Consider the following 109869-nt stretch of genomic DNA (forward strand, 5'->3'; position numbering starts at 1 on the left):
AACTAGTAGTTGCAAGTGCATGTGTGACTAGGTTTATAGCTAACCATATGTGTCGTAGTTGGTAATATTACAAAATATTAAAAATATGATAAAATGAATAATCATGTAAATAATGTGTAGCAACCACCGCAGGCATCATGGGAAGTGTACAGGACTCGATAAATATGGATACAATGCATGAGAGTGGCAAATATAGGTCGACTATATTTCTATTTTCATTCATTATACAAAATCAATTTTGAGAAAAAGTTATTCATGGATATTTCATATGTTAGATTTATCGTGTAGATTTATATATAAAAAAAAAAATCAACTCTTGATTTATGCAATAATGTTTTTGATTTGATATATTGGAGGAAATTAATAGAATGTGTGTTATAGGAGAACGTCAATGTGATCTTGATCATAAGAAAATCAAGAATTTGAAAATTAATTAATTTGGATTCTTGCAATAAGTATTTTTTATGTTTAGCATAGTTAGCTAGCTGAAGATTCTTGATAAATTTAGGTGAGTTTATTATTGAAATAAATTCATTTAATTTTAAAATCAAAAGAAATTTAGGAGATGTGTAGTCCATGTAAATTGTATATTTTTTAGAGATGTGGAGTCGATGGAAATTTAGGAGATTCTTAAAATCTTTTTACAAATTGCACTCCAGATATTAGAGTGTTAAGAAAGATGTCAAGTAAATTGTATATTTTTTAGCTCGTTTGTCTAGAATTCTAGATGTTTTTTGTTTTTATTTAATTCTTAGAAATTCATGGTATTTTTCAGGTATTTAACTATTGAATTAGTTTAGAAATGAGATTATGTAAAAATGACAAAATTTTCAAGCCTCCATTAACAACCCCCTTGCTGTTTTTCACCACCACCAACCCAAAAACCCACAAAATAGCAGGACAACAAGCCATAGACTACCACCCTCCATCACCCCCATTCATAGGCTCATCCCTCTCCGCCAACAAACCAAATCAGCCCCCATAGTCCCAGCCAACAACACACACAGATTGCCAACAATAACCCATTCACCACCCTTTACCTCCCCCCTTTTCCAATTGAACCAACACTCCATAGCCACCATAAACCACCCCAACTGAGATCAGCGCCACCACAATATCAGGAACAGTAACCAACTATCCACGCCGCCATCACTGACCATCTTTCATCAATCCAGTTGCCACAAAAGCATTCAAACCCATCTTTTCCTCTGCATCAGCACCCACACTTTATTTTTAAATATTTCTTAATGAACCAAAACCTAAAAATTCACTTAGATTTGGATCCAATCCTTCCAAAGTTTGAAATTCCATAGACTATCTCCGTGTAACTGTTTTTTTTTCTTTTTTTTCTTCTGTCAAATCAAAAATTTCGCAGGCCCATCTTAGCAGAGCAGGATTTCAGTTCTGCTGACCAAGCTGATGAAATTATGCTGCAGGAGTTTTACTACAATGATAGACTATTTCATTTATTATAATATCCTTCAACAAATCCCATGTAAAAAGAAACAAGAAGTTTAACCAGCTAATCCAAATTTAAATAATAAACAATCATTTAGTTTTGCCCGGTATTAACCAATTCAATTCAAAGGGTGGCAGCAACGTGTGAAATGAAAAAAGCCACAATATATCAAGCAAACCAGTAGCTGATAACATTGTCATTGATATCCATCATCTATCTACAATATAAAATCATAAATTTATAGATTACGAGATTACGAATGCCAACCCTGAAAACCCTCTACCTGGTCCACATTGACATCGTGCAGATGTTTTTGAAGTACGGCAGCATAGTTGCCAAACTGAACATCAGTAGGCGGTTGCAGGATAAATACATATGAGATGGGCTTTGATACCATCATTGGCTTTCTAGTAGTGACTGTATTTGGCATCTGACCAAAGCTTTCCTCGTCGAATGGAAAAGACTCTCCAAGGAAAAAGAAGCTGTCTCTCCCCAACTTCTCTACCTGAAATAACAACCAAACACGTTCAGACTATCTCATCGTTGCAAATATCACCACTGTAAGCTGCACTGCCAGAATAATAGCTGGTTTTAGCCACACATGGCAGACGTAAATCATGCTAGCAAATGACAATAAGAAGGAAAAGGATCTGTCATGCAGAAGTTCATCGCAAATAGGAAATGACATTTTAAATGATGCACAGAGCAGAAAATAAACACCAATGCGAAAAACAATTACCTGCAGCAGTGAAAATTTGATATTGTTCATGACGAGGATAACTTGCACTTCATACAAGGCATCAGCTAATATTCGGATGGCTAAGTACTCAAAGAAATTCTGCACAAAAGTTTTCTGCCTCTCCAAATTTTCACTGTAACTATCTAAATTAGGCAACCACAATATGCACTTAATTTCACTCCATGGAATGGGACTACCTCTTGGAGTGGAAATAATGGTTTGGTATGGGTGGTGGAGACCCCACAGAATTCTGATACCCGTCAATGATGAGTCGCACATGAAAGTGTCTGACATACATGTTGTAGAGATTATTTTGCAAGGATCGTAGTGACAAGCAAGATTTGAGGAGAAACGCAAATCAGTGTCATCCAATAACAGAACACATCCATCAGAAGACGTCGGAAGAAAACGTAGCAGGGACGCGGCATTGACAGCACCATCTTCTGGCATGCATGGAGTTGAGCTAAATGATGACAATGATGGACCCACAACATGAGAAAAGGAACAAGTCTCTCCATTTCGACATCCCTGAAAATTTACTAACCATTACAAGATAATACAAGAGGGATCTTATCCACAAACACATTTTCTCAGACATGGCCTTAACAAGTAGCTGAGGAATGCATGAGATCCACAATTGGGGCTTTAAACATACTGTTACAAGCACTTGGAAAACCATATTCTTCACTGTCAACCAGGTAAATTAATCTGCTAACTATGCTTACAAAATCAGTTCAGTTAGATAAACAAAGTGAAGTTATTCTGGCATCTAAAACTGTGGGTTGGCACAAGTTACTTTCAATACATACATACATACATACATAAATACATATATATATATATATATATATATATATATATATATATATATTGAAAGTAAGAGCAGATTTAAACAGAATTTCAATGGAGGGACATGAGAATTCAGTCACCTGAATAACATATCATCAATGACTTAAAAATCATATGAAGGCTTCAGAGACAAATTACATCCTATGCTAAAATGCTAATTAAGGAAGTCTGCAGCTATTTCACTGGGGCTTCCAGATGATTTTTCCATATTTCCAGTGATATATCTGATTACAGCAGTCAAAACCTCAGTTGTAATTGTGATTGCAGTTGATTCCTAACTGCATCTTCATCAGCCTGTAGTGTTAATTGCAAAAGGGAATTAACTGCAGCTGATTCCTAAATAAGAAGGTTTGCAGCTATGATAGGGGCCGTTAGATAATTTTTCTATGTTCCAACATTACATAGGGATAAAAGAACTTGTGTTGTCAATGCTATGTATTAGATTACAGCAGTCAAAACCTCATTTGCAATTGCAACTTTAGTTCATTCCTGACAGCAAGCTCATCTAGCTATAATCTTAAATGTTTTACTGAATGAAAGAAAAAAATTCTACCTGTCATACAGTACTAGAAAATAAATTCAAATGTAGAAAATGATTCAATAAAATTCGAAGTTGAAGATAAACTCAGAAAATTTAGAATTCCGCCTCCCACACTACATCAAAAACAATATGCATCAACTCCAAACTCACTGGGTTCACGTGTATCAACTTTTCTATCCTTCCACACCTAAAACTATGCTTTGTCCAAATTTTCTCCACTGTTTGATCAAGGAGTTTGCATCACTCCTCACTATGAAGACATGGCAAGACAAGAGAGGCGTCACCACCAGTCCAACTTTCTCAATCAGTTTCTCTTTCAGATTACTAGTACAAAATAACACTAACATTATAGGCCCAGCCTTTGAATGGTAGCTAGGATCAATAGAGCTAGAATGGCCCTAAGTGAAAGCTTTGCCACCTAAACATAGTATGCTAATTATTGCAGTAATGACAAAAAGAAAGCAATAGAAAGAGAGAACTCAAGCTACAGAAGTGAAATACTTGTAAAGTGAAAAAGAATTTGCATGGATCTCTTTTCCCTTGAGCTGAATGAGAAAACAAACATTGACTGCCTCTGTTGCAGGATCCCTTCATAAAATATATACACAGAGAAGCTTCTTCATTGCCATGAGACTCATTAACAATATACTCATGCTGAACGTCAGACGTGCTGTCTGTATGCCGAACTCTCATCTGTTGAACATGGGAAATAAGTGAAATGATAATTAATATGTCAATAAAGTAAGCTAAAGGTGTAAGGCATATTACCTCTTTGACAATCTTCGACAAATTTTCAGCCACTTTTATGGTCTGAAAGTGACTTGGAGCAACAAATGGTACTGCAAAACATTTCCTTGTTTCATGAGATGGCTCATCGTGCTCATCATCCGCAACAACAGTATCATTATCTCCTTTTGGCTGACATTTTAGAAGACAAGTGTGCTTAAATTCATAAGGGGCATGCCAAGTCGGTAAATCATTACAGGTACCCAGAAATCTTGGCCGAAACCGATGTAGTGAATTTAGTATATCTTCATCTGAAAGAAAAGATCACCAAACTAGAGATAAGCTTGGAAGAGAAAATAAAACAAAAAAGAAAAGAAATGAGAATAATAATATAATCGAATTGAAAAACCAAAGAGGTTTACCATACAAGACAAGGTAATGATTGCATGTAACAAAGCATAAATGCTAGTGTTTAAATACATACATATCTCGGAGACATTATGTAGTGATGATTGGACAAGATTATGGAATGTGCACCATTCTTCTTCAATCTTTGGCAGCAACACAGTGGTATCTTTCATTTCATCAATCTTTAAAAGGTGTTTCAAGTGTTCAAGGCGGTGCTTATCCTTCAGAAGAAGGCAGAATGTTTAAAATCATATACAAAATATCTACTATAAAGAGCATTCTTCAAAAGGTGTGAGCTAGCAACCAATTTTACCTTAAATATATGTTGCCAGAACTGATATGCACCCAAGTTTCCAATTAGTATCATCTCCTTTCGACCAATTTGGACAGTATAGTCGCAGTCTCCACCATAGTATTGGTAAGCGTACTCTGTATACTGAAGATTGATAAAAAAAAACAAATATTATCAGAGGGGTAATTGTTCTCACAAGCAAGCACATGCAACTTATAAGACAATACCAAATGTTCCTCTCCAAAAGGACGAAGAATCGGTTGAGGCTGGATATCCATCAATATGCCCAGTAGAATGCCTTGCTGGAGCAATCCAAAGTCTGCAAACTTGAGTACAAGCACAGACGCATCAAAGGACAATGGGAAACTGGCAAGCAACCGTCCATAAAAGGTGGGCTCGTACCGCCCCCTTGGAGATGGTCTATCCAATGCCTTCATGCAAACAAGCAAATTTAATGCATCTTCAATAAACTCAGGATCTGGGGGATCCAAAGCCTTCTGCAACAAGACTGGCATCAAATTTACAGAAATTAGGATGCTCAAATTTCAGTATACAAACTAAAAATAAGGAGTTTGGTTCAGATACTTTTAACATGATCTTTGACACCGATCTCAACAATTAATACCAACAGCTAACATCTAAATCACTTGACAGTTATTTTCGCACTAAAAACTGCAAATACAACAAGAAAAAAATAAAATAAAGAACCTAACTCAGGTTTCAGGAGAATATTAAAACTTAAAATGTGGTTCAAGCAGGGTAGGCAAATCTACAAGGTGTCAAGTATATACAGTGTGCAGTTTGACCTACTTGACAGTTTAAGATTTTGATCATGGCATTCATTCAACACCAACAAAATGGTTCACTTTGTTGCATCACGCATTGTGCAAGTAAACAGTAGAAAAACCTACAAAGGAAGTACTCTGATGAATGCCATGAAATAACTGACCTAATTTGAGTTGAATCCAAATTTTACACACCAGCTCATTTCAGTGTAAGGAAAAGTAATTCCAGCATATGTAAGAAAATGCGTTCTATCCAATTCATGCATTTATGCAAGATAAGTGGCTGCGTGTGAATTGAAAAAGATATTCCACCCCAACCATTAATTGTGAAGTACAATTCACAACAATATAAGAACCATACCCTTGGGATCATTAATGGCTCTGGATTCAGCACAACACATCAGAAGAACTTGTTGCCGCAATGACAACCTCAATATGGCTGGACGTTCATGATCCTCCAGCTTGTTGAAAAATGAATTTGTGACCAACCGATATATCTGGCCATCACAAGTTCGACCAGTTCTCCCTCTCCGCTGATCAGCCTAAACCATAATTTTCACTAATAAGAGTGTGAGATTATACAAATCCAAGAACAACCTTTACGATGCTCACAATACCTGAGACTTAGAAACCCAAACAAGCTCTGTAGAATCCTTTTTCCTAGTAGCGTCCCAGAAAACTTGTAAAGATCGGCATGAATCAATGACATAGGCTACTTTGGGTATGGTTACAGATGATTCTGCAATATTTGTGGCCAATATTACCTATGAAAAGGGAACAACTTCAACCACGATAAGTTCTAGAACTGAAACTAAAAGTGGCTAAAGGCATCAGTGTCATAAACATTTGTGAATGAAAGAATTGAAGAATCAAACTCTATTGATAAATTTTACTGTGTCCAGTGTGTATGTTTGTGTCTGATGGAAAATATGCACCAAAACTTAACCAACCGTAGAACAAAAAGGGCACAAATTAAGCTTTCAAACATGTTCAAGCCTTACAAGAAGTATGTGTATCATAAGATGTGAAAATTTTGTTTGATTTTTGAATGTCAGATGCAGATTCACTTCCCTATTGTCTTCCACTAACCACGTTAATGATGTCCCAACCAATTAGATGCATACCTTCCGATGAGATTTCAAGATTTTCATAGCCAAAAGAGCTTGTTGAGTGTCAATGCTTCCATGTAAAATGTGAACTTTAAAAGATGAACTAAGTGGATTCAGACGATGCCACTGCTGCTCCAGGTCAAGGTACGTTGGAAGGAAAACCAAAATGCCCTTTTCAATGTCTGGTTCATTTTCATGAATGTGCAAAATCAAATCAAAAATAAGTCCATGCACTTCTGGTTTGAAATCAGCAGCAGCCATAGAAGGGTTTGGTCCTGAACAGTAGGTTTCAGCCAATAAGTCTGAACTTGTTCCAAGAAGTTCAGTTACCTGCTCCAAAAACAGAACAAAATCATTGATTATACTAAAGGAATGGCTTTTCTGTCAAAAGATCGCATGCCATCAAAGAATCTGACACTGCCTCTATGGTCCCTTTCATTCAGATATATGCAAGCCCCACACACCAATGCATACTTGCATGGTGATGTTTTCATCATGATTGCCTATGCAGTGTAATACCTAATAAATGATCTTTTTGTACAACATGAATGATTATAGAGAATTTACATTGCATGCTTTTTACCTCCAAATCTTCATCCAATCATATTATCCCTTCAAAACCTAGTTATGTGGGAATATTTCCAAACAACTTATATATCGATTGCATCATCTATTTTTTATGCTGTCAAATTCCTATATCAACCAACTAACCACACCCAAGTTATTTTCAACCACCTATTAAACTGATTCACACTCACTGACCAACTTCTTCATTCTTAAAGGAACATGTTAATTATTTAGCTCAAATTTGCTAGTCTGGAATGCCAAAGGCTTCCTAATGGAAATCTAGAATAAATATGGCAGTCATGAAACAATCAATTCAGGCGTCCCCACTCCCTGTACTTTATTGCGTCCCAAGCCAAAATCTCATTAAATAGTGCCAAGAGTAGACATCTGTTATAAAAACTGATATTTTACATTTATAGAATGCTCAAAGGAGGCATTGTGCTTGAAAACTCTAGAATTAAAACCAGTTGAATTCTTCATCAATTCAAGGTCTTTGATGAAGAGCACAAATTCCATCAAGAAAAGTCCCTAGAAACAAATACTTGCCTGTTCAAGATATGACACTCTTCGCTGGAAAAGGGCCTGTTGGTTGGTGTTAGCGATTGCAAGCACCTCAACTCTCTCACCCCTACCGAGGTCTTTGAAGTAATCTCGGTATCTTGCAATATCAGCAGTTGCCGACATCAATACAACCCTGAAGAAAACAAAAATCTGTCATACTTCCAAATAACATGACTTGGACAACTCAACTGCTATGTGACATAGAAAACGCAAAGAGACAAATATCCCACTCTTGTAGAAATAAACTGAGAAGGTGAGAGCAGGAGAGGAAGAAAAAAAAAAGCATGAAAATAGCGCAGGAGAGGAAGGAAAAAAAAAGCATGAGAATAGCAACAAGTCAGCAAACAAAGGCTTCAACCAAGCAATTTAGGATGGAAGAAAACAAAATTCAATAATACAGAAAACATTGCTATACATGATAAAAGCCAAAGAGGCACCTCAGGTCATTGTTTTTCAGCAGAAACTGCTTGACACAAACAAGAACAAGATCAGATTCAACAGATCTTTCATGCACTTCATCAAGAATAATAGCCTTGTAGTTGAGAGCTTTCAACCCTTTCTCTCGCATTTCATCCAACAGAACACCAGCTGTTTTGAAGACAATTTCTGAACTGCTAAAGCAAAGAAAAGTAATTAGTGTAAAGACCACCAGTAATTGGCAAAAGACACATCACAGTCCCAAGACCTCACTTTGGGTGTCAAGCAGAGAGAAGGAGAGGATATAGCACAGTAATTGAGTAGAGATGACACAAAAGTGATGGAAAAGCAAGTAAATCAACGCACGGGCTGGACAATACCTTGCCGATATAAGCTTCGAATGACCTATGTGATATCCAACCTGTGCTCCAAGTTCACAGTTACGAGCTTTAGCAACCATTTTAGCAACAGCAACAACAGCAAATCTCCTTGGTTGTGTGCATAAAATGGGTTTCATGTTTTCTTCCAGAAGAAACTGTGGAACTTGAGAGCTCTTTCCTTCAAAATAAAACAGAAAAATCTATTAATACCACAAAATGCTAAAAATATGATTATACAAAAACCATGTAAATTATTATAAATTCATAAGCCCTCCCAATCCAATATACTTGAACTCATATCAGATTTTAATTAAAATAAAAATCTTCCTTTTCTTTTTTCCGAAAAATGATAAACCCCAGTCATCCATAACAGCAGGTTACAAGCACTACGATTGCAAAAAAAAAAAAAATAGAGTAAATATTCCATGGTATCAAGTAAAAAACCAGGATCTTTGTTATAATAAAACTTGTTTCCATTATTACTATTTTTTTCAGCTTGATCATTTCAGAACCAAACAGATTTTTTCCTATTTTTATCCTTTTCGCTTTTTTTTATCAGCCAAAAACTAAAAGAGAAAATGCAAAAAAAAAATTGAGAATAACGGAAGGATTCGTACCGCAGCCAGTCTCGCCGACGATTAGAGTGACGCGATTTTCCAAGATTTTCTCGACAATTCTGTCCTTCTGAGCCATTACTGGAAGAGACGCGAAGTTCGATTGCGGAAATGGTGCAGAACGTGAAGAGCTACACGACGTAGGAGATGATGGCGATTCCCCCATTTTCAAAACCCTCGCTCGCTCACAAGCTCAGTACTGTATCGCAATCCCTCTTTCTGCGCGGACAAAGAGAGAGGGGAAGGAAAATGGGAAGAAAGTAGTCTCCGCTAGAACTACTTGTTTTGCAAGGGAAGAGCGGTTTTTCTCTCTCCCGCCACGGGCTTTATATTGGCCCTTTTTTCGATGATGGGCTATCATTAGAGAAAGTAAGGTTTAGTTGAGCTCGAGAATTAGTTCTACTCTAATTGGTTGATGGAGGATTTTTCTTTCGTTTTGGTCTTTGACTTTTATTTTTTCGCCTGTGTTGAGTGTGAGAAAAATACACCTGGGTACATGAAATAGCAACGTCATCTCCTTATTCCGCAAGTTAAAGAAGGAGGTGGGTCCCTGTCGAGTTTTGAAATACTTGCCGTTGAACCGCTCACTTTCGAATCATTGACGCTTTTTCGACGACTCGTGTTGACGGACGGCCGTGATCTCATTTTTACACAGCTTTGTTTTTTTTATTTTATTTTATTTTAAATTAACATTTTTTAATATTTTATATTAATATCAAAAATAACTTTTAAAATATAAAAAATATTATTTTAATATATTTTTAAATAAAAAACAATTATAACCAACTCTGGTACACAGCCTGCAGCTTTTTATTCACGATGAAGACTTGAACAAATTATCTAAATGCTGATTGAAGAATGACAAAATGTATTCTTGAAGACATTATCAAATACAATAATATTTTTATATTAAAACAGGTGAAAAGTGCGCATGCAAGATTTCTAGATCCAAACTGAGGACAGAAATTGATGTGGAGGATGCAAGGAGAGAGGTGGAGATCATGAGGCATTTGCCTAAACATCCTATTATTGCGAGCTTCAAGGAGGCATACGAGGATAGAGATGATGTCCATCTTGTCGTGGAACTTTGCAAGGGAGGTGAGTTTTTTTGTAGGATTGTTTCTAAAGGGAATCACACCGATCGTGCTTTTCCTCTCTTTCTTTCTTTTTTTTTTTTTTTTTGGGTTAAAATTTGACCAGAAAGAAGCGTCGATCAGGTGTTATGAAAATGGGACACATGATTAATCCAGATCAAGGTTAATCTTAACAAGACATGATTCAAGATTAATGTTTCTTTAATGAATTCTTGTCTCAAGTAGTTGAGGGGCTTGATTTTTCATGCATTCCATCTGTAATTTTAGATGTTGAAGCTCATTCCAAAATGATCATGATCATGATATCAAAATCCATGGCTGCGAAACAAGCATAATCAAACATCCAGAGAAACAGTTGTATCTTCAACCTTGTTCCTTGGATTTTCATTGCTGAATTAGCTTTAAAGTTGCAGAGAATCAGAAAGTTGATGGTAACCGAAATTGAAATGGAAGCTATATGAAAACAAATTGTTCAGCGACACCAATTTGAAAGCTGAACCTACACAATACCATATCACTGCTCACTGGATTTTTCAAAGGACAGATCGCATGGACCATCAGGCAAGGGAAGTGAGAAACGAAGTTCAAAGCAAAGTCAGTTGAAGTTTCAGTTTCTTTTTCACAAAAGAGTAAATATGCGTTCACAGATTAAAAGTGTTTCCTATACATATAATTACCAGCAACAAAAGCAAGTTGCAGATCGATATGTTAGTAAACAGACAACTATATACAGTACACCAAGCATGGCGCTTGCCGTAAAACCACACAGATTTGATTCAGAAGCTTTTTTTATTCTTCCGGTCCTTTGACATCTTACTAACCATCCACACATTGAGAAGCCTCTGGAAAGGATGAGCCATCAAACCAAAAAATGAAAGAGCAATTATCCTTCTTTTAACTTGCTTGGAGAGTACTTGTTCCTAAAAGGTTCCAACTTCCACGGACACAAGGGTTTTGAAGTTTAGATGGCTGCGGCAACATACCTGTCACGGGAAGCAGCTTAGAATTGGAATTGGAAGATTAATCATCTCCATTTTTGCTTGAACCACCCATTTTACCACCCTTTCCCTTGCCACCTTTCCCTTTGCTGACACTGGCATTTTTTGAGCTTGAGGTCTTGCTACAAGCAGCATGAGTCACATCTGCTAGACCATTCTCTAATGCTCTAACCAGGTTCTCAAAATAATTTTTTGTCACGCTGTTGCAAGTAGGTATATAAAGAGGAGTTAATGCCAGTATTATAATTGCGGTAATACCTGAATGCTCGTACAAGCATCAAATTCAACAAATTTAAAGAGGAGATGAATCTTCACTGTGCATAATGACATTTAACATGACTATTGTCCAGGAGGTGAAAGAAAGTGCAAGAAGTGCTGCTGTTTAATTAGGTGATGAAACTCCTGATAAATTGTCCCACCAAGTTTTCAAGCATCTCAACCTCTCGAGCAATTCAGATGCATACAAGAACTACTCTCCTAATTAAGCATCTACAAATCCATGAATGGAAAAAAGGAACATTAAATAAAGATGGCCACGTGCAGCACTGGAAACAATTTCATGGATTAGTAGTTTGATGTTGTACACTTTTTGGACAAAAAGGGCCATCTATCAATTACATATGTACACTTGGAAATTATAAAAGTAAAGCTTGAACAGGTGAAAAACTATCTGTAAACCTTCTAGACAAGCAGTTGCCCCTAAAGGGGCTAAACCTAAACATAATGTCGATGACAATTTGCAACAATACCTGGTCAACCCAGCTAATTTCGTCCGGAACTCGTCGAACTCTTTTGATGGGCCATCAGCAGCAAGAAACTGTTGTAGTTCCTTCTCTGCACATTGATGAAGCCTTTCCAAACCAGACTCAGCCTCACCTACAGAGCATGCAGAGATTATTTTATTAGCAATGGTCACCATTGAGAACAAATAGATAAACCCAGCATACTTCTTTCTCTTATCTTCTTTTTTATCCATGCTTGGTTTGTATAATCACTAACTCAAGTTGGACCCACAACCATGTACCCCATCTCTCTTATGTGAAGGGATGCATGTAGTTGGGCTGTGAGACCATTGGCAACCTGTCTCATGCAATCACTTGGTAAATAATTAATCATATCCATACCTTGCAAGTACTCAAAAAACTGTCTCTTGCCATGCTCATGCTCAGGAAGATAAAACCCGTATGCATATGTCCATTTCAGAACTCGCCTGCATTCAACTATCTGCAAATAAACACGGGAAGACAAAAGATGATACATGGCTTGATCTTTTCCCTTTCTTTTGTTCCTCCCTCCCCCAACCTCTCTACCAAAAAAAAATAGTAATAGTAATAGCGAAATATTATATGACAATTCACCTGAAGCCAGGCTTCCGTTATGAACTTCAGCTGAGACTCAGGTGTGCAATGTATGTCACTCAGCTTCTCAAGCTGGAAAAAAAACAAAAGTTAAAACAATCTCTGATATCATTCAGCAGGCAGCTAATAGATATAGAACATTCAATAGACAACTTGAAATTTGCAAATGAAGAACAAATAGTGTGAACAAGTTTCCGTACATGCACAGTCTGCATTTGATGCAAATCTGCAAGAGCTTTTTGCCTCGACTGCCACATAGAACAAAACTTTCAGATTCCATTAAGACATGCTCCAAGTCCATGTATACAAATGAATTAAAAAGAAAGGATAAAAAGGGTTGAGATGAATATAATAGCAAAAGTATAACAAGAAAAAAAAAAAAAAAAAAACTTCAGCATTTACTGAACTTTTTTGTAAAACAGTAATCTAAGTACAAGTTCTCCAGAGAGATCCTTGCAAGAGGTACAGGTTACAGTCAGAAACTGAGAATCTAAATTCCAATAAAAACTAGAGTCAAATGTTGTCCTTTGTCATTGTTATATCTTTATAGTGGAGAGGGCTTTTTAAGAATGATTGAGTAAATTACATATCTATCCAACTGATTTCAACTAAGGTACAGAGCAAAATAGCACTAGCTCATTCGGTTCCATCCTCGCCTATTTCTCATTATTTCTCTTCTTTTTCTGGAACTGACTCTTCTGTTTCTTTTTGTGCTGGTCTAAATTCATTTCCATTACACACAGCTGTGAGAGAACAAAAAAAAGGAAAGAAAGAAAGAAAAACACAAGTCAAAGCTAAAAAAGGGCCTTCTAACCCTGATCCACGGTGGCAATCAAAGCACACTACATTTGACCCTAACCGCTTTCATACTTCTTTCTACCCCCACCCTCCAATTGAAAAATGTTAGTTGGAACTTGGAATGAACAAGAGACAACAGCACAGGTCAACCTATTAAATGGGAATGCTCATGAAGATCTCAGAAAAAACTGTACCACGATTCCTAATCAGCTCTAAGTTAAAGTTAACTGTGACAGAAATACCCATAGTAGTAAATCTTGAAAGACAGTGTTAGCATGATATATAGACCAAGATTAGGCGCCTTAAATTTTTTGCATAATAGGTGCAAGAAATCAAACCACAAAATATATACGTGGGCTATAGCGTTAACAAGTTGATCAATATGCAAAAATTACTGCATATATGCACATTCGAGTTGCAGTAAAATTCAAGCATATTACCAAATAACAGTCACTTCTAACTTCCACCACAAATATCCCTCGAATGAATGAAAATCATTGAAAGCTTAGCACAAACACAGAAAAATTAACTCAATGCAAGAATAGGACATTCAAAACTTCCAAGGAACAGAAAAATTAACAGATTTAACCTTAAAGAATGTCAAAAAATTAACTGAGTGCCGTGCAGGCAACTAAACATCCAAAAGCACCAAGGGAAAGGAGGGAAATTAATGGTATCAGCCTTAAAGAAAGCAAATTAACAGTTACAACACCAGAAAACTATCATAGAAACTTTGAGATAACACAAGCAAGAAATGATGGGAAAGAAACTACAAAAGAAATAAAGAAACAAGCTGTAACTTGACATACAAACAGCAACAAACAAAACTTTAGCATACCAACTGATTGCTTGCCCATCGTTCATAATAATGGGTGTATCTCTCCAAAGAATTTTTTGCCATTTCTCGCCTCCTCTCTGACTCATCATACTACAAGTGATAATATGAATTTTGCAAGACATTAAGGAATCACTATCTTAACTATTTCAAGGAATTAACGCAATGCATGAGGTAGATCTAATAAAACTGACAATATTAGCACACTTACTGCTCCCTCTTGCTTGGCTGCCTCATATCTGTTACATGCATAGAAACCACCTGTCCGCTCACCATGATCTGACCATGCACCAAGGCACAGCCTGCATTTACCATTGAGGTTAAACAAAACCCCATCCAGATAATCAATTTTCAAAGGTTTCAGCAAAACATTAAGAACTTACCAACAAAATTCAAATTTACAAGGGGGGGTGCATGTCATGTGCATGCACCCTTGGTTTTTTTCAATTGGTCGCTTGCATTTTGGACAAGGTTTGGAATTAGCAAGTATCCTGAGTAATCAAATATAAAATCAGTATAAAGCAGCATCAGCTCTTAAAAGTATCAACTATTTAAAACTATCTTCTTACAGCTCTACAAGTGTGTGTGTGTGTGTGTGATGACATATATCCCTGTCATCAATAAAAGGGAGTAAATAAGTCTCTATCTATCTACCAATTCATGTTTTCAGACTCAGCGCTGTTCTTCAAAATCCACTTTTCAACAGTGCCACAGTCTACTGGACGATGAGCTTCCTCCACACACTGCAGTTACCCAATGGCAGTAACAAATCACTACAAGACAACTAATTTCTACAGAATCTAGTATAGTAACACTTTCAATATGAAGTGTGCACTCACGTTCCAGCAAAAGCTATGTGAACAGAGGCAGGAAACATCAAAGCTTCCACTGCCAGCAGCAAAATCAACAGCATACTCGCATCCTGGAGCAGGACACCACTTGGTCTGAAAGTCAACAAGAAAAGAGAGAAAAGGATACGTGGTAAAAATAAGTTTTTTAGATCACAGAAGATTTTATTAATGAAAGAAGAAAATATGCAAAAACAGTTGGGAGAATGACCCATCCTCCAAACCAAGAAACAGACAACAAAACTATGATAATAAAGCATCCCGATCTTACCGAATGTCAGCTAAAGAAACACCTCTAAAAGAACCTGAAGCATGACACCATAAAGAAGCAAGAAACACTATTCTATCCCACAACAACTGTGCAGATGTAAACTGACCATTGAAAACGCTAGCATTCCTCTTTAACCAAATAAACCAAATGATTGTACAGACACAACACTGTAAAGAAGGTTGTAACAATAAGAGGGAACTCATGATGGGGGAAAGGAGAATATAGCCACTTTTAGCACTAAAATGGCAGAATAAATTGTGCAAATTAATTAAAAAAACATATTATAATTATCACCAAATTTGTGCGCCAGTATTTGGTGGAAGAAGGATGACCATACCCACTTCTAACACTAACAGGAAACAGAGAATTACACCAAATATAGTAACAAGATTTTGGGGTTCCATATTGAGGGCACACCTTTCTGTTGCCTTCAACATAGGACCTTAGGAGGTACCGAGAATATTTCTCCTTATCTTCATCAGGGGCCAACAAATTGATCATGTCTTGACCGACAGCAGCTCGACAAGATGGATCAGGGCATCTTAGCATCAAACATCCAGGACCATCATTAATTGTTGTGCTAATGTAACCTACATAGTGAGGAAAGGATAGCGAAAAATTAATAATGACTAACTGGAAAGCATGGAAAAAGCTAAACTATTCAAATTGGCAATAAAATGCTCAAGTTTATCAATTGCAAACATGTTCCAGCCGGAAGAGTAATAAACAAGATATATGCAGAACTTGCAACAATCAAATCAAGTTCTTTTTGTATAAAGTAATAAAATCTTGAAGGGGAAACAAAAAGGCACGGGAGGCACACAAACATGCAATTGTACAAAGTACACGATAAAAGAGAATAAAAAACAAGACCAAAATATTAGCCCTTACACTGTTCTTCATTGGGAAACAGAGAGCGACATAAGAGAAATGAACCATACAATTTTTAATTGGAAGAACCTTTATGAGAGGAAATGAAAAAAATGAAGGGGATTGAAGGTTTCCATAACCCTGCCTATAGATAGTAAAAAATTCCAATAACACAAAACTGGAGTATTGACAAGGGAAGAGATTGAGTTTATAATTCCATGACTCTTATTTTTCCAATTATAATCAAGCAATCTTTCCACTCTTCAGGCTTTTTGAATTAAAATTCCCTATATATCTTATCACTTAATGGGGGGAAAGTACATTAAATTCCTCAAAAAAAAAAAAAATAAGGGGAGGGTAACTATTCTTCCTTCTATCCCAACTTTGTGTTGAGTCTAATTAAACTTCAAAGCATGCACTAGTTTTGAACAAAGCATAAAAAAATATGCCCCCCCAAGAATCATAGATGAATTTGATGCACCTGAAATTAAATCTCAGTATCAATCTTCATGATGATAACAGTAATAAATAAATATACAAATAACAAAAGAAAAAAAAGGAAATTTACCTGACCAGCATGTATTACAGAAAGGATGGCCACAAGAAGCTGAGATAATCTTATTGCGAGGAAAGGATTCAAAGCAGATCCCACAAGTAAGCTAGCCATAAGAGCAACCGGTGTAAGTTGCACAAGCACACATGCAAACGGTGCCAGAAAAAAAAAAATCTGTGGATATCAATCTTAAACCACACAGTCATGTAACTAGAGCACTTACTTCTCGAGCATTGGAAAACTGAACTACTTGCTTGTCTAGCAAGCCAACAGATATTCGGACAGCATCTTCATCAGAAAACCATGCATCATGTACTTTACTAATACTCCTGCAATGCTGAATTTCATTAGAACACCAAGATAGAAGAAGTTCTACTGCACAGCATGCACAAGTTGCCATAGTTATTTTCCACACACAATTCACTGATTTGCTGTGAACAACAATACAAGCATTTGTCTAAACCCTAACAAACTAACTACAAAAAATTTAAAAAAAAAAGAGAGAGAGAAAAGATCTGCTAATTTACCAATTATAATGACGGAGCAAGATGCTTGCTGCGACTCTTGATATGGAAAGGACAGTAGATACTCTTGTTATATCATCTTCTTGGCGTTGACGTATATCTTCTTCCTTCAAGACTGTATAAGTTTGCTGAAACAGAAAACACATGAAAAATATTAGAAGCTAATAGAAAGATAAACAAAGCAAAATCAAAACCAAAGAGCTATCACCTTACAATTTTAACTTTCCAGCTTCAAATAGTAATGTTCCAACACCCAAAAAGGATTGTATTTTTATTTATTTTTTACAGATTCAACATGTTTCTGTAGTGAGGAAAAGCAATAAAGGAAAAGGAAAAAAAGGAGGGGCCAAGGAAACACAAAGAGACACAATGCAGAGCCTAATACAACACTTAGAATCAGATAAGCTCATTCACTCATGATTTGAATACCAAATTGTTAACCAAAATTTCATCTTTCTTCCCATGTCCTCTTATCAACCAAACAATCTTTCAATCACACTAAACAAGCGCATCCCTTCATTCACTCATTCCATACATTTTCCTCAAATTTTCCTCTTCAATAAAACAGACAGACCCTAAGCAAAGCAAAGACATGTCATCAGGCTCGACAACAGCCTCAGCAATGCAACCGTCGTCGTCGTCGTAGTATAAAAGTAAAGCCCATCTTAGTTGAATTGAGATCCTTAATAACTCTCTACTTCTTGTTTTCATTCTAAGCTGGTTCGTGAAATCAAACCCATCAATTATTAGATGGACAAACAGCTTCAAATCCAGGGACGCCCGCATAACATAAATTAAAAGCATATCAGTGTGGTCACAAATTGGGGGGAAAGGTAAAAAAAGTCAAATTCCCTGCTTCTTCACTGAAAAAAAAGAGAGAGAGATGATGCAAAATGAAAAGAGATGTCTTCCACAGCCTAAAACAACTTCTTAGATCAGTTAGGCTCCCTTCCACCTAAACTTTGTCACGGGAGAAAAACCAAGAAGCAATATGCCTTTGAACACCTAATCCAATACATAGCAGTAAAGGAGATTATAATCAAACCAAATATCACAATGTGGCTAATGCGGCTTAAGTGAACCCAACTCACTGTCCGATACTTGATCACCAAAATCAACATACAGTATATGATCCACTAGTCCAATTTCGCATCCCTCCATCGAACACCAAGTAGCCAAAAGAAACCTCTACCCAATACAAATAAATTTCTAGCAAAAAACATGCTAGCTTTACCTAAGTTCAATGCTCCCCTCTCCTAACCCTCAGTCAAAAAGCAAAATCAACCATATAAATTACCCTTTTATTAATCAAATTTAGCTCAACTAACATGCACATGATCATTCAGGAAAGAGATGAACGACTAGTTCTGAAAGCCAGGAAGCTGCTAATTCAAACGTTTCAAGAAGTCTTTTATCCCTTCATTCACCCATTCCCTACACTCACATCAAAATTTTCCTCATCAACCAAACAAACCTTAATTAAACCTACACTCCTCTAAACAAAACAAAAAAATCCATCTACCCTCACAAAAAACACACAATTAAAATCCCCATAATAACTACTTAATTCCCACCAAATTATCTTTATCAAATCTACACATCACCTCAATTCCACTAAAGCAATAAGCTTTAGCCCTTAAAATCTCTAAAGGAAACAAATAATCACTTATTACTCCTCTTAACCCAAAATCAGCACAACAAGTACAAAGCAGCAAACTTCATCACTAAAATCACAAAGAAAAAAAAAAAAAAAACAAAAAGATCACCTGAGAGCGGAACGACAAGTCATCGGGATCATCAACAGCTTCAGCCATAAAATCATAATCAGGACCATCATCATCGTCATTAACATCATCATCATCATTATCATAATAAACACCATCACTGTAATAATCATCCTCCATGTCACCACTATAGAAATCATCGTCAACTGATTCGACGTCGTTCGCGTCCATCATGTCATCCTCTGAGTCCATCTCGTCAAACCCTAAAACAAATTGGGAGGAGGAGAGGATTAAGTGTGATAAATTAATAGGATAGTTTTTTGAAAATAAAAAGGGTTTTTGTAAATTAGGAAAAATAAAAATAAATTATGGAGAGAAAGGTAGAGGAGTGAACAGTGAGGTAATAAATGGGTGTGGAATCAGGATTATGCGTTAGGTGAATTTTAACAATGCAAAGGTGGCGTGATTTGCATAAATTAAAAAGAAAATATTATTATTATTATTATTATTATTATTATTATTATTATTAGTACTAGTACTAGTACTTAAATTTATATTCTTAATAATTATTTTATTTTATGGTATGAATCAAAAAAATATTTAAAATATAAATAATGACTTATTCCATATGTTTTTTTTATAGCAAACTTTTTATTTTAGGTGAACATTAAAAAAAAATTAAATAAAAAACTAGAAATAAAAAAATTAATCTAAAAATAATATCATAAATTAACTAGGTTTTAGTTTAACTATACGAATTATTGAGTCGATCTTGAATATATTAGATATAATATTTTTTTTATAAAAAAATATTTTTCTTCTAAACACATGTTGATTAGATGCATGGATTTTTTTTTATATATACCAAACAATAATTCACTTTTTTAGAAGAAAAAAAATAAGGGTGATTTTCTGCACTTAAGAAAAAAGTTTGATTTTTTTAAAAAGTATAACAAAAAAAAGAATTTCTTGTGTAAAGTAAAATAAAGAAAACTCTTAAAAACAAATAAAAGGGTTTGAAAGTGCCTCAAATGGAAAAAAATAATAGCTACTATGCAAAATCAGATAATATTTTAACTATATGAACCTAAAAAAAAAATTAAACAAGTTGTTTAGGCCAATTTAAAACAGCATGGTAAACTCATGATCTTGAATCATGAGATTGGGTTATCTTTTAAAAAATTAAATTTTTAATAAAAATAATATTAAATAATAAAATTTAAAAAAAATAATTTGAAAAAAAATAATAAAAATTGATGTTGATCCAGGTTAACATCTTACACTTGTGATCCAAGATCTAACAATCCTAAAATTTATTGAATAAAAACACATATTTTATACTTATTTACACCAATTTTTTATGTATATAATCTATTCAAAATTTTAATAAATTTTCTCATATATCAAAAGATCTTAAGTTATTAGCTATATCATGTTACACTTATATACACAATATCAAATCTTGATTTAGTTATTTTGGATCTCACCAAACATTAATGATATTCATCATTCCACTCCAAACATATATGATTATATCCATAAATAATTATGCAATCTAATAAAGAATAAAATTTGAAATATAAGCATTCAAGTCATGAAAATATCATATTAATAATTTTGTTTGTTCATATTCATGCATCAAAAATAGAGTTTAGATGTCGTTAATACACAATTAAATAAGATTACATTCAATCTAAAAAGTAGTACATATTATTTTTAGTCTATAATAACAAAACTTTATAAGAAAAGAACTCCTCATGACATAAATAAAAAGGCTCGGTAAGACAAACATAATTATTATGAAAATGCAACAACTATAGTAATATTCAATCTTTTAATTTATCAATCATACATTCTTGTTTAGTTTTTATTTAATTATTATTTTTTATTCATAACAATCATATTGTCGACCTATGATCTCTTAATGTTCTTTTTATGCTATTATTTTCCTCAATTCCTAAATTTAGTTAATGCAAGTAATTTTACTAGTATCATTAGTCTCATTTACCTAACATCAACTAATCAAAACTAAAAATTAATGTCGATATCAATATGTCTCAATAATATCATTAGTTATCCTGACCCCTAATAACTAATTAACCCCTTTTCCAGGTATTTTAAATTCATTATTTGAAAATGTCGATGTTAATAAACCTCTTGGCATCATTAACCTCCCTTCATAAGTAGCTAATCAAGTTTTAATGGAAATGACTATATTAATATAATTCATTGATATAATTAGTTATTCAAATACAGAGAATAACTGATCAGGTTCTTTTAAATGCCTTAATTTGATTCATTCCTAGTGTCAATGCCAAGAGTCTTTTGACATCACTAGCTTCTATTCAGGAGTAGATAATCAAGTTTTCCTTTCATGTAATTCATTTCCTTCCATCATTTATTTATTTACTTGTTTCCAAAATAATATCACAACAAATGAATAATTTTCAACATTAACATAACGTAACAATGTTATAAGTGTTGAGCACTTACCTGTTATGTTAGAAGCTCCTCCTCCGGCTTGAGTTAATGGCATAATTGTTAAAATATCCCTTGTGAATCAATTATCTCATTAACAGACTCCATAATAAATATTACTATTATATTTAACTTTTCATTCTCAGTGTTCCATATTGATTTTTAATGGAATTAGTTATATGTTACATATAACTTAATCATTTAAATTTTTTATTAATTATTTAAATGATTAACCATACATAACTATTTCATCGTGTTTTAGAGGGTGTTTGGCATTGAGATTGAAACTGCTTTTCGGAAAATTTCAATTTTTTTTTTTTTGCTAAAATTGAGTGCGTTTGTACTTTTTTGGATCGTTTTGATGTGCTGATATCAAAAATGATTTTTAAAAAATAAAAAAAACATTATTTGCATGCTTTTCGACATGAAAAGCTATTTGAAAAGCAACCGCTACCACACTCCAAAACACCCTCTTAATCTTTATCTGTCCTTTTTATATTCTAATTACACTATATATCGTATCTTAATAAAATCTTCATATTGGCTTAAAACATGACTAATTTGACCATCCTTTCATCATTATTGGTCGACCTTAAAAAAGAAAAACATGAACTTGCTAATTTCTATATTTTTTCTTACTTAGGAACCAATTTCTTACTCTTTTGTCTAATAATTTTTTCAATTACATTAAATTCTCAATTTATTAAAATCATAATCACTTTGTAAAATAACATTAAATACTAAAAAATTATCATTCACATCATTTATAACACAATTACAACACAGTTTATAAAAGCTATCAAGAAAAAATATTATTCATTTCTTTAGATATGGCTGGCCACCTAAGGCCTCTTTAATCCTAGTAATTTCTTATCATTTCATCATAAATTCACTCATTTCATAACCTATAATAATTTCAAGATAATTTACCTTTCTCAAAAATTTCCATTTAGAACCATGATTTGATCTTGCAAGAATTCTAATGAAAATCAAGAAATTTATATTCAAAATGACATAAACATATTCTAAATATCCTAAGAAGTTGTAATTTTAGTTTAAACACTAACTAATTTAGGTTTTTTCCGAATCTTCTTTGTTTTGTCCTCCTTTTGTCACTTTCTCCTCTAATCAATTTATCTCTCTCTCTCTCTCTCTCTCTCTCTACAAATCCTCTCTAATTTTAATGTTTTTTTTTGTTTAATCCTTTTTTAAACCCACTTTTACCCTCAATCCCTCTTTTTATAAGCATTTGCAAATGAATGTTTTTCAAATTTTTCATGTTGGACTCTTTTTCTTTCCATGTATTTGACGTCAACCTTAAAGGAATAAAAAGAGAGACGAAAAAACTTGCTCCACAATTCTCTTAATTCATTTTTTTAGTTATTTTCCTAATCTTCTTCTAACATTTAATACCCTCTTCATATTAACTTGGTCCAAATTCTCTTTTTTATTTTCAAAATAATCTCACTAATCATTATTTATTTTATCATAATAAAATTCTCAAGATCCCTTATTTACTCATTTTTTATTATTTTACAAAAATTTCTCTAGGCTTACACGGGACATGAGACTGACATCGCACCAACTAAAAACCAATAAAATATTGATGAATGAAACAAAAAGAAAATTTAATTTAAAAAAGTGATGGAAAGGAAGCAATTAAAAGAATGAGAAAAAAATTGAACATAAAAAATAGATAAAATAATAAGGGATGAAATTACAAAAACAAAAGTCAATTAGAAAATTGATATAAAAATAACAATTAAAAAACATAGACCAAATATGATATTAAATAAAATCTCAATGGATAAAATTAAAATGAAAAAAATAGTAATTAAAAAAATAAAAACTAAATTCGATATAAAAACCAAATCAAAATAAATTTCAAATGATGAAATTGAAAAGAGAAAAATAGCAGCTAAGAGAATAAAAACCAAAAATAATATAAAAATCAAATAAAAATTTAAAGGGATGAAAATGAAAAGAAAAATTAATCAAAAAAATATTTAAAACAATCAAAGATTAATCAAATGAGGACTATAACTAAAATAAAAATAAAATCATGGGATACATCCCTTTTTTTCTTGGCCAACATGTATCTTGATGCCACAAGAGAAAAAAGAGAGGGGAAAGAAAGAAACCCGAGCGCTACTAAACCACTGAAAATCATGAAACACACATCAGTTTAATAAAAACATAACTACTCCATATTGGATTTGGTGACACAACAATTTGGTGTTTTTGGCCACCAAAGCATGTTGCATATGCTACTTGAATGTAGCAGCTCTTCTCTATGGGTAGACACATTCTTTCTAGATGCTTGATTTTTTTAAATTAATTTTATACCTCTAAAAAGATCAAACCAACCCTTATTTACATTGTTTATAATGTAAAAATCATGATAAAAAATCCAAAAATTCCTTCAATGTTAGTCTATAAATTTTGTGTACAAGAAACGAAAGTAATTACATTGCATATAAAAAATGATTTACAAAAAAACCCTTTAATGGTAGCTAAATAAACCAAGGTTATCAATTTCATTATGATTGATGTTATGTTTTTTTTTATTGAAATGATAATTTTTTATTCTAAAGTGTGTTTACAATACAAACTAAGTATCTAAATATAATTTTAAAATTTAAAATATTATAGAGGACCAAAATGAAAGAAATAAGGGAAAAAAGGCAAGATAAAAAAACGAGGACTATAAGGGAACGAGAAGGAAAGGGGAGGAGGAAAGCAACAACAAAAGGAGGAGAAATAAAAAACTGAAACACTGCTGTTCCAGATGAAAAAGAACAAAAAAAGAGTTGTAAGAAACGACGTCGTTTTGTCCCGGGAGAACAAAGAATTTAAGCTGAAGCGTTACCGTTTCATTCTAGGTTAAGCCATGTTTCCCTTTCTTCCCCCTCCTCTGGCATTCTTCTCTCCTACTTCAAGTGATGGCCATGGCAATGAAGCGGCAAAGTGCTGTAATGGCCATTTCTTCTTCAGCTTCGAACCTTTTAGGGTTTCATTCTCAGCGAAGCCAAACTGAAATGGGTATGATTTGCTGTCTTCATACTTCCACTATTAGTCGTAGTCGTAGTGGTAGGCAAAAGTACCAAAAGGGATGTTCTTTTACAAACATTGAAGATGCCTTGTTTTCTTTCAACCACATGATTCATAAGCATCCCCTGCCTTGTATTGTTGAATTTGATAAGTTATTATCAGCTCTTGTTAGAATCAAACATTATGGGACTGTGCTTTCTTTGTCCAAACGAATTGAGTTGCTGCGGATTGAACGTGATGTCTTTCATTTTAACATTTTGATCAATTGCTTCTCTCGCTTGCAACGTGTCGATTTTGCGTTCTCTGTCTTGGGAAAAATCATTAAGCTTGGTTTTGAACCTGATGCTGTGACTTTTTCTAGTTTAATTAATGGGCTTTGTTTTGAGGATAAATTTGCTCGTGCTATGGAATTCTTTGAAGAGATGGTGGCGAGCGGATATCAACCCAATCTACATACTTATAATACGATTATAAAAGGTTTTTGCAAGATTGGGAAAACCACTGTCGCTGTTGGATTGCTCAAGAAAATGGACAAGGCGGGTGGCGGACCGGATATTGTAATCTACAATACAATTATTGATGGCCTTTGCAAGGATAGACTAGTCAACGAAGCTTTAGATATCTTCTCTGAGATAAAGGGTAAAGGCGTTCGGCCTGATGTTTTCACTTATAGTATCTTAATGCATGGTCTATGCAATTCAGACCAGAAGGAAGAGGCTTCAGCATTGTTCAATGAAATGATGAGTCTGAACATCATGCCAGATGTAGTTACCTTCAATATTTTGGTTGATAAACTTTGTAAAGAAGGCATGCTTTCAGAGGCTCAAGGAATAATCAAAATAATGATTGAAAAGGGTGTGGAGCCTAATTATGCGACTTATAATTCGTTGATGAATGGCTATTGTTTGCAAAACAAAGTTTTTGAAGCTAGAATGGTATTCGATACAATGATAACCAAGGGCTGCATGCCTAATGTTGTTAGTTACAACATCTTAATCAATGGATATTGTAAGGCCCAGAGGATAGATGAGGCAAGAGAACTTTTCGATGAAATGAGTTTTCGAGGCTTAATTCCTAACACTTTTAATTACAACACTCTTATTAGTGGCTTGTGCCAAGCAGGGAGACATTGTGAAGCAAAAGAGCTTTTCAAGGATATGCAAACCCAGGGCTGCTCCCCAGACTTAGTAACTTGCACAATTTTGCTCGACAGCTTATGCAAACTAGGGTATCTTGATAATGCATTGAGATTGTTTAGAGCAATGCAAGATAGTAGCTTGAAACCTAATCTGGTAACCTATGATATCCTGATTCGTGCCATGTACAAATCCGGGAATCTTAAAACTGCAAGGGAACTGTTTATGGAATGCACATTCAATGGATTGCAACCTGATGCTAGGGTATCTACTGTAATAATAAATGGACTTCGCAGAGAAGATTTGATAGATGAAGCATTCAAAGCTTTCAGAAAAATGGAAGAGGATAGCTGTCCACCAGATGTTTGCTCATACAATGTTATTGTCTGAGGATTTCTCCAGAACAACGAGAAGATTTGATAGATGAAGCATGTGAAGCTTTCAGAAAAATGGAAGAGGATGGCTGCCCACCAGATGTTTGTTTGTACAATGTTATTGGCTGATGATTTCTCCAGAACAACGAGAAGATTTGATAGATGAAGCATGCAAAGCTTTCAGAGAAATGGGAGGATGGCTGTCCACCAGATGTTTGCCCATACAATGTTATTGTCTGAGGATTTCTCCAGAACAACGAGAAGATTTGATAGATGAAGCATGTGAAGCTTTCAGAAAAATGGAAGAGGATGGCTGTCCACCAGATGTTTGCCTGTACAATATTATAATCTGAGGATTTCTCCAAGAAGATTTGATAGATGAAGCATGCAAAGCTTTCAGAAAAATGGAAGAGGATGGCTGTCCTCCAGATGTTTGCCCATACAATGTTATTGTCTGAGGATTTCTCTAGAACAATGAGAAGATTTGATGGATGAAGCATGCAAAGCTTTCAGAAAAATGGAAGAGGATGGCTGTCCACCAGACGTTTGCCCTTTCAATGTTATTGTCTGAGGATTTCTCCAGAACAATGAGAAGATTTGATGGATGAAGCATGAGAAGCTTTCAGAAAAATGGAAGAGGATGGCTGTCCACCAGATGTTTGCCCATACAATGTTATTGTCTGAGGATTTCTCCAGAACAACGAGAAGATTTGATAGATGAAGCATGCAAAGCTTTCAGAAAAATGGAAGAGGATGGCTGTCCTCCAGATGTTTGCCCATACAATGTTATTGTCTGAGGATTTCTCTAGAACAATGAGAAGATTTGATGGATGAAGCATGCGAAGCTTTCAGAAAAATGGAAGACGATGGCTGTCCACTCGACGTTTGCCATACAATGTTATTGTCTGAGGATTTCTCCAGAACAATGAGAAGATTTGATAGATGAAGCATCCAAAGCTTTCAGAAAAATGGAAGAGGATGGCTGTCCTCCAGATGTTTTGCTGATACAATGTTATTGTCTGAGGATTTCTCCAGAGCAACGAGAAGATTTGATAGATGAAGCATGCAAAGCTTTCAGAAAAATGGAAGAGGATGGCTTTCCACCAGATGTTTGCTCATACAATGTCTGCATCAAGGGCAGAACAACTTATTTTGTTTATGCTCATTTCAGAGTTGACCAATGAAAGCTGTTTAATTCTTCTCTAGATGATTAAACGTATTTGGATTTTCATAATAAGTAACTTTGAAGATGCTCTTGGCTGCAATGTGGGTGGATGCTACCTTTCTTTTGCAAATGAAAACAAATAAATATGCAGAGCACTTCCACTGAGCTTTATTTATTTATATGTCGTTTTGTTTTTATATATATATAATTTTGATTTGCACAGGATGATTGAGATCATGTGTACAAGGGGACATAGGATGGCCATTCATGATTATTTTGGCAAATTGCTGGTATAATTCTGTTTGAAGCTGAGGTATTGATATGCTGGCAGTAATGCTATAAAACATCCAATGCTAAATAAATGCTTGATGCTTCTGAAATTGAGAGTTAAATTTCTTTGTAATTATTTTGAAGCAGCGGTAGAGGTGAGCAAAAAAATCGATTAAACTAAGAAAATCAGAAAAAAAAAAATAACTGAAAAAACCGAATTGAAAAAAAAAAAAAACCGATTAAGATTTTAAAAAAACCAGCTGGTTCAGTTTGGTTTTAGTTTTATAAGCAAAAAACCTAATAAACCGAACTGAAATGAAAAAAACCGAGCCAAACTGAAAAAAATCGAGCCAAAACTGGAAAAACTGAGCCAAATCAGTTTAAACTGGTTTTTACCCTAAAAAAATAAACTGAACTAAAATCGGTTGGTTTGACCTGATTTCAATTTTTTTTAAAAAAAAATTAATTTAATTATTTATTTTAATAAAAATTGAATCAAACCAAAAATAATCACATTTACACAGGAGAGTAGGCAGTGGAGCTTGGGATGGCTGATAGAAACAAGACTCTACTCTGTCAAGCACGAGAACTGACATCAATCTGGCGAGACAAGTTTTGAATTAAGTTTCCTCGCATATGTGGATAAACGTGAAGCTGCTTACAACTTTCAGGAATGATACTCTGTGACAAGCGTTTGAATACGTGATTTGATTACATTTGAAAATAACTTGAAACAGTTTTATTTGGTTTTTTTCCATCATTTTTCTTCTTTAATCTTTAAATCCCACCTCAAATAACCATGCTTAAAACCATTAAAAAACATGCATGAATAATTTGAAACAGGAGTTTATAGGAATGTAAGGAGACTACATGCATGAAGCAAAATATAACAAATATATTTTTGCTACTGTTCCTTTGAGAGGCAGGAAATTTTGTTTGGCAGGGGTTGCAATTGCTTTTTAAATAATTTTTTATGTTAAAATATATGTTAATGATATTTTTTATTTTAAAAAAAATTATTTTTGACATCAACACATCAAAATGGTTTGAAAATTCTAAGAATATATTAATTTGAAGTTAATAAAAAAATAAAATAAAAATTTATTTTTTAAAAAAAGAAACAAACACTTGAATTTAGATCATACAATCGTGTTTTAATCAAAACTTGCAGTTCACCTAAAATCATGCAAGATAAAATGAGGGGACTTGATTTTTTTTTGTTAAAATCCTAGCTTAACTTTAAAGGGCTGCTCTCGTAGTTGAGGAGAATGCATGTGTTCTCTCCTCTTTCTCTCAGACATCCCCTGCCTTTCTCTCCATTTTCACCACACGAGCTATTCATTGTGCATGCACCTTCATATTTTTTCAATTCCCAGCGCCCATCTCATCCAATATTTTTCAAATGATATATTCCCTTATTTAATCTCTACAAACATACATAATTACACAAGTTGGTGAAATCTTTTTTAACTGATAGTTGAAATCTTTTTTTTTTTTTTACCGGTAGTTATTTTTAACAAATATATCATTAATATATACCGAACATGTCACTAATAAAGTGTGAGACAGTTTTCATGCAACACCAAAAACAATTGACATGACTAAGGTCTAGGTCACTAAATAAATAAAATATGTTCAAAAACCTTTTATAATCGTATTATTTGTATTTTCTCTTAAATTTTATTATATATTATTTTTTAAAATATTTATTAATTTAAATATCAAAAATTCATTCCATATAAAACTTATTATGAAGAATTTATTTTCATAAAAAACAATCAACTTAATAACCAAGCTCGTCATTAAGTCTATAATCAATCTTACATATCTTACCTAAGATAATAACTCATGAAAAACTTAATTTTTATGTGAAGTTATTTTCTCCTGTAAAAAGATTGTGATAGGCATTCAGCCCCCAAAAAAAAAAAACCATGGCTATTTAACCGATAATGATATTAGTTATGGTATTTGAAAGTATAGTTATGATTGCGGTTATTTCTTGAAAATGTTTTTGTATTATAATATTTTAAAAAAAAAATTATTTTTAACATCAAAGTATCAAAATAATCTGAAACACAACAAAAAAATATTAATTTAAAAGAAAAAAATAAATAAATAAAATTTATTTCTTAAAAAAATTACTCTTAAAATATAAAAACAAAAAAAATAAGAAATGGAAGGTTGTTGGCATATCCAACTCTAGGCATGGGCAGCTTGATGATTCCTGCAGGTTCATGAACCTTACAAACTCACACGGGTCAATAATGGAGGCTGGAGGTTCCTTCCAAAATGTTGAACTCACTCTCGTGATTGGTTAAATTTTTTTATTTAATTTTATTTATATATTTTTAAATTATTTTAAGATAAAAATAAATTTTAAGATATATAAAATATTATTTTAATATATTTTTAAATAAATAATACTTAAAAAACAACCCGCGCAATGCCAAAATTCCTTCCGATTTTATTTTGTTCTTCTCGTAAGGTGACTGTAGGGCAAATTATTAAAATTGACACGTGTCGAATCAAAATGTATAATATAACTATATTATTCAGCTGACAATTTATTTGTTTGTTTATATGGTCAGATATGATTATGATCGTTTTTTTAAAATATATTTTATTTAAAAATATATTAAGATAATTTTTTTTATTTTTTAAAGATTATTTTTAATATCAGTATATTAAAATAATATAAATCATCAAAAAAATATTAATTTAAAATAAAAAAAAAATTAAAATTTTTTAAATTTTTCAAAAAGTATTTTTAAAACGCAAAAATAAACAATAATATGTTTCAAAAGAGATTTTGAAAAAAATTTAATTTTTTTTAATTTTTTATTAATTTTAAATTAATATATTTTTAGTGTTTTCAAATTATTTTGATATAATGATGTCAAAAATAATTTTTAAAAAATAAAAAAAAATATCATATACATACATTTTAGCATGAAAAGTTATTTGAAAAATAATTGCAACCACACTGTCAAACAAGCTTAGTGGGAATGGATATATATATATATATATATATATATATATATATATATATATGTAAAAAGTAGCATATCCAATCTTTTATTATTCAATATTATCTGCCCTAAATGAAGAATATTTCATACAATAAAAAATATTCTTACATAGTTTTTTATCAATTGTAAATAAATTTCATTTTTCAGTTGATAATAAAAGTAGACCCCTCTCAAATTATTTAAGACAAAATTATTAAATTTCATGAAATTCCAATTACGCTACTGCCTCAAACTTCTAATCATTGGAATCGTGCAATTCACGCGCCGGACGTGCAATCTTTCATTTCCTTATCGAGCAGCAACAAAAGCCAAATCTCGTCCGGAGAAAGAAAATCGAACTTGATCCATAGCACGTGATTCCCCCGCAGATTATACAAGCTCTTATCTAATTCCTAAAACGACCCTGCTTAAAATACAGGGTCGAAACAAACCAGAGAGCGAGTACAGAGAGAATTCTATACCTTAGGAGTGAGGTTCTTTTCTATGTGGTGAGTGTGCTTTAGTTATTTGTCTTAATTCGTATCTAACAGCCACTTGGGCCCCATTAAACCGCCAAGATAAAATTAAAAAAACAAAACCGTGCATAAGATAAAGAGATTCTCTAATATCACCTGCAGTTTACCCTTGTAGGTCCCTTCGCCTTTCAATTCCTAACAATTCGAGATATTATCATCAAACTAATTTAAAATTTATAGATATTAAAACTAATTTCACCTTTTTATAAATGAAAAATAAACCACCCATGCAAGAACTAAAAAAAGCGTGATAATTTATGATGTTGGATTCAATCATATTCATAAAATCTGGAATTTTGTTTATCTGAAGCTATCTTAAGTAAACCTTGTTTTTTCATTTTCATATTTTTCTTTTAAAGGCATAACATTCATATAAAAAATATTCAAGATTAAGTCAAATTACATGAAATTCACATTTCATTTTCCTACAAGAAAAAATCCATCTATACCAATCCAAATAAAAAATTAGTTTCTTAAAAAAACTTGAGATCATTTTTATTAAATCGAGTAAGATCAGCTTGGTAGTTTAACATAAAAAACTTAAATTTAAAATCTAATTTAAATTAAATTTTTATCATAACCAAATAAAATATGACTTGACCAAACTTGATTAACTCAGTAAGATTTTTATTACCTAAATAAACTAAAGATCAAGAGAAAAAAATATTATTATTTTAATAAAAATAAATAATTTAATTTGATTTGATAACTTATAAATTAATTCAATAACTAAATTATTTAGATGTTTTTTATAATCATTTCTAGTTTGTATATGACAATCATAATAACTTTTATAGTATAATTACTAATATTTTATTAGTTATTTCTCAATATACACTATAAAAAATAAAATAAATTAAGATAAAATTCATTATACTTATGATTTTTTTTCTTCTTTTTATATTATATCCATACAAAGTGACTGGTAAAATTTATCCGACAACTATGATTTCACTATTCCCTTTCACTTGACTAGTCTTCCACGTCATTGGTCTGTTATTTAATGCAACGTACCCAGTCATACCGAACATTATTTTTTTGTAGTTTTCCAAGTTATTTTGAGAAAACTTACGTGTTAAACTTTGAGTTCACGTTTCTCCTACATAAATCATTACAGTTTCTCGCTTTCTTGTCTAAATTTCTAACTTTTCTCTCCAAAATTGTCTCAAGAAATCTCTTTACTCAAGTTTCCCGCAGATTCTCAGCATCCAATCGAAAAACCCGAAAGGCCAGCAGAGCCCATTTTGCCCTTGCTTGCTTTCGCCTACCGAATCTTGATCTTGATTTGATTAGAATAGATTCTCTTCATTTAATCTAATCAAAAGCATTAACTCCTTTTCCTTATTTATCACTGAGCCTCTTCTTTCCTTAGTCCTCCAAATTGGCTGCTTAATCACTGTTTCATTACCTACTACCAGCCCTTCCTTTTAATCTGCTAGCTTTTTTTTTTTTTTTTTGCTTGGTAGTATTTGATTGGTTGAAAGAGAGGGAAATGACGATCCAGCCCTCACCGGGAAGTTCCGGTTTCTTGCCGGGAAGTTCAGGGTATTTAGACATGTTTCCGGAGAGAAGAATGTCGTATTTTAGTAATTCGTATGTAATTGGATTGACGGTTGCTGCTGGCATTGGCGGTCTCCTTTTTGGCTACGATACTGGTAAAAGTTTATTTTCTTTTCAATCTTTATGGTCTCCGGTTTTCAGTCTGGTAAGAAAAAGAATCAAACGTTTGGTTAACGTTTTTTTGGAAAAATAAGCAAAGGGGTGTTTTAATTTATTAAAGATTAGATAGTGTGTTGTTTGATGAGGAAATGTTGTTTATGCAGGTGTAATTTCAGGGGCTCTTTTGTATATAAAAGATGAATTTGAGGAGGTTAATCAGAGTAGCTTCTTACAGGTAATGATTTTTGTCATTTCTTTCCAAAGATTTAACTTTGCGCTACTTCTTTGACGGGGTTTATAAAAAAAGTGAGAATAAAGTAGAACTGAATCTGTAATGAGAAATACTTTAATTTCTGAATGAGAAATGATAAATTCCTGAACTTTTGAATGATAATAACTATAATAAAACGATGATTTTGTTATAATTCCGGAAGTCTTGATTGGTTATCCATCATCATAATGATTGTTCTACTTCACAGGGAACAGTTTTTCGTTTGGAAATTTGTTGGTGGAATGAAGGGTTTCTGCTCTTGCTAAAGATTTAATCTATGTTTTTTTGTTTTGGGATTTTTCAGAAAAGCAAGCAAAACTGCTTAAATAGGAAGTAGAATTATTTATAGTCAAAACTACTACCATTACCAAATGGCAAATAGTTAAATTAGTAGAAAAAAAATTTCATGATAAAAAAGAAGTCAAATGGTTATTTTTTGATCTGGAGGTTATCCATCATAATGATTTTTTTAACTCGGCAGGAAACTATTGTTAGTATGGCATTGGTTGGCGCAATAATAGGAGCTGCAGGAGGCGGTTGGATCAATGATGCGTATGGACGCAAGAAAGCTACCCTTCTTGCTGACATTGTCTTTGCAGCTGGATCCGTTGTTATGGCAGCTGCCCCGAATCCCTATGTTCTTATATTGGGACGGCTTTTTGTTGGCCTGGGTGTCGGTATAGCATCTGTTACTGCTCCTGTGTATATTGCGGAAGCATCTCCTTCAGAAGTAAGAGGAGGATTAGTAAGCACAAATGTTCTTATGATTACCGGTGGACAGTTTCTTTCCTATCTTGTAAATCTTGCTTTTACTGAGGTCAGTTTAATCTGTCTTTATTTCGCAGTTTGTTACAATACAGTTCGGGGTCCGCCTATAAAGCATTTTTCCATTGAAGATACTGATTCTCTGCCTTTAAAAATGTATATCATGAAATTCCAGTATTCTTTCTATCTGATGCGGTTTGCAAGAATGTTTCTTTTCATGTCCACTTGGTTTTCTAAATGTTGTAAAAATTTGTGGTCCACATTGTTAGTCGCAAATTAGTTTAAACAAAAGATGACTGTTACTACTCTTTATAATGTTCTAGGTCAGAACAAAGCTATGTCATATATCTGTTTTCTTGTTGAAGTAGTTCAAAATTATGAGGTTGTCAGAGGAGAAGCCCAAGAGCATTGGGGTGTCTCTACATGATCAAAGCTTTCTCCTTGTTATGTTAAATTATAAAATGGAAAATGGGAATGTTTAATTAGTTCTTAGAGTGTGGAGCTGTGGAAGGAAATTAAATAAGTAATTGGCAGAAGATCATGTGATCTTTTGAGTACAAAATTCTAAATTCTATTTACTAAGCAAATCTCTCTCTAATGGCTTCTCTTGAGTGACAAATTGCTGCAACTATTCTACTTCCCAATGCTGAGTTATTGCCTAGAGAAATTGTGTTATTTTCATAACATTTACTCTTGTGTGAAAGGTTTCACATTGTGCAGCTTTGAAGAGACAGCAAGATATAATTTGGGGGTCCTTTTTAAGATTTGGCACTGAGAAACATCATTGAAGGAGTCTCCTTCTCTTTCCTGCCTAATTTAGATCATCCATGGTGCCCTGGTTGTTAATGGCATGTGACAGATTCCTTTCGCCTCAAAATCATCTTGATAACAAGATCACATAGTATTTATGCATAAATCTGGTTTTCCTTATTGTTAGCATGTGCTTGCTCATATGTAGTAAACATATTGACAATGTAATATAATAACGTGGATTTTTTTTTTCCTGGAGACACCTTTGCTAGGTTTCTGTATTTTACTTCCACTATTTATAGAAGAATAATTTGAATGAATTGAGACATGTCTTAAGAATTTTGCTTTTTAGTAAAAGAATTTTTGTGAACATGAACCGTCCTTTTCTTATCAGAGACTCCTGGAAACTGTTAACATTAGAGCTCCTTTCTTCACCTTCTGAGGGATAGTTGATGACTCTATAGAGGACGGTCTTTCATCTCTCTGATACAGAGTTTTAATGGCATTGGCTATCGATGAATTTCTCGCATGGAAAAACTTTTGGGCATTGGCTGTTAGATTCTGGTGGGTGTTTTGGATTAGATCTGAAGTCATATTCTCTGAATTATATTCATTGAGGGCATGATATGGTCCTAGGTCCCTGGCATGAGCCTAGTGATATGCTTAGTTAGCCTTAATAAATTTTAAACTAACAAGGGCACAATGTAATAACACCCAAGTTCTTGAACCGATTTAGTTTAAATTTTTGTTGGCTCTGCCTTAATGTTAAGGCTAAAAGGGAACTCATGGAGAATATTAAGCATAAATAGCAGTATTTAGAGTATGATCTCAATTTTAATGAAGGAGAAAATTGATTTACGTTGATGCACTACTTTGAAGGTTTAGACTTGTGAAATCTACCCAGAAAATGGATAAATTCTTGGGTTGAAAATTAAAATTTTATTTGCTCCACAAATTTGGAAATAATTCAATTTCATTGAAAATAAAAAGGAATAAAATTCTTGGGCATTTTATATTCTTTTCCATCCTACATGGCTTTCTAATGTTTTTATTGCTTCGATAGGTCCCTGGAACTTGGAGGTGGATGGTTGGAGTTGCTGGTGTGCCCGCTGTGATTCAGTTCTGCATTATGTTATGCTTGCCAGAGTCTCCTCGGTGGCTTTTCATGAAGGTATACACAACAAGGATACATTTTTGAAGAAAATATTTTCTGAATTCTGTTTTGACATAAGCTATTTTCTTTTGATGTATTTGCATATAAATAACTTTGATCTTAATATGCAGGACGACAAAGCTAAAGCCATTGCAATACTTTCTAAAATATATGACGTTGCTCGGTTACAGGATGAAATTGATCATCTTTCTATTACTGAAGAGGAAGAGTGCCAGAAAAGGAATGATGTCAAAATCTCAGATGTGTTCAAATCAAAAGAAATAAGACTTGCATTTCTTGTTGGGGCTGGACTTCAGGTAAAAGATCTGGCAAACCCCCTTATCTACTAAATTACATCGCTGGCCTTAGAATGACTGGCATTGTGTGTTTGATGTGCTGCTAATACAAGCTGGCATCCATGCATCATCACTATTGTGCAAACTTGCAATCAATTTATAAACCAGGTTCTATTTTTTCTGCCCATCTGACAGTAATTCCCTGAGGAAACTAATAATATTTTAAATTAGCAGTTTAATCTGTTGCTTTAAGATGGCATCACTAATAGTATCTTAACAAGATGCTGAACCTCTTTGCTCTTTCATAGGGTTGGACTATCTTCTTATTTTTCTAAATATGAAAAGTAAAAACCAACGTTTACCGGGTACTTTTCTGGCCAAAACCACAGAGATGGACACTTAGTGGAGTTGATATAGAGATTTTTTGGTGCAGAACCAGTCGACTGCCATTTTTTTCTCCATTGATTCGCTTGCTGGTTACTGAATATAGAAATCTGGTGTTGTATCAATTTTGGAGTGCTTTGATGCATAGGTCCATGCCTAGCTCCTCATCTCTTCCAGAAATAGAATTCATATGTGTGAGCTATCCATCATCTTTTTATCTGTATTGAGTCCCTTGCTGTTTATTGACCGTACATTTGGGTAATCATTCGAGTTTACGTGCTTCTGGCATCGTGACAGTGTTTGAAATATGGATCCTCTGATATTCTTTCCATTGAAACACACTAGTGTCCAGGTGAAACACAAAAGGAGGCATGAGCTAACAAAATTTCAGCAGTAAATAGAAAACCCTCCTTACCAAGCACCATAACAAATAATAACCGAGAGTTCTGTGATGTTGCAGGCTTTTCAGCAGTTCACTGGTATCAACACAGTCATGTACTATAGCCCAACCATTGTGCAGATGGCTGGTTTTAGTTCCAACCAATTAGCACTTCTCCTGTCCCTTGTTATTGCTGCCATGAATGCCGCTGGAACAGTTCTTGGCATTTACCTTATTGATCATTTCGGGAGGAAAAAGTTGGCCATCTCAAGCTTAGCTGGTGTAATTGCATCACTTTTCATTCTTGCTGGAGCATTTTTTGGCAAGTCATCTGGTTCTTCAAATGAACTCTATGGGTGGATTGCAGTTTTGGGGTTAGCCCTGTATATTGCTTGCTTCTCACCAGGAATGGGACCTGTTCCATGGACTGTGAACTCGGAGATATATCCCGAACAATATCGAGGAATATGCGGGGGCATGTCAGCTACTGTTAACTGGATCTCCAATCTGATAGTAGCCCAAACTTTCCTTTCAATTGCCGAAGCAGTAGGAACAGGTTCGACTTTCCTGATCCTCGCGGGCATAGCAGTGCTCGCAGTTGTGTTTGTGATTATGTATGTCCCTGAGACCATGGGGCTGGCATTTGTTGAAGTTGAGCAGATATGGAAGGAGAGGGCATGGGGCAGTAGTTCCAACACAGAAAGCCTTCTGGAGCAAGGAGACGACAAATGAGTCTTAGTAGGTTTATAAAACAATCTGTATGTATTGGAGCTATAACTAAATCTGTCTGTAAAATCTTGTGCATGCAGATGCTTTGAATCCAACCCCACTGCATGAGCAGAAGCCCACTTTCATGTAAATTTATTTAAAAAAATATTTTTTAAAAAATAACCATTGAAAAATAATCATTGGAGTAGCAGGTTTCAGTGAAACCATGGAAATGATGAAATTGACAGCACTGTGTTTTTTACTAGCATTAAACCTTACACATTACATGTTATTTGATTTCAGATATTGGATCGATATTGTCATCTTCAAACCATAAAAACATGACTGGTAGTTGAAGTTTAGTGTAGACCTTCCATCTATCTTCCCTTCCAATCGCATACGTAAGCCAATACGTATAAAAATTGTTGTGTCTAAAAAAAATTAAATTAAATTTATTTTATTTCTTTAAATATCTCTAAAAAATGATAAATAGGTGTTTTGAGAAGGTTAATTTTAAATTTTAAATTTTTATTTTAGAATCGTAAATCAAAAGAGTTGGCATCTATTTATTTATTTTTAACTATTTTTAAAAATTAAATTCTATTTAGAATTTAATTATTGATACTTAAAATGGTTCAAAACATGAAATTTTATTAAAATTTCTAAATTTAATTTAATTTAAAGGATTTCAAATGTTTACAACGAAAATTGTACTCCTTTCTCTCACGTAAGTGAAATTCATAAAAAAAAAAATCTAGGAAATACAACATTAAGATCAACACGTCAGAAGTGGTTCTTTCGGACCACACAATTTGGACGTAAAAAGCATACATATATGCAGGCAGGATCGTACTCCTACACAAGAAAGAAAAGCACAAAGACTGGTTTTGTTAATTAGAGAAATGGAGAAGCAAGAAAGAACCTGTCATGTAGTGGTCATACCTTATCCTGTCCAAGGTCACATTAACCCCATGATCCAGTTCTCCAAGCGCCTAGCCTCCAAAGGACTCCAAGTAACTATGGTCATCTTCTCAAGCCAGACGCTCTCGATGCCTGCCTCGCTTGGCCCTGTCAAAGTGGTGACCATTTCTGATAGTTCTGATACAGGCAGCAGTTCCATAGCTGACCTTCTAAAGCAATTCCAAGCTACAGTGACACAAAAACTTTCACAACTCGTTGTAGAGCTAGGTATCTCTTCTGGACATCCAGTAAGTTGCCTGGTGTATGACTCATTCATGCCTTGGGCTCTAGAGATAACTAGACAGCTTGGCCTCATAGGGGCTTCCTTCTTCACACAGTCATGTGCTGTTAACTCTGTCTACTACCAAATCAATGAGGGGCAGCTAAAGATTCCACTAGAGGAGTTTCCTGTATCAGTTCCAGGGCTGCCACCTCTAGACGCTGATGAACTGCCATCATTCGTGCACGACATGGAATCAGAATACTCATCTATACTTACCTTAGTAGTCAATCAGTTTTTGAATTTCAGGGGAGCTGATTGGGTCTTTGTGAACAGTTTCAACACCCTGGAGGAGGAGGTAACCCTGAAGAAGTTACATAAAGAAAAGCAGCAGTACTTCGAATTCCTAATTGAATTCTTTTTTCTCTGCTCATACTAATAGATATTACCATATTTGCAAAGTACGCTGCCTTAAATTCTATGGCGCTCAAGATTTTGCTTATTTGTATCAGGTGGTAAACTGGCTGGCAAGCCAGAGGTCAATCAAGCCAATAGGACCCATGATTCCATCAGTTTACTTGGACAGGCAGCTAGAGGATGACACAGGGTATGGCCTCAGCCTCTTCAAACCTGCTCTCGAAGGTTGCATGGAATGGCTAGATTCAAAGGAAACTGGCTCCGTGGTTTACGTGTCATTTGGAAGCTTGGCTGCTCTGGGAGAAGAGCAAATGGCAGAAATAGCTTGGGGCCTAAGGAGGAGTGACTGCTACTTCTTGTGGGTAGTCAGAGAATCGGAAGAGCAAAAACTTCCATGCAACTTTGTGGAGGGGTCCTCAGAGAAGGGTCTGATTGTGAACTGGAGCCCTCAGCTAGAGGTTCTGGCTCACAAGTCTGTTGGTTGCTTCATGACTCATTGTGGGTGGAACTCGACGCTTGAAGCGTTGAGCTTAGGAGTGCCAATGGTGGCAATGCCACAGTGGACTGATCAACCAACAAATGCGAAGTACATAGCAGATGTTTGGCGTGTAGGAGTTAGAGTGAAGGCAAATGAAAAGGGGATTGTCACTAAAGAAGAGCTAGAAAAGTGTATAAGGGAAGTCATGGAAGGTGAAAGAGGGAGTGAGATGAGAAGGAATTCTGAGAAATGGAAGAAACTAGCCAAAGCAGCCATGGGTGAAGGTGGAAGCTCTGATAATAATATTACGGAATTTGCAGCAAAACTTGCTAGCAAGTTCAATGAAACCACAGATTCAAAAGCGTGAAAGCCTAAACCTACATGCATGGCCTTAAAACTTGGAAAAATGCTTCTTCTCCATCAATGTATTTTTCCTCGGTTATTTTATAAGATTCAATGATAGTTGTCATATGAACTACACAATACAAGATCCAAATCATGTTTTCATGATGAAAGAAATAATATCATGTTACTCCATTTCAATCTCTTTTCTTCTTCTTATTTTTTTGAAAAAAAAAATCAATTATAAACAAAAATGGACGGTTAAGATTCACACTTTGATATATTACACGTAAGATTTTTATTAACATGCGTGAGATTGTTCTATCAATTATTAATTATGATTTAGAAAGACAAGTCACAAGCCTACACACATTCCCAAACGAGCATTCTAGATTGGACAATGATGAAAAAACAAGTCAACAAAATTGAAAACCAAGTAACCATGTGCAAAATTGGACCACAATTTTGTGGTGAGGAGGAATTGGATGGAAATTCAACAACGTTCAAATTTCAAGGGTGCCTAATCCATTCATTTTTTGCTTCACCTACTTGTTGAGTCAAAACAAATACTACTTTGACGAGTTGTTGAATTTAAGTGGATATGAGTTAGACGAGTTGTTAAATATTTTCTTTATAATATCAAATTCAAGCAAGTATGAGTTTTATAAACTATTAGATTTAATATCTTTAAATTTCACTAAACACCAAATCTTTATTAGTTATGGATTTAAAAAATTATCAAACTTATTATTCATGGACTCGATTGCACGTCAAATCTATTTAAACATAGATATGACAACCCATTTAAAGTGGACATACCTTTAAATTTTATTCGAACGGTTGAGCTAAAATATAAAAAATAACATTTTTGTTGTTGAATAATATGTTATCGATCAATTTTCCCACAACCTTAATGAATTTTGTCTTCAATCATGCACTTACAATCTTGAGAATTTTTTTTATTTTTAAAGATTTTGATATCTTATCAAATTACTAACAATTGTTAGGAACAACAAATTGCTAACGGAAGCAAAAAAAAATTAATATGTAAAATATAAATCTTATATCGAATCAATGTGAAAATATAATTATTTATGAGCATGGATTTATTGATTATCAATGTGAAGATATAAATCTCCCCTACATTAAAAAAAAAAAAAAGAATTAATATGTGAAATATAAGTTTTATTTGTTAGTCAACAAAAACAATCCAATAAATGATTGAGATGCGTCAATTCAAAATTAAAAAAATAAATAAAAATCTTAAATAAAAAAAGGATCAAAATCAATTTTTTAATGAAAATAAAAAAAACAAAATTGTTGTCCATAAACTAAAGTGGGCCCTCTCAGGCTTAACTGGTGTAAATGTAAGTACCCTTGCGTGAGCACAGGCCCTTTATGGGGCTTCAGATTCAGGAATACAGGGCTTGAAAGCCTTGTGTGAACAGTTTTTGTTCGCCAATATCCAAAGATGGGTCTTTTTTTGTTATTTCTTCGAAAATGGAGTTTAATTTTTTAACTTTATTTTATTTTTTTAAATATACACAACTTGGAAAATCACCTTCACCCTTTTTTAAAACAACCCAGAATCCAAGAATTAATCAAAATCACCAAAACATCATTCATTCTCTTGTACGGATCATACTCAGAAACCCCGAACCAAAGAAAAAACAAAGATAATAATTAATTTGGTCTAATCTGATTAAAAACTTAAATTGATCCGCCATTCGATCTACCTTGATAAAACCTAACAAAAAAAAAATTTGTTAAAGTGTTTTTTTTTATATATAAAAAGTCAACATATAGATCCTTTTAAAAAAAAATTAATAAACCCTTCCAATTTAATGATCCAAACCTTGTTCTAGATAGATTTTTTAATCAAATTTTTAAAATTATTGAGTAAATGATCAACCTTGTAATTAAAACATGTTTATTTTTATGTTTTAAAAGTATTTTTAAATTTTATTTTAAATTATATTTTTATTGTTTTTGAATCATTTTGATATACTGATATCAAAAATAATTTTTTAAAAAAATATTATTTTAATATATTTTCAAATAAAAACTACTTTAAAAAATAATTATTGCTATATTTCCAAACAATTAAAAAAAAATAAAACACTTTATTTTTTTCACATGATCATATAGTACATGAATTGTCATGTTCAAGAAATAATTCCCCGACGTAAGAGAAATAAATGATCCTCGCAGACGATCTGTCGGCAAAGTTACACGTTTAAAATACAACAATAGATAGTTAAGAAGAACAAGTACCTTTGATGTTAGAAATGCAGTAGCTAAGGGTCACCCATGGCAATGCTGCTGAAAACATAATCTGTTGTTGGTGATTGATTTCACATTTATTTTCTTTGAATTTTCTATTTTATTTTTCATTTCAAAAGATTTTTTTTTAAAAAAATAATTTTATTTTAACTTTTTACTTATTTTAAAAAAATAAGTGTTTTTATATTATTTTGATATGCTGTGTTACAGAATAATATAAATTATATTTTGAGACCTTACCTAACAACTGAACTTATTGGGTTAAGATGATTTTTTAACATGATATCAAAACTTTGACGATCAAGCGATTACTAGTTCGAATCTCAACATCTTCATTTACATGATAAAAATGAATCACAAAGTAGTGTGGATTTGTACAAATTTCAAGCTCAAAAGACTTCTGTATGAAGGTGTATGCTAGAGAATAATATAAATCATATCTTAGAACTTCACCTAAAAGCTTAGACTATTAGATTTAAATGATTCTTTGACATGCCGATATTAAAAATATTAAAAAAAAAATAATATTATTTTGACGTGTTTCCAAACAAAAATACTTTTAAAAACAACCACTGTTATATTTTCAAACACATTTTATTATTTGTTAGGTCTTTAATCAGTATGAAAATAATTCAAGAAGATCCCGAGCAAATCTATGATATTGCTGCTTGCTCTTTAAAATTATGAACTGAAGGCCAAACCATAGTCAATGAATGCTTGCTGTATCTAGAAGTATGATCAGTTACCATCTTTAAGAATAAAATAAAGCAATGTTGAAGAATCCAATCAATGTTTCATCATCAAATGTTAGCTGACAAATGCATATTTATCTTTATTTATTTATTTTTTAATAGGTCTAAGTTGGTTGGAGTTCTTATAATCATTGGCCTCCTTTTGTTATGATTTTCTTTGAAATACAAATCATTGGTGATGGTTTGTCTGAAAATGTAATATAAATTATTTTTAAAAATATTTTTTATTTATAAAATTGGTTTTGATATTTAAAATTTTTTATAGAAGTAATGTTCAACCACACTCCCCGACATACAAAAAAAAAATAATTAGAAGTAAAAAAATTAAGATTTTAATATATTTTAAAATAAATAACATTTTAAAAAAACACTATGTTTTCTTCAATAATTTAATTGTTGAGTAGCAGTTAGAGATCGGTAGCTATCATGAAGAAATCTTTTCACATGTTTTAGTTGACCTGGAGATCTATAATAGAATTAAATTGCCACTAAGTTTCTTATATTATTTGATTTGCTAAATCAAGGCAACAGGCGCGATTCCAAGAGATCTGGCATATTCTTTTTTTTTTTCTACAATTATTTATTATCGAATTCCTGAATTATAGCCGGCATTTTATAACTTTATGAGGTTTTAATCTTTTTTTTTTCCTTTTTATCAGACTTAATTATACTGATATGCTAAGTTTATAAATATACGAACCAAAATTCAGTCATACCGAATTCAATTAGTGGTACTTATGATATAAATCAAAAGTAACGTATTTTTTTATTACAAATTAAAATCAATCCATTGGTTGAAAAAATAATATTTTTTTTATTTTTTTTAAAAATCATATGAATTAATACATTTTTTATTATTCCATTAAATTATTTATAATTCCAATATGTACAAAATTCAGCCAATAAGAACTACAGTTTTATAATTTTGTGAGCGTGTAATAAAATTAGATAAAACATTATCAGGTATAAAATTGAGTGAATTTAATTCATTTTATACTAGTTTTTCAGAAAAAAAATATATTGCTCACATCACAATGTAAGTAAATTTAATTCACTCTAAACTAATTTTTTTTTAAAAAAATTATTAAAAAAACTGTTAAAAAAATTAAAAAAAAAAAAAAAAAAAGTCACGTGAACAGTGCAAGTGGATTGCACTGTTTACGTGAACAGTGCAATTCACTGGTGAACATTGCTGAAACTCATAAAAAAGCAGTATCTTGCTGCTTTTAAAAAATCGTGTTCCAGCCCCATGTAAATGGTGGGGCCCAAGCATTTTAATTGTTAAACGATTTGTAACCAAATAGTATTGTCATGCGTTTTTGAAGAAACGCAAACGCAAACGCGTTCCCAAACGAGCTCTTAAACAAAAGCAAAACATTAATATTTTAATGAAAATAAATTGTCCAAGTTAACCTAATAATTTAATAATTTTTTTTCCCCAGTCGGTTCTTGAGTTAGATCTCCTAACCGTGAGAATGGGGTGAACAATTATTGACTAAATAAAGAAATTAACAACTATATTACGTTGTAGGATAATGTTTTCAACAAAGAATGAGAGGCTTGAAATCTAGATCTCTGCCCCAATGTATTTGATGGAATTTTGTGAAATCTAAAGTATTTGTGTCATAGATAATTAATGTAGTAAAAATACATCTTCTCATTCGCAGAAAAGGGGAAGTGTCGTGTCTCAAATTCAACCTCGAGCCAAGGAAAAAAAAATATATATATATATATATATATAGAGAGAGAGAGAGAGATTGCATTTTGCACAACATTGTAAACATATAATATTTGTACACTATAGCATTAAAAAATATTGTTTATATTAATTTTTAGCCAAAATATAATGTTGGATTTGGCTTGACTACTAGACCTAATTTATTTGCCCATTAAAAACAAGGTTATCGAGTCTGACTCCTGCTCGACAGCCAGATTTAGAAATATTGAATTTAGTTCTGCTATCTTACGATATGTTTTTATTAGATTTAAATTTATTAGGTCTGACTTCTCACCTACATCCAATTGTTTTTGCTATCAGATTTAGAAAAATTGGGTTTAGTACTCTATATTCTTTATATTTGTTTTTTATTTGAAAAAAAAAATTATTATTAACCTGTTATGAAACTAGTTACTGTAAAATTCAATCATGAATCATATCCACACACACCAAATAAGAAAGTAAAAGGTTCTTTTGGGGTTATTTTACAATGACGACAACAACAACAATAATAATAATAAAATATACAATTATTACAACTAAATGATTATCCAGACAAATATAATAAAGAGAACTTTAAAAAAAAAATAGCATGATAAACATAAAAATTTAATGTAACAATATTGTTTGAATTTTTTTTTTAATATTATCACGTTTCAAAAACACAACTTAAAATTATATAAATACACAACATCCATAATTAATATTACAATTCAAAACTTAAACATTTAAACAAATATCACGATTCTCAAAAGCAAAATCATCGAATTGTGTTATCTCATAGAAAAAAAATTCATCACATGTTACTACAAGATTAATGCATGAGTGTGATAACATTTTTATTAATGTATGATGTCTAGTAGGGCGATAATTTTTTTTATTAATGTATGACGGTTTAAACTTGTATATACTATAAGATTTGAAAGTTTAAGATAAAATAATCATTTAGTAATATGAAAATAGCTGAATACTTGTATCATTTTTGGTATCGGCGAAATACTATTTTTCATTTAAAAAGGCAAAACATGAGAATCAAACGAATGAAGCATCCGAGGGTAAAGAATTGTTTGATCCTGTGGGCAGATGATGGATGATCGTGTGGTTCAAAATGCTGCTCTATATGTACCTCCGATGTTGCGGCTATACATGTAAGAATACACTCTGTTGTTGTGGGGTCCAGTTAATCTTTAGCATTACTAATGTAGATCACCAGAAATGCTGACTCGTGTTTCCCGCGGAATTATTAACCGATAGTGACAAGCCACGTGGGTTGTTGAATTGTTACTGTCATTACTGAAAGCTGCCCAATGGGATGGTCCCACGTGGCTAACCGTGAACCAGCTCTTGCCTGCATGCATGACGGTCATGACATGCCTTTACATGAATGACATAATAACATCATGTATATGAATACAACATTTATGTATTTATAAGAAAATTTATTTTATTCTCTGTTGCAATTTTTTATTGATTTTTAATCTTCGATTTATTTTTTTGAACTGTAGTCTCTCTCTACCACAGCTGATTCATCGCCATCGAATACCAACAACCACAGCCCCACCATTCCTCTTCAACTGCTCTCTCTTTCCGATCTTCTTTTTCCCTTACATGACTGAGTAGCCTGCTACAAACTTCTTCCTCTTAAACATCTTTCTGCTTCCGATCTGACCCGAATCAATAAGCAAATACAGGGTACTTCCTAGCTTTCAATTAGGGATTTTACTAATTTAGGGTTTTGAAAAGGGGAGAGATTTTGGGACAGGAGAGAAATTGATTTTCCTGTGAGAAGATTTTCAGTTTGTTTGGGTCGATTTCTAATATAATATTGAGTTATTTTTTGAATTGTAGTCTCTCTTCATCACCTGATCCAACACCATCGAAGACCAACAGCCACAACCCCGCCATTTCTTTTAAACCTCTTTCTCCTTTCAATCTTCCTTTTCCCCTCACATGATCGAGTAGCCCGCTACAAACTTCTTCCTCTTGAACCTTTCCCTCATTCCAATCTGACCCGAGACGATAAACAAATACAGAGTTCTTTCTAAGTTTTAATTTGGGATTTTGCCACCGGAGCTTTGGGAGAAGAGAAAAGTGCATGGAAAATTATTAGGTTCGATTTAGGGATTTAAAAGAGGGAGAAATTCTGGGATATTGGATGAGAGTAGAAGAGATTTGCTGTTTGGATCGATTTCCAAAATATAATATAAATGAAGATATTTTGATATTTTCATCGAATTTAAATTTATTTTTTGACCCATAATGCAAAATTCATTTTTTCAGGTGAATGTAATTTTTACCTCATTATAGAATGTTACGAGTAATTTTCTCGCAGATGGGATGGCTAACCTGGCTGGCTTCTGCTCAGCCACTTTCTAATTACCTTGTAATTAACATTTGATAAAGAGAATTTCTACCATTTTTTTTATATGTGTAACAATTGGATGATCCTTATGTTGATTTTTACAATCTGAGAATTAGTTTCTATGTAATTTTTAAAAATAGATTTATGTATTTAAAAGAAATTTTATTTTTCTGATTTTTTATTGATTTTAAGCTTTTTTTTTGTATTTAAATATATAATAAACAAGTGCTCACCATTTTCTTTCTTTAAGAAAAAAAGAAGTGCTTCCCATCCTAATTCCAGTGTATGGTTGTTTAGGACATTTATCTAATTGTTTTTTAAAATATTTTTTTATTTAAAAATATATTAAAATAATAATTTTTTATTTTTTAAAAATTATTTTTACTATCAATACATTAAAATAATATGAAAATATAAAAAAATATATTAATTTAAAATAAAAAATTTTAAATCTTTTTTAAAAATCTTTTTAAAATACAAAAATAAATATATATGTATCGTATTGCATGGGAAAATCTTTTATTTTTTAATAAGTAAATGCAATTGTGATCAATTTTCATTAGCATAAACTGAATTAAACTTGATTATACCACTATTTGGTATATGTATTTCATGTTTTTTAAAATATTTTTTATTTAAAACCATAAAATCAAGTATTTTTAAATAATTTTATTCGGGAATGTCAAAATTATATATATAAAGAACAATTAAAAATTCAATTAATTTGATTTTTTTTAGAATTTTTTCTTAAAAAATGATTTTAACCGCATTATTATTAAATACATACTATACAATAAAAGTTAATTATTTTCGTTTTAATTTATTTAGAATTTCAACTTCTTGGGTTTATACTGCGTGTCATCAATTACCACTCGCAGTTCAAGAAGTGTACATTTGTTTCTATGATAATAATCAATACATCAAAGAAAGTATATGGTAAAGATTGCTTAATTATGGCTGCGATTGTTACTATTTTTTTCGTAAGTATTCATAAAAATGATTATATTTCCTAGCTAAGTAATAATTTGACATTAGCGTACAAGGAAACCTTTTCCTCTCTCTCAATTTTGTAATTTTTCTTTATTGTGACAGTCATAATATTGTCCCACCAAAAGTTTAAAGTATCCAATTAATGTAATTCGAGATTAAAAAAGAAAGAAATAAAAAAAGAGTAGACCAACACATATGGTACATGGTACCTCAAATATGCTCTGTGCGATGGTAGCTGTCAGGCCTAGCGGAACAATTTGGGACCTCTTGATTTGGCTGTAGATCTAGATCGGCTGTGAAAAAAAATTAAACTAACTTAGATTTTATTTAATTTTATCTACTTCATTCAATCAATTTATTATAATTTAATTTGATTTTTTAAAATAATATTATTTTATTTTATTTTAAATAATATTTTTTAATTTTTTTAAAATAATTTTATTGATCTAGATTAAATTATCTAATTTATTACTTGAGTTATACGTGCGAGATATTGAACTTGAATTGGATTTAATAAATATGATAGCGGATAATTAAATTCATTAATTTATTTACATGATAATTATCAAATTAATTGATAGAAACAATTAATTTGAGATGGAAAATAATTGACTCACTCTTCCTCACATAACTCGATTGCTCAACTCTTATCTTCTTTGAGATGTCAATATCATTGATCCACTCTTCAAATCCAAGCTGGATAATGCATGAACACAATAATTCGATTTTTTAAACAAGATCAATTATTAGACCGCATTTAAAAACTATATAAAGCACTCTCTGATAAAACATAAGTCCAGCTTCTTTCACGGATCCGAATTGTTTCAATATAAAGGTGTTTTTAATATTGTGTTTTAAAAATATATTTGTTATTTTAAATTAAATTTTTAAATATTTTAATATCATTTTAATATATTAATGTTAAAAATAATTTTTTAAAAATAAAAAATACTTAAAAAAATTTATTATCGCACCGTCAAATATATTCTTTGTAAGTATGTGAAGGGCAAATTTTTCAAAAAAATAACAGCCAAATCATTAGAAGTTGTAGGTGATATTATTATAATAAATCCAGCTAGCAATTACAATATTTGGTCTATATATTGATATTGTAGCTTTATTATTAACATTACAAACTATATATTAAAAAAATCAATTTATACTAGAAAAGGTTGCTAATAAGCTTCATTTTCAACAATCCAACAAGAAGTTCATCTCTTACCATGCATAAACGCTGGCTCCTAATAGTGACAGGGCATTTGTTTTCGTGGTTAGCAAATATTTTTATAAAAATTTAAATTTTTTTATGTTTTTAAATCTTTATAATATATTGTTTCTAAAAAAATATTATTTTAAAATATTTTTAAATTAAAAATACTTTATAAAATAATCATATTACAGTATCAAAGAAGTTTGTGCGCTAACTTATATTTCTGAACAAGATTTCAAGGGAATTGCGAGGAATTAAGAGATTGATTTTGTTTACCATAAATACTAATAAATTCTTATATATATATATATATATATATTATTAGTATGGTTAAAAAAATATTTATTATTGAAGCAAGGTCGAGGTGATCATGTTCTCTCTCTCCTAACATTTTGTGTTTGGAGGCATTGTTGCTATAAATATCGATATAAATTAACCGGTTTTGATTTGGTTTTTATAATAAAATTAATTTAAATTTGTTTGATTTAGTTTTTTTGGTTTCATGCTTATAAAAATTAAACCGAATTGGTCGGTTTTTTTAAAAATTTAATTAATTTAATCGGTTTTTTTACAGTTTGATTTTTTCTGTTAATTTTTTTTATTTTTTCAGTTTAATCAATTTTTTAATTTTTTTATTCACCCCTACAATACATCAAAGAAAGTCTATGGTAAAGATTGCTTAATATGGTTGCGATTGTTACTATTTTTTCCGTAAGTATTATAATTCTTAGCTAAGTAATCATTTGACATTAGCGTATAAGGAAACCTTTTCCTCTCTCTCTCTCTCTCTCTCTCAATTTTATTATGGCGACAGTCACATAATATTGTCCCACCAAAAGTTTAAAGTATCCAATTAATGTAATACGAGATGAAAAAAAAAAAAAAAGACCAACACATATGGTACATGGTACCTCAAATATGCTTTGTGCGATGGTAGCTGTCGGGCCTCGCGGAACAAATTGGTACCTCTTGATGTGGCTCTAGATCTAGATTCGGCTGTTAAAAAAAAAAAAAAAAAAACTAACTTAGATTTTACTTATTTTTATTTATCTGATTGAATCAAATATTATAATTTAATTTTTAAAGTAATTTTATTAATCTAAATTAAATTATTCAACTTATTACTCGAGTCATGCGTCCGAAATATTAAACTTCTGAAATATTAAACTTGAACCAAGATTAATAAATATGATAGAAGCAAATTAAATTTTTTTTGAGAAATGTATTTTAGCTCATAAGTAATTGCTAGGTTGTAATTAAGATTTACATGATTCAACATAATTTCCTTACAAGGCTGAATTACAAGTAAAGATGCACCAATACTGTCTCATGATAAGAAATTCATCTTGTTTGTTGTACCAAATTTATGTTTCTATGCAATGAAATGATCCAATCTATAATTTATGGGTAAACCCATTTTTTTTCTATATTAATGGGACTATTCACTTGATCGTTTTCTATTTGCATGAAAAAAAAATTAAATTTATTAATTTATTGACATGATAATTATCAAATTAATTGATAGAAACAACAATTAATTTGAGGTGGAAAATAATTGACTCGCTCTTCCTCACGTAACTCGATCGTTCAACTCTTATCTTCTTTGAGATGTCAATATCATTGATTCACTCTTCAAATCCAAGCTGGGTAATGCATGAACACAGTAATTCGATTTTTCTATCTTTCTAAGACTTAACTATAACAAAATACAATAAAAAAAAAATACAATGCTAGGAGTTATTATGCAAAAAAAAAAAATTTCAATTACAAAACTCAGAAACATGATAAATAATCATGAAATTAAATGATTAATGAAGAACTAATATATATCACGAGGTCAAAAACCTATTTTTGATCAAATTTAAAAACTATATAAAGCACTCTCTTTTTTGTATCATTAATGTTGAATCTTTCAATATAGTATGTCTAGACCGAATCAACATATATTTTTTTTTAACATCCTGTAACTCTTCCCTAACCATGCTTGGGCAGAATAGCAAAGCAGATACAAGTATTAGTAGCATAACAAAAATGTGTTTTATGTCAATATAAATTCATATTTTTGCTCACGGTAATTGTGGCCTCGTGAGAGAATCGATGATTGCATCTTTGGTGCATTTACTAGTACTAGTGCATCTGAAAATTTTTAATTGGCTGGTTGTAAATAACCCCGGACTATGAAATAAAGAATTATATCAGACTTACCTACACTGAGGTATTGACAATGATTCTCAAATAAAGAATATTTTTATAAAATTTTAAAATTTTTAATGTTTCTAAATCTTTATAGTACATTATTTTTAAAAATATTTTAAAATACTTTAAAAGATAATCATGTTACAATATCAAAGAGATTTGTAGACTAACTTATATTTCTTAACTAGATTTCAAGGGAATTGCGAGGAATTAAAAGATTGATTTTGTTGACCATAAATACTAATAATTTCTATATATATCAAATTTAGAAATATCATTATTTGTTGATTATATCAAATTTGATCATCAAACTTTTGATTGCTATATATATTTTGTTTTGAATATTTATTTTTTCAATTTCATCTCTTAAAATTTTATTTTTATATTAACTTTGGTTCTTATTTTTATAATTGCTATTTGCTTTTTCCTTATCATATTTTTATTGAAATTTTTTATCTATCAAATTTGGTCCTCATTCTTTTGATTGTTACTTATTTTATTTGACATAATTTATGAAATGTTGATTATTATTATTTTAATTTCTTCATCTTTCATTTTTTAAAAAAAAAATTTAGATTTGATCTCTATTATTTTGATTATTATTTATTTTATTTGAGATAATTTATGAAATTATATAGTTTTTTTCAATTTCATTCTCATTCAACTTTTTAATTTGTAAGATTTGTTCCTCATTATTTTAATAAACTTGAGATAAATAAAATATTAATAAGTTATTTTTCAGCTCATTTTCCATGACATAACTAAACACTGTAAAATGTTTTCCAACTCATTTTCCATTACGCTACCAAACATCGAAAAATACTTTTTTGGAATTCACTTTTTCCGGAATTCACTTTCCAAAATAAAACTATTTTCCAGCAAAGAAACGGAGTCTTAATAAAATTTCAAGGGAATTGTGCGGAATTAAAAGATTGATTTTGTTGATCATTAATACTAATAATTTCTCGTAATATATAAACACACACACAGAATGGTTTAACAAATGTTTATTATCGAAGAAAGGACAAGGTGATCATGTTCTCTTCAAACATTTTGTGATCCAAGGCATTGTTCCCATAGATACCGGATCAAAAGTTACTTTAGCTAGAAGCATACAAAATGGTATGCGTAGCGAGCGGATGTCAAAGATTCCCAAATCTATGGTCACCCGATTAAATAAAACATTTTATTTTTTTTTACCTTTCCTTAAAAAAATGAATAAAGATGACTGGACGACGGTATCTCTAGATATTGTAATTAAATGTCTTAACCCTGTTTGTAAGAAATTTAAATTATGATGGAATTTATTTTTAAAAATATATTAAAATAATATTTTTTTAACGATATAATTCACCCATAAAATAAGATGTAATATAGCTGGACACAGGAGTACTGATCCACCTTAAAAATTGGACAGCATACTCAGCAGCTAAGGCACATGTATTTTTATTCGTTTATAGTTTATGTGTTCATTTTTTATTTTATTTTTTTTATTTATGTGGGTGTCCGAGTCAGCTTGCGCGCACCACGACTAATCCCACGATTCACTGAACACCCTGCAAACCCAATAGACATGTAAAGCACCGCGAAAATAACATACATTTATATGAGAACTCGAACTCAGGAGCAGCGGAAGGAGAGAAGCTCCTTCCACCGTCCAGCCAAGGCTCTCGGTGCTAGTTTATGTGTTCGTTGATTTGCCGCAAAGAAGCGTGTATCCTCGTCACAAAGACGTAATACCAGGTTTGATTCCTTAAAAAAAACCAATTTACAGTATTGTTTTGGATAACCACAAGAAAATCCTACTTTGAATTTGGACCAAAGTTAACGTTAAAAGAGAGGCTGCGATAGCAGCTGTCGAACGTTTTAAAAGTGTTGTTATGATTATTTTTTAAAATATTTTTTATTTAAAAATATATTAAAATATATTTTTTTATTTTTTAAAAATTATTTTTGATATTAGTATAATAAAATAATCTAAATACACTTAAAATATTAATTTAAAATAAAAAATAAATTTTTTTATTTTATAAAAATATTTTTAAAATACAAAAATAAACAATAATTATAGATTTTATCGCTTTGCTTTTGTTGAGTGGGGGCATTTTTTTGAATCTGGATAATCATGGCGGTCGTCTTCGTGTTCAAGATCATGGCAATGCAGGATCGATTGGTGGCTTAGCATGGATGAAAATGATGGTGAGAAGTATGGCATCATCCAAAGATATATGTGATGAATAATAATTGAAGTGCTGAACAATTGTTTGAGGCTCTAATAAAATAGAAATCAAATTGCACCTCTTTAAAATAATATTTTTTTTAAATAATAATATTTGATATTTTTATATTGTTTTAATGTATTAATATCAAGAATAAATTTTAAAAAATAATAAAAATAAATAAAAAACATTTAAAAACAATTGATAGCATGCTATCAATTCGGATAAAGGATGAAATATAATTTTCTAGCATTTTACTTTATGTTCTTGACAAGCACATCACATCGACTTTTTGTGTGAGTGTAGTTTCGTGAATAGTTACAGCCACAAAAACAATGTGAATTTTACTAAACTTGGGTTGTCTGTGATCCATGTATTTCTCGGGATGGGACAACTTTAGGGTTTTTCTAGGCCTCCAATATATAATATGTCCCTTGTCGATCAGGTTGCATGGTGCGTGTATATTTATCATCAATTAGTACTTATCCTCCACCAGACCACCCATGATCGTGATTCTCAAATTTGTGGTCATCCAAAAGTTCATTATATATATATATAACAATCCATCCTTTTCTACTTCAATATTGACACTTTTTTATATAAGGGATATAATTTTGGATATTATTAAAAATAATATAAATCATATATCTCGTTATCTTATCTAACAACTTAAATTATTAAATCGAGATACTTCTTTGATAGGATATCAGAACTTTGATGACTAAACGGTCACGAGTTTGAATTGTATCATTCTTATTTATTTGATAAAAAATTAAATATAAGATAATGTGAATCTGTACAAGTTTAAGCCCAAATAGCTTTTACTTCAAGGAATGTATTAGAGAATAATATAAATCATATCTTGAACCTCATCTAGCAACTTAAATTATTAGATTAATAAGATTCTTTTATATCCATATATACATCCGTTAAATTATATTTAAAAACTATTACAACAAGATTCTTAATTAATTATATATTAAGAGAATAATAGAAACATAAATATTTTATCAGAAATTTATGTTTGTTTATGTGTTTTAAAAATATTTATAAAAAATATATGAAATTTTTTTATTAATTTAAATTAATATTTTTTAGTGTTTTCAAATTATTTTAATATATTAATATAAAAAATAATTGTTAAAAACTAAAAAAACTCATTAATATATATTTTAATATAAAAAATTATTTAAAAAATAACGTAATTTTAACTCTCTTAGCGGTTAAGTATTACTAGATTAGCTAACGGCTCCCTTGCGCTATCACCGTTAGCTGTTTTTTTGGCAGCGGCTGGCTAGTAGGTGTTGTAGCTGTTTTTTCCTAGGTCGGTTCTTCCATGTTCAATGAACAGGTTTGATTAGAGGCGTCCGACAAGTGAAATCAAAAGAAGTCATGGAAAGCTGGAAAACAAAGAGTCAAAAATCCACACGGTCATGAATCTTAATGATTACATTTCTGTTCAATGACAGTTTTCAAGCTCTCTTTACAGGATTTCTTTTTTAAAAATTAGTGAAGTAAGTCAAGAGTTTTGATTGATTAATACAGTTAAAATAATAATAAAAATTGCTTTCAAGTCTTCATGCTTTACCCACAACATTAACAGTGTATTTGAAAACGTGATAGTGATTGTTTTTTAAAAAAAATTTTATGTTAAAATATATGTTAATGATTTTTTTTATTTTTTAAAAATTATTTTTGATTTTAGCACATCAAAACAATTCAAAAAATACAAATCACACTTATTTTTAACAAAAAAAAAAAATTTAATTTTTTTGGGAACACAAGTTGAACCGCGTACCCAAACTACCTCTTAATGATATAAATAATATTTTTCCCTTATCTTACAACATTTATTAGATATATAAAATTACAGGGATGAACCGTTGAATATATTTATAAACTAGTAGTATAGATTTAGATATATAAAACAAATTAATCATGCTATACTGTAATAATATCTTAAATAGATCATAAGTTTTTATTGAATTAATGTTTTTACTTGAGTTTTTATTTTGATAATTAGATTTTTTAAATTTTAAAAATCTTATATCTGGACTTTGATTTCGATAATTTTATATTTTTTTTCATGAACTGCTTGACCAGTTTAATTAACTTTTATGAATTATTTGATTGGTTAATCATAGATTTAATTGATTTATTGATTGTAAATACAATATCAATTGAAAATTTATTATAATTATCAACTATGATATTTAATTCATAATTCACAAATTTAAAATTGTGATATATATGTGCTTATCTAGCTTGAATTTAAGAAATAGAAAAGGGTCAGAACGAAATTATATTAGGTTAATATAAAGAGATAAGAATATATTTTAGTTAGAAAGAAGGGATAGAAATGTAAAATAAAAATATTTTAACATAATTTTTAAATAAATTTAAATTAAAAAGAAAAAAAAACAATATTCCCTCTATCTCTACTATACCTGTTTTTTCAATTAAGGAGCACTATTTTAAACAAAAACAAGAAATTTAGAGATTTCACCAATAATGTTCCGAAAGATTTCTTTTTGTTTATGTGTTTCAAAAGTATTTTTTAAAAAAAATTGAAATTTTTTTATTAACTTCTACGTTTTTAGTGTTTTTAAATTATTTTAATATGTTGATGTTAAAACTAATTTTTAAAAAATAAAAAAATATTATTGATATATATTTTAGCATGAAACGTTATTTAAAAAGCAATCATAATCATACTAGCAAATAAGTCAAGGTGAAGGTTTGTTGAAAAATATTATAAAGTTTATTTTTAATAAAAAAATTAATAATTTTGAAATCCAAAGCAAACGGCTCGAAAGCTGGGGAAGATGGCACTCCATGGAGTCGAGGCTTTCGGCTGCAAAAGTCAGCTTGACATGACTTTCTAATGTGATCCATATGATAAAAAGTAGTGAAAAAGAAGGTTAATTATACCCATAAATAGGAGGAGCGACTAATGCAGTGAACCTCTTTATTTATTTTCAAATTAAAAGGCACGGGTCCTCTGCCTCGTTTATATACATCTCGAGCTTGGAGAAGAGCTATCATGGCTAAGTGCATGCTTGACAAAGATACGACTGAAGATCTTGTCCCTGGTTTTCAAATCATGCCCTCCACTTGCAAAGCTAGCCACTATGCTACGTCCAATGCTTCTCAATTTTACACTATCAAAATTATTTTTTTAAAAATTATATTTTTAAATAAAAAAATATTTTAAAAATTAATCGTTATATAAACACTCTTTAAAACAAGAATATCAAAACTATGTACTTATACCTAGATTCAAATCAACACTAAGTATTCCATGAATTATTCTTAATTGTAGTGTTATCTAGTACTTACACATTAATCATGAATATTGTTTAAGTTTAAAATCAATTAATAATATTCGTTAAATTACATTTGGTTAGTATTGTACTATAAAAAATAACATAAACATGTTCTATTGAAAAAATAAAAACATAAAATAAATATATCTTTATGATAATTTTAAAATTAATAAATTCGATTTAAGGATTAAAAAATATACATATTAAAGAGACAGGAAAATATTCTGTTAAAAAAACAGAAACAAAAATATAAAATAAATATTTTAAAGTGAATAAATCTGATTCAAGGATAGACGAAATAGATATTGAAGAGATACAAACATATTTTGTTGAAAAGATAAAAACAAATATGTAAAATAAATATGTTTTTACAATAAATTTAAAATAATTTATTACTTTATAAAATATAAAAGACATGAAAATATGCATTGATACCCTGCTATGTATTGTCGTGTTCGTTATTTAAAAGTAATGATTTGATAATTAATTAATTAAGAGTGTCTTGCTTTTTCTTTGAAAATCAGAAGTTTTAAATTCCAGCTTTCAAGGCATGGGAAAGCAACTTCCCACTGTGCCTGAACACATCCAAAAAGCTGCTTCCGTTCACACGCCCATCGTCTCCTGCTTTTACATTTTTACTTCCAAACAAAAAAAGAAAAGAAAAAAGAAACAATAACACCATCAAATTACATAATACACATGGTAGAGCCCACCTTTCTATGGACCCCGCCTCCACCTCATTTCAATCACCACGTGTCCTCTTCTGCTACCTCTCACATCACCCACCATTACCTATCGCAAGCTGTCTCTTTTGCGACCTCAATACCACCATGAATACATATCCACAGAAATGCATGTGCATACACACATGCATGTACACCCATCACTCATCATGACATCATACCAAATCCAAGTACCCATTTGACCATATATTCCATCACTTTATTTTTGAAAATTTTATATATGATTCAGATATTTTAATATGATCCCTCTAGTACTTTTCCTTATCAAATTCATCCCTCAGTCCACAATTCTTATGATGCATGTAGTCTTTATAACCACTTTAGTCGAAGAGGCATTTAAAAGAATGGGAATGATTGTAATTTAAAATATTTCTTTAAAAGTAATTTTTAATATTAATATATCAAAATGATATAAAAATATAAAAATTATTTTTTAAAAAATATAATTTTAACTGCATTTCCAAACACTGTTGAAATATACAAAGCAGAGCATTTCATGTCATAGATTGGATTCTTTATTAAATACGTGTTTTGTGGAAATGATAATGATGAATGGGATTCAATTTATAAAGTTTAAATGCAATTAAACTTTTACAAATTAATATTTTTGAAATCATAAAAACTTATTAGTTAATCAGTATATTATTTAAATTTTAAATTTAAATTAGGATTAAATAAAAATATTATCTATTGAGACTATTAATTTATCCATTTTTTTTAATTGTATTAACTATTGATTTTACAATTTTATTGTTTCATCAATTCAAGATAGATGCTGTGATAAGAAAATAAAAAAAACATGAATAATAGCAGTGGACCAGAGACTGCATTTTTAAAGGTTGTGAAATATATTAATTTGAAGAATTAAAAAGTAGAGGGACCGTAATAAAATATATGAATAACTTAAGGATGAAATAAATATGATCGACTAATCTCATATTGAGTTCACAGCTTTATAAGCAGCATCTCTCCCTCTCTTCCAGGCACCTCTGAGAGAGTGAGAGAAAGGAAGTGAGAAACCCTTTAAAAAAAAAAAAAACATGGGTAGCATCCCTTGTGAACAAGAATCTTGGGTTTCTACGAGAAACCTAGGAAATGTTCAAGAAAATGATCAAACCCATAGCCTAGATTTTCTTGATGATGATAATTGCAATGATTATGATCTTTTGTGTCAAGAGACTGAGCAGGTGTGGCAAAACATGAACCAAAACAACACCTTCACCAAAAACTTCAACAAGGGTTCTCTTCGAAAGATCCAGAGAAAGAAGAGTCAAGTGCTGTTAGAAGGGTATGTGGAAGGTATTAGTAACAGCGAAGATGAGTTGAAGAGGACAAAGAGTTTGACAGATGATGATCTTGATGAGTTAAAAGGGTGCTTGGATCTTGGGTTTGGTTTTAGTTATGACGAGATCCCTGAACTTTGCAATACTTTGCCAGCTCTTGAACTTTGTTACTCAATGAGCCAGAAGTTTCTTGACGAGCATCAGAAGCCTCCTGAGAGTTCTTCTCCTGCTGAGGCCGAGGCCGAGGCTGCAAGTTCTAGTCCCATTGCTAACTGGAAGATCTCTAGTCCTGGTGAGTTGATGGTTCTTTTGGTTTATGGTTGGTTTAAATTTAGATTTTTCTTGTTTGATCTGGTTTTTGGATGCTTGAAAGCTCAAATTCTTGATGGTTCAAGTGGTTACTTTGATTTAAGATTTGAGCTCCTTTTTTCATTTATGTTTGTAGTTCTAATTATTGAATGTGTTAGATTTGTAATTCATGTATAAAATGATGAAATGGACTCATTGAGAAGGAACTATTTCCTGCATTGCTGTAGTCTTTGAATCTGTTTCTGATGTGATCGTTTTGATCTTCCCTTCTTTCTTTCTTTTTCTACTTTTGGTTTATGCTGCCAATTTGAAGATCCATGATCTGCTTGGCAGTGACCTCATCCAAGAGACCCTGCTTGTCATACATCTAGCTTTTGCCTGCTCTTAGTACATGTACAAAACTGAGTATATGTACTGTACACAGAATAACCTGTAAAGATGTTTGAGGGCCAGAAACCATGTACAATGGTCTGATTTGTTGTTTGTCAAATTGATTTGGCGATACCCTGAATTTGATTCTATCGATTAGTCATTTGATTTTAATCTTTATGCTTCCTTATTTAACCCATACAGGTGACCATCCTGAAGATGTTAAAGCAAGACTCAAATTTTGGGCACAGACTGTGGCATGCACTGTTAGATTATGCAGCTGAAGGGCATTTTGAAATCAAAAGGTTCAAACAGTTGAAGGTTCATCTCTTTGGGAAGATCGGATGCTCATTATCCGTGGCAGTGGGCAATCAATAGCCCGGACCTACATCTAGTGCTTTTGCCTCACTGATCCATTCCAGTGCGCAACTATTTGGAAGAATTAAAGCTCCTGCATTTTCCTTAGATGGAATGGACCGGCCAGAGCATATGCAATGACGGGCTGGCTTTGAAGTAGATGAAGAGAAATGTTTCAGGTTTGAGATTAACCGCATACCCATAGGAGTCTGACATGATTCGGCGGCGACTAAGACACATTTCTGTGATTATTGTATTGAGAATGTTGAAAATAAAATTGTCATATGAATAAAGCTATTCATTCTCCATTTGTTCAAAATTGGCAGTAGTTTGTGTTTGATGTGGTTATAATTAGTTCCAACATGAGTTGTTGGTTTTTATGCAGTAGTGAGAGCCTATTCCCTAGGGCCTTCACCAAATACTTCCAGACCTCTGCGATTGCTGAGGTAACTAATCTAACTGGGTTGAGTCTATGGTTACCCTAGTTTCTGCTTTGTTGATCCATGAATGGTTGCTGTAGTGTACTAATGCTGACATCGCTTGCTTACCGCTGACAACTAACTTGTGTTCATCCATCCCATGGATAGATTAGCTTCCCCATATTGGCTGGTGGTGGAGGAGGCAAGTAAGAAGGGGGGGTAAAGAAGTGAAGAGGAACAATGCTGAACCCTATTGCTATTTGCTAACACAGTTTCTTATGATTAAAGCTCAAACATGTGGATGCTTGTACCATTTCTTTCTTTTGATGTAAAAATTAAGCTTTGACTTGCAAACCAAAGGTTGGGGTTTCGATACATGTTATAGAATGCTATGATTTTTATCCATAAGGTACTTGTCTTTCTGTGCACTTGCAGTTAAGCAAGACAATTTGTTTGATATCTTACAATGGTTGGTTTAGGGTGATGATGTTCACTTGTTCTGTGAAGAAAACTAACTTAGCCACCACACAAAGCAGCCGCGACAGCACTTCTTCGCCGTGTACAGGCTGGTAGTTAAAACTGCTCTATGAAGGTGAGCAGTGGTCTGTGTGGCCGCTGCAAAGGGCCTCTACATATCAACAGCAGTGTTGACAACTGCAGGGTTAGACCTTTCTATAGCTGGGAATTTTATCCAAAAGGGAATGGCTGGAAATATTTGTTTACGTTGTCAATTTGGACAAGTAACAGATTAAAAGCACTAGAATGCAAGAGATTCTCGACTTTAGGAAGTTTCTCGATTGTCTTCCTGTAATGTATTAAATTGGATGCAGGTTTTCTTTCTTGACAATTGGTTTCGTGTTAGGAAATTATTCTTCTTCCATGATTGACGCCTTCTGCATAGCCGTGTTCCCCAAGGGAATCATCTGCCTCAAGCAAGAACGATTTTCATGAAAAATGTTTCCCATTAATGCTCCTCTTTGAATATGGATGGCCTCTCTAACCCTAAAGAAACTAGCTTTGAGAGCTATGGCTAGCTCCAACTATACCCTGCAAAAATAAATGGAGCACGGTACTCTTGAAGACCCTCTGTGCAACAGTCAAAAAAGATGAACCAGTAATGATGAGTTTCCTTTACCGTTATATGTGAAAGTACCTTCTTCTCAGTTATTAGGTGAAGTTTTATGATATAATTTATATTATTTTTTTAATATATTTTTGAAATAAAAGTTTTTTAAACTTAAAATTTACATAAGTCCATATTACCTTGTGTTTAATCTTTATCAAATAAATAGAGATAGTGAAATTTAAACTTGTGACCGCTTGATCATTAAAGCTCTGATACCATATTAAAAACCATCTTAATCCAATAATTTAAACTGTTAAATGAGATCTCAGGATATGATTTATATTATTTTCTAACCCCACGGTAAAAAATTTGAATACTCAGATAATTCACTAGAGAACAATTCAAGTCAAGTTAGAATTAAATTCTGCTGTTCACTAGCTACAAAAGGTTCCTGATTTTGGAAGCAAGCCGGCTGCATCGCCCCACATGTGGTGTTCCATTTTCATGAAATCTTGTGAGAATTGTTTATGAATCAAGACGTAATCTCCCCCCAACTTGTTCATGTTCTTATCATAAGATTTAAAGTACTTATCAAAGATAAACAAGCAACTGCTTCCCTCTTACTGATTGATTGATTGCTTGTGTTTTTAACTTTCTTGAAGGGGAGGAAGCTGACCCTTCAAATCAGCCACGAAGATAAGCACCCCGAGACTTATCAAAAACAGTGAGAACAAGCTGGAGAATGACCTCGGAGACGAATGGTGACGATTGCCACAGAAGGCTAGATGTCTAAGGAAATCTCATAGATGTGATAGTGATTTACAAAATCATTAACTGATTGATTAATTTAGCATTACAAAAAGGGATTTGGCATATCCACTTGTAATAAAATTTTAATTAAATTTGTTTTCATTAATAACTCTGGCAGACAACATGTAAAGTCAGAAGTTAAGTGTCATCTGTCATGGTTTAGACAATTATTATACCAAATAATAGCCTGCAGAAGTTGTCTTTGATCGATTTAGCTAGCAAATAGACTCATATTATACAACGTAAAGTTAAATTTTGGCAGCATCAAACTTTACTCCCATGCTTGTCGAGAGAAGGAACTACATGAAACAAAGTGAGGAGATTTTATATTTTCTTGTAGGGCCTTTAATATGGCAGAATAGAAGAAAAATCATAAAAGGAAAATGGAGCAATGTGAGGGAGAAAGAAGGTGTCCCCTCGGGTGACTCAATCGGTAAAATCATATCTCCTTATATAAAAATATATTTTTATAGAGAAAATATTTTCTAATTGAATAACAAGAGCTTCTTTCATAATCTTTTCATTTGTACCATCTCTCATTAAATCCAAATAAAAACAGCCGCAAATGAAAAATTCTCAATACAAAAACTGTAACAAAGTATTCCTTGTTTTCTTTATGTAAAATATATTTTTAAATACAAATAATTTTTGTAAAATATTTTTAATAATTTAATAAGAGATACTGAAAGAGTTGGTCGTTGTTTTAGTGGAATAGAAGAAATAGTGGTGATGGTGGTTACGTGATGGTTATAGTAACAGGAGGTGGTAGTTAATGGTGGAGATAATGGAGTTGGTAGGGCCGTTGCCCTTACAATTTTTTTTTTTCCAACTCCTCCTCTAATAATATTTATAGTTTTAATTTAAATAGTAAAATAATTGAAATTTTAACCTTTTTTAATTTTATTTTCTAGCTTCCGTATTTGGTAATAAGTAATAGTGGTTAGATTATAAGGACAATGATGTAATAGAAAACGGTAGAAAAGATGATGATTAAAATAGTTGGATGATATTGTAAGAAAATCATTACTCGTAAAATATTTTTATATAATTATAATGAGTTTTAAATATTTTTTAATAAATAAACCAAAATTTTGAATATAAAATATTTTATTTTAACTAATTTTTTTGTAAAATATTTATGAGAAACAAATAAATGAAAACATTGTCTAGAAAAAAATGGAAGAAAATATGGAACAACGCACTAATGGCACAATAGAAGAATTATCGTTATTATTCAAAGCGTGTCAACATAATACGAGACCACCTTTGCATTCCAGAACTTTTCACAATCAAATCATTCCAGACCATGTCTGGTTATGGAACTAAACAAGATGAAACATTTCTCTCGTTTCAAATATCTTTTTCAAGAAAACATCAATAGCTTGCTTCTCACGCCTTCATTTATCTTTAGCATATTTATTAAATTCAATTGGTTTCGTTTCGGTTCGGTTCAGTTTAATTTAATAAAATAACCCGAAACTTGGGCAATTTGGTATCCTGCCCGGATATAAAGATGCACGAAACCAGGCATACGGTTAACTTTACTTGCTGGGATGAGAAATAAGTGAATATGAATAAATATTATTAGGATATACAATTTTAAAAAGTATCTATCATGTATTATTAATTGACAGAAATTAATTCTCTTGGCATTTTTTTTTGCTTAAATCACTGTTCATTCTTTTCACAAATTACAATGAATTGTAGTAGTGATTATTTTTTAAAATTTTAATTTAATTCTTAGATTATTTTTTTGCATAATAGAGCCATTTTAAGTCTAAATTAGCACATAATTGCATGTTTTTTTTTTTTCAAGAAATGATTGAATTGAAAGATAAAGAAACAAAGTGAAAAAATAGGTAAACTAATTGGTGTCTTTGAGTTTTATGCATAAATTTTATTTTGGTTCTTTATATTTTCCGGTTTATAGGTGATTAGTCTCTTTATTTTTTTCAAAATTCAATCATGATACTAAAATTCATTATCTTTTTTTTTCACTCTTATTTTCTGTTAGAGAAAAAAAAGAGAGGGCTGTTAAATTTCTATGAAGAAAAATAAAATTATTGTTGATAATGATTTTAACTGTCAAAATAGTTAAAATTTATATCAAGGAGTTTTATTTAATGAGAAAAGTTTTACCTAGTTTTTTTTTTTTCTACTCATCCGAGGAAGCAGGTATGATCATTTGATTTTTTTTGAATTTGAGCTGATTTTATTTTTTTAAAGCTGTTTTTATTTTTATCATGAATAAGTTTATTAAGATATTTAGAATATTTTTTATTTGTTTTGGGTGAAAAATAAAAAAATAAAGCTAGGCACAGGAATTCGGGCAAAGCTAGAAGGTCCACACGCCAGAGCTGGTTTTTTTGGGCATAGGTTTACAGTTTTTTATATATGAAAGGATCAACCAAATTCTTAGCCCAGCCCAACCAGTTTTACTGAAACACAATCAAAGCCTATATCAGCACTAAAAGTACAACAAGAAGCAAAATCTTTTGCTTTTTCAAAACCTTGGCCAGAATCAAATCATCTGATGTTTTGTTCTAGAGCCAGACAACATGGAACCCTTCCTCTCCTTTCAAATCTCTTCAAAAAATCATCAAAACCTTCGTTATTTTCATCAAACTCAAATCCCAATATTTCAAACCCAAAAACCACCACCAGGAGACCAACTTCACTTGCTACACTTAACCCACAAGAAACTTCACTGACTATAAGTATTACTTCCTCTCCTGTTGCTTCAATATGCTCTTTACTTTCTAATAGTGTTAAAGAACCGGTAAAGATTGAGTCTTTGTTGGAGGACTATAAAGAAATGTTGAATTCTGATATTGTGCTACAAGTCTTGATGAATTATAAGCAGTTAGGGAGGGTTAAGACATTAGAATTCTTTTCTTGGGCTGGGATGCAAATGGGGTTTAGGTTTGATGATTGTGTGATTGAGTACATGGTTGATTTCTTAGGAAGGAGGAAGCTTTTTGATGATATGAAGTGTTTCTTGATGACAGTTTTGTTTCATAATGGTCGTGTGACATGTCGTGCATTTTCTATTTGTATTAGGTTCTTAGGCAGGCAAGGGAGGTTTAGAGAAGCCCTTTGTTTGTTTCAAGAAATGGAGACGAAGTTCAACTGTAGACCTGATAATTTTGTGTATAATAATATGCTTTATGTGCTTTGTAAGAAGGACACATCTGGGGAACTAATTGATGTTGCGCTTAGTATCTTTCGAGGAATTGAATCGCCAGATACATATTCGTACAGTAATGTTCTTGTCGGTTTGTGTAAATTTGGTAGGTTTGAGACCGCCATTGAATTTTTTCAAGAAATGGGAAGGGCTGGATTGGTGCCAACACGGTCTGCAGTGAATTTTCTTATGAGGGAGTTGTGTTTGTTGAGTGCAAAAGAAGGGGCTGTCAACGAAGTTAGGGTACATGGTTCTCGTAAACCATATACAATTTTAGTTCCCAATGTGGGTCCAAAGAGTGGTGCTATACGTCCTGCTGTTGGCGTGTTTTTGGCAGTTTGTGATCTTGGTTTATTGCCTAGCACTTTCGTTATAATCCAGCTCATAACAGAGCTTTGTCGACTGGGAAAGATGACAGAGGCTTTTGAGATTCTAAAAGTAGTCGAGGAGAGAAAGCTAAATTGCGTGGCTGAGGGTTACTCCATTGTGATGAAGGCTTTATGTGAATATCGCTTAGTTGAGGAAGCTAGTCATTTGTTTGGAAGAATGCTTTCACTTGAATTGAAGCCAAAGTTGGTAGTTTACAATTCTCTTATTTGTATGCTATGTAAAGTGGGGAGATTGGATGATGCCCGGAGGGTGTTTCAGATAATGAGCAAGAAAAGATGCCTTCCGGATAGTGTAACATATACTGCATTATTTCATGCTTATGGCGAAGCTAGGAATTGGGAGGTTGCTTATGACTTATTGATGGAAATGTTAGGGTTAGGTTGGATTCCACATTTTCATGCGTATACTTTGGTGGATAAACTGTTGAGAGAACATGGGCGAATAGATTTGTCCAATAAATTGGAAAGGAAGTTGGAATCACAAATCTTGCATAAGCATTGTAAAGCAGGTCAATTGGAGGCTGCTTATGATAAACTGAGATCAATGCTTGAAAAAGGTTTCTACCCACCCATGTACGTAAGTGATGCTTTTGAGCATGCATTTCGAAAGTATGGCAAATTGGAAATAGCTCGTGAGTTGCTACAGAATATGGACAAAGCTCGCGAGCCTTCCAAGACAGAAATTAGGAGTTCCGTATGAGCTTTGATCAAGCAGTTAAGTTTACTTCCCTTGTTTTTTATCAGCATTGATCAAGCATAAACAGTAACTATGGCTTACGCTTTGGATGAACTTTCATATACTTTACAAACCAAGAATCTCTACAAGAGTCATGGTCTTGGTTGCGTGGAGAAGGCTTGTCAATACTTTAAAGCTTTCTGAATGAACCAGGTGCTGCTATCTGATGAATGTAATGACAGAGACACCTGCTGAGAATTCCTGAGCAAACAGTTCTGTTTACATAGATTCTTCTAATGTTAACTATTTCCACCAAGGATTAGACCCTTCTTTTCTGCCATGGAAAACATTTTCCAAGCTAGATGATCTTAAATGTGGGTCCTAGTGGTTGCAAGCTGGTAAGTTTTTAAGGAAGCGCCGCCCTGGCTCCAAAGTTCTCTTGTTGAATTCTTGGGTAACAGAAGAAAGCTATTGCCGAGATAATGGTCGGTTCTCAGGAGAGAAGACACTGGAATCTGTGATGGCAAGGATGACCTGATCGCTGCTTGATCAGGGAATGTGTCACTCGTACAACATTTTGATGCTAGAGCTACTTGTTTAAGCTTTTGCAGCATTGATCTCTACTTGCCTCGCTAATATTTTGTATGCTGCATAAGCTAGAATTTAGTTGATTTGCTTGCTTCAAAGTATTTACATCTTCCCAGATTAGTTAAAGTTTGCAATATTATCCGGGTGGTGGGGATACCGGATCCACATCACATATTACAAGTGTATAGACAAAGATGACAGAGAGTAGCTCATCCCATGATATTGGTTAGGAGGTTGAGCACGTCCAAGCTCAAGCCATTGAATTTTTATTTGGGTTTATTATTAGACTTGGTTTATGTTTATGTTATTTTATCGGACAATTTTATTTAGTGTGCTTTGAGTCCAATTGTAGGTGGTTTTAGGTCTTTACTAATTATATGTTATTTTTCTACATGTTAGACATTTTGTGATGAATTAACAAAAGTTGCAGAGTAGCAGACTCTCGTCCCTTCTCTTCTCCAGCTCATTTTCTTCTTCTTCCTAGCTTCTTTCCCATCTTTACTTCTCCTCAATCTGTCTTTGTAGTGAAATGAAGACAGTTTACACCGATTTAAATCTGTAATATCGATTACGATGATGTTTCAGTCCTCACAAGTGAATTTTCTTTTCATTGATCATCAGAACCATTAAATCCACGAGTATCTCCCACAAAACTGTGTTTTTAAAAAATTTATTTTATTTTTAATTAAAATTTAATACAATTTAATATGTTTTGTATCATTTTAATGTGGTGATTTCAAAAATAATTTTTTAAAAATAAAAAAATATCATTAACATGTATTTCAGTATAAAAAATTATTTAAAAAGTAATTATCACTACTTTTCCAAGCATAAAAACAATCACATTCCCAAACATAAAAGCAAGGATTATAGGCTTAGAACTTCTTTACTTTTCCCAGGCAATCATCAAGTACAAGGTCCATCTTATTTGTGATGAAAATAAATTTTTCCACGCTAATGAATTGCACAAATTCATAATTCAAGCCCGCAAACCCACAGAAAATTCCATAGTATTAAGGTGCAGGTGAAGAAGATACAATCAGATGACACCATTGCATTAAAAAGATCGGTATTTGGAACAAAAAGTAAATTAATTTCAGCCAAGGTGGTGGACTTGTCGTTGTGTTCGAAAAGATAGTTTCACTATCTGAAGCAGATACTTTAGGGCTGAATATTTCCTATCTTGAGCTTCTTTCCCGATTCTCACACTCTGACAGCATTTATATATTGCCCACTGTCAACTGCTAATTACTGATGTTGTCTATATGAAAGAAAGAGATCCAGAAAAGGAAATAGCATTTTGGTTTCGTCTTTAAAATGTAACGAAAATAAAAGAATATACAGGGAACAAATTTATGTCGATTGAAATAAGAAAAGAGATCAATGTTTGCTGGCAGCTGAAATGCAACCTGACTCTCGAGTGTAACCATCAAACCTTGTTTGACAGTGTAGTTGCAGTTGATTTTTAAATAGTTTTTCGTGTCAAAATACATGCTAATAATATTTTTTAATTTTTTTAAAAATTATTTTTGACATCAGCATATCAAAATGATTTGAAAACACTAAAAAACATATTAATTTAAAGTTAATAAAAAAATAAAAAAAATTTCAAATTTTTTCAAAAACACTTTTGAAACGCAGAAACAAACAGGCCTTGACAACTTTATCCCATATTCGAAAAAAAATTAAAGCTTTTAAAGTTAGAATTAATAGACACACATATATAATTAATTAATTAATTAATTCTTAATTGATTATGCAAAACACTTTTTGTTAAATTATTCAACTAATTTGAATGAAGAGTTATTTTTTAAGTTTTATAAATATATTAATTTAAAGAAGTGTGTCTTTAAACTATACATATATATTAATTTAAAAGAGTATATTTTTTTATAAAAATTAATTTAATATCAACATAAATTAATTAGAAAACATTTTTCTTCTATCCCTGATTTTTTTTTCACAAACAAAACAGAACTTTTTAATAAATTTATAAAAATTATTTTTTCAAAATTTAAGACTTTGCTGGATATAAAAGCTATATTGCCTTGACTCTTTATCAAATATAGAAGGCAGGGGCAAAATTAGAGGGGGCTGGCGAGGGCAAGACCCTTTTTTCCATCCCCTCTTCTTTAATAAATTAGATTTTGAATTTTAAAAATAAAATATTTTAAATTTTGACCCCTTTAAACTTTTTCTCTGATTTGTCCATTCCAAACTAAATTTTCTAGCTTTACCTCTGATAATACAGGCAATTAATATTTTAAATATAATTTTTTACGTTTTAAAGTTTATTTACCACTATCGACAAATTAACAATCTTTGGTATGGAATTCACAATTCGATTAGCCCAGCTACGATGATGTTCGAGATAGAACATTGGAGTTCAAAGAGAAGAACCAACATGGTGAGAATTTAGAAAAAATAAATAATCGATAACTATTATCATTGGTCTTGTAAGAAATAGTGAAAATCAAAATAATAATTATTTTTTAATCCAATTAATATTTATGGATTTTTCATCCTCTCATGTTTATTATATTTTTTTATATTTAAATAATTAAAATGTTTAATGGATATGTAAAAAAAAAATGAACATGATTTAATGCATGAAAAAAATGGCATTAACTTAACTCATTGTTTTATTTTTATATTTAATAAAATATTTAATTCAAAATTAATGATAAGATTTAAGACATGAATGACAAACAAAAGAATATTCAAATTTGATATTTATATATTTACCATCCGATAATTAAAATTTCATTCTTCGTTTCATATTTTATATACAAGACAATGTATACTATAAGGTGAATCTTAAACGAATAAAAAACTTGAGATTTTACAAGAATTGAATGACTAGACTGTAAATATTATAAATACATAACCATAATGAAATTTCATCTATAATTTATTTTTAATTCTGTCCAGAATCTCAATTTACTTTCTAGAAATCAAATTGTAATTTTTTTAAAGTTTAGGGACTAAACTGTAAATCTATAAAATGGAAGGACTAAACTGAAAGTTATACAAATCAATTTTCAAATTGAGATTCGTCATCTTTAACCTCATAAGAATACTACTCAGAATTCCAAAATACATTTCAAGAGTTAAATTATAATTTTTTTTTAATTTTAGAAATTAAACTGTAATTTTTATAAATCAAAGATCAAAATAAAATTTTATCATCTTCAACCTCAAGACCACTCTTTCCAAAAATTTTCAGCAAAGTTTAAACAAATTTCTTAACCCATGAAAAATCAATTAACAAATCCTTATTTCTAATAATATATCCAAAATCAATCACTTAACCTTAAATCCAAAATAATCATGAATCAATTTTAACAACATAAACTTCAAATCTTTATAAACCCCATTTTTTTTAATCCTTCCATAAACAAACTATAATAGAAAGTAATATGAGAGAGAATCATTTACTTGCTACTTCTACATTTCTTAAACCCAAAAATTTTAAGATAAAAAGTGATCGTTTGATATTATGGTTGCAGATGAGGTTCACTCACCTCACCCGCAGACATAATTATTGTTGTTTGGTTAAGTACAAAAAGCAATTTATTCTGGTAGGACCCACTATTAAATTATAGTTCTGCCGCAGGTTTACAAAAGCATAAATTTGCTACTTCTTGTGCGGAGAAATCGCACAAACAGTGTAGCCATGCTCCACTGTTCACGTGAACAGTGGAGACATTCTTCATTGTTCCGGCCGGATTGAGTCCAGTCAAAAGCTAAAAATGTATTGAATTGGGTCTGACCCGGTAAAATAAAATAAATTTTTTTTTTATTTTTAATTGTGTTTTATTCAAAAAACTAGTGTTAAACATTATTCAATGAGACTACATAAATTAGACGGAGATCGTTTGATAACGTAGCATTTGCAGAATTTGATCGCAATCCCAATTTTGTTCCTGGTTATATTTTACCTGATGTTATTGTGCTCTTAAGAAACCAAGACAACTGTAGTACTTATCAGATGTATTTCATACGTGATAGAGTTGTATATAGTTTAATGAAATAATAAAAAATATTTTATATAAAGTATTATTTATTTCATGATGAATATCAATAGTCAAATCTACAATATTTAAATTAAAAAACCATCAATATATATATATATATATATATTTAAATTATTTTATAACCTCAATTTTAAAAACATTATTAACCAAATACATTAAATTATTTTGTATTCAACCTTAATTTCAACCATAATTTTAACTAAACATATATTTTTCAAAACCAACCTCAGCTAAAAATACTTTTTATAAAACAACTTTTTTAAAATCACAACCACAATAGCTACTGTAATATCAAATACAAAAAAAACTTTAAATAATTGGTTTCATGAGGGAAGGGTCACAACAACCACTAGAATTAAAAGAGAGAGAAATAGTTTTTTCTTGTATATCTAGGTGAATTTAAGTTTGATTTGGGTTGATTTGGACTTGAGTTTGGATAAAAAATTTAGGTCTTATATATACATAACTTATGTTGACAGTTTAACAACCTCTAATATATAATTCACAGTTCGATTAGCCCAGCTACATCTTTCTCAATTATCGAAATCAAATTAGCAATGGTCAAGATAAAATACAAAAAGCCTTTGCTGAATTACACATGACAAAAGCATAAAATCTCCGTACTTAATAAATGCAATGTAATCTTATTAAGTGCAGCATCATGTTTCACATTCCATAATATAATATCATTAAACTAAAATAACAATCATAGCTCGACTTAACTTTAATATTCGATAAAAATATTTCAATTTTAATTAAATCTTACTCAAATTAAGCTTGGTTTAGTTGATTAGTTTTGTAACTGGTTTGAAACGTTTGTTGTAGCAAATATATTTTTCCTTTTATTTCACCATTTTGAAGAGCTATCTAGAGAGAAATTCCTCGTGCAAGCGTAGGCTTTATTTATTTTAGTGTTTTAAAAAATATTTTTTAAAAATTAAAAAAAATATTATTTTAATGCATTTCCAAGTAAAAAATAATCATAACCACACTCTCAAATAAGCTTTACCTAGTTTTTATGGTAATTTTTGAGTTCATGATTTTAAAAAAGTTACACTTTATAATCTTTTTGTAACCAATATTTCAAAAGAGTTTTATACGAGATGCATGCAAAATTTTGCCATACATTTTGAAAACTGTGGTTGACCAAACACGCCCTTAGTCTAGGTGGTGAAATGGGCTTGACAATATATGAAAAAAGTTTAGGGATGAATCTGTAGTCTACAGCATACCTTGGGTCCCAATTTATAGCATAAAAAGGTTCTCAAGCAACCATCTCGCTGTTTCAGCATTTCTGACTTTTTTGTGGTAGCTTAGCATCACTTCCAGCGTTACTCACAAGCCATAAAGCACATAAACCCTCTCCGCCACCATTTCCACCTCCCCAAAAAACCCTAATTCCTCTTCAACTCCGCCATGGAAGAAGTCTGTGAAGGAAAAGAATTCTCCTTTCCAACGCAAGAAGAAAAGATCCTGTCCTTCTGGTCAGAAATCAAAGCCTTTGAAACCCAATTAGAACGCACCAAAGACCTCCCTGAATACATCTTCTACGACGGTCCACCGTTCGCCACCGGGTTACCTCACTATGGGCACATTTTAGCCGGTACAATCAAAGATATTGTGACCAGATACCAGACGATGACAGGGCACCATGTCACACGTCGTTTTGGATGGGATTGCCATGGATTGCCAGTTGAAGCTGAGATTGATAAGAAATTAGGGATTAAGAGAAGGGATGAGGTGTTGAAATTGGGGATTGATAAGTACAATGAGGAGTGTAGAGGGATTGTTACAAGGTACGTGGGGGAATGGGAGAAAGTTGTTGTTAGAGTTGGGAGATGGATTGATTTTAAGAATGATTATAAGACCATGGATTTGAAGTTTATGGAGAGTGTTTGGTGGGTTTTTTCCAAGTTGTTTGAGAAAGGGCTTGTTTACAAGGGTTTTAAGGTGGGTTTTTGTTGCTTTATGGTTTTGTTTTGATTTGATGGTTTTTTTTTATGTGGGGTTATGGTGATTTTGATGATTTGCTCTTTTTTTTTTTTAGAGAAATGGATTTGTTTTAATGTTGGTTTTTGTTTGATTACAAGATTTATTGTGTTGATCTTCGATATTAGTATTGGAGATTTTTGCAAATGTTGTATCGTTTCTGTTTTTGAGTCTTGGATTTATGAAATAGAAAGTCTTGCTTACATAGCATCATTGCGTTACTATATGTATACCGGATTTTGATATTTTTCAAATTGAATCGTTGAAATAGAATCACTGTCAAATGGGTGCTTCATTGTTCTGGAGAGAAAAATGTTTAATTTTTTCACTTGTTAAGGTTGATCTGGTTATGTTGGCTGAGTCCTTCCCTTAATTGGGGTGTGAATATTTTGATTCCTTTCCTTAATTCATCATATTCGTAATGGTTATGATGATTTTACTGGTTCTTTACAGGTCATGCCTTACAGTACAGGTTGCAAAACTGTGCTGTCAAATTTTGAAGTTCAGCAGAATTATAAGGTTTGTGATTTCTAATTCTGTGATTTGCTTTATAAATTAACCTACTTATGTAATCTATCCTTTTGACACTCCTGGTGTGATGCAGGACGTACCTGATCCTGAGATAATGGTCACATTTCCAATTGTTGATGATCCACACAATGCAGCTTTCGTTGCTTGGACAACAACGCCATGGACTCTTCCCAGTAATCTTGCCCTTTGTGTTAATGGAAATTTTGACTATATCAAGGTTGTTATCTTTGACTTCTTGATGTGGATTATTCAGAAAAAAGAGAGAGGATAAGCACTTCAAATATGTGGCACATCATACAATTGAACATTGTCTTAGGCTGCAAATTCATTCCTTCTATTTCTGTAATACAAGATCCTGGGTTAGATATGTTATACTTGGCGGTTCATTTCTTTTCCCAATGCTCATTAGCTTGTTGAGCCATTTTAGCCACATCCCATTGTGTAGCCTTGCTAGTTCATAAGTTCAAGCATGAAGCTTGTGAAAATGTGCTTAAGGCAAGCATCACATGCTCTAGGGATGTGTGTGAATGTGATTTTTATCAATTAGTTCTAAAGCAGTGGTGGAAGCTGTAATTTTCTCTTTTAGATGTCCTTAAAGATTCCTAGATTTTGTTTTGACACCTCAAAAAGAATTTCAGGTGTTGCATTGGACGTCATGTTTTTGCTGATATCCCTTATGCTGTTTTTCTTAATTTGTTTGTTGAACATGCCGGTACTTGATTTTTTGATGTGCATTGTGAAACAAAATCCAGGTTCGTAACAAGTACACTGGAAAAGTCTATGTCGTTGCTGAATGTAGGCTGTCAGCACTTCCTGTTGAGAAGCCAAAATCAACTGCAAATGGACCTGCTGGTGGTTCAAAGACATCAAATTCTAAAACTAAGAGTGGGAAGGCTGAAAACTTGATGGATTCTTATGATTTGTTGGAGAAAGTCAAGGGCAATGAGTTGGTGAATAAGAAGTGAGCCATGCTTTCTTTTTTGTCTGATCTTTCATCCGTTTCACATGCACTTTTAGCAGTTTCCTTGTCACTTTGTGATGGATACTCATATTATTTTTTTCTTTAATCTTGCGTGTGTGAACAATGCATGCTACTGGATGTTTGGTATCAGACTGTTGATTTTCTGAGAGAGATTATGCTTTGCAGGTATGAGCCGCTATTCAATTACTTCATGGAGTTCTCTGACACTGCATTTAGAGTTGTTGCCGATGATTATGTGACTGATGACAGTGGTACTGGCATTGTTCACTGTGCTCCTGCATTTGGTGAAGAGGATTACCGTGTTTGCATTGGGAATCAAATACTCACGAAGGTTGTTGTCATATGCCAAACCTGTGGTTTCAATTATGTAGCTGTGAACATCCCTTAATATCAGTTTGCTTAGTTGTTCTATGTTAGGCTATCTTTTGCAATTCTATGTATCTTTCCTGCTGTCTCATAGTATCGTATTGTTTCCTGTTTTGCAGGAGAATTTGATTGTATCTGTTGATGATGATGGCTGCTTCATTGAAAAAATTACTGATTTCAGTGGGCGCTATGTCAAGGATGCAGACAAGGATATCATTGAAGCAGTGAAGGTGAGGCGTTCATGTGCATGGATGAAAATATGGCTACTCATTTATTTAGAGAGCGATTTCATGATGTAGAGGAACACGCCATACCTCGGAATGAGATTATTTGTAGAGCTTCTTTGCAGCCGCTTTCAATAGCTTGTTTGATATTATTAGAAATATGGAACATTTTGTTAAACAAGTTTTGTTTGCTGATACCAAGTCTAATGTCAAGAGCCTGTGGTTTTGGTGGCTGTTGCTGTCGCATTCCTTTCATTTTTTGTGCTTCTGGTCTAAGTGTTTTTCTTTACCAAAATTATTGGTTTGATCAGGCAAAAGGCAGGCTTGTTAAGTCTGGGAGCTTTATGCATTCCTATCCCTTCTGTTGGAGATCTGATACACCTCTCATTTATAGAGCTGTTCCAAGCTGGTAAGCTTATTTTATTTCATCCCACAGTGCACTGCCATCTACTTATACTGCTATTTTTCTGAAGCCAAGACTTCTTGATTCATTTTGAAGTGTGTTTAATATGTATTTCTTCTTTTTCTTTGGAAATTCTAATCTGTGTTGATGTACATTTGTCATTAGTACCCCAAGGAATTTTATGAACGCTTGTGCCTGCCATCAGAATATTTTCCATCAAAATAGGAAAAAAGAAACTGTAGCTAGCTGAATTTTGTTTGTCCATTACATGTTGAGTTGCACATTGTCTGCATCTTTTTCTCCCTTAATGTATTTGTCCTCATTGTACAATATTTGGTAGCATTTTCTTTCTAAGTTCACTGGTTATATCTTAATGTTACTTTGAGTTTTTTAAATCTCAGTTTTGTTACATTATATATATATATATATATATATAATATTTTGTTTCAGATTATAATCCTTTTACTATTGCTTCTTTTCCATATTTCACTTTGAGCTGTACTGCATTATGTTATCACTTTTGTTATGGATTAGGCATCATTCTGCTTTTGGTATTATTTTATGTGGTTTATAATCGTTCCAACTTGCTGTATTTATTTTAATGGTGCTGTGCTATTTAATTTCTGTATAGGTTTATTAGAGTGGAAGAAATAAAAGAGCAACTGTTGGAAAACAACAAACAAACATACTGGGTTCCTGATTATGTAAAGGTTAGAACTGTATTCTTGCACCTCTTCCTCTTGTTGGTTGTGCTTGTCTTCCATTATGAGATGATGGTTTGTCTGATCAGAAGATTTATATTTGGTGTGAAATGTTGCATTCTACCGGTTCTTATTCTGGTTTTTCTCTCTTTAGAATTTAAATTCTGAGTGATGCAATATTTTTTTATATAAACATTTTTTACAAGTAAAGTTTCAAAAGAATGAGATTAATGGGCTTAAAGTTGCGAAACAAAGGAAAAAAAGAGATGATATACTATGTAGCTGCTCATCAATCATGAATATGCATATGTTGAGCTTTGACAAGGTTGGTCGGTGTCAAGGTTGACTTACATAACAAATTAAGCAATTGATGCTTGTCCTCAATCTGGTGAGAGGAATGCGATCCCTCCAGAAGTGAAAGCCTGTGTAGTTAGAGGGACATGCAAGCGGGGTAACAGATCTAATTTTGTAATATGGGCCACATGCACGTTAAAAACGAGAGCTTATGATGTGCTGTACTATTGCAAAGACTATGGCAGAGTCCTCAACCCAAACTCTTAGTTTTACACGCTAAGTAGTGAACTTGAGCAAGTGATAAGATTCTTTGTACTTAAGCCTTATAATAGGTGAGATATTTTGTTTGTAATTGTGATCTGAGGTGTTGCATAACAATTAGTGGTGTTTTTGCTCTCTCCCAACTTGTGATAGTGCAACTTTTGAATCCTTATATATGATGATTCAATGTGAAGCTTGTTGCTGTACATGATCAAAAAAGGCTTGAGATGAAGAAACAAAGGGAAGGAAAAGCTAAAAATCATTATTAATTCTAATTTGCTTCAATGAAATGAAATTAATATCTAATATATGAAGAAGCGACAAAGGTGTAAGTTTTGAAGCTTATTAGTGATGTCCCAGCATCTGTACCACAAATGCTTTGTATAGGCGAGCCCTGTGATGCTGTGAAGGTTACTTTTTATCTAATGCAGACAGACTAAGCCTATACCCATTTGCCACATATTAAGTACAGAGGCATACTCTTTGTTGCACCTTTACCATGATCTAGATCTGGTATTAGGTAGATGAAAATTATATATTTGGTCTTTGGAAGTGTAGTTGGTATTCCATTGTAGATAGCAGTGCTTGATGGTTAAGAGAGAACCATCTGAAGTTCAGCCCTGCTGAGGATCATGGTGGCTTAAGTTTAGTGAGAAAGTGGAAGCCTGCTCAAATGAGGATAAGTTAACTTGTATAAATTTTTCTTATGTGGTCAATTTCTGCATGCTGCTATGTTTGATTGGAATTGAGTGCAGGAGTTGAATGCTTTTTTCTGTAGTTACTGCTTGCCAGTTTATAGATCTGCCAGATCATCCAAACATTAGATATGGATCAGATGAATATAACAATTTGGTGGTGTGTTGTGCATTTTTTTTTTTCATGGACTCTGACTTAAACTATGGTGTACAGATTAAAAAAATTGCATTTCTCTGGTAATCATGTTTTTCTATGTGATCTTCACTAATTGGTTGACCACAAGTGTTTTGACTTCCAATATTAATGGCTGTAACCTCAACTTACTTTGAAGATTCGGATCTTGACAAGTATTGAAAGTGGCTGTCTTTATGATATTGTGCTCAATCAGAAATGATAAACTGTGTTTTCATGCAATGTTGAAGTTTTGGTCTCATTTCTTTTCTTTTCTTGGACAAATATAACAGGAGAAACGGTTTCACAACTGGCTTGAAAATGCTAGAGACTGGGCAGTTAGTAGAAGTCGATTTTGGGGCACTCCTCTACCTGTATGGATGAGTGATGATGGTGAAGAAGTAATAGTCATGGATTCTATTGCTAAACTTGAGAAGCTTTCTGGTGTTAAGGTATGATCTCTCTCTCTCTCTCTCTCTTCTCTTGGTTGATGCAGGTCAATTCTTTTCCTTCCTTTACTTGAGTTTTACTATCCTCCATGGATTGTTTGTGTTAGTGACTTATGGCTATACTGAGACACATTCTTTTTGGTGCCATCTTATGGCTATATTTTGATCATGCAGTTAGTATGATTCTATGACCTTATTAACAGCTATCTATCACCTAGTGATCACACGGGCTGCATTTCTTTCAGCTGTTATCTATATGTCCACGCATCCTTTTATGTTTGTCGAGCTCGTGGTTGTGCATAATGCCTATCCAGCTTGTGGTTGTGCATATCCATGTGAATAGTGTTAGCTATAAAGATACATGTCTTACTGCATTTTTTTCATCTTGCAGGTGTTTGATCTCCATCGTCATAATATTGATCACATCACAATCCCATCCAGTCGAGGTCCTGAATTTGGTGTACTTCGACGTGTTGAGGATGTAAGCTACTGGATCTGGGCTTTTTAATAGAATCCCCTCCTGTTTTTTTTTCCTGGATGATTGTAGCTGTTATTCCAAAAGTGGAGCCTCTTGACAACATTTCATTTTTAATGAAAGTATATCCTTTTCTAGTTTCTACCCATTGATTATGCAGTATATTTGAATAGGATTTGTAAAATCTGGGAAGCAATTAGATTGCTTTGCCTCCAACTCTGAATCAGTTTAAAAGCGTTGTACCTGTCTTCATTTTAACTTCAATTCTGGCGCAATAATTTCACTCTTTTCATTTGTCTTGACTAAATAGGAGTGGCTTGCATGCTTTACATATTTTTTGTTCTCAATGAAGCAAGGGGAGGACTTGGGTTAATTCTGAATTGGTTTTGAAAATACTGTACTTGACTTGCTTTTAACTTCTACCATTGCCCTGAGAATTTTAGTCTGTTTGTTCACTTGTCTTGCCTAGAAATTAGTCCATGAATGCATGCTTCCCACACCTTTTGGTTCTTAATGTAGCTGGGCTGGATTTGAACCTGAATCTTCATTGTTATGCCCTCTGCTGTATTACTGCAGAGTTTTTCATTTGACTAAACGACCACATTTTGGATATTATTTTATATGCATTATTGAATATATTTTATACGTAGTCAGCTTATCTTTTGATTCAATGTTTTAATTTCTGCAGGTATTTGATTGTTGGTTTGAGAGTGGGTCGATGCCTTATGCTTATATCCATTACCCATTTGAGAATGTTGAACTTTTTGAGAAAAATTTTCCTGGGCATTTTGTGGCTGAAGGGCTAGATCAAACTCGTGGATGGTTGGTTCCTTAATTTTAGATACTTCATAATCACTTACATATTTGAGTTTTAATAGCAATTTCTTCCAGCAAATTACATTGAGTCTGTACCAAGCACAGTAAAATTGAAGTACACAAGGAGATACAGTCTCTTCTAATTCGTGGAGATATTTCATTTATGTCTAAATTAACAATTTAATATGATGTCCTCGGGGTTCTTTGTCCACCAAAGAAGAAAAAAGTACTCCAAATCTTTCTGGTGCAATATTTTTCTTGAAGGTTTCACTTGTATGTTTATTTTCCTTCCATATATCATATTTTCTGGCACAACATTTTCTTGATTGCTTGGGAATTTCAATATGCATGGGGAGCGAGGTTCATGTTTCCATGCCAGTCACTTGGGCAACAACAGTTATTCAGAAGATTGAGCAAGTCGGATCATGGATATTTATTCTGTATTGCAGGTTCTATACTCTCATGGTATTGTCTACTGCATTATTTGGGAAGCCTGCATTTAGGAATCTCATTTGCAATGGACTTGTCCTGGCTGAGGATGGAAAGAAGATGAGTAAAAGTTTGAAAAATTATCCATCACCTATGGAAGTTATTGATGATTATGGAGCTGTAAGTTCTTTTTATAAAATGTTAATTAGTTTCTTTTAAAATAAAATTGCACAGGTTCTTTCTATAAAGTGTTAATTATCCATCTTTTAAAATAAAAGGTGTTTTCTTTTTGATCAGCAATTTGCTTGTCCCTGTTTTCTGTGGTTTTTTTTATAACTTCGTGTCTTCCTTACCAAGCTTTATGGATGGCTGCTGTACAGGATGCATTACGATTATACCTGATAAACTCTCCAGTTGTGCGTGCAGAGACCTTGCGTTTCAAAAAGGAAGGTGTTTTTAGTGTTGTGAGTATCTCAAACTTTTTTGGATTTAGGGAATTTCCTTACTCTCTCATCTTCTCTTATATCAAATATCTTATTTTATGTTTTGCTTTTATGTTGTCTTGGCTCTTAGCATAATCAATCATTTTATTTCCATCCAGGTCAAGGACGTGTTCCTCCCGTGGTACAATGCTTACCGGTTCCTTGTACAGAATGCAAAGAGGCTAGAGGTTGAAGGGCTTGCACCATTTACTCCTATTGATGCTGCAACTCTTCAAAAGTCATCCAATGTGCTTGATCAGTGGATAAACTCAGCTACCCAGAGTCTTGTTCATTTTGTTCACCAAGAAATGAATGCATACCGCCTTTACACGGTTAGCTGTTTTTAAACCATTACTTTGCTGTTAGTATTTGGGTTTTCTTTGAGTGTTTATAGAACTGGAACTTGAATATGAAGAATTAACTTATCTTATAAAATATGCTTTAAAACTCATATCTTAATTTGAACATGTATGGAATATGGTTTAAAACTTGAACAACCTCATATGGCACATGGAGATAAAAGAATTAATTAATGTCTTATAGCATTTATACATATCTTTCCAAATACATCTTTTGCAGGTGGTACCTTATCTCTTGAAGTTTCTGGACAACCTTACAAATATTTATGTGCGATTCAACCGCAAAAGATTAAAAGGTCGTACTGGGGAAGAAGACTGCCGGACAGCTTTATCAACTTTATACAATGTATGATTTTAATTGATGCTAATTTCTATTTTGTGTTATGACAGCCAAAATTGCTCACATTTTCATCTTGTTTAGCATAGGTAGCAGAGTTTCTCTTTTTAGTTGTTTCATACCAAGGTAGTGCCTGCTTTATGATTGATACTCTAAATGTGCAGAACAGTTTTTCATTAAACCTAATTGTTTGTTGGAATTCTTTGGATGTGGATATGCATCTTGTATAGAAGGTTTGCAATCATCTGATTTGAAGTAGGTTCTCTTCTTGAGTTCGTTTCACACCTTCTCAGTTCTCTTCTCAACATTGCAGTTTCCTTTTCTAGTTATATCCTTAAAGGTTACATGCGTTTCTTTTCAAAGTTCACAAGCTTGTAATTGAGTGCTTGATTCATTAACTCTTCTTCCATCTTGGAAACATTGTCAATGCTTCATGGTGAACCCTGGGATAGCTTACAATTATTCAAGATGCTTTGTCACCAATCATACCATGAATAAAATCCAATCAAGTGTTATTATCTCTGCTTTAAAATGTTAGCAGTTGTTTTTGTTGATGCTGAGTCATATCCAATGCAGGTTCTAAAATAACAAATAATAACTCCCTCATTCTGGTTTATTTCTTGCACTAACTTTTTTTGTCCCCGCACTAGTCCTCAAAAAAATATGAAACCCTTGCCTACTTTTCACATTTGAACACCAATGCGTGGTGCTGCTTCAAAGGCATTCTTTGGCTAATCTTTTACCAATTATTGTTATTCACTGTTTATTAGGTTGCCTGATTGTTGATAAGATGCCCTCATTGACAGTTTGATTTGCATTAAATGTTATTGGTTTTCAGGTTCTTTTAATATCATGTAAGGTGATGGCACCATTCACACCTTTCTTTTCAGAAGGTCTGTATCAAAATATGCGGAGAGTTTGTACTGGATCAGAGGAAAGTATTCACTATTGCAGCTTTCCTCAAGTAGAGGGGGAGGTATTTATAATCTCTGTTGCAGCAAGCTCATTTTGTTTAGTAGAATAACTTTTTGAACTTCTTTATGCTTTCTAGGCTGCCAATCTTTGGTCATGCTGAACATCCAGGCATCATCTACTCAAATTGTGGAATTTATTATGAATTTGGAGAATCCAAGATTCATGATTTTTTCTAAGAAAAACTATGCCCCATATTTTCTAACTTATATTTATTTTTGGACCATTTTTTTTGTAAACTTTCCAACTAATTTTGGCAAGCTTGTAAGCATAAAGTTCGGTCCCTCTTCAATTTAAGGGTCTAAGCTCTGTTTGATTTATATTAACATTTAGACAATTTTACAGTCTTTTTCCCTCTATTTAAAATGATCATCTTTTGAAACAATTATATTATATTTATTGCCACTGTAGAGGAATGAACGGATTGAACAGAGTGTTGCAAGAATGATGACCATTATTGATCTTGCACGCAATATCCGTGAACGGCACAACAAGCCTCTTAAATCGCCATTAAGGTACTCCTTTAAGCTCATCTCACTCATCTGTCCTTTTAGTTATATACTTCCGCTTTTACTTTCAACTGCCTCTTGTTCATTCCTTACCTCATTGTTTTCATTACATTCCTCTTTACAAACTGCAGGGAGATGATTGTAGTTCATCCTGATGTGGACTTTCTTGATGACATAGCTGGAAAATTGAAGGAGGTTTGTGCTCCATTCCTAAACTATCCATATCACTGCGTCATTATATGATTTAGCCAATCAAATACATGTTTTTATTTAAGCTCGTATTCTACCAAAATTCCTATTTTTTTCTTGCTTAAGTTCATTCTCTTGGTTATTTGATGTCTGTTGTCATTTGTATTCCAATGTTTTATGAGTTGTGTATTCTGTTTGCATGGTAGTATGTGCTCGAGGAACTCAATGTGAGATCTCTTATTCCATGTAACGATACTCTGAAATATGCTTCTTTGCGTGCGGAGCCTGAGTTTAGGTATGCCTTGTTATATCCTTACGAAGTTTTTTGTACTTTCCTGTGCTTTTGTAATTGATTTTTGGTTATTCTCTTTCAGCGTGTTAGGTAAGCGACTTGGAAAATCTATGGGGGCTGTTGCCAAAGAAGTTAAAGCAATGTCTCAGATAGATATTTTGGAATTTGAGAAAGCTGGGGAAGTTACCATTGCTTCACATTGTCTGAAACTGTCTGATATTAAGGTGCTTCTTTTTCTTGTTGTGTTAATTTATATTTCTATGTTATCACGCATCCAGTTATTGCCCTGCTGATGAAATGGTAGTTACTTTTGTGCAATGTGATTCGCTGATGAAAATAACCTAGGCGTGTTTCTTGGAAAGATCATGGGATGTTGAACAGTTTGTCATTTTATGTATTACAACAATCTTTATGAGATGGAATGGTTTTGCTGCTAGAGTTAGTTGCAGAGGAAAATTTTCCATTTGCTTCCCCCATTTTACTCTCTTGAAACTCCATAATCTGTCTTGTTTGGAAGAATGAACTTTTGAAATTATTGGTGGACAGTGGACTATATAAACTAGTAATGGCGGTGCCCATGTTTTGGTTATCCCTATGCAGGATGTTAGCTACTTCAAGTTGATTGTTGTTAAAATCTCTCAGCTTGGTCTTGAAATTCAACTAACTAAGCTTGAGTCCCCAGCTGGATGGAGTTCTTAGATTCTAGTTTGGTTTTGTTGATTTATTTCCATCATTGTTGTGCCATTTTAGTGATTTACACATTATTATGATTTCTCAGGTTGTTCGGGAATTCAAATGCCCTGATGGTTTGACAGATAGGGAGGTTGATGCTGCTGGAGATGGTAGGAACTAGAAATGCAATTCTTTTTTGATATTATATGTTATAGTTGCATGACTCAAGGTTTTGGTGTCCAATGTTTCAGGTGATGTTTTGGTAATATTAGATTTGCGTCTGGATGAGTCATTATTAGAGGCTGGTGTTGCTCGTGAGGTATCTCTCAAATAGGCAGTCAGTATATGTGATTACTCATTTCAATCATTTTCAGGAACAGAATTATAGAAGTTTCATGTATCTTGCATTACTAGAAATTTATTTTATTTGAAAAGGATATGAAATTGTTTGTCAAATTTATTACATCACGTGTACCATTTTGTGTCTAAGAAATTCTTTGCTCACCATGACCTTTTCATCATATTCTGATTTTTAAATGGAAACTCTCTTACCTTTTCTTTAATTCATTGATTAAAGGAAGTTGCTCTCTCTGAAATTCTTTGCTTACCATGTCCTATTCATCGTATTCTGATTTTTAAATGGAAACCTCCTTACCTTTTCTTTAGTTCATTGATTAAAGGAAGTTGCTTTGTGGACTGACATTGGTTAAAGGATGTGTGATGCTTGATGACTGGATTGTCTGTCAATTGCAGGTTGTGAATAGAATTCAGAAATTGAGGAAAAAAACTGGACTTGAACCTACAGATGCGGTTGAGGTTTACTTTGAATCTCTGGATGAAGATAAATCAATCTCCCAGCAGGTCTTGAATTCACAGGTAATGCTTAAATATAATCCTTCTTCCTCGTGTGTTCAATTTTTTACATATTAGTTCCATGAATATTGCTAAGTAGTTATCGTTGTGTTTTGAAATCTAATTTGTCTTGGGCTCAATTTTTAAGCTTTATAATTTTTTTCCATCTCCGCTTCCACACTCAAATGGCTAAATAATAGATTGTTGATAGGATTGTTAATCACATTAAATTTTAATCTCTATGATCTTTTGAGTGTGCATTGTGTAAAGAGTTTATTTTTTATCCAGCATATGAAAAACTATATCATCCTAGTGGTCTTAAGTATTTGAAAGCTGAAAAACTATATCCTCCGAGTAGTAATATATATAAACCAAGCACTCTGTTGCATCAGTGTGATATTTAAGTGTTTTCAATTCAAGTGCTTCATAACTGAAGTTGCATTTTTTATTCGCAGGAACTCTATATTAGGGATGCAATTGGTTCCCCATTGCTTTCTTCTACATTTATGCCACCACATGCAGTAAGTTGCAATGGAAAAAAAACTACTTCTCTTTTTCATGTTTTAGTTTGAGGATTTTTTGTTTCTTTTGTACTTCTAAGTTAAGTTCATGTTCAGTTTGGAAACATCATTACTTTTGAATGCACATTGCTCCACTTTGAAATCCCATTCACGTGTTGGAGCAAGCGAGCTCGCATAACATAATTCATTGGCCTAGGGCTTGAAGTGCTTTCATCGATATATAAGTCCAACTTAAAATTAACTTAGATTTTAACTGCCATTGCATGGACCTACTGCTTCCAAGGCTTGCTGAGGTTGTTACCCTTGTTTGATTTGTTCTGGCTTCTTGTTAGTCCTGGAATTTACTTATGGCGGGCAGTCAGCCCTGCTGCATTGATCGAACAATCCAAAACCCATGTCTTACCAGACTAGGAACTATTTTGTAGGGCAATGCAGGACTACTTCAAGTCCTGAAATATGCTTTGTGCAGTATTGATTGCTGTATTTTCAGAATGAAGGTTTTTTTATCAGGATTTTGAAGAGCCTGTTGGTGTTGTTTCCAGTAATTTCTCTCTGGCATGTTTTTATGAATTAAATTGCAGGTTATACTTGGTGAGGAGAGTTTCCATGACATTTCCAAGCTGTCCTTCACCATATATTTGGCAAGGCCGGCACTAGTTTTCAAATCTGATGCCATTCTTTCGTTGTATGGAGGTCCGTCTCTCTCTCTCTCTCTCCCCCTCCCCCCTCCCCCGCTTCTAGGCATTTCTCTCCCATCCATTCCCTCTCTTACTATTAATCAGTGGTTTCAGGAAATACAAAATCTGTCCATGGTCTAGAAACTTACTTGCTATCAAGGGATCATTCTAATTTGAAATCTGAATTTCAACTTGGAGATGGAAAGGTATCTTTAACCCGTGTATATTCTATTTCTAGGAATCATTGAAAACAAACACTTAGATTTTAGTTGGCTCTTGTTTAATGAACTTGTACATCCTTCTTTGCAGATAACTGTTGACGCCATTGAAGGCCTCCCTGCTGTAAATGTGGTATTGGGAGAACATGTGTTTTTGACTGTTGGTGACTCCGTTTTAAGCACAAAAGGTGGGCGATAAGATTCTTTCTGATAGGGTCATGTGGGATATACGATTTTTTTTATTGGTAACAGAAATTCCAGCCCCATGAAAAAATTTGACATCTCTGTCCAGCCAAATGGTAGTTCTGGGTTCTTAAACTTAGAAGTGTTACTCTTTTTTGTTGTATAGCTATGTCTACGTTTGAAAACAATTTTGTCAATGTAGGATGAAAACCAACATTAGTTGGCATTGAATTTGTGCTGCTTTGATGACAGTATTTTTAAGCAAACGCTCCTTTCTCTCCAGTTCACATGCAATATTGTTCAATAGCATGAACATCAAATAATTCAAGTTCTGGACTTGTCATCAAATTTAATTTCATAAGTTCAGTTTGGTTTCTATGTCAGTATGATGATAATTCTTTTCGCATACCTAGTTCTTACACTTTATTTTTGAATTTAAAAGAGAATAATTGCATTCAATGGACCGGAATCATTAATCATGGCTAGACACAAAAACTAGTAGAACAAACACATACGTAGGATACAATTTTAAGATCTTTTATGATTTCTTAAAAAAGGGAAGAATTTCTTATGTTTCTATGTAATATTCCATAGATATTGCATATTTTCACTTTATTGAAAGATACGACCCCTTCAAGTTGGAGGGAAAAAAACATAGGAAAAATTGGATATGCATAATAGGTTACAATTATTATTCTGAAGGTATAAACATGGGATGACAATACTACTGCAACAAAGTAAAAAATTGCAGAACTTGGTACCACTTTTGGATGTTACCAGAACGGAGTACAATACAATACTAATCCAAATCTGTTACGTGCCATAGGCGAGAGAATTTTATCTAAGGAAAAAAGGAATCTATTAAAGCAATGACCCTGAACTAGTAATTTGGATACAGACGCCCTTCTAACTAGTAATCTCAACCTGAACTAGAAACTGCTTCCTGACATTGTTCTGCTTCGCAAGCCTTCTCTTCCTCTCCAGAGAAACTGGGAGCTTTTGGAATCAAACCGAGAACCTTGAACATAAGTTGATCAGCATCATAATCGTTGTTAGGTGTTGTCAGGAGCTTCTCGCCAGTGAAGATAGAATTGGCACCGGCAAGAAAGCAAAGAGCCTGCTCCGACATTGAGAAACGAACTCTCCCAGCTGATAATCTGACCATTGCTTTTGGCATAACTATACGTGCAGTGCCAATCATTCGAATCATCTCCCATATTTCAACTGGCTGAACAAGAAGGCAGAAAACATGAAATCTATTAAGCTTCAGAGAAATTGATGCGAAGTTCAGAAAGCCCCTTTAAACACCATCTTTATCTGTTATCAGAAATATGAACCTTCACTTGAAAGTTGAAGCTCGGTGGGCCAACAATCATTTTCTAGTGACATCACCTAGATACTCCAGGCCATATAATAAGCTAATTGAATAAACATGATCCGAACCAGTGATTATATTTTAACCAATAATTCTTATGTAAATAAAAAGAGGTTGAAGAATACGAAGAATATTGTGAGATCTAGAACTAAAACAAGGCCAGCGTCAAAAGGGGATTGATAAAAAATACCAACATGGGTTTTGACAAGTAATGCAGCTACAGCTAATTAATTGAGACTCAATGAATGCAATAGCATGGTTAGGAAAGCTGTTATTCTGTCATTATAGTACCTTTTGAATAGAGATTTTGAGTAAGTCAATGTTACTGGCTTCTCATTTTGCAACTGAAGCAGCAATCAGTTCATAACTTCACGAAGATGTAGTAGTTTTGGGCAGTTGCCTACGGTTTTAATAGTTTACTTCATATAAAATAATGGTTTCCAGTTTCCATCTATCATTAGTTATCAGGGAACCAAATTTGAAGAACAAAGATAAATTGAAAATCTGCAGAAAATGATTAGGCCCAATCATAATGATTATTATAACGACCACCATACTGAACTTGTAAGAAACAGGAATAAGAAGTACCTTTTGTTCCTGTAAAGGTGTGCCTTTCACTGAAACTAATGCATTGATTGGAACACTCTCTGGGTGAGTGGGGAGGGTTGCCAACGTGTGCAATAAACCAACTCGGTCTTCCTCTGCTTCTCCAAGCCCTATTATGCCTCCTATTAAAAGAAAAACAGACAGATTCCATGGTAAGCATTTGCCTTTGCCATCGTGAAAGGAATTCTTGTCTGACATTTAAGAAGAATATGCTATTGCATAACCTTAAGGTAAGGATTCACTTTGAAATCAAAACAAGCGTTAAACTTCCATCAAAGGCATCTTAATATGGATCAAATTTCCAAATTTCCTCTATACATATATCAAGTTAAACTTATATTATGATACAAATGAAAGACTTAAGATGGAAAACATGAAAAACAGAAGATACCAACTAAACTGTGTTCTTTATATTCAAATTGCAATTCTTCTCTATCTTCACTATGAACTCCACAGAAATCAATCAATTTAAATATTTCCTCTTCTTTTACAATGCACTGGATTTTGTTCTTCAAAAATCTATTAGGAAGAAAGGAGATATCAGGAAAAGCTGATTCAATCACCTGAGCAGACATTAATTCCTGCTTCACGGACATGTTGAAGGGTCTCCAAGCGTTCATCATAAGATCTTGTGGTGATGATATTCGGGTAATATTCTCTTGAGGTATCAAGATTATGATTATAAGCTGTAAGACCCGCCTTCTTCAGTTCTGTGGCCTGCTGCTTCTCTAGCATGCCCAAGGTGCAGCAAACCTCCATGCCCAAATCCCTGATATGCACCAGACATTTCAAGCACAGACTAAGCATTAGAGAGAAAAGGAGCTATTATAGCATTTTGCATGAAGTGGCTACTCTAAAGACAGTAAATGCATGAGCTTGGCCATATGTGGCTACCTCATTTAAAAAAGCTCAAGGTGTAGAATTTTCTCCAAATTCCCTCTCTTGGTACCCCACTTCAGTAGGAACATGGTTAGGAATAACCTTTGCACTGTAATATTGTGTGCAGTTTGAAAACCTGTTGTCTAACTTAAGCAAAATGCCTTGCTTTATATATTTCTTCCATAAATGATGCATTCATTACCTGATGTCTTTCACATAATCTAAGATCTGGTTAAAGTTCGTCTTCCTTCCAATTGTGTCTCTCCAAGCAGCACCCATGCAAAAACGAGTGCTACCAGCCTCTTTTGCCTGAAAAAGTATACAGAAGGTTCTAAATCATACAAACAAACAAACAAGCAAAAGAAAAGAAAATGGCATCCTGCTACACTAAACATGAACTTGATCAGATAAAACATCAGTGATCAGTATAGGGGCTATCAGCTCGAAGGGAGGAAAGAAATTCAACTAATCAGCAGGTGATTATCCAATAGAAACATTCAATCAATTTGCCAAACAACAAAATTGCATGAAGAACAATGAGAGTTCATTTCTTGAGGTGTAACCTTCATTATGCAGCTACTTTGATAAGTGAAGTTCTGGCATAATCATGAAACTTTCACTGAACACCAAAGCTAATCATATAAGCAAACAACTTGCCTTCTAGTGCATTTCTGATGACGAGAATTGTTCAATTCTAGTACCCAAATTAACAAAGGGAAAACACAGAAAGGATCTAAGAATAATGTCAACCAGGAGGTATGCAAGTCAAATCAACCAATTAAGAAGCTGTGTTAAGGAAGCCATCTAAACGTGGGCAGGTTTTCAAAATTTGCAAGATAATTGAATCACATAATAGCCAAAATAAGAGATAAAGCATAAATTGTTTTAGGACAAATGCCATCAGCTACAGAAAGTGTCTAATTGCCTCAAGATTCTTGTGAACCTAAATACCATAAATAAGAAAAATAAAAATAAAAATAAAAAGGGGATTAAATAAGAAAAGAAAAGAAAAGAAAAGAAAAGAAAAGAAACACACCCTTTTAGCAGCCTCCATAACAGTTTCTTTAGTCATGAGCCTCTGAGCCTTGACTCCAGTATCATACCTTGAAGATTGAGGACAATAAGAACAATCCTCACTGCACCCACCAGTCTTTATGGAAAGCAAAGTACATTGCTGAACCTCTCTAAAATTATGAGCATATCTATGGACTTGAGCCTGACAAAACAAAACGAAACAACAACAATTAACTAAAATAACAAACACCCTGTTTTTCTACATTACTGAGTAAAAAGATCTAACCCCATGAAAGAGGAGATCAAGAAGAGGAGAGTCATAAACATCCTTGATTTCTCCACGTGTCCAATCATTTCTTGGACCACCTTTGATAGTTTTTTCAGCTTGAATTGCTGCAGCTGAAGAGGATGAATAACTTAATGAGGAGAGAGTGATAGAATTTAGTCTTATATGTGGTCTAAAGATTGATCTAATTGACAACATTCTTGCTTGTTTTGTGTTTGGTTCTTGTATTTTTTTTTCGTTAAAAACTAGGAGCAGAAACTGAAGTAAGCAGAAGGGGCTTTAACCTTATAGATGTCAGCAAGCAACAGGCAGCAGTCGGCAAGACAAGAAGGGTTAGATGGAGAGTTGCAACTAGAAAATTAAATTAAAAAGAGCACCAAACCCTCAACGGCTGAAGGGTGTGTTTAGGACGCGCTTCAAAAAAAAAAAAAAAACTTTCGAAATTGTTTTTGTTTTTGGTATTTATTTTTTAAATTATTTTAATATACAAATATAAAAAACAAATTTTAAAAGATAAAAAATTAAAAATATTTTAAAAAACTAGTTATAATATTAAATATTTTAACTGAAGGATACAATTGAGACAATAAAAGAGATGGAGGATCCAATTGAAAACATCAGTAGTTGAAAGACTCAAAATAAAATGGTTTATATAGTTGAGGGACTAATATGATGTTTTCCAAACCATGAAAACACCCAACCAGGTCCCCAAGCCCGGAAACGAAACTCACAAACTGGACATAGGTGAAGGGGAAAAAAAAAGAGAGGGAAAGAGAGAGTGGCAATAGCAGATGAGTGGACGCAGCATAAACTCAGTGTTCTACGCAGAGGCATACCACCCAATTCAAGCTGGTAGTATTGATGGCACCGACACTGCTCCTCACGATAACGCTGTTTACCGTGCGCTTCTCTGTTCCTCCGCCGGTCTCTGTAAGTAAACACTAAATTTCACTTTCGTCCACACAATTTCTCTTTTTTCTTTCCATAAGCAATTCCATCTTTTGCAGATGACCCATTTGGAGATCCGAAGGCCATTGGTGACCCTTACTGCACTATCTTTGTTGGGCGTCTCTCACATCTCACCACAGAAGATACGCTTAGAAAGGTGGAATATTGTATGTTTTTCATAGAATTTAAATAATTATTTGATTTTTTTAGTTACTAATAGTGTTTTCATTCTCAGGCAATGAGCAAGTATGGTAAAGTGAAGAACTTGAGATTGGTTAGACACATTGGTAATGTTGAAAACTGTTTCTTTGACTGTTTTTTCATATTGGGTTTCTTTTGCTGCTATGGGGTTTTCTTTCTTTCTTGTTTTGTTTGTGATATTTGCTTGGTCTTGATGTTTTAATTGATAATTGATTTTGGGTTCCTTTTGTTTTGATGGGGTTTTCGTTTAATGTTTTTGGTTTCATTTTGCAGTGACTGGTGCATCAAGAGGTTATGCTTTTGTTGAATTTGAAACTGAAAGGGAGATGCGCCGTGCATACAAGGTTTTATATTTAGTCTTGAGCTAGATCTGTGATGTTTTGTTCTGTTTTGCTTGACATTATCTTGCAATAGTACATTAGGTTGTTAAAGTGGGTTTGTATTGAAAGAAGTTGATGTAATGTGTGATGTTTGTTTTGTTGTTTATGCTATGTAGGATGCGCAGCATTCTTATATTGATGACTCTGAAATCATAGTTGACTATAATAGGCAACAATTGATGCCTGGGTGGATACCGAGAAGGTTAGGTTAGTTGGATATTTACTTTACTTGCAGAGTTTTGTTGCATAAGATCAAACATATAAAGGATTCTATATTATTTTTCTCTTCATTTGTGATAGGAGGTGGCCTTGGTGGTAGAAAGGAGTCTGGACAGCTTCGGTTTGGGGGCCGGGAAAGGCCATTTCGAGCTCCTCTGTATGTGCTGTTCAATGTTTTATTTTCTGCATTGAATTATTAGATAAGCTTATTGTTTTGTGATCCTATGAATAATTATGCACTGTTCGAATTGTTTTCATCTATCATCTTTGGTTGGTAACTCGGATTTAGCTATTCACCAAGTTTGGTCATATAATGTTTCCACATATTGTGTAACTGCATTGAGGGTTATGGCATGGAATGGGAGAGCATGGAAAGCACCAGTTTGTGGTTTTTTAATACGGGAAGATGAACAATGAACGTTAAATTTTTCTTGGGAACTCAAAGTTGCATTGGTACTTTAGTTCCTAACTTCATATAGATTTAAAATCAACACATGGTTTTATTTTTCATTTGTTTTGAACTCTCCTTCATAATCCTTTTTGAGGATTTCTATATGAAGGAATGCCATTCATATTCCTGTAAAACAAATGGATTCTAGTAATTCCTGGGATTTTGAATAATTTCAACATACATGGAACAATGTATTGATCAATGTATTGTCAGCAGAATCTCACCATCGATATGTTTGCAAAAACATGCATATTGCTGTTCTTGTAGATTTTAGTAATTCATGCATCATGATAGAAGTTAATACTAGCAGATTTTCAGTCGTCAGACTGCTTTCAAAGTTGGAAACCTTGAGCCAGTCCTTCCAGCCACCAGGCTGGGACTGCAATCTATATAGGTCATGCCCAATTCAAGATTTAGCTGTGCTTTAACTTGACCACAGTCTCTTGGAAACAAGGTCTGCTTGTTGTTAGAAACCAACGTGCCCTGATGTTGGATTCAATGAGGGTGGATTCAACATGACTTTAACATGCACGCTGAATTGCATTTGGGCTCTTCTGCTTTCTGGTTTCACAACTGGATCTAGACATTAACTACTAGTTGCAAATCCATTATTAATTGCTCCTTTGTATTGATGGGCATCGTGCATCAAGCTGGATGTGAGGAAAAAAGGATTAATTTGGTGAAATATTGAGATGGTTCCATGTGGTTGGGAAAGCTGAATTTCATGCTTATATGATGAAAACTGTACTATGCTCGTGATGTTAATGGTTTACACTCTTCCACCATGCAGTCAAACAATTCCTTATGATGATTTGAAGAGGCTTGGCATTCCTCCTCCACCAGAGGGAAGATATATGTCTCACTATGAGGTATTGTTCCTTGTGACATGTTGTATGAGTCTTGTTGATATGCATGATTAAGCATATACCTTTTGCTTTCTTTCTAGGTCAATGTTATTGGAGCTGCTGATTTTTACAGTTTTCTTGTATTTGATTTATTGTATGGATTATCTATGTTATCAATAGTCAACTGAAAAGGCACTTTGAATCTTCTATGCAAGAATAATTAGATTCCCATCAGAAAACTTAAATACAGAAATGGGATAATTTTCTTTTCGTTCCTCATTCTGTTGTCTTAGGTCCCATCACCCCCTAGAAGAAAACGGAGCTCCAGAGATAAGGAAGAAAGTTCTCACAGGAGGAGCTCCATAGATAAGGAGGCTGAGGAATCCTCTAACACAAGGAGCTATAGGGACAAGGAAGAGCACCATGGTGAAAGGCACTCTGTTGAAAAAGAAGAACACCGCCACAAAGGCAGCTCCATGGATAGATCAGAGCGCTCTCACAGAAGAATCTCACCAGAGAGGGGTAGTTACCATCACAAAAGGAGCTCTTTAGACAGGGAAGAGCACTATGAGAAAAGGAGCCCTGTGGATATGGAAGAACCCTCCCACAAAAAGCTGAGAGACAGGGAGGAGCGCTCTCACAAAAGGACCTCCAGGGACAGGGAAGAAGGCTCTCGCAAGCGCCATAAACATGGGAGTTCTTCTGATAAACGACGCAAGGAAGATGCCTAGTAGTCAGGATTGCTCCCTTACTCTGATTATTTGCAGGCTGGCCGCTTATGTAAATTTATATATATATATATATATTTGAAGACACGCTTCTGAATGTTAAGAAATTTTTATGTCCAGGTTAGTTTCTACAACATCTGTCATCAATCGTCATGTCGGCATGGCAATATCATACATCAGATCAAATTTTGACACCGCACTCGGCGATCTTCTTCTGCAACTTTTTGGCGAAGCCTCCCATCCTCCTTCCTGGGAATAAAATGGTGTCTGTTGCTAAATAATGGGAGTCCTTTGCCTTCCAAGAAACTCCCAGATGGCGATTGTAACTGCAACTCTCAGGATCGAAACTTTCAGGACTCGTAGAAGCACACGTGCTCACGTAGGAGCATGTGCAAGAGTGGGTTGTTCATTAATAGTAAATGGCGACAATTTTCCAATCACTTCTTTCATGTAATTTAATACCATAACAGAGGTTTTCTTTTTTTCATCCTTAATTGTTACAATTTGACTTTTGATAATAAAGGTTTTATCATTTAATTCATTATTATCAATAAATATAAATCAATTAACAAAAAAAATCATAAATAACTACTATCGAAATGTTTACATAATGATCAGAATCTACACATATAAGAAATACTTAAAGATTAAATGAAATTAATTTCCTGTCATCCAAACACAGCCATGGGCCCTGCTGTGCTATTTTTCCTCATCCAAACACGTGCCTGAGTTCTCTCCAATCCATAATATATTAACAAAACATTAAAAGAGAATAAGTTTTCACTGTTGAGACTAATTTTCATTGCGAGTACATGCATTATTGATTTCGGCATGTTTTAAAAATACTTTTAAAAAAATTTAATTTTTTTTTCTTTACTTTAAATTAATATTTTCTAGTATTTAATCAAAAATAATTTTAAATTTTTTTAAAAAAACATTATTTTAAAACATTTTCAAATTAAAAATATTTTAAAAAGAAACTGCAACAACACAAACATACTCAATTTTTCTTTTGACTTTTCTTAATCAATTTTTTTAAATTATTGTTTGAAGTTGTGTTTTTTTAAAATTAAATGTTATGATTTGTTATGAGTTATTTTTTATAAATTTATTGTGGTATTGAGAATTTTTTTGCGTGCGGTTGATAATCAATTTAGTAAAATAGATTTTAGTTTTTGAAGATTTAAAAATTGGGTTTAAAGAAGTCACAAACATTCGGGCACTTTTTTGATCAAACCAAGGAATAAAGTAAAAGAAAAGGGAATAGTGGTTGTGGATTTCAACAGTGACCCTCTTTCTTTTCTTTCCTTTTTTAAGTTCACCCTTTGAAGGTTTTTTTTTTTTTTTTTTTTTTTTTTTTTTTTTTTTAAGATTTGAACTTTATAATTTGTTTTATTTTATTTTCTACATGTTTCTCATATTATCAAAGATTTTTTTTGCACGCAATCGATGCTCAATTTAGCAAAATAAATTTTAGTTTTGTTGATTTAAAACAATTGGAGAATTAGAGGCCAGATTTGAAGAAGTCACAAACTTCATACCCCTATTTTTTAATTCAAACCAAGGATTAAAGTAAAAAGAAAAGAAAAAAGTGGCTATCACATATAATACATGTAACAACATGTGAGAGATGTCATCGTGATGTGGCAGCATATATAGCTTTGTTCGTGCTTCGAAGGTGACATTCATTGGTACCATTAGAATTGTGCCTTTTTTAGGTGGCGTGTGGTGTTTTTTTTTTTTTTTTTTTTTTTTTTTTTTTAATCTTATTCTCATGACATGAATTGTGAGTTTAGTAGATTTATTCATTCTTGCATTATTTTTTTGTCCTTATTTCTTGAATTAAATACTTTTTTGTTTTTAAATATTGTATTGGTTGAAAATTAAGTTTCATAATATAGTTTGATTTGTTTTCTAAGGGTTTACCGTGATCTCATAATCTAAATCGTGAATTTTATAGGTTAATCGAGAATAGCCCAGGTTGATCCATTATATTGCCATCTAAATATTTTTTAAAAATATACCATCTAATATATCAACATTTAAATATTTAAAAAATATTTCCTTGAATATGCATCAAAATTTGTGTTTATGATTTCATGTTTTTTCTTTTATAAAACATGATATTAATACATTGATATTTATTTTACGTTTAACTTTTTTAACTTGACCCGTAGCGTAGTGAATGCCGAGGATCTAGCTACTCTCTCTACTAAAAAAAATGAAAAACATTATAGTGCTTCACTATTCATATGAAGAATGAAACATTACAATTTTGTTTCCTTTTTCTTTTTCATTTCTTTTAAAACATTTCTACATTTCAAATTTTGATTTTTTTTTAAATAATTCTACCTTCCAGATTATTTTTATTCTTCCAATTTCATCATTCAATATTTTATTAATTTTAAATTGGTTGTCATAATATTTTTTTTATTTTTTTTATAAGGTTATCGTAGTCTCAAATAATATCGTGATATTTGGTTGGTAATCAATTTTTAAAAGCATCTATTTTTGTTATCATATCATTAAATAAAAAAATAGTTTACAAAAAAATAAAATTTTTAAACCTAGTGGAAGTCCATGATCTGGGTTTCGAGTTTTGCGAGTTAAGTAGCAAAGCTCGGGTCGAACCAATATATCATCATTTTAATATATAAAAAAAAGATGTCATCTTAAATTTTATTTTTAAAACCAAATCACGCTCTTAACAATTTCTCACGTTGCTTTTAAACCCGCTAAGTCAACTGAATTATATAAAATCAACTCTTATGTAGGTTAATTTTAGACTCGGACTAGATAAGGAGTTGAGTTGGGAGGTTTCAAGGTTGATTCATCGGGTCTCGTTTAATAACAATGTCCAATAGTTTCTTCTCTTCTTCTTTTCAATTCCATCTTCCAATTTTATTTTCTTTCTATTGAAACTTTTTTAGTTTTTTTTTTTTATCAATCTTATCCTTCAATGTTTGGTTGATTTTGAATTGATCTTCATAATATATTTCATTTGCTTTCTTTAAGGTGACCATAGGCACACAAATGTTCCAATATTTGGCTAGAGCTCAATTATATGAACGTTAATTTTTTGTTATCATATCATTAAATAAAAAATAGTTTTTAAAAAATTTGTTAAATTTAGTGGAATCAATGATTTTAGGTTGGGGATTTGGCATGTTAAGCTGTGAATCTCAAAGGTTGATCTAATATGTTATCATCTCAATATTAAAAAAAGATATCATCTTGATTATTTTTAAAAACCAAACCACATTTTTTATCGATTATTTAGGATATCATTGGACTTATCAAGTCAGCTAGGTCATAACAACGCAACTCTCATTGGGTTAATTTTAAATCAGGATTAGATAAAGAATCAGGTTGGAAAAATTCAATGTTGACTTATTGAATTAAGTTTAATAACAATATCAAATAGTTCTTTAGAGCCTATATATATATATATATATTCAATGAAGTTTGAAACTAACAAAATATTATACATCAACTATAAAACTTTTAATAATAATAATAATAATAAAAACTATCATTTCTTGGTAGTGGTAACCGGTATAATAATTTCTTAAAAATGTCATCTTTTTATTTAGCATTATTGAATTTGGGTTAAATTTTTGATACTATTATTTATTCATATCCTGTCATTTAATTTAAAAGTCCCCAAACCTCCTAAAATTCCTCTTTAGTACCCAGAATATTTCACTATTTGGTTCTCTCTTCCTAAACAATTCTATCTCTTGCAAGATGACCCCTTTGGCAACCCCATGCTCCCTGGTGACCTTTGCTGCACTATTTTTGATGGCCGCTGATCTCATATCACTAATGTAGATACACTTAGAAAGCTAATAAATTGTATGTTTTCTTATTCAATTCAACAACAACAAGAATAACAATAATTTTTAAGACACAAAACTGGAAACAAATTTTCAAATAATATTCTCAATTAAATTATAACATAATTTGCATGGTCTTTCTTCGCCAATGGTTTTATTTTTATTTAAAACATAATAATAGGATTGATATTATTGCATGGGTCCCTCTTTGCCCATGGTTTTATTTTTCTTAAAGCAATAAGATTAGTTTTATTGCATGGTCCCTATTATTCTTATCCTTATTCATAGTCTTGTTGCATGGTCCCTCTTTGCCATTCATGCAAACTACTTTTATGTTCATATAGATACATAGATATGGAGAGATCTGATGGTACAAACTAAATTAGGTTAAAATTTAATTTTAAAATGCTTGCTGGCCAGTTTTACAAGATTATACATATCTCTTAAACTATACATTGAATTAAGTTAAAGTTTTACATGAAAATATTAGAAATATAGAACTGTATTTTGGTAAATTTTCAGGTCAAATAAAGTTCAGAAACATATTATTTCAGAGGTTTGAAGTTAGTAGATGAATCTTGTCAAATATGACAAATTAGATCTTCATATACTATTTATGACATATCTAGAGTTACAAGTGGAGTTTTGTTGTTATTGAAATTGAGATGAAAAATAGATATCTCAATAATTTCAACAATATATTGTAGGCTCATTAATTCATCCAGACGAGAGAAAATGACTTGTTTAAAGTCAGGATTGAAATATGCCAAAAATATACAAAAATTAAAGATCGGGCCACATGAAGAAATTTTAGTATGAAGATTTTTTTATTATTATTCTATTTTATTTGTTTATTTAATGTTGAATAATTATTTTTATTTTGAGATTGTACCAACCTATTAGATATTGTTGAATTTATTTTATTATTGAACTTATATTAGTTGATTACTAGTTTAGGCCTTTTAATTTATAATCTAAAACGAGTTCATTAGGGTTAGTTAGAGGAGACTATATTATATTTTTTTTAAATGCAAATTCCGGTAGCAAGTTAAAGAATAAATATAAATTTTTTCTTTACTTGTTTGTGGCAAAACAACATTTATTTGAAGGGACAAAAATCATATACTGAATGATCAAAGATTAACTGATTTTGTGGTGTTATTCACGTACTTGTAATTTGTAAATACAAAATTATCTCTGAATCCAAATTTTTTTCTAATATCTTATAAAATTATCTCTATATCATGATGCTATTAAATCTGATTGTCAAATTTTCAAGTTATTATTTACTTTGTTGAGAGTCACTTACAATATTATCAACAGATTTACATGACCTAATTTTTTTTTCATCTATAAGTTGTGGCTTGTTGTTTCCGCAATCTTTGAAATTTTAAAAGTTTTGGCATCGGTGCTGCAAATTTAACTTCTTGCGGTCACATCAACGCCACAATTGCTGTAGCGGCAAAGATATTGTCGTGATATGCGATAACTTTTCTTGTTTTTGTCTTGTTGCACCTTGCCCTAACAAATTCAAATATATGTTATTTTATAAAATAAATTTATGCACTGTGATATTTTTTTTTTTATTAACGTGGGTGTCCGGGCCAGCTTGCGTGCATCACGACTAATCCCACGGTCCACTGAACATTCTGCAAGCCCAATGAGCAGGTAAGGCACCGCGGGGGTGACAGACATATCGCACAAGAAGAACCCAATAGAGACAGGAAAGGAGCAAACTTTCCAGCCCCACTCCCACTAAGACTCGAATCAAAGTTTAAAGGAAGAAAAGCTGCTCCCCATACCACTGAGCCACACAACTGTTGGTACTGTGATACCTTTTTTCCTTGGCCAATACATAGAATTTAGCGAAATTAATAGAAGCACACATAACTAAACCTAATTAGAGCATGGACCCAGCAAGCAAATTTAGATTTCTATTTCCTTTTCTCTTGTTAATGGCATGTAGCTTTTTATGAAGAAGAAATTAAGAACACAATTTAAGTATAATGCATGTGCAATTTAATCATAGATAAACGATTTGATGTTAAACTGAAGCTAAGCAAGGGAATTCTCCAGCTTGTAATTAAGAGCTTCTTAGCAAAAATCTTATATATTTCCATTGCAGCCTAAGACTTAAACTTGATCAAACATGGACGAACAAAGACTCTCCATCACACCACACAGTTTTTGAATTCTCAAGTCTCTTGAGAGCAGTCCAGCTTTTCTATTTCCTTTTTCTTTTTTCTCTAACAAAAACTTTTGGATTTCGTAGTGGAAGCTGCTGCTGATGATGCAGTGAACGGTGGAGGAGAAAAACCGGTGATGAAATGTAGAGTTCCAGACAACGAGTGATTGATCGATCCCCACCATTGGACGATGATAAGTTCCCACTTTCTTCTTTGTTCCTGACAAATTAAGAACTGTTAACTTTGAAAAGAAAAACAGTCATCAACTGTTGACACCGCATCATCGACATCCAGCGAGCCTGATATTTTCCTCGGAGCATCACATCAAACACCAAAATACCCAATCCAGTTCAAGTCCTCGAGATAGTGAGATTCAGTGATCTGTATTCATCCAAAAACATTAGCTTTCCAAGATATGCTTCCTTCCTTCCCTTCGAAGGCGAAGATAGTGAGAACGCGATTGTCCACTGTTATAGTAGCTGGCCTGGCAAGTTCGAGATATGGCGAGTCAAATCGATAATCTATTGATCTGGGACGTGATTTAAAGTGGGCTAGTGGTAAAAAACTGCCTTTATTTTACTAGAACACATAGTTTTAAATGTTTCTCCGAATAAAAAAAGGTTTGAGTTGATCAATCTTAATCCATACAACTCACAACTTATCATAGACTTAGATTTATTCTGGAATCAAGTTTATAACTATAAAATATTATTCTAACAGCGTATAAACAAAGAAAAAGTAAAGGCCACAAAATAAAATGATTGATTGGAACATTGAATATAGTTTTCTCAATAAGAATTCATATATAAGCGATTTGATGTCAAACGATGATGGTGGGGGGGTTAAGTAAGGGAATTTCCCACAAGTATATAAGAGCTTGTTAGCAAAAACCTTACATATTTTCATTGCAGCCTACAGGCAAAACTTGATCGAACATGGACGAACAAGCCAACTCTCCAATCAACCCAAAGAGTGGCTTCAACTCCTCAGCAAAGACTTTCCATAACCTAAGACCTCCTATCCATCTCCCTCCCGAGAAACTCCTTTCTCAGCAGCTGAATATGCTCTCTCACTCCATGCCAACCACTCTCCGTGGCCTGATTCATTAGCCATAATCAACTCATCCACAAGCCAAAAGCTTTCTTACTCGGACTTCATTGAAAGAATCGAATCCTTAACCTTGTATCTCCAAAATGTCACTCAACTTCGCAAGAATGACACTGCCTTTATTCTCTGTCCAAACTCCATTAAAGTCCCCATTCTCTACTTCTCTCTTCTTTCACTTGGTGTAGTGATCTCCCCTGCAAATCCCATAAGCACTGAATCAGAAATCTCACACCAGATCAGTCTCTCTAACCCGGTAATCGCCTTTGCTATATCAAAAACATGTCACAAGCTTCCAAAGCTGAAACACGGAACTATTCTCATCGACTCACCTGAGTTTGACTCAATAATTACCATGTCTCCTGCAGCAACAACAGCTCGGCAAGACTCGAAAAGGTTACAGTGAGTCAATCGGACTTGGCAGCGATCATGTACTCCTCAGGCACGACAGGGAAAGTCAAAGGAGTGATGTTGACTCACAGGAACCTCATGGCTGTAATTGCAGGGTACTATCCATTTAAACAAGAGAGGAAATCGCCTACGGTCATGCTTTACACGGTGCCATATTTTCACGTGTTTGGATTCTTCTACAGTTTTAAATCAGTAGCATTAAGTGAAACAGTGGTGGTGATGGAGAGGTTTGATTTGAAGAAGATGTTGAGAGCTGTGGAGAAGTTTTAGGGTAACCCACCTGGCGGTGGCGCCACCAGTGGTTGTAGCGATGGCAAAGAGTGACTTGACGGACGGTTACGATTTGAGGTCGCTGGAGACTGTGGGGTGTGGTGGTGCTCCGCTTGGGAAGGATGTTATGAAGGTGTTTCACAGACAGGTTTCCTACCGTGGACCTGTGGCAGGTTAGTGGCCATAATTTTTGGGTATTTTTGGTATATACATAGCAATATACTGGAAATAAATTGGAACGTGCAGATAAAACAAGATAGTTTATGCAGATACATGCGGAAGATCAAGAGGTGTTTGTCATTGTTAATCAGATCAAAACTAATTAATCCGTGTTTAATTAAAACATTTCAAAAAAAAAAAACTAACTTAAATCGGACTTAAATATAATTAATCTGTGTTTAATCTGTGTCTGCTTTTCAACTCTATAATTTTTCTTATAATCACTTCTTAAAAGAGATGCTTTGCTTATAAATATAACAAGAACAAACACTGAAACGAACCCTAAAATAGTTGGGAACAAGAAAGTTTGATACTTGTTCCTAAGCAATGGTAAGATGATGAAGATAAATATGTCGGCCACCTAATTAACAAAACTAATTTAAAGCTTTCATTGACTTTTTTGGGTCCCATGGGTTACAATAAATAAAAATAATACCATCTCGTGATAAAGCATGTGTACGGTATAATAGTATAATAGTTTATGATGTTTTTAATTAAAAAATATATTAAACTAATTCATAACAAACACTTCTTAAACTCCCAAGTTTTCTACGATATTGGCAGGGGTATTTATTATTATTTATCGGTATTGGGACAACACTTATGATGCAATTGTTTTTTTTTTTCCTTTCTTTCCTGGTGTAATGACTTTTATTTTTAAAAACACTAGAATATACAAAAAGCACGCATCATCTGCTATTAAAAACAACATGTTATCTACGATTCTATTTAATAATAAAAAATAGATAACAGTTCATCCACTTTTTAAAACATAAATCAAATAAAGTTAAGCCGTGGGCTAGGTTTTTTTTTTTTTTTCCAATGTATAGGCACATTGGGTCACTGAGCCCACATACCTGAACTTTTTTTTTATTTTTTTTTTTAATTTTTGATATTTTTTATTTGAGTTAAAATTTTTAATAAAAAAAATTATTGAGTCAATGAACAGGTAGTAGACTTAAAGAGTTAATTGTAACATCCATATTATTATTATTATTATTATTATTATTATTATTATGCTTATTTTACCTTGATTTAAAAAAAATATAATTTCATCTGTTAGTAATGATCTATTTTTTTATTTAGCTAAGAATTAAAAAAATAAAAAATATATAATTTCACTATTTGTTATCAATAATTTATTTTTGCTATTTGTGCATGGCACCTTTTCTTTCTTTTAAAACACATTGTATATAAAAAATTCTCATATGTTTTATTGTTGTATAATTAAATAAAAATAATCTTTATCATATAAAACTCATTAAATCCGATAATATGTATGCCTTGCATCATAAATTTACATGGTTTACTTGAGTTTATTTATTTTTATTTTTGGTTAAGTGCTATTTTTTTAATTATTTTTATTCTTTAATATTAAGTTAATTAAAAGTTAAGCTTTGCCCTTCATTTTTTTTCAAGATTATCCACATAAATTTTAAATGCAAACTCGCCTTCCATATATGTTGTTCCTATATATAGGGTTATGGGCTAACTGAATCAACGGGGGTCCTGTCCCGGTCAAATAGTCCGGAAGAAAGTCGCCGTTGGGGTTCAGTAGGAAGGCTTACCGCCTGTTGTGAAGCAAAAATTGTTGATGCTGATACCGGTGACGCCTTGCCTCCGGGGAAGCAAGGAGAGCTTTGGGTTAGAGGATCCACAATAATGAAAGGTAAATATCCATGGCACACACCTGCACATGAACATGAACATCTAGCTTTTATTTGCTAAGCAAAAGGCCTGACATTTGGCATCAGAAAATCAACCAAAGATGCTGCTCACTAAATATAAACTAGAGACAGTATTGATCATGACGATTTGGAGAATTCACTGCAGGTTATGTTGGTGATCCTGAAGCAAATTCTACTACCATGGATCCAGATGGCTGGTTGAGGACTGGTGATCTTTGTTATATAGACGGGGAAGGTTTTTTATTCGTTGTTGACAGGCTGAAGGAACTGATCAAATACAAGGGATACCAGGTAATTTCACAACATCGGTCTTAGCTTCTTGCCCCATTCAACCTCTATTAGAACATAAAGATTAAAAAGCTGAGATTACTATATATATATATATAGGTTGCTCCAGCTGAACTAGAGCAACTGCTCCAGTCCCATCCAGAGATAGCTGATGCTGCAGTAATACCGTAAGTCTTCACTTCTTCAAGTTTATGGGATCCCTTGATTTTCCCCTTAATCCAGCAGCATTGGTAGAAGAAATTATAACGATTTCGGTGTGTTTAGTATCATTATCAGTGTTCTACAAGTCATAGGAAACATAAAGAAAATCTGATATAAAAGAAATTGCAGATACCCTGACGAGGAAGCTGGTCAGGTGCCCATGGCTTTTGTGGTGAAACAGCCTCAGAGCAGAATCAATGAAAGGGGGGTAATTGATTTTGTTGCAAAACAGGTGCTTTCCTAATGCTTACAGTCGTTTCTTTCTGAGTTTTCTCTCCATCATCATTGATTTTGAAACAATGCATCTCATAAACTGCAATTTTCGCTGTATCTGCATATATAACACTTTCAGGACTGCAGTGTAGTGAAAACTTGATGAATCTGATCATGTTGTGCTTTGTTTTAATGTCTTTTGCATGAGAGGATGCAGGTTGCACCATACAAGAAAGTAAGGCGAGTAGAGTTTGTCAGAGCTATACCAAAGAGTCCAGCAGGAAAAATATTGAGGAAGGAACTGAGAAAGATGGTTCTGGTTCCGTTCCCTTCATCGAAAATGTAATTAATGAACTGATTTCAGAATTGTTGGAAAATCATATGGAATTAAGGAGGCTATGGGTACTTAATCATAATAAGCCATTTGATACTGTATGATAGTCAAGAATTAATTATTTAGGTTTTCACAGCAAAAATCGGTCAAAAAATAATAATACGATGATGTAATTTTTTTTTTATATAGATTAAGAGCAGTTTTATATGTTAAATAATTGGTTAATTTTTTATTTATACTAATCTAATCCTTTTTTCTTAATCAAGTTGGCTAATAACTTATACCTAGTTCCTAATAGCTTATACCTTGTGCCTAATACATGTGAAATGTTATCTTTTATAGATTTAAGACTTTGGATGCTTAAGTATATTTTTTTAGAGAAAGAGTTCAAATATATTTTAAAGTGATAGATTCTAGAAATATATATGCTAAAAATGTTGTGATCTGGATCCAAGAAAGTTCAATAATATCCTTTTTTGTAGATTTGTGGTGTCTTTCATATTTTTAAGATTTTTAAATATAAGATTATATCTGGATTATTTTTTTTTTCAATATCTTATAAGATTACTTTTGATTTAGAGTTCTATCAAATCTGATTGTCAATTTTTTGAATTATTATTTACTTTATTAGAAATTACTTGATCATGTGATTAAAAAATCCAATTACAGTATTTTTTTTTTTTTATCAAAATATAAGAATATATCAAGGATAAAAGTAACAAGCTGAAGGACAACATGTCAAGATTACAAACATATATAACGTAGTACGAACATACTCCCAAGAAAAAAAAAAAAAAAACACACATGTACAAATTATAATCAAACGAGGACAAAGGGGACAAGTTCACTAAACAAGAAAGGATGACAAAATTGGTTTACTGAGGAACCTCTAGATACAATGGGTGCTGAAGTTAACCAACAAAATAATCACAGCCAACATATCCAAACCATCAGACAGGAAGCAGTGATGAAAGGAACACCAAATACAATCCGAGGGCATGAAGGAGCCCTCCTCCTAAGGTAATCCTAAAGGGGCTTGCGAGCACTAACAGGGTTGTAACCATAGACAAAGGTGGCAGCACAGGTGAACTGAGTTTCCAAGTTTCGGATAATGACATGCAGAGCTTGGGGAGAGGAGTCAATTGAATCCACATTGACCGTGGAAGGATTCCAAGCACAACAATCCTTGCAACACTAGTAGCTTCAACATTAGAGAACATTCTCCATTGCTTCAATCTCAGCTTGTGCATTAACTGAAGCTTAGAAGAGACCAGTTTAGTCTCTGAAAGACCACAAACATCAATTTTGTTTTTCTTCATGAGGGATACCACCTCATGTTACTTCAGAGGACTGTTAAGTCCCCTGACATTCCAGCTGAGAAGAATCAAAATAAAGTTGGAGAGGTAGGAGATTCCCTACCACTTCCAGCTGCTTTAGACACAAGCCCCTTCTCATCAGCAGTTCCAGCTATACCACGGTTTTTCCTTCCCAGAGGTGTCTTAAGATTGCCCTTCAAAGAATTAGAAACAGCAGTACCCTGTTCTCTGCATATATGCTCAGCGGGAAGATCCTTGCCAGAGGACTCTCTGTTCTTCCTTCCCCTGACAGTTTCCCATTCTTCAGAAATGACATCTAGCTCAGTTTGCATTGGGTCAAAATGCTGCTCAGCAATGACAGCTTTCCTTTCATCTTTCTGCACACTGGTCCCCACTACAGGTTCCAGGCTTGCAGAACTTGCTTGCTTAGAACAACTCTTGTTATGAGCTGTTCGAATGCCCATCTTCCCTGACTCCTTTGATGCAGCAGTTTTTGAACAAGCACCTGTTGCATGGCCAAGAGCTTTGCATAGCTTACAAAATCTAGGCAGTGTCTCATAAACTATAGATTGTTTAAGTGTGGTTCCATTCGGGAGGAAAATATCAACAGCATGTGTAAGTTCATCAAGCAAATCAAGCTCCACTAACACTCTGGCATATGAGATTCTGGACATAGAAGCAGTTATACGATCAGTTTGAATAGGTTTGCCTATCACACTGGCAATCTTGGAAAGACATCTGATAGACCAACATTCTAACGGCAAATTTGGAAATTTCACCCAGACGGGGACTTTCGTCCTTTCTTCAGGACTAAAATCAAAATACTCCGGCATAGATTTCAAAATTAAAGGCCTGCGATACACAAGATAAGGACCGCCGGCCAGAACTGCCACTTTATCATCCACATTGTTAAATTTTAAGACAAGCCAGCCAGATTCATGGATGGACAAAGAGGCTTCGCAATGCCATGTATTAGCAATAATACTATTCAAGGCTTTGAAACCCGGAAATTCGCCAGCAACATAACCCACAATGCAAGACTTCCATACATCACAAGAACTGCCTAGATCTTCGTCTGTAGTGTGATCTGAAGTTTAGAGGTAACAGGGTTAAGCTCAATAGGAGCAGTTGGTTGAGCTTGGGTATCGGCCTCGGTTCCTGCTGGAAAATCTCCAGACTTTACAATACCAGGAGATGTACCTTCAGAGCCAGCATTGTTGATTCCTCTAGCCGGAGATGAAGTGGGAGAATGAGCATTGCTTGGACCGCTCCTGATGCCATCTTCTGGTTCAGTATAGACTAGTTCATCTTCTTCACGCGATTCTGAGCCAGAACCACACGCGACTACATCGTCATCTTGGATGAGAAACTTATGAGGACTAGATCCACCCGCAATAGAGTTAGAAAACTGATTCTTCTCAGCAAAAGCATGGGGAGCTTCCACCGCAAAGATCGAGTTTGCATTTTGACTCAGATCTGAAAACTGTGATCGCTGCCCACGAGAGAAGGAAGATGTAGATTTCTTCTTGTTTTTTGCCATGAGAAAGAAAAGCAACAAAAGAGAAGAAAAAGTTGCGAAGGAGAAAACAAAGAACAGAAAGAGGGAATTCAAAATTTCAAATCAGAGAAGGCGCCATAAACGCGAGGGAACCGCTTCTTGTAAGTTGTGGCATTGTTGTTTCCGCAATCTTTGAAATTTTAAAGGCTTTGGCATTGGTTCTGCAAATTTAACTTCTTGCGGCAACATCAATGCCACAATTGCGGTAGCGGCAATGATATTGTCGTTATATGCCGCAATCTTTTATGGAGCTAAGCAAGGGAATTTTCCACGCTAGCTTCAAAATATACTAAGAGCTTCTTATCAAAAGCCTTATATATTTCCATTGCAGCTTAGAGACTAATGAATGAGGTTGTTGGAACCATAGATATCAGACTCTACATAGAAGTTGAGCTTGTTAAGAAGATGGATTTCGAGTTCCATGGATTAATCTGGATCAGTTAAGAAAAATTTAAAAATAAATATTTAAAATTTTATTATATCATATAAAAAATTAAAAAACAATACATGTGAATATAGGTTATATATAAATAATAAAGTTTAAATAATTATTTAAAAAGTTTTGTATCCCACATTAAAAAAATATTATGTTAGCATCTTATCCTTTCAAGTTTATAAAGTATTTGAACAAAAAAAAGGTTTTTTTTATTTCAAATTAAAAAAATATAATTTTTTTTCTTATGAATATAGAGCATATATATTAAAGGACTTCAAATCCCACAATAAAAAAATAATATTTTTCTTGTGAATATAGAGTACATATACTAAAAAACTTTAAATCTCACATTGAAAAAATAAATCGTTTTTTTAATATTTAATAGTAAAATTTAAAAAGAGTTAATAATCAACTAAAAATATATAAAAATAAGAGTATTTGGTTAGGAGAAAAAGCACATTTGAAAAAAAAAAACAGGTTTCATATGGGTTTTGCCAGGTCGTCCGAGTCACAGGTCAACCGGGCTTTTGCTTACCCTGATTTTTTATCTTACCCGGACCGGTCCAGCCACCAGGTCAACCTGCTGAGCTAGTCCGGGTTTAATAACTATGTTTGTAAGTAAGGTAATGGATGTGATTTAAAATATTTTTTGCTTGAAAATACATCTAAATAATTTGTTTACATCAGCACATTGAAATGATACGAAAACATAAACAAAAATAACAACTATTTTTTTAAAAAAACAAAATTAGAAAATACGGTAGAACTCCCAAACACTGCTTAAACTTGATCAAACATGGACGAACAAGGTAATTAACTCTCCCATCACCCCCACACAGTTTTTGCACAGACTATTCCTCATCAAGTCTCGAGACCAGTCCAGACTTTTCTATTTCCTTTTGTTTTTTTCTCGAACAAAAACTTTTGGATTTCGTAGTACGATGATGCAGTGAAGGGTGATGAAATGTAGAGTGATGCATGGGAGAGGAGCAGTGATCAAGCCAGACAATGAGTGATTGATCCCCACCATTGAACATTACATCATAGACGATGATATAAGTTCCCACTTTCTTCTAACGAACTGTTAGCTTTGAAAAGAAAAAAGTCATCAACTGTTAACACCACATCGATCATGATATTTTTCTCGGAGCATCTCATCAAACACCAAAATACCCAATCCAGTTCAAGTCCCCGAGATATTCCAAGATATTCTCCTGGCAAGTTCAAGATATGGCAAGTCAAATCGATAATCTATTGATCTGTAACCTGATTTAAAATGGGTTGGTGAAAAAACCTGTTCTTGTTTTTACTAGAACGATATAGTTTTAAATGTTTTCTGAATAAAAAAAATGCTTGAGTTGATTCGTATTATTGGATCTTAGACTAGTTTAACTCTCTAATCGAGTTTTATAACTATACAGT

At 32.7% G+C, this 109869-nt stretch overlaps 10 protein-coding genes and 1 pseudogene across 24 annotated transcripts; 8 read left to right on the forward strand and 3 right to left on the reverse strand.

The window, feature by feature from the left end:
* Window positions 1-1603: 1603 nt before the first annotated feature.
* Window positions 1604-9751, reverse strand: LOC118054939 (DExH-box ATP-dependent RNA helicase DExH8). Of its 4 annotated transcripts, none has more exons than XM_035066704.2 (14): window positions 9451-9751; window positions 8834-9011; window positions 8474-8647; window positions 8022-8169; window positions 6924-7238; window positions 6417-6563; window positions 6161-6341; window positions 5242-5522; window positions 5036-5158; window positions 4799-4943; window positions 4357-4625; window positions 4090-4281; window positions 2199-2726; window positions 1604-1964 (listed from the first exon to the last, which is right to left on the reverse strand). In XM_035066704.2, the coding sequence occupies exons 1-14, from the start codon at window positions 9611-9613 to the stop codon at window positions 1713-1715; spliced, it is 3096 nt and encodes a 1031-aa protein (XP_034922595.1). In that variant the 5' UTR covers window positions 9614-9751; the 3' UTR covers window positions 1604-1712. The 4 variants fall into 4 exon arrangements, with proteins under 4 accessions (XP_034922595.1, XP_073262055.1, XP_034922594.1 ...); XM_073405954.1 differs by having other exon boundaries at window positions 8474-8650; XM_035066703.2 differs by having other exon boundaries at window positions 4090-4625.
* Window positions 9752-11136: 1385 nt separating this feature from the next.
* On the reverse strand, window positions 11137-19741 carry LOC118054938 (probable E3 ubiquitin-protein ligase ARI7). Of its 3 annotated transcripts, XM_035066701.2 has the most exons (16): window positions 19363-19741; window positions 17600-17724; window positions 17296-17401; window positions 17088-17178; window positions 16067-16239; window positions 15370-15474; window positions 15185-15273; window positions 14914-15021; window positions 14742-14832; window positions 14534-14623; window positions 13098-13145; window positions 12898-12969; window positions 12664-12763; window positions 12289-12415; window positions 11525-11739; window positions 11137-11383 (listed from the first exon to the last, which is right to left on the reverse strand). In XM_035066701.2, exons 1-15 carry the CDS (start codon window positions 19570-19572, stop codon window positions 11562-11564), a joined length of 1713 nt encoding a protein of 570 aa, XP_034922592.1. In that variant the 5' UTR covers window positions 19573-19741; the 3' UTR covers window positions 11137-11383; window positions 11525-11561. The 3 variants fall into 3 exon arrangements, with proteins under 3 accessions (XP_034922592.1, XP_034922591.1, XP_034922593.1); XM_035066700.2 differs by having other exon boundaries at window positions 11137-11739; window positions 19363-19740; XM_035066702.2 differs by lacking the exon at window positions 14534-14623 and having other exon boundaries at window positions 11137-11739.
* Window positions 19742-24559: 4818 nt separating this feature from the next.
* LOC118054941 (uncharacterized) lies at window positions 24560-27705 on the forward strand. Its single transcript, XM_035066705.2, has one exon. It carries the CDS (start codon window positions 24741-24743, stop codon window positions 26373-26375), a length of 1635 nt encoding a protein of 544 aa, XP_034922596.1. The 5' UTR covers window positions 24560-24740; the 3' UTR covers window positions 26376-27705.
* Window positions 27706-32405: 4700 nt separating this feature from the next.
* LOC118054957 (inositol transporter 1) lies at window positions 32406-37900 on the forward strand. 2 transcript variants are annotated; one of them, XM_035066722.2, is made up of 6 exons: window positions 32406-32993; window positions 33162-33232; window positions 33750-34085; window positions 35847-35954; window positions 36068-36253; window positions 37077-37900. In XM_035066722.2, exons 1-6 carry the CDS (start codon window positions 32831-32833, stop codon window positions 37725-37727), a joined length of 1515 nt encoding a protein of 504 aa, XP_034922613.1. In that variant the 5' UTR covers window positions 32406-32830; the 3' UTR covers window positions 37728-37900. The 2 variants fall into 2 exon arrangements, with proteins under 2 accessions (XP_034922613.1, XP_073261758.1); XM_073405657.1 differs by having other exon boundaries at window positions 33750-34013.
* Window positions 37901-38534: 634 nt separating this feature from the next.
* Window positions 38535-40322, forward strand: LOC118054956 (mogroside I-E synthase-like). Its single transcript, XM_035066721.2, has 2 exons — window positions 38535-39241; window positions 39396-40322. The coding sequence occupies exons 1-2, from the start codon at window positions 38606-38608 to the stop codon at window positions 40143-40145; spliced, it is 1386 nt and encodes a 461-aa protein (XP_034922612.1). The 5' UTR covers window positions 38535-38605; the 3' UTR covers window positions 40146-40322.
* An 18567-nt stretch (window positions 40323-58889) lies between these two features.
* Window positions 58890-62735, forward strand: LOC118054934 (uncharacterized). Of its 6 annotated transcripts, none has more exons than XR_012168530.1 (4): window positions 58890-59493; window positions 60084-60415; window positions 60622-60682; window positions 62384-62735. XR_012168530.1 is itself a non-coding variant. In XM_035066696.2 (2 exons), the coding sequence occupies exons 1-2, from the start codon at window positions 58959-58961 to the stop codon at window positions 60161-60163; spliced, it is 615 nt and encodes a 204-aa protein (XP_034922587.1). In that variant the 5' UTR covers window positions 58890-58958; the 3' UTR covers window positions 60164-60555. The 6 variants fall into 6 exon arrangements, 1 of the variants encoding a protein (XP_034922587.1); XR_012168528.1 differs by lacking the exon at window positions 62384-62735 and adding an exon at window positions 61135-61715 and having other exon boundaries at window positions 60622-61015; XR_004688582.2 differs by lacking the exon at window positions 62384-62735 and adding an exon at window positions 60824-61715.
* Window positions 62736-65121: 2386 nt separating this feature from the next.
* On the forward strand, window positions 65122-67816 carry LOC118055015 (pentatricopeptide repeat-containing protein At2g03880, mitochondrial). The gene is made up of 2 exons (XM_035066814.2): window positions 65122-65248; window positions 65592-67816. Exon 2 carries the CDS (start codon window positions 65644-65646, stop codon window positions 66802-66804), a length of 1161 nt encoding a protein of 386 aa, XP_034922705.1. The 5' UTR covers window positions 65122-65248; window positions 65592-65643; the 3' UTR covers window positions 66805-67816.
* Window positions 67817-72685: 4869 nt separating this feature from the next.
* On the forward strand, window positions 72686-86737 carry LOC118055014 (isoleucine--tRNA ligase, cytoplasmic). Of its 2 annotated transcripts, none has more exons than XM_073406036.1 (27): window positions 72686-73355; window positions 73848-73913; window positions 73999-74142; window positions 74678-74886; window positions 75073-75238; window positions 75393-75503; window positions 75809-75906; window positions 76532-76610; window positions 78317-78475; window positions 78864-78953; window positions 79636-79769; window positions 80213-80372; window positions 80573-80656; window positions 80794-81006; window positions 81254-81379; window positions 82209-82346; window positions 82754-82857; window positions 82983-83046; window positions 83247-83335; window positions 83415-83556; window positions 84111-84174; window positions 84256-84323; window positions 84758-84880; window positions 85312-85377; window positions 85959-86070; window positions 86160-86260; window positions 86364-86737. In XM_073406036.1, the coding sequence occupies exons 1-27, from the start codon at window positions 72822-72824 to the stop codon at window positions 86469-86471; spliced, it is 3552 nt and encodes a 1183-aa protein (XP_073262137.1). In that variant the 5' UTR covers window positions 72686-72821; the 3' UTR covers window positions 86472-86737. The 2 variants fall into 2 exon arrangements, with proteins under 2 accessions (XP_073262137.1, XP_034922702.1); XM_035066811.2 differs by having other exon boundaries at window positions 72687-73355; window positions 86169-86260.
* A 373-nt stretch (window positions 86738-87110) lies between these two features.
* LOC118055013 (biotin synthase, mitochondrial) lies at window positions 87111-90978 on the reverse strand. The gene is made up of 6 exons (XM_035066810.2): window positions 90616-90978; window positions 90352-90531; window positions 89518-89624; window positions 89000-89205; window positions 88419-88558; window positions 87111-87683 (listed from the first exon to the last, which is right to left on the reverse strand). Exons 1-6 carry the CDS (start codon window positions 90811-90813, stop codon window positions 87375-87377), a joined length of 1140 nt encoding a protein of 379 aa, XP_034922701.1. The 5' UTR covers window positions 90814-90978; the 3' UTR covers window positions 87111-87374.
* A 344-nt stretch (window positions 90979-91322) lies between these two features.
* On the forward strand, window positions 91323-94928 carry LOC118055011 (U11/U12 small nuclear ribonucleoprotein 35 kDa protein). 3 transcript variants are annotated; one of them, XM_035066808.2, is made up of 9 exons: window positions 91323-91545; window positions 91623-91720; window positions 91799-91850; window positions 92038-92108; window positions 92261-92351; window positions 92445-92520; window positions 93605-93683; window positions 93953-94426; window positions 94508-94928. In XM_035066808.2, the coding sequence occupies exons 1-8, from the start codon at window positions 91407-91409 to the stop codon at window positions 94388-94390; spliced, it is 1044 nt and encodes a 347-aa protein (XP_034922699.1). In that variant the 5' UTR covers window positions 91323-91406; the 3' UTR covers window positions 94391-94426; window positions 94508-94928. The 3 variants fall into 3 exon arrangements, with proteins under 3 accessions (XP_034922699.1, XP_034922700.1, XP_034922698.1); XM_035066809.2 differs by having other exon boundaries at window positions 93953-94392; XM_035066807.2 differs by having other exon boundaries at window positions 91324-91545; window positions 93953-94439.
* A 5609-nt stretch (window positions 94929-100537) lies between these two features.
* On the forward strand, window positions 100538-105323 carry LOC118055010 (4-coumarate--CoA ligase-like 9; annotated as a pseudogene).
* The last annotated feature ends 4546 nt before the right edge of the window (window positions 105324-109869 follow it).

Source organism: Populus alba, chromosome 17, assembly GCF_005239225.2.
Source record: "Populus alba chromosome 17, ASM523922v2, whole genome shotgun sequence".
Lineage (NCBI taxonomy): Eukaryota > Viridiplantae > Streptophyta > Magnoliopsida > Malpighiales > Salicaceae > Populus > Populus alba.

Excerpts from the sequence above, each read along its gene's own strand:
- LOC118054941 (XM_035066705.2), top strand. The coding sequence starts at position 24,741 with ATGGCCATGGCAATGAAGCGGCAAAGTGCTGTAATGGCCATTTCTTCT.
- LOC118055015 (XM_035066814.2), top strand. The coding sequence starts at position 65,644 with ATGGAGACGAAGTTCAACTGTAGACCTGATAATTTTGTGTATAATAAT.
- LOC118054939 (XM_073405953.1), bottom strand. The coding sequence starts at position 9,613 with ATGGGGGAATCGCCATCATCTCCTACGTCGTGTAGCTCTTCACGTTCT. Across the intron at positions 9,012-9,450 it reads CGTCGGCGAGACTGGCTGCG|GAAAGAGCTCTCAAGTTCCA; the intron begins GTACGAATCCTT and ends TTTATTTTGAAG. Across the intron at positions 8,170-8,473 it reads CTGAAAAACAATGACCTGAG|GGTTGTATTGATGTCGGCAA; the intron begins GTGCCTCTTTGG and ends TGTTTTCTTCAG.
- LOC118054934 (XM_035066696.2), top strand. The coding sequence starts at position 58,959 with ATGGGTAGCATCCCTTGTGAACAAGAATCTTGGGTTTCTACGAGAAAC. Across the intron at positions 59,494-60,083 it reads CTGGAAGATCTCTAGTCCTG|GTGACCATCCTGAAGATGTT; the intron begins GTGAGTTGATGG and ends TAACCCATACAG.
- LOC118055011 (XM_035066808.2), top strand. The coding sequence starts at position 91,407 with ATGAGTGGACGCAGCATAAACTCAGTGTTCTACGCAGAGGCATACCAC. Across the intron at positions 92,352-92,444 it reads GTGGATACCGAGAAGGTTAG|GAGGTGGCCTTGGTGGTAGA; the intron begins GTTAGTTGGATA and ends CATTTGTGATAG. Across the intron at positions 92,521-93,604 it reads AGGCCATTTCGAGCTCCTCT|TCAAACAATTCCTTATGATG; the intron begins GTATGTGCTGTT and ends TCCACCATGCAG.
- LOC118055014 (XM_073406036.1), top strand. The coding sequence starts at position 72,822 with ATGGAAGAAGTCTGTGAAGGAAAAGAATTCTCCTTTCCAACGCAAGAA. Across the intron at positions 74,143-74,677 it reads GAAATTTTGACTATATCAAG|GTTCGTAACAAGTACACTGG; the intron begins GTTGTTATCTTT and ends AACAAAATCCAG. Across the intron at positions 80,373-80,572 it reads TTATTGATGATTATGGAGCT|GATGCATTACGATTATACCT; the intron begins GTAAGTTCTTTT and ends GCTGCTGTACAG.
- LOC118054957 (XM_035066722.2), top strand. The coding sequence starts at position 32,831 with ATGACGATCCAGCCCTCACCGGGAAGTTCCGGTTTCTTGCCGGGAAGT. Across the intron at positions 32,994-33,161 it reads CCTTTTTGGCTACGATACTG|GTGTAATTTCAGGGGCTCTT; the intron begins GTAAAAGTTTAT and ends TTGTTTATGCAG. Across the intron at positions 35,955-36,067 it reads CTCGGTGGCTTTTCATGAAG|GACGACAAAGCTAAAGCCAT; the intron begins GTATACACAACA and ends CTTAATATGCAG.
- LOC118054956 (XM_035066721.2), top strand. The coding sequence starts at position 38,606 with ATGGAGAAGCAAGAAAGAACCTGTCATGTAGTGGTCATACCTTATCCT. Across the intron at positions 39,242-39,395 it reads TCAACACCCTGGAGGAGGAG|GTGGTAAACTGGCTGGCAAG; the intron begins GTAACCCTGAAG and ends TATTTGTATCAG.
- LOC118055013 (XM_035066810.2), bottom strand. The coding sequence starts at position 90,813 with ATGTTGTCAATTAGATCAATCTTTAGACCACATATAAGACTAAATTCT. Across the intron at positions 89,206-89,517 it reads GATTATGTGAAAGACATCAG|GGATTTGGGCATGGAGGTTT; the intron begins GTAATGAATGCA and ends GGTGCATATCAG. Across the intron at positions 87,684-88,418 it reads CACCTTTACAGGAACAAAAG|CCAGTTGAAATATGGGAGAT; the intron begins GTACTTCTTATT and ends CTTCTTGTTCAG.
- LOC118054938 (XM_035066701.2), bottom strand. The coding sequence starts at position 19,572 with ATGGACTCAGAGGATGACATGATGGACGCGAACGACGTCGAATCAGTT. Across the intron at positions 15,475-16,066 it reads ATGTTGAAGGCAACAGAAAG|ACCAAGTGGTGTCCTGCTCC; the intron begins GTGTGCCCTCAA and ends GTTGACTTTCAG. Across the intron at positions 14,624-14,741 it reads CAGCCAAGCAAGAGGGAGCA|TATGATGAGTCAGAGAGGAG; the intron begins GTAAGTGTGCTA and ends TATCACTTGTAG.